This window comes from Camelina sativa, chromosome 7 (assembly GCF_030686135.1).
Source record: "Camelina sativa cultivar CO46 ecotype springtype chromosome 7, ASM3068613v1".
NCBI classification, from domain to species: domain Eukaryota; kingdom Viridiplantae; phylum Streptophyta; class Magnoliopsida; order Brassicales; family Brassicaceae; genus Camelina; species Camelina sativa.
The window spans coordinates 16,154,295-16,276,190 of record NC_141886.1 but is presented as its reverse complement, the minus strand read 5'-3'; the positions used below and the strand labels follow the sequence as shown (position 1 = coordinate 16,276,190).

At 36.9% G+C, this 121,896-nt stretch overlaps 13 protein-coding genes, 4 long non-coding RNA genes, 1 other non-coding gene and 1 pseudogene across 24 annotated transcripts; 11 read left to right on the top strand and 8 right to left on the bottom strand.

Moving 5' to 3' along the window:
- Positions 1-1,752: 1,752 nt before the first annotated feature.
- Positions 1,753-3,288, top strand: LOC104701115 (uncharacterized). The gene is made up of 2 exons (XM_010416757.3): positions 1,753-2,666; positions 2,880-3,288. The coding sequence occupies exons 1-2, from the start codon at positions 1,757-1,759 to the stop codon at positions 3,008-3,010; spliced, it is 1,041 nt and encodes a 346-aa protein (XP_010415059.2). The 5' UTR covers positions 1,753-1,756; the 3' UTR covers positions 3,011-3,288.
- A 5,142-nt stretch (positions 3,289-8,430) lies between these two features.
- On the bottom strand, positions 8,431-10,334 carry LOC109125437 (uncharacterized). The gene is made up of 9 exons (XM_019227060.2): positions 10,201-10,334; positions 10,039-10,123; positions 9,797-9,949; positions 9,516-9,698; positions 9,287-9,428; positions 9,055-9,197; positions 8,804-8,884; positions 8,646-8,723; positions 8,431-8,558 (listed from the first exon to the last, which is right to left on the bottom strand). Exons 1-9 carry the CDS (start codon positions 10,266-10,268, stop codon positions 8,538-8,540), a joined length of 954 nt encoding a protein of 317 aa, XP_019082605.2. The 5' UTR covers positions 10,269-10,334; the 3' UTR covers positions 8,431-8,537.
- A 16-nt stretch (positions 10,335-10,350) lies between these two features.
- LOC104704603 (uncharacterized) lies at positions 10,351-12,327 on the bottom strand. The gene is made up of 8 exons (XM_019227059.2): positions 11,920-12,327; positions 11,742-11,832; positions 11,539-11,658; positions 11,255-11,437; positions 11,007-11,148; positions 10,774-10,910; positions 10,603-10,683; positions 10,351-10,509 (listed from the first exon to the last, which is right to left on the bottom strand). Exons 1-8 carry the CDS (start codon positions 11,958-11,960, stop codon positions 10,351-10,353), a joined length of 954 nt encoding a protein of 317 aa, XP_019082604.2. The 5' UTR covers positions 11,961-12,327.
- Positions 12,250-17,536, top strand: LOC104704602 (uncharacterized). Of its 2 annotated transcripts, none has more exons than XM_087458404.1 (12): positions 12,250-14,681; positions 14,763-14,891; positions 14,993-15,112; positions 15,205-15,251; positions 15,583-15,704; positions 15,809-15,903; positions 16,030-16,221; positions 16,329-16,535; positions 16,631-16,778; positions 16,869-16,999; positions 17,086-17,175; positions 17,261-17,536. In XM_087458404.1, exons 1-12 carry the CDS (start codon positions 12,774-12,776, stop codon positions 17,357-17,359), a joined length of 3,288 nt encoding a protein of 1,095 aa, XP_087314530.1. In that variant the 5' UTR covers positions 12,250-12,773; the 3' UTR covers positions 17,360-17,536. The 2 variants fall into 2 exon arrangements, with proteins under 2 accessions (XP_087314530.1, XP_087314531.1); XM_087458405.1 differs by having other exon boundaries at positions 12,476-14,681; positions 15,619-15,704.
- Positions 17,537-18,072: 536 nt separating this feature from the next.
- LOC104701113 (uncharacterized) lies at positions 18,073-20,258 on the top strand. The gene is made up of 7 exons (XM_010416756.3): positions 18,073-18,216; positions 18,363-18,453; positions 18,596-18,744; positions 18,849-19,027; positions 19,130-19,397; positions 19,493-19,656; positions 19,825-20,258. Exons 2-7 carry the CDS (start codon positions 18,364-18,366, stop codon positions 19,980-19,982), a joined length of 1,008 nt encoding a protein of 335 aa, XP_010415058.2. The 5' UTR covers positions 18,073-18,216; position 18,363; the 3' UTR covers positions 19,983-20,258.
- Positions 20,259-21,128: 870 nt separating this feature from the next.
- On the top strand, positions 21,129-25,022 carry LOC104701112 (uncharacterized; annotated as a pseudogene). Its single transcript, XR_015561980.1, has 14 exons — positions 21,129-21,300; positions 21,458-21,714; positions 21,901-22,407; positions 22,492-22,620; positions 22,737-22,854; positions 22,947-22,993; positions 23,078-23,253; positions 23,337-23,437; positions 23,569-23,766; positions 23,849-24,055; positions 24,141-24,288; positions 24,385-24,518; positions 24,608-24,697; positions 24,789-25,022. The product of XR_015561980.1 is annotated as an uncharacterized LOC104701112 (transcript).
- Positions 25,023-25,402: 380 nt separating this feature from the next.
- LOC104701111 (defensin-like protein 226) lies at positions 25,403-25,923 on the bottom strand. Its single transcript, XM_010416749.2, has 2 exons — positions 25,806-25,923; positions 25,403-25,702 (listed from the first exon to the last, which is right to left on the bottom strand). Exons 1-2 carry the CDS (start codon positions 25,870-25,872, stop codon positions 25,494-25,496), a joined length of 276 nt encoding a protein of 91 aa, XP_010415051.2. The 5' UTR covers positions 25,873-25,923; the 3' UTR covers positions 25,403-25,493.
- Positions 25,924-38,561: 12,638 nt separating this feature from the next.
- Positions 38,562-43,710, top strand: LOC104704601 (uncharacterized). The gene is made up of 12 exons (XM_087458401.1): positions 38,562-40,994; positions 41,089-41,217; positions 41,318-41,452; positions 41,539-41,585; positions 41,677-41,807; positions 41,899-41,972; positions 42,087-42,284; positions 42,367-42,573; positions 42,657-42,804; positions 42,899-43,032; positions 43,115-43,204; positions 43,287-43,710. Exons 1-12 carry the CDS (start codon positions 40,725-40,727, stop codon positions 43,404-43,406), a joined length of 1,683 nt encoding a protein of 560 aa, XP_087314527.1. The 5' UTR covers positions 38,562-40,724; the 3' UTR covers positions 43,407-43,710.
- On the top strand, positions 39,046-40,509 carry LOC147941300 (uncharacterized). The gene has a single exon (XM_087458457.1). The coding sequence runs from the start codon at positions 39,046-39,048 to the stop codon at positions 40,507-40,509; it is 1,464 nt and encodes a 487-aa protein (XP_087314583.1).
- Positions 43,711-43,859: 149 nt separating the features above from the next.
- On the bottom strand, positions 43,860-48,503 carry LOC104704600 (uncharacterized). The gene is made up of 4 exons (XM_087458403.1): positions 45,494-48,503; positions 44,995-45,048; positions 44,502-44,627; positions 43,860-44,344 (listed from the first exon to the last, which is right to left on the bottom strand). The coding sequence occupies exons 1-4, from the start codon at positions 45,893-45,895 to the stop codon at positions 44,147-44,149; spliced, it is 780 nt and encodes a 259-aa protein (XP_087314529.1). The 5' UTR covers positions 45,896-48,503; the 3' UTR covers positions 43,860-44,146.
- Positions 48,084-49,751, bottom strand: LOC147941299 (uncharacterized). Its single transcript, XM_087458456.1, has 3 exons — positions 49,170-49,751; positions 48,729-48,908; positions 48,084-48,551 (listed from the first exon to the last, which is right to left on the bottom strand). The coding sequence occupies exons 1-3, from the start codon at positions 49,749-49,751 to the stop codon at positions 48,084-48,086; spliced, it is 1,230 nt and encodes a 409-aa protein (XP_087314582.1).
- Positions 49,752-52,945: 3,194 nt separating this feature from the next.
- Positions 52,946-55,202, top strand: LOC104701110 (uncharacterized). The gene is made up of 3 exons (XR_015560836.1): positions 52,946-53,217; positions 53,336-53,480; positions 53,582-55,202. It is a non-coding gene; the product is annotated as an uncharacterized LOC104701110 (long non-coding RNA).
- A 3,690-nt stretch (positions 55,203-58,892) lies between these two features.
- On the top strand, positions 58,893-61,338 carry LOC104701107 (uncharacterized). 2 transcript variants are annotated; one of them, XM_010416747.3, is made up of 5 exons: positions 58,893-59,152; positions 59,382-59,968; positions 60,050-60,117; positions 60,496-60,583; positions 60,979-61,338. In XM_010416747.3, the coding sequence occupies exons 2-5, from the start codon at positions 59,398-59,400 to the stop codon at positions 60,984-60,986; spliced, it is 735 nt and encodes a 244-aa protein (XP_010415049.1). In that variant the 5' UTR covers positions 58,893-59,152; positions 59,382-59,397; the 3' UTR covers positions 60,987-61,338. The 2 variants fall into 2 exon arrangements, with proteins under 2 accessions (XP_010415049.1, XP_010415048.1); XM_010416746.3 differs by lacking the exon at positions 60,496-60,583 and having other exon boundaries at positions 59,013-59,152.
- Positions 61,286-66,636, bottom strand: LOC104701109 (ALBINO3-like protein 2, chloroplastic). The gene is made up of 13 exons (XM_010416748.3): positions 66,040-66,636; positions 65,810-65,937; positions 65,028-65,099; positions 64,309-64,410; positions 64,087-64,146; positions 63,872-63,937; positions 63,404-63,451; positions 62,822-62,998; positions 62,687-62,742; positions 62,475-62,592; positions 62,127-62,213; positions 61,801-61,910; positions 61,286-61,680 (listed from the first exon to the last, which is right to left on the bottom strand). The coding sequence occupies exons 1-13, from the start codon at positions 66,440-66,442 to the stop codon at positions 61,527-61,529; spliced, it is 1,581 nt and encodes a 526-aa protein (XP_010415050.1). The 5' UTR covers positions 66,443-66,636; the 3' UTR covers positions 61,286-61,526.
- A 20,085-nt stretch (positions 66,637-86,721) lies between these two features.
- On the bottom strand, positions 86,722-87,647 carry LOC147941298 (uncharacterized). Its single transcript, XM_087458455.1, has 2 exons — positions 87,449-87,647; positions 86,722-87,356 (listed from the first exon to the last, which is right to left on the bottom strand). Exons 1-2 carry the CDS (start codon positions 87,645-87,647, stop codon positions 86,722-86,724), a joined length of 834 nt encoding a protein of 277 aa, XP_087314581.1.
- Positions 87,648-87,681: 34 nt separating this feature from the next.
- Positions 87,682-89,819, top strand: LOC147941297 (uncharacterized). Of its 2 annotated transcripts, none has more exons than XR_015561960.1 (5): positions 87,682-88,116; positions 88,719-88,816; positions 88,900-89,047; positions 89,306-89,386; positions 89,492-89,819. It is a non-coding gene; the product is annotated as an uncharacterized LOC147941297 (long non-coding RNA). The 2 variants fall into 2 exon arrangements; XR_015561959.1 differs by lacking the exon at positions 87,682-88,116 and adding an exon at positions 88,317-88,492 and having other exon boundaries at positions 88,615-88,816.
- A 2,782-nt stretch (positions 89,820-92,601) lies between these two features.
- On the top strand, positions 92,602-94,389 carry LOC104701106 (uncharacterized). Of its 3 annotated transcripts, none has more exons than XR_753740.3 (7): positions 92,655-93,062; positions 93,164-93,276; positions 93,360-93,404; positions 93,485-93,661; positions 93,754-93,865; positions 93,987-94,027; positions 94,117-94,389. It is a non-coding gene; the product is annotated as an uncharacterized LOC104701106 (long non-coding RNA). The 3 variants fall into 3 exon arrangements; XR_015560782.1 differs by having other exon boundaries at positions 92,687-93,062; positions 93,761-93,865; XR_015560781.1 differs by lacking the exon at positions 93,360-93,404 and having other exon boundaries at positions 92,602-93,062.
- A 10,427-nt stretch (positions 94,390-104,816) lies between these two features.
- On the bottom strand, positions 104,817-104,923 carry LOC147941296 (small nucleolar RNA R71). Its single transcript, XR_015562936.1, has one exon. It is a non-coding gene; the product is annotated as a small nucleolar RNA R71 (small nucleolar RNA).
- Positions 104,924-113,813: 8,890 nt separating this feature from the next.
- Positions 113,814-114,276, top strand: LOC147941295 (uncharacterized). The gene is made up of 2 exons (XR_015560834.1): positions 113,814-113,944; positions 114,048-114,276. It is a non-coding gene; the product is annotated as an uncharacterized LOC147941295 (long non-coding RNA).
- The last annotated feature ends 7,620 nt before the right edge of the window (positions 114,277-121,896 follow it).

Here is a 121,896-nt window from a genome sequence, read left to right as displayed (position 1 = left end):
ATTAAAAACAAAATCAAACAAAAGATGGTAGGAGAATCATAGTTTTAGGGAAAGGGGGGGGGGGGGGGAGGGGTTGTTGGTTCATGGAGTTCAATGGATTTAGAAATCCAAACAAAATTTTGTGTTATTCAATCATTGATTTTAAAATAATTATCAAAATCATGTGTTATTGGTCATATAATTTATAAATACTAGTTAAAATTCTAGGTTATTCGTTTAGTGATTTGTTATTGGCTTTCAAAATTCATAATATGTTTAAATGGATTTAAAAGTGGGAAATAGAAAGATTCAAATCACAGGATAAAACATCTTATTTCAAATTCATGTATTTTAATAATTTTCATAGTCAATAAGGATTTTCAAATCATATATGGGCTTACAAATCACTAACACCCTAGATTGTAAGAAAAACTTTTAAATATCTATATTATTATTTGGTGAACATTATATAGATAATAATTCTAATATTTATAATTAATGCTGAAAAAGAAAGATAGTAGAGGATTAGTTATAAGATTGCTTGGATACATAGATATAAATACTTTATTTTCTTAAAATCCCTTAATGAGCCTATTTTAAAAAAAATCTTACAAAATCTTATAAAGGTTATTCTTAAAAATGTACTTCAAAAATAATATATAGACTAGGAGATAAGCACGGGTCAACATTTTTTAAAAATAATTATAATATAATAATAAAAATTATTGTTATAAAAAAACAAAAAGGACATATCTCTGTTTTGAAGAGACGAAAAAAGGTGATGGCAATTAGGTTTTCCTGTTGAATGGTTTCCGGCGGCGGGTCTCGAGATGTGTCTTGGTGGTTTCTTGTTGGGTTTACGGTTCGTCGGGATGGGGATCTGCGATCTCTATTGCCTTTAACGGTGGTGGATCAGAATCGGGTGGATAAGGAATCTGGGACTTGGGGAGTGAGGGATATCGCTTTTCCGGAATCTGGATTGGGTGTTTGGCGGTCATCCCAGATTGTGAAAGATCCGATTCGTTTGGAGATTGCTCTGGTCTCTAAGGGATTTGATTGTGGTTTTAATGGGCGATTTGGTTTTGAAAATGGAAAGAGTGGGATCTGGTTCCAGAAGTTTTCGGGTAAGAAAATATCCCATACGCTTCTGTTACGAGATGTGATAGTTGAGTCAAGGATTCGTTGTTTAATGGAGATAGTGAGATCCGATTCTGGTCCAAGGGTATTTATTTGGCTTTGTGTGGTGTGTTGTGTTATCATCTCGCTTTCTTCACCCATCTTCGGTGTAGCAATTTTCTCACAAGGGTCCTTTGTATGCAAGTCGTTATATCAATGTGTTTCAGTTCTGTCAAAGGGTTCTTATCGTGTTTTGGTTTTTGGTAGGGTTATCATGGCTCAACTGAATCTCAACAAGGGTAAGGCAGCCTTGGTTCGAACAGAGACAGTGAAAATCTCAAACTCAATGATGGCGCAACGTATTCAACAGTTCTCTCGTACTCTCATTAGGAGATTAATGAATCCTTCGGTTCAGCGAATGGAATCCTTGGTGGCAAATTTTCCAAAGATTTGGAAGCTCGAGGAGAGGGTTGAAGGTGCTGATTTGGGTCAGGATACATTTCAGTTTAATTTTGAAACAGAGGAAGATCTCCAAGGTGTGTTAAGGAACGGTCCTTACCACTTCGATAATTGGATGTTATCTTTGGTTCGATAGGAACCTATCATTTCAGATACTTATCCTTCCGCCATTAACTTCTGGGTTAAAGTTTCGGGGATTCCTATGCATTTTTGGGAGGTTGCAACCCTTCACGCAATTGGTAACAAGATAAGAATTCTTCGTGAGGTGGATGAGGAAACTGGTAGTCAGTTTGTGACTATCAATGGTTTTAATCCTCTGATCTTCCACCTTGTGGTCCCGTTCAATACTGGTGATGAGGTGGTGGCCTCGCTAGAGTATGAGAAGTTGCTCGGTTATTGCAGACATTGCTTTCGGCTAACACATGATGTGAAGGTATGTCCAGAGCTAAGAAAGAATGAGGGGGGTCGTGGTCCGGGGGATGTTGCTGATAGGAGGGGAGGATCGTGGAATCAGCCATTGTTAAAACCGAATGCTCAACATTTTGAGGGTGGTTGGGAAAAGCCAAGGAAATTTGCTAAACGTTCCCTGGATTTTAATTCAGAGACAACTCGAGACAGGGATCAGCAGCAGCCGCGTATTGGTGAGAGTTCAAAGAATGGTTCTAGATATCAGGCTAAGAATCAGGGAGATTTGGGCCAGCAAAGGAGTTATGGGAGATATATAGAGGCTAGAGAAGGTGCTGGTAATTTCATGGTTCATCAGTCACGATCGCATCCTCCTAGAAAGGGGAATGGTCCTGCTTGGCCAAAACCCTTGTATCAGGCGAAGCAGAAGCTAGGTTCACAGGCTAATGTTGTTCATGAGTCCATACTTCCTACGGCTGATGACTTGGTGGACCGGGAGAAGGATTCACTGATGGAGGATGCTAATGGGATTAGTGGTGGAGACAACGACCCTGGGTTCTCGGTGAGCTCTGATGATCTTCTCGAAGATGGGGAATACCAAGAGGGGGAGGCTTCGGGTCTGGTTGAGGATACTGCTGCTGATGACAATGAGGTTCAGACGGATACGGAGAAGGGTGTGTCCGAGACCGAGGATGATGCTCCACAAGGTAATGGTTCTATCTCTTCTTCCATTGTTGAGGATTTGGGGCATGTTAATCAGGCTTTGAAAGATTTTAAGTTGGGAAACTCTAAGGTTATTAAGGCTAAGAGGATTGGTTTCTCTGGTCCTAAGGGTGGTAGGGGGGATAAACGACATGTTGTAGCTATTGCTTCACCGGGTAAACGGTTACTAGCTAAAGCCTTGTTGCTGAAATCTGCAGGTGACGTTGGTAAGAATAAAGGGGTTGTCAGGCCAAATCAGAGGAAGTCAGAGGGTGGCAATATGGGAGGAGGAACCCGCAAACAGAAAAAAGGGATGGTGGCTCTCCTAAAACCGCCGGCTCAAACGTGAAGATCATAAGTTGGAACTGTCAGGGCATTGGTGCAGATCTGACAAAGAACTATTTGCAGGATTTATGGAAGCAGAATAAACCAGATATTTTATTTTTATCTGAAACAAAAATATGTTATTCTTATTTACAAAAGTTCAAGAATAAATTTCATTATCATCATTTGTATATGGTTGGTTTAGCGGTGGTTTAGCTATTTTTTATAACAATAATATCAACCTTGAAGTTCTTTATGCCGGTGATCGGTTAATGGATGTTCAAGTTTTTTTGGGTTCTCAAATCCTTTTTATTTCTTTCGTATATGGAGATCCCGTGCCCGAGCGTAGACAGGAGATTTGGGACAAATTAATTCACTTTGGCTCTCTTCGGCAGGATCCTTGGTTCATGATTGGTGATTTTAATGAACTAACAGGTAATCATGAAAAATTGGGAGGTGCAATACGACCGGCTTCGTCCTTTCTTCCGTTTATTTCTATGATCCGTGACTGTGGTATGTTAGAATTTCCATGTTATGGGGATTTACTTTCCTAGCGAGGTAATCGCTGCAATAACCAGGTGGTCCGGTGTAGGTTGGATCGCGCTCTAGGGAACGAAGATTGGCATTCGTTTTTTCCTTGTTCGCGAGTGGATTACCTAGAAATGATAGGCTCTGATCATCGCCCTATTTTAGCCTCTTGTCGAAATCGGGGGGACGGCGCTTTCGTCAATTTCGTTTTGATAAGCGTTGGATGGGGAAGGAGGGGTTTTCTGGGGCTGTGGAATCGTACCAGAAATTTCAGAACCCCGGCGTTTGTGGATAAAACTAAAAACTGTAGGAATTCTATTTCATGGTGGAGGAAGCAGAATGTCCCGAATAGTAGAACTCTTATATCTTCTCTTAAGACGGCTTTAGAGGATGCTGAAAAAGATGATTCTATTTCGCAAGCGGAAATTCACATTATTGAGAAGAAGTTAAAAGATGCCTATCATGATGAGGAATTGTATTGGCAACAGAAAAGTCGAAAATTTTGGTTGCGGGTTGGTGACAAGAATACTAGTTTTTTTCATGCTTCTACTAAACAGAGGAGCGTTAGGAATAAGATGATAGGGCTGTTTAATGCAGAGGATGTTTGGGATGAATCGAGTGAGGGTATGGAGAGGATTGCGTCTGATTATTTCAATAAGATTTTTGCACAATCGGATGTGTGTGGTATTTCAGAGATGGTACAAGCGGTCAGTCCATTTGTTACAGAATGCATGAATAGGGAGTTAAATAAGGATATCTCAGAGATGGAAGTTCGTAAGGCTCTTTTTACAATACATCCGGAAAAAAACTCCAAGACCGGATGGGATGACAGCACTTTTTTTTCAGCGGTTTTTGGCCTCATCTTAGAGGGGACCTGGTTGCTCTGGTTAGGGATTTCTTTTGGACTGGGGAATTTGATCCCAGAATTAATGAAACTAATATTTGTCTGATTCCAAAGGTAGAAGTGCCAAAAAGAATGGCGGAATTCAGGCCTATTAGTTTGTGTAATGTGAGTTATAATATCATTTCGAAGATTCTTTGTTTCCGTTTAAAGAAAATTCTGCCCTCGATTATTTCTGAAACACAATCGGCTTTTGTTTCTGGTCGGTTAATCACAGATAATATTCTGGTGGCCCAAGAGATGTTTCATGGTTTACACACCAATAGGATGTGCAGTTCGGAATTTTTGGCTTTCAGAACGGATATGAGCAAGGCCTATGACCGTGTTGAATGGGATTTTTTAAAGGCGGTATTAATTAGATTAGGTTTTGATTCCAGATGGATTTCTTGGATAATGTGGTGTGTGAGTTCGGTTTCCTATCAAGTGTTGCTTAATGGTCAACCCCGAGGCTCCATTTCGCCAAAATAGGGTTTGAGACAGGGAGATCCTTTATCCTCATACATGTTTATTCTTTGTACTGAGGTGTTGATAGCTAATATCAAAAAGGCAGAGAGGGAGGAAAAAACATCGGGTATTAAGATTGCCTGAGATTCTCCCCCTATCTCTCATTTGCTTTTTACGGACGATAGTCTGTTTTTTTGTAAAGCGGAAGAAGAACAATGTTCAATGTTTATGGATATCATAGGCAACTATGGGAAAGCATCCGGCCAGGAGGTAAATTTGGATAAGTCCTCTATTATGTTTGGTAAAAAGCATCCGACCAGGAGGTAAATTTGGATAAGTCCTCTATTATGTAGTTTAAATATTTATAACATTTTTATTTTTTTAGAATTAAATATTAATGATACTTAAACTTTCTATGGAAGTATTAATAGTATTTTTAAATATTCTATTTAGTTTAAATATTGATAATATTTGATTCTTTTAAAAGTTTCAATAATTATAATATTTTAAAATTTTCAACTACATTTAAAGTTTCAATACAGTTAATACTTTAAAATTTTTATAATATTATAATATTTTGAAAACGTTTTAGAAGTTTTAATTTGCTATAATAAACCAAATAAAACTTTTAAATTTGGACGCCTGATAAATCAAGCTTCCTGTTCATTCGTAGTTGGAAAGATATTAGTCTTGTTTACAACGGTTTCCAGCCATCTTTTAAACTTTTCTAGCCGATGTGGGATGTTTACATACAATATTTATAAGTATTATAATACAGAAATTTTACATAATTTTAAAAATATTAAATATTGAGTGGTTGATCCCGATTGGTCATTTAAAAAATTAATATAGGCAATTCTGAAAATTTTAAAAAATGCTAATCAGTGAGATGTTGAATCCCTATTGGCTGTTCTAAATCATATGTAGACAGTCTTAGTAGCTTATAGCTTCTCCTTTTATTTAGTATAGACTAGGTTTTGAACTCAGGCTACGCGTGGGTTTATTTGATATATTTTGATAAAAATTATATATGATTGATTACGGTAATAAAATATTATCTCATCTGACTAAAAATATAAAAATATAAAAATCAGTTGTGTGATAAAATCAAATCTGATTAAAAAAATCATAAATTTAACTTGACGTCCAGGCGAGGCAAATCAAATTGATGACCTCACATATCCTAAACCATTTTCTTTGACCACCAGAAAAACGAAACAATTTTATATTCATGAATTTAACTCGTTTTCATATTTAATTGATCGCTACCACCTATGTTTTCGTGTTTTTTATTCAATGTTTTTTTATTCTTCATATTCTTTCTTGTCATTTTCATTGTCAAATTTTGTGTTAATTGTCATCATAGCTTTTACCGTTTGGTTCTTCGTTATACTCTTTTTCTTCTTCTTCCTCGTCAACTTCTTCACATTCTTCCACTGAAAAACCTTTTTTAGACTACCACACAACTTATTAACCCATCAAACTCCAAGAACAAAATCATTTCTTTTCAACAACAAAATCATTTCTTTTCTCATAAAATTTGTGAAATTCATGATTACCAGCATAGTCAACACATGCACCCAATTATTGACAATTTTATCCATATACTTGTTTGGTTTTAGATCCATGCGTTTATAAACTTCTCAAACCAAAATCCTTACTTGGTTTATAATATTTTAAAAACATAATAAATTATACTAATAATTATTTATTTAATATGAATCATATGATATATAGAAATATGAGTACACTATAAGAACATATTAATTATATTAATTATATTATATCATCAAATAATATCAACCGTATCATATTATCAAATAACCGTAACCGTATTTAAACGTAACCGTATTTAAACGTAACCGTTTAACCGTTTGTTAAACGATTCTGGTTAAGGTTACAAAAATTTCTAATCATAACCGATGGTTGATAAACTTTAACCGTGACAACCGTAACCCTGGTCATGTCTATGTATAGCTAATAAAACATGTGTGTTTGTTGTCCATCTTTCTTCTTTAAACCTCAAAATTTGACTCAAACATCAAATTAAGGTCTTGCGATGTCAATCATTCTTCCTTAGACCCAAAAATAAAAAATTAATAAAAGAATATCAACTCATCTATAAAATCATACACAAAAATATGTTTTACATCTCATAAGAAATAAAAAGCACAAATGTAGATAAATAAGATAATTTATGTTTTGCATCAATATTTATAATATTTTAAACTTTTAAAATTTAAAACTCATAATATTTAAAAACTTTTTAAAAGCTAAGCACTTTTAAAAGTTTCAATATTTATAATATTTAAACTTTTAAAATTTTAAAATATTATAATATTTTTTTGAAACTGTTTAAAATTTTAATTTGATAAAATAAATAACCAGATCAAACCAAATAAAACTTTTAAACTTGGACGCCTGATAAATCAAGTTTTCCTGCTCATTCGTTGTTGGAAGCATATTAATCTTATTTATACTGGTTCTGAACCATTGTCTAAAAAATTTCTAGCCGATATGGGATATTGTGCTTAGTTATTTGATTTCCATAAATTTAAAATTTTCCTTTTTCTGAAAAATTATGTAAATTTAAAAAATGTTAATGAATGACATGTCAAATCATGAAAGGGTTGTTTAAAATAATACTTAATATAGAAAATTCTGAAAATTGTATAAAATGTTAATAAATGATATGTCAAATTTCTATTAGTTGTTTAAAATCCTATGTGGACGGCCTTAGAAGCTTATAGCTTCTACTTTTTATTAGTATAGATTTTAAATTGAAATATTAGTTGTTAATGAATGTTTAGTTGTTTAATTGGTTTGTGAATATTTATTATATACTTACTACAAAATTTTGTTGAATTTGGGCTAAAACAAATTTTTGTTAAATACACATCTTTTAACATTTAACATAAATTCATAATCATATTGGTATGAGAAAGGCGTTAAGGTTCCTTATATCTAGACAGCTTTGGCATGAAGTTGTGCACTTGTAGAAGCTTCTTAAAATTAGTAGAGAGTCTCCAATTTGTGCCTAATAAATTTTGGAAAGATCCAGTGGAGATTTAAGGCAATCGATTCCAAATAAGGCAATTTGAGTCTTGGATGAATTTGTGTTTGGTCATGTGTGGTTTGGTGCATCTATGGACATGTGGATGATCATCTTGAAGAAGTTTATATGATCATTCTTTGAATTTGATGTCCATATCACTAAGACAAAATACCTACCAAAGAAACTAAACCGTCATTATCCTGGTACAAGATCAGTGAAATTGAATAGAACAAAGTGAGTGTCCATATCGACTCTGTTTATGTCTAGATGGGATGATTGTCTAAAGTCTAAACCTAACAAATGTAATAAAGAAAGCTTCTGTTACCACTTACCGGCCAATGCATCAAACTGAGTTGCGTTACAAGTGTTGAATTTGGAAGAATGATATATCTAGCTATCTGTATTCAATGATCATAAACAATCAGTATGTTGAATTTGGGCAAAAACAAAAAAACAGACAAGTCTGTTCACAGTTGTGAGTTGTCTAACAACACCAAAACATTGTTCTACGTACTCCTATAAAGGCTTTGACTTAGACTCAGAACACATTGTATATACATCAATCCCTTTCCTGCACCATTGGAATCCACTCACTTAATCATCAGATCCCAGCGCGGAAAACTTCTAGTCCCCCTCTTGCCTAGTCTGCAATTCAAGTAGGTGGAGTTGAGAACACATACACATAATAAAAGAAAAAAATGAAGAAGCAAGTATTCACGCAAAGGAGCTTACGTTTTCAAAAAATAGAATCTCAGGTCGAATATACAGTTCTCGGAATTTGTTGAGAACACCATCCCAGTCTCCAATAATCTTGACAGCCAACATACATCACTCAGTCACAGATCGAGTAACTTGCTCGTCTTTCACCATAAAAGTCTAAGCTCTTTTACCTCTTTCTCAGAACAAAAATGTCTGACCCATCCATTGTTTTCATAAGCTACACAGTTGTATCCATCTCCATGCGAGCAAACCTGTTATATTACATCTATCTCAGAACAGTAATGTCTGACCCATGTATTATTTTCATAAGCTATACAGTTGTATAGATATTTCATGCGATCAAACCTGAATATTAATATTTGGAGTTGTTTCTAGTAACATAGAAAACTTAAATGGAACTGAAACAAATAAGATACTTGGCCTTTTCCATTGAGACGAGACGGTATTTGGTGAATGGACTGTCTCCTTCGTATTTGTATATCTTACGAATATCTATCTTAGTCGCCAGGACAGAAATTGTATCGAATATCTCTTTTCCAGTCTCATTGTTCTCCCACTCAAGTGCTAAAAACAATATGAGAAAACATGCTCAAAAAAACTACTGCATTTTGTTGTTAATGCTACTAACCATAGCTTATCATATATAGGCTTACCAATTGTGAAAACAGATGGAAGTTTCTTTATCATATGTTGAACATAGTTTCGTTTCCCACATCCTTCTTTTTCACAAAGCATCTTTGCGTTGAGCCTGATGATCTTAAGGGTAGTTGCAAATGTATAAATCACAAGTGCAGACTGTGATTACCCAAAAACGTTTCTAGCATCAATCTCATGTAAGAACTCTCTTTCAGTACTAAAAACAAAATGAAAAAAATGACTTGCCTTGAATACTCTGAGTGAATTAGCATTGATGATCAGACCAAAAGAACATTCACCAGAATACGCCCTATCTGTCTTGCATCTAACGCAATTCGTTTTCGCCACTTCGTTCACTTTGAAGTGCGAATTCCAGCGAGGTAGAAGCTCCAAGATGTTTAGAAACAGCTTAGAAACACCGTTTGCTTCCTGAAGAGTATAGTAAACAACAAGAACATATGAAGCTTGAGAAAGACGTAATTAACAACACACATAAGACACAAAGGTTAAAAGATGAGAGCAGAGACCAGAGGATGAGTAGTGAGACTGAGATTTTTGAGTAGGAAGATACGAAGTATGTCTTGTGGAAGAACAGATTCATCATCTTTCAGGTTGTGTTGTGCTTCTTGAATATAATTCCTCAAAAAATTGCTTAAGAAAACACTAATCTTCCACAGAGACTGCACAAATCACATTCTTAAAAACATAAATGAAAGAAACAATATGATAAAAAATAGATTCAGGCTAGTTACGTTCTGCAAAAATAAACCTTGAGTATCATATCAAGAGCTGAAACAGAAGTGGCGTTCTGTAACTTCTCTTCAGATTCCTCTGTGTTTGAGTCTAAAAGATCTCTGAATGATAGATAAGCATAATTAAAGCATACTCTAGAGGAAAAGGCTTAATTAAAGGATGATATTTGACTACTTACGGTTCTAATTTTTGGTCAATTTCTTCGAATTTCCTTACTTCATGAACCTCTGATGGATTCATCTCCATGTTCTGGCTGGGACTGATCTTCCTGGATTTTCCCAGATCTCTCTGCCCGGACACAACCTGGTCCCTCTGTCTAGCCTGCGATTCATGTAGGTGGAACTGGGAAGACACACATTAGCAAAGGTAAAAAACATAAGCATGTATGCTGTCCAAGGAGCTTACGTACGCTCTCAAAAAACAGAATCTCGGGTCGAATATCGTGCGTTAGGAAAATGTTGACAACACTCTTCCAGTCTCCTATAACCTGGATAAGTAACATACCCTCACTCAGGTACAGACGTCACAGATATCAAGAGTAACTTGCTTGTCTTTTACAAAATTGTCTAAAAGCTTTTACCTCTATCGCAGAACCAAAATATCTGACCCATCTATTGTTTTCATAAGCTATACAGTTGTATTGATCCCCATGCGAGCAAACCTAAATATTAACATTAGATTTGTTTCTGGTACTTCAATATATAGTAAACTTAATGGAAGTAAAACAAATTTTAGATACTTGGCCCCTTACCATTGAGACCAGATGGTATTTGGTGTATAAGCTGTCACATTTGTATCTGTATATGGCACTAATACATATCTCAGTTTCTAGAACAGTAGCTGCCCTGAATATATCGATGCTAGTCTCATTGTTCTCCCACTGAAGTGCTAAAAAACAACACAAGAAAACATGCTCAAAACTAGTGCATTTTCTTGTTAATACTACTAACCAACTAACTCCATAGCTATCATATATAAGCTTACCAATTGTGAAAACAGTTGGGAGATTGTTTATCATACGTTGAACATAGTTTCGTTTCCCACATCCTTCCTTGTCGCAAAGCATCTTAACGTTGAGCCTGATGATCTTAAGGGTAGTCTCAAATGCATTAATCACGAATACAGACTGTGATTAACCAAAAAAAGTTTCTAGCATCAGTCTCATGAAAGAAGTGACTCTGTTTCACTTTCAGTACTTAAAACATAAGGAAGAAAATGACTTGCGTACGTACGTTGTAAACTCTTAGTGAATCAGCATTGACGATGATGCCATAAGAACGTTGACGAGAATACGCCATATTCATCTTGCATCTAATGCAAATGGTTGTAGCCACTTCATCAACTTCAAAGTGTGAATAACAGCGAGGAAGAAGCTCCAAGATGTTTAGAAACAGTTTAAGAACATCGTTTGATTCCTGAAGAGTATAGTAAACAACAAGAACATATGAAGCTTGAGAAAGAAGTAATTAACAACACACATAAGTCACAAAAGGTTTCAAAAGATGAGAGGAGAGACCAGAGAATGAGTGAGACTGAGATTGTTGAGTAGGAAAGTACGAAGTATCTCCTTTGGGGGAGCAGATTCAACATAATCCAACCAATAAGCGTTAAAGAAAAACCTAATCTTCCAAAGAGACTGCACAAATCACATTCATAAAACCATAAAAATCAAATAATAATAGATTTTCAGGCGGTTGTTAAATTGTGCAAAATTAAAACCTCGAGTATCATATCAAGAGCGGATACAGAAGTGGCGTTGAGTTTCTTCTCTTCATACAGAAGTGGCGTTGTCTTTGAGGCTGAGAGATCTCTGAATGATAGATAAGCACTTAGCAAGGAGACGAAGAGAAGAGCTAAGTCATAAAGATACTCTGGAGGATGAGATTTGACTACTTACTGATCAGGTTTCTTCACTTCTTGAACCGCTGATGGATCCATCTTCTTGAAAGCAAAACGTTCTTTAGTTACCTATAGAGAGATACAACAATGGAGCTTTTCTTTCTGAATTTTCCCGAGAAAGAAAGAGAAAAATGTGGGAAGCGTCGAAGAGAAGAATTAAGAAGAAGAAGAAGAAAGTGAAAACTCTTCTTCCCATAAAGGTCAACAGAGTCAGTTGGGTTTTGTTCACGTGAGGGTCACGTGTTCTATTAAGAATTGAGCGCGAAAACTCTTCCCACGAGTGTATCGTCGTCTCCTACGGTATTGCGAACTTTTGTCGAACACTTGGTGGGCAGGGCACTATCCATTTCTTAAACTTGAGTTGTTTTTTTTTTTTTTATTAAAAACTTTGGAACCGGTACAACTCAACCGGTAGAGTCAACAAAACTCAAAACATTTGAACCACTTTCCTTTCTACGAATCTCTCAAAAGCCAAAAAACACTCAAAAGATATATACCAATTTCGATCACTCCACGTCCATCTCTGATCCAAAACATGAAGAATCGCTCCCGAATTCGAAAACTCACTCGATTTTTTTTGGGTTTTTTTTTTGCATGTTTATATTGTTCAGTATTTACAACAAAAGCAGTCCACGCGAGAAATGCTCACAACGTGTTCGACACAATTCCTCAATGAGGTGTTTTAATTTCCAAGCCTTGTCACGTGATAAAGTGATACATAAACAATCGATTTTCCCGCGTCTAGTCACTTTGTTTTCTCTCTCACACAATTAGAAGCAAAAAAGAAAAATAAAAGAGATCAAGAAAGCGCAAGAAGAAGCTTTGAGAGAATCGTTACTCTTCCCCCCTAACATGAAACCTCCTTCTCTGAAAGATTGTGGATTTGATGAGAGTTACTTTGCTCAAGGAGATCATATCAAGGCCATGGAGGTAACTGAAGACTCGATTTTGGAACAAGGGAAAGAAAAGGTCTCAGAATTGCTTCTTTTCCAGCAAGGTACCATCTTCAGGGCACAAGCGATAAGAGCAGAGAGCTGTGACGTGAAGTTCACGTTTTTGTTGGGTTCTGTAGAATGCTTCTCCGTAAGTGAAGGGCTCTCATCGTTTTGTGCTGTTTCACTGTTTGAATTGGGACAACATCTTGGATCTTCATTGTATTACAAGAAATCTGTTGAGAAAGCAAAAGAGTACTTATCTGTTTTGGCTAATTTTCGTGAATTGAATTTGAAAGAGCAGAATAGTCAAAAGGATATCGAAAGAATACTCAGAGATGCAGAGTCAAGGATCGCAGGAGCTAACAAGACTCTAGTTGGTTCTGTAGAAAGAAGCGAACCAAAAGCGAGGGAGTCAAAGAAAAATATAGACCCGAAACTGAGGTCGTGTTGGATGGGTTTGAGTGATGAGTTCAAAAGGAACTTTCTGAAAGTAAGCACTGCAAAGTTTATAAGTTTCGTCGAGGCAATGTATGGCAAAGAGGGACGAGATGCTTTGGAGCAAGTTCTTACTTCTGCCAGGGAAAACAGAAAATGGACATTTTGGATGTGTCGAACTTGTTCGAACAAGTTCTCTAGTCCTGAGGAGTGTAAGAATCACATTGGACAAGAACATGCTGCTGAATTTAAACCTTCTTCGACAAAGGATATGGCCCAGACGATAAGTAAAGTCTGGGCTCGTAAGATATCAGTTGGAGACTGGGAACCAGTGGATGCAGTAGCTGCCGTTGAAATGATTAAGAATCGACTCCAAGATGTGAAAGCGTTTGCTTATGAGAATGGATGGTCCAAAGACTGGCCTTTAGTTGTAGACGAAGAGCGCAGTCAATTACTCGAGGAAATCCAATTGCTCCTTGTGTCGTTTTGGGAGCGTAAAATTCTGTCTTGTAGCATTCGAGACTGGATGATTCAGTTTGTGGTTAAGTATCTTGCACAGTTCGAAGTTTCTGAGCATACCATTATTACCGAGTGTCGCCTAGTTGAAACACCTCAGAGTATCTGCTTTCTGGAATGTAATGAACTCAGTCACATCCTGCACTTTCTAAAAAACATCAAAGGTGAAAGGGATGATGGCACAGATCTGGTTCGCAGAGCAGGGGACAGTTTCTGGGATGGTACCCGAGTTAGAGAAAAGATCGACTTTGATCCCCAGTTTACATTTCTACTTCTGGATAAGAGACTGCTGAAATGCGAGCTGGCTCGATTTGATAATGAAGGGACAGTCAATGTTTTTGATCCCAGTGCTCACTATGCCAAAGCACAAGTTCATAGAGATGATATCTTATCTTGGTTAGCAGACTATTCTTCAGGAGATGGGAGTTTTAGATTTCCCAGACCTATCAGGACACATAATCTTGATATTTGGGTGGCTGTTCTGAGAGCTGTTCAATTCACGTGTAGGACTTTGGGGACCAAATATGAGAAGAAAATGAAAATGATATGTTATGATGCAGCTCTTACTGACGCCAAGAACTTATGTACACGCGACGATGAAAGAAGAAGGAATATTCCGGAAGATCAGAGGAACATTTATGCATCTCTTCTATGCAATAAATGTGAAGAATATATAAGGAGAGACGCTGGAAATTCTCTCACTACAAAAATGTTCTTGTGTGCAGTACGAGATGTTCTCGAAGGAGCATTGGAGCCGACATTTGATTGTGTCGATCTAGTAGATTGCCTGAATCATAGACATGGGCATAAACGTATCAGTGATCATATAGTATTGAAGTCCATTAAGCATCTGAAATCTCTGGTCACCAAAAAGGTTAAATTGTGGTCTGGATTTAACTTAAGGACATAAAAAAATAACAGAAGTTGTCACCGTAATGTATCTATTGACTTGCAGGTTCCGCTAATGGATTCAAAGATTTTGTTGGTTGAAAACTCGAGGATTAATTTGCTTAACAGCCTTGTCGGACTTTCTGTTTTTGACTACCGCTCGTATATCCTTAAACCACTGAAACGCTTCTTGGAGGTTGGTTGGTAACTTTGGCTTTATACAAAGAGCCTTCATCTTCCCTTTAATTTTCTGTTTGAAAGTACCTTATTTTTTTAAATGTATGTATCTTCTTCTAGGAAGAATTAGATGGAATTGTAGATATGGATGTCAAAGCACTTCCAGAACCTTTATCCGAGAAAAAACAAGAGAAGGAGAAGAAGTCAGCGTCAAAGAAGAAAAAACAAAAAAGCAACAAGGTCGTTGATGGTCTAAATTCTCTATTTGCTTCCATGAATATTTGGTTACTCAGTTCTACGAATATGAATGAATGGTCTTCATGGCATAACAGAGAACTTCAACAAGCATGTCTAGTCTTCTTGATCAGAATGTCGAACAGTAAGTACCTCTCTTCTAAATGAGCAATTTGGTTTCTTAAGACTTTTTTGGCACGTTCTTAAAATTTTTGTAGGTTATTACTTTTGCCTTGTTTCCATCCACGTTTTATCATGAGCGTAGACTTAGAATAATTCTTCTAATTTGTAATTATCTGTTCTAGTAATTATCTTCTTTTTTTTTATATTAAGATTTTTTTTTAATTTGTAATTATCTGTTCTAGGTTTTTTGTGTTTTTTTTAATAGTGTTGTTTATTTTATGAGGAGGGTATATATTCTCAAACCATAGGCTTATGTGCTTCATCACACAAAACGTTTTCTGACCTATGTCTAGCGAATCGTATGTCAACCTTGAACCGGGACTAAACAGCGCAGAAGAAGATCCTATGGAACCAGACGATACTCGTGAAAAGGGTCAATCTGAAATTTCATCCAATCAAGACGAAGCTACTAAAGGTGACCCTGGTTTCAAAAGACCTTCTCAATTGACGAATATTTTAAAAACTGTTTTTAGATGTATTAAATGTATGATTCTTATTTCCTTAACTGCCATCTTGAAGATATTCATGGAGAAGGTTCACTGTCTAAGAATTTGGAGTCGGTACATGGCAAAGCTGTATCCAGATACAATTCAGCTCTTGACATGATACTGAAGGTAAAGTCAACAACAAAAATAATTCAAAACCTAAACTCTCTTGTTCTGATTCAGCTCATTCTAATTTTCTGTTATTATCTCTTTACTAACTTATCTTTGATGTTTTTTTTTTTTTGGCTACTGCAGTCCCTCTGTAACATTAAAGTTCTTAAAGAAGATTTGGTGCACAATCGGCAACCATTTTCCGACGACCAAGTTCCGTCTGCACTACGAAGTTTCTTTTCTGCGTTTGTCTCGGAGCAGATAAAAGAAGAGGAACTCTATAGGCACTTACTGTCCAACTTGCTTGCTTCCCTAGAAGAAGAATTTCATTCCCTGGTTTGTGCAGATAAACATAAGCTTCTAAGTATTATTATTATTATTATTATACATAGGCCTGAATGTTGTCTTTAATGTCATTCGTTTTTTTCTTTAACTCATTTCAGTCAAGTGATGGTGCTGAGGTACTCGTCGCCATCCTCGAGTTTTGTCATTGGTGGAAAATTCACGAAGGAGAAAGCTTGGTAACTCGCCTTTTTACGTTGGAGGTATATGAAAGAATGAGTTGTAAAAAATGCAGAAGGAAGCCAAATCATCCAGAGAAAAGTTCTTATGGAATCGTTATGCCTGCTGATTCTATCAGAGACTTAAAGGTATGTTTCATTTTTTCCATATTTTTCTTTTCTACAGAAACTGGCACTTAAAAATCCTGCTATGTGATTATGCTCTGTGGTTTTTATATATGCAGAGTGCTCTTGGGAATAGAAAGTTTGAAGATATCCTTAAAATGATCCGCATGGAAGATAAAATGATATGTGATGTTAGAACAGGAGGCTGTGGAGAGACAAACTTTGTCCACCACACTATCAGTAGATGCCCACCTATCTTTGCAATTGGTAAGTTTTGACCATGATTGTGTATCTACTCGTTTTATTTATTGTGGAATGATCAAATAGTTTGCTGTTTTTATGGGTTTGCAACATTAGTGCTGGAATGGGAGAAGAATGAAACTGAAAAAGAAATATCTGAAACAACAAAGTCTTTGGAGTGGGAGATAGATATCAGCAGGCTATATGAAGGCTTAGAACCAAACACCAAGTACCGGCTTGTTTCAATGGTAAAATCTTAAACCGGGTCACATATGTTTGCGCTATTGTTCTTCTGTATATCTTGTCTGTTACAGTCTTAGAATATGGAATGCAGATTGGTTGTGGTAAAGAAGAAAAATACATTTGCATGGCTAATAAAAGGAACCGGTGGGTCAGTCTCACACATGAAGCTAAAATAGAAGAGGTAAGATGAAACAGTAGCCTTTGTCTTTCTTGAGCTGGATTGTGAACTTTGTTGGGTTAAGACATTATTGATATGTGTGGTATAGGTTGTTGGTAACTGGGAGAGTGTTGCCAGATTCTGTGGGGAAAGGAAGGTTCGTCCAGAGATTCTGTTTTATGAAGCTGTTCAATGGCCTAACAAGTGAATAGAAGTGTATGGGAGAGATTCTGTTTTATGAAGCTGTTCAATGGCCTAACAAGTGAATAGAAGTGTATGGGGGAACTCAAGTTTGCTACTTACACTACACCAACTTTTGGGGTTTAACCTAACTATGTTTGCGAATATTATTTATTTTCTTTAGTTTGATGGGTTGATTTCTCCAGGTTCGAACCATGGTTTTTATAAACTGACCCCTATGATCTTATCGTACAACAAAAAAAGGCATAATCGAACGATTTGGAAGCTCCATTCATGTTTATAAAAACATAATTTTTTATTGTCAAAAAAAAAAAAAACATAATTTTTTTTAAAAAGAAGAAATAATCCTAGCTAGCTATGTAGTTTTTTGGCCTGTCTTTGAATACGTATCTAGGTAAGATAGATTCATGCTTATGAAGTAAGAAATTATATACTTTATGAAGATCTTTATTGTGCAAAGAAACTAAAAGAGGAAAATTTAAGTGAAGAATACCAAACTCAGTAAATATTTAATTGGTATATAATAAAAGTTGATCTCCAAATAGCAAATTTAAGAACAATATACATTTTTATGTTCTAAACACAAATTATATGTATATTTCTATTTGATAAAATCCTAATAACATAGACTAATGGACTTCTCATTGCATTGGGCTTTCTAAGGGATCCACTAATACTTTTAACACTTGTATAAAACAGCACACCGATCTAACCCTAGAAAATGTTGAGAGCTTCCAGAAGTTTCTATAAGTGACGCTGAACACTCAACAAGTGTCAAGGCTCTCTCTTCTTCAGTTCCTCCTTCTCCGAAGTGTCAAAGGCTCTCTCTTCTTCAGTCCTTCTCCGTCTCGTCGTCTCTCTAAGGTTCGTCGGGATCTTTCTCAAGCTTTTACAAAACCTTGCCTTCTGTAGTTGTGTAGCTTCTCTGAAATCTATAGGTCTGTGTGTACGTCGTTTTAATATTTGGGGAATTCTAAATCAAAAAGCTTGTCTTTGTGTAAACTGTGTAGAATGGATAGAAGAATGGATTTTGCTGCATCAGCTTTTGCTATGATGAGTAATTGGAGAGCAAATCATCCTCCTTCTTCTTCTTTCCCTCAGGTTCGTTGTAACTTTTTCTCAAGCTTTCAACTTCTTCTTCTTCTTCTTAGTCTTAAAGAAAAGAAAGTTCAAAACTTGCTGTAGCTCTGTGTGGTTTGATTAGTATTTGGGAAATTTCTAAATCTCTTGTGTTGTTGTGTAGAGGGGTTCAAGTGTACCAGATGTTGCAGTTTTGAGGAGTTGGAGAGATCATCTTCCCCCTTGTGCTTCTTCTGTTGTCAAGCTTTCTCAGCTTACTGCTGTCAACAACAGAAACGAATCCTCTGTTTTCTCGTCTGGTGGATACAACTGGTATGTGATCTTGTTCTAAACTAAAAAATTCCATATCTTTCATCACTTTAAGTAAGAAAGTTTGGCTTTTTATAACCGATCTATCTCAAAACTATGAAAATCAGGAGATTGGTTGTATACCCTAAAGGAAATGAAGAAGACAATGGAAAAGGATTTGTCTCAATGTATGTGGAACTTGACAAGAGCTGCCTCTCACCCACATCAGCACCACCCACGGAGGTCTCTGCTTATCTCTCTTTCTTTGTCTTTAACAAGAAAGAGAATAAGTATTTTTCAGTTCAAGGTTCGTATGCGCATACCCTTGTATCTCTCTCTGTCGTTTGAACATATATTTTATGAATGCATCAGTGATATGTATATAACTTCTTAACGTATTAACATGCAGATGTGGAAGTAAAGAAATTCAGTCCTTCAAGAACGGTCTGGGGAGTTTCTCAAGTTCTTCCACTTGAGGCTTTCAGCGACCCTGCCAATGGATACATCTTGGAGGGAGAAGAACATGAGTTTGGTGCTCATGTGAAGATTGCTCCATCACCTGTCGCTGCTGCTGAAAACCTCCCTTTTCACAAGTTCTCTTGGAGTGTTAGGGATTTCTCTCTTCTGAAACAGAGTGATTACGTCTCAAAAACCTTCCAAATGGGAGAAAAAAAGTGGTGAGTCTATGAATGTTTCTTTTTTCTTTTCTGATATAATTGGTGTATTAGTGGTAACTCTTTCTAACAACCGGACAAATAATGTTGTTTTGCAGGACTCTAACCGTTTATCCAAAGGGAGACTCTAGCGCAGAGGGCAAATTATCCAGCTATGTGCATTTAGCTGAAGGGGAAAACTTATTGACGGGTGAGCTGGTTATGGTGCGAGCACAGCTGCAGGTTCTAGACCCGCGTGGATCGAAAAACCTATCAGAATGCCGTAAGTAAAAAATATTGCTTATTGTCCGTGCTTATGCATGGGATAGAATAGATGCGGATGACATTCTCATTAGGCGTTCTTAACTGATGATGTCAGATGTCCTACTATACATTGACTATAACCTATTGGTTTTAAGTTTATAACTAATACACTTTGCTTGTTTTGTAGTTCAAGGTTGGGTCATGACCTCGAACGCAGGGAGGGGCATTGCTCAGTTCATGCGTTTAGCTGAAATTCAGGAGGGTTACTTGGACGATGAAGATACTTTGAATGTAGAGATGGAGTGCGAAGTTGTTAAAGCCATCAAAAACAACCCCTTCTTTTAGGGTATCTGTTTAGCTACCTCTCTCCGTCTGTATGACTTGCCTATATATTCTGTTTTATGCGTAGAGCTCGAATGTGAAGTTAGCGCTCTATCTATGTTTAGGATAACCTTAGTATCTACCATGCATGCATGTATCACTACTCTGTTTTATGCGTAGAGATTGAATGTGATGTGAATGCTTTATCTATGTTTAGGATAAATCTAATTATCTATCTACCATGCATGTATGACTACTCTGGTGTATGCGTTTATTAATGACCTTATTAGCTATTTAATTTTTGCTTGTGTAGTGTAGATCCTTGTTTATTTCTTAAATCTGTTTTATCATGGTTTTTGGTTTGGTTTATATCTCCTACTCACCAGTTTATTAAAGTTCATTGTGCGATTTAACACCATGTATCTGAGATGTCACTTAGATTTCAATAACCGTAGAATATCCGTTCAATTGGCTAGAATCCTGTTGAAATCTAATTGATTAAATGTTCTGTAATTATTTAAGTTTATAATTTATTCACATCCCTAAAGAAAAAAAAATATACATAATTCATAAGTATCTAATAAAAATTTCTCAAAATACCATTAAATCTCATTTTTAGATGATAGAGTATAATAAACTTTTTCATTCCACTAAAAAATATATATATATATATATATACTGTTTCATCCTTCTGTTCATAATTTGTTTTTTTTACTAATGAGTTTTACTTTATGAAACCGAACCAATGTGGACGGACTTATGGGTTTGTTCTTTTACACAACTTAGCAACCGCGATCATCTCCCAACTTCGAAATATTTCAGACAATTTGTGGGTTTTCGTCTGTTGATAGGCACAATATATGTTTTTTCTCTGTTAATTCCGGGGAAGATGAAATCAAATCGTAAAAAACAGAGAATGCACACAAGGTGTTCGATAAAATTCCCCACTGAGATATATCTAAGAAGACTTGTTCGAAAAAGGCGACACCATGATTTTGGGTTTCTCTTGAATCTCACGTGATATAAAAGCTTAGCCAACTCGCGTAACGTGTGGCTCACACGTGATAAAAAGCTTTCATCTCCGTTTGATTTTTCAAAAGCATAGAGGAGTACAGACCAAAGTAATCGCAAGAGCCTTGAGGAGAATCGTTCGTTACTCTTTCTCGAAACATGAAGACTTCTCTTTCTCTTTTACTCGAAGATCCTGAGGAAGCACAACTCAAGAAACTTGTTAAAGGTTACTTCGACCAGGGAGATCACGTCAAGGCATTGGAGGCAATTGAGGATTCGATTTTGATTCGTGGGAAGGAAAAGGTTCCAACAATGGTTCATTACCTACAAGGTTCTTTCTTCTTCGAACAAGCGACTAAAACAGAGAACAGTGACATGAAATTCACAGTTTGAAATTTCCGAGCAGACTCTTACCTCCGACTGCCGCTTAGTGGAAACGCCTCAGAGTATTTGCTTTTTGGAATGTCATGAACTCCATCAAATTCTAGAACTTCTCAAACGCATTAAGTTTGAAAGGGTTGATGGTACAGAACTGGTTTCCAACGCAACAGACAGTTTATTGGTTCGTTTGCGAGTTAAGGAAAAGGTCCAGCTTGACCATGAGTTTTCATTTATGCTTCTGGATAAAAGACTGCTCAGAGGAAAGATTGCTTCATTTGATGATGCAGGGACGATAGATGTTTGTGATCACAGTGTTCACTACACCAAGACGCAACCTCAGAAACCAAGTGGTGGTGGTCTAGTGGTTTCCACTTGAGGAGGAATTGCCCTGTTGGTCCAGGCCAGGGATTGATTCCCCTCAAGCGCGAAATTGTTAGTCATTTCTACTTGGCCAGGGGCTTTCATCTGGTCTTCCCCGGGCCCTGGGGGATTACGGGCCTCGGCCCCGAACCTCCTGGTAATCAAAAAAAAAAAAAAAAAAAAAAGACAGCATCCTCAGGGCGATGATATCATAACTGGTTGCTAGACTACCCTTTGATAGATGAGAGCTTTGAATTTCCCAGATCTATCCGGGCACACAATCTTGAAATATGGGTGGCTGTTCTAAGAGCCATTCACTTCACATGTACGACTTTGGGAACCAAATATGCAAAAGAAGTTGCAGATCCTGAGTTATGATACAGCTCTTTATGACGCCAAAAACTTATGTATACTGGAAGATGAGAGGAGAAAAAATGTTCCAGAAAATCAATGGAACTCATATGCATCTCTTCTATGCGATAAGTGTGACGAGCGTCTTATGATAGACGCCGGAGATTCTCACACCACAAAACTGTACTTATGTGCAGTACGAGATGTTCTCGAAGGAGCATCACATCCGACATTTGATTTCCCCGATCTAGAAGATTGCCTGACTCTCATACATGGGCATAAAAATCTCAATGATGATATAGTGTTGAAGTCCATAGACCTTCTGAAATCAGTGGTCACCAACAAGGTTCAGTCCTGATTCTTGATCTAAGTTAGAATTTTACAACAGAATAACATAAGTTGTCACCGTAAAGTATATATTAACTTGCAGGTTTCTGTAGCTGATACAAAGATTTTACTGGTTGAAAATTCGAGGATTAATTTGCTAAACGACCTTGTTAGGCTTTCTGCTTTTTACTACCGCTCTTATATCCTTCACCTGTTGAAACGTTTCATACGGGTTGGTTTGTAACTTTGATTTATACAACTGTTATATTCCCTTTGACAGAGAACTTGGATGAATTTGATATTTTCTTTGACAGGTACCTAATATTATAATTATGTCTCTTCGTCTAGGATGAATTGGATGGAGTTGTAGATATGGATGCCAAAAGCAAGTTACGAGCAGCACAAGCCGAACAAGAGAAGGGGAAGAAGTCAGAGTCAAACAACAAAAATGAATAAAAGCAAAAAGGTCGCTAAAATCTAAATTCTCTATTTGCTTGCATGGATTTTTTAATTACTCAGTTGTAAGATTTAATGTCCTTCTCCTTCATGGTGTAACAGAGAACTTTAGCGAGCATGTCTAGAAATTTTGATCAGAATGTTGAACAGTAAGTCACACTCCTTTAGATGAGAACTTTGATTTTTCAAGACTCGTTTCGCAAGTTGTAAATTCTTTGTAGGTTTTCTCTGAGCAAAACGTGATCTTTACATATGTCCATCGAATCTTCTCTCAACCTTGAACCGGAAGTTACTTCTTTATCACCAAAAACAACGAAAGATTCTATAGAACCAGAAGATACTCTTTCAAGTGAAAGGGGTCGATTGGAAACTTCATCCAACACTGAAAGTCAAGAGGAAGCTACTAAAGGTTATTTCTCAGTTGATAAATATTTTGAACTCTGTTGTTTTTGAGAGCATAGTTTCTTATTTCTTTCATTTGCCATCTTCAAGATAAGCAAAACGTGCCTGGAGAAGATTTACTGTCGGGACATTTGGACTCAGCATATGAAGAAGCAACTAGATACAATTCAGCTCTTGACATGACGCTGAAGGTAATGCAGACACCAACAACGATAAGATTCAAAAAATTGAGCTCTCTTCTACTGATTCAGCTCATTCGTTGTTATCATACAATATATAGTATTCGTTTACTTACTTCCTTTAACAAATTATGATACTTCAGGCACTCTTGAACATTAAGGTTCTTCGAGAGGATTTGGTGTACAATCGGCAACCATTTCATAGCAACCTGGAAGAACAAGTTCCTTGTGCACTAAAAGATTTCTTTTCTGCAGTTGTCTCGGAGCAGATAAAAGAAGATGGACTCTACAGTGACCTACTGAGCAACTTACTTGCTTCCTTAGAAGAAGTTCATTCCCTGGTTTGTGCGGATAAATATAAGCTTCTAAAACTTTCTCACTGTTTTCTTAAATGTCATTCTGTTCTTTTTTCACACTTTTCAGTCAAGTGATGCTGCTGAGGTAGTCGTCGCGATCCTTGAGTTTTGGCATTGGTGGAAAAGTCCAGAAAGAGAAAGCTTGGTAACTCGTCTTTTTACGTTGGAGGAATATGAAAGAATAAGCTGCAAAAGGTGCAGAAGGGAGCCAAATTATCCAGAGCAAAGTTCTTATGGAATTGTAATGGTTGCAAATTCTGTCAGAAACATAAAGGTATGTTCATTTATTTCCATCTGTCTTTCCTACAGAAACTGGTACTACTCCTTAAAAGCTGTTCTGTGATGATATATCTTTGCAGTGTGCTTTTGGGAATATGAAGTTTGAGGACATCCTTAAAGTGATCCGCATGGAAGATGAAATGATATGTGATGTTGAAACAGGAGGCTGTGGAAAGACAAACTTTGTTCACCACACTATAAGCAGATGCCCGCCTATCTTCACAGTTGGTAAAGTTTTGACGATGATTGTGACCTTATCTGCTCATTTCATTTACTGTGGTATGATTAAACGGTGTTGCTGTTTTTGTGTGTTTGCAAAATTAGTGTTGGAATGGGAGAAGAATGAAACGGAAACAGAAATATCTGAAACAACAAATGCTCTGGACTGGGAGATAGATATTAGCAGGCTATACGAAGGGTTAGAAGAACCAAAGACTAAGTATCGGCTTGTGTCAATGGTAAAATCTTAAAAGGGGTCACAAGTATTTGTGCTATTGTTCTTCTGTATCTTTTCTCTGTTACAGTCTCGGAATATGGAAAAATGCAGATTGGTTATGGTGAAGAAGGATAATACATCTGCATGGCTTATAAACGGAACCGGTGGGTCAGTCTCAGACATGGAACTTTAGCAGAAGAGGTAAGACGAAACAATTGTCTTTTGTCTCTTATGAGTTGAGTTTTGAACTTAAATAGGTGAGACATTATTGATATGTGTGGTGATGGCATAGGGTGTTGGTAACTGGAAGAGTCTGGTCAGAATCTGTGGAGAAAGAAGGGTTCGGCCAGAGATTCTCTTCTATGAAGCTGCTTGATCGATCATCGATAGCACAAATAGTGACATCTTCCACTTCAAAAGCAGTTGTGTTTTTTATGTGATGCTTGAAAAAGAGTAACACGGACAGAAGCAGAGACAATCTAAACATGAGAAGATGAGATATTGCAACTTTGCTGGAAGACTCCAAAATTCATATACATATCTTTTGTTTGTTTTTTATTAAAAAAAAAAAAACATCTTTTGTTTGTTTTGAAGGTTGAAATTTGATTCATCTTCTTCTTCTGGCTAACTTTTTAGTGTTGTGCGATAGACTAAACATTGGGAAGAATGTCCCGTACGTGGATATTTGTGATTTTTAACTGAGTAGTAGATCATGATTTTCAAAGAAAGTTTGAAGCTTTAATTCGAACTGCTAAGATCTTACCATACAATATAACGATCTGAAAAATAGACGCTAGGAGTTACACGAGAATTGTAGTAACATTCATCATGTGATGTTAAAAAAAAAAAAAAGAAGAAACTTATTGAAAGTATTCTGCAATGAAAAATATTAAACTGGACACCAAAAACACCAAAATCTCTTTGTAGCTTCTCACTTATTTTTGTTAGTAAAGAGATTTTTTTTTTGTGGTTATGGTAATATTTATAGTAAAAACTTTTAACAATCATATTGACATTTACATAAACGCTCGGCAGGTTTACCCTTCCAGACAAAAGCGGCAGAGCATTCGCAACGTGCGACAAGATCTTTCGGCGCACCAGGTATTTTTTTGATGTCACTTATGCATTGATTCTTCCCATTTGTTTCACATGTTCCAGGAAATTTTCTGTTCATGTCGCATGCCCACTTTGTTTTGGATTCCACCTCTATTTTTGTTATTATATATATACCAACGACAAATATATCATCAGATTACAAAACTGTATTTAGATAAACAATTGATGATGCGAAATAAAACTAAAATATTACCTCTAACATGGCTGAGAACGAGGAATGTGAGAATACAAGAAACCATAAACAAGACACCACCTTTCATGACTCATAAAATGATAAACCAGTCGTCTCTTTCTTTTATTTTTGGTCAACAACACTCGCAATAAATATGTTGTTGCTATTAATTATCATACATGAATACATGATAAAATTATCATACATGAATACATTTTTGGTCAACAACACTCGCAATAATTTTACTATTAATTATCATACATAAATACATGATTAAATTTCTTTTATTTTTGGTCAACAACACTCACCATAATTTTACTATTAGCCTAATTCCTACATTCGTAGGCAGCGGGACTTGATCCCTGATGTGATGGTGTCTTATGCATTAAGGACTTACCTTTGGTCACTGCACTAAGGTCACTTCACTTGCTCTTACTTTTTTATACAATAACAATGTGTTAAATTAATTTTTAGATTTTTTAAGTTTAGAGTTCTCTATTTTATATTTAGAGTATAGTTTTGAGAGATTACGGTTTAGTATTTGAAGTTTAGGGTTTAAAATTTAGTTATTTTTTATATAGAAAAGAGTACTATTGAAAATGGCCAACAATAAAAGGTATTTTTGCCAAATGACATATAAAAATAATATTTTTGCAAATATCTCACTTTTAAAACATAGATTATTAAAATAATTTTGTAAGAAAATATCCTAAATGGAGTGTAATTTTAGAGTTTGTGAGAACAAGGTTCATATAGAGAAAGATCCCAAATTTTGGAGATGATGGAGATGAAAATGTTGGGTAAGGTTTCTTATAGATTAGATGATTAGATTTTCTATCGACTTGACAAATAAAAATCAAATTAATGTTACTAATTGTACATGAATACATGATAAAATTATCATACATGAATACATTTTTGGTCAACAACACTCGCAATAATTTTACTATTAATTATCATACATGAATACATGATTAAATTTCTTTTATTTTTGGTCAACAACACTCACCATAATTTTACTATTAGCCTAATTCCTACATTCGTAGGCAGCGGGACTTGATCCCTGATGTGATGGTGTCTTATGCATTAAGGACTTACCTTTGGTCACTGCACTAAAGTCACTTCACTTGCTCTTACTTTTTTATACAATAACAATGTGTTAAATTAATTTTTAGATTTTTTAAGTTTAGAGTTCTCTATTTTATATTTAGAGTATAGTTTTGAGAGATTACGGTTTAGTATTTGAAGTTTAGGGTTTAAAATTTAATTATTTTTTATATAGAAAAGAGTACTATTGAAAATGGCCAACAATAAAAGGTATTTTTGCCAAATGACATATAAAAATAATATTTTTGCAAATATCTCACTTTTAAAACATAGATTATTAAAATAATTTTGTAAGAAAATATCCTAAATGGAGTGTAATTTTAGAGTTTGTGAGAACAAGGTTCATATAGAGAAAGATCCCAAATTTTGGAGATGATGGAGATGAAAATGTTGGGTAAGGTTTCTTATAGATTAGATGATTAGATTTTCTATCGACTTGACAAATAAAAATCAAATTAATGTTACTAATTGTACATGAATACATGATAAAATTATCATACATGAATACATTTTTGGTCAACAACACTCGCAATAATTTTACTATTAATTATCATACATGAATACATGATAAAATTTCTTTTATTTTTGGTCAACAACACTCGCAATAATTTTACTATTAATTATCATACATGAATACATGATAAAATTATCATACATGAATACATTTTTGGTCAATAACACTCACAATTTATCATACATGAATACATGATAAAATTAGATGTTGCTATTAATCAGGGAAAACAAATAGTAAAAAAGAAAGATGGAGCCAAGTCTACGTAAATCGATCGAATCCGTATTTACTTTTTGAAAAGTTCTCCTATACAATTAATTTTCTAATCTATTCACATTCCAGAAAAAAAAAAAAAAAAAAAAAAAAAAAAAAAAAAAGCAGGAGAAAAATATTCATATTATAGAATTAATAGAAGAAGATCATAAACATCTCACAAATTCAGACATGTACAAAATAAAACTAAAAATTTACCTTTAACATGGCTGAATTTATGTCGTAATATATTCACAAATAAAAAAATTTAATCAAATTTGAAAATATTTAGAGGTATCAAACCTTATTTACTCAATTTCTTATCATATGACCAAATTATTAATATATAAAAAATCCTCTTCAATCAAATAACAATATTATAGATAATTTTCAATCAAGTAAAATATTGTAAATATATTTTAAAAACTATCAAATTAGTATATTTATAATTTTTTGATATGGTGAATTCGTATTCTTTAAAAGATATCAAGTTAAGCTATTTTTTATTTTTCAACTTTAAATATATTAAATATTTATTTGTTTTCTATAATTATGCATTTCAACCAAAAGTTGTATGAAATTAAATATCCAAATTTTGATGTATATTAAGTAAATGTTATTATTTTCCGAAAAAGGACTTCTATTACACTGTTATTATTTTTTAATCATATATGTTTGACTCATCAGTTATCTTTATATTTGACTAGATTAGGCCCGTGTATTAACGCATATATAAAGAAAATATGTGAAATTTTAAGTTATATTCCAAATATTAATTTTATTTCTTTTGATTTTTTTAAAACCGGATTTAGAGTTCACACTCTATCTTGCAATACACATTCTCTATATATACATCATAAAAAAAAAAATTTAACTCTATGCACTTCATCCCAATAAGTAACATTTAAATTTTTCATATTAAAAAAATATGTGCATTTTATCAAATTTATATCTTACTTAATACTAAAAATAACTAAAAATTAATAAAACATAATTCTCAAAAAAAAAAAAACTGAAAACTCATATTATCTCATATTTGAAAAAGTAACAATAACTTAACTATAATTGTTTCATATTTTGTAATCTCATCCGTAATAATTTTACTACGTGTCCAACTAATTTTAAATAAAACTATACTAACATTATCTTTGTCCAAAAAAAAACTATACTAACAGTATCATAAATTAATCAAAAGTTCATAATCGGTTATTATATTTTCACAAAAAAATTATGCCTGAAAAATAGGAATAAAATATATGCATAATATGCAAACATATGCTCTAAATTACGTAAGCATGTGATTTTTTAAAGTACAGTTTGATCCATAGTTAAATTTTGACAAAGAAAAAAAAAAAGAGAGAAAATGTCATATAGTTTATAGAACTGTCACATAGCTTTACGTTACAATATGAAATATTTTCATAAAAATGAGACAACTTTATATGAAATTATTTTTTTTACAAAAAAAGTTTTAATAATATAATGAAGTTCAATATATGGCGTATTAAAAAAAACTATTTTGTTATGAGAAAATTTATTTGTTTATATGAAGCTGAGTATCTACTGTCCTTTTTCTTTAGGATAAATAATTGACGGTATAATTTATTTAATTATAGTATTATAGTAATTAATTATATAGTTTTCTTAATTCTTTTTCTTATAGAATTATTAATTTAATATTAGAATTAGTATTATCTTTTTACATACATATAAGAACTATATTTTTATATTTAATAAAATTGTTTAATTGTTTAATTTATTATAATTATATTTTTAATTTTAAAATTTGTTAAAACAAAGTTGTTGTATAACACATGGCAAATCTCTAATCTTTAAAATTGACAAATGTCGCGATCACATGAGTTATTAACTTTGAAAACCAAAGTTTATATAATAAGATGTGAAATTTTTATCCCATTAATAATTTTTATTCAAAAGTTGAACAATTTCATCTATTTATTAATTTACTTTATAGCTGAAATCCGAAATTATCAAAAACATCCAAAATTAGCAGAAAAAATCCTAAATATCCAAAACTTCTCAAAATTATCCAAATTATTCATAACCCCTATAAGAAAAAGACCCAAACTACACAAAATATATGAATTAACAAAAAAATATCGGTAATAGAACTACTCAAACTATTTAAAATACTCAAAAGTCAATGAAATACCACAATACTAAGTAAAAAGGTGTTAATAGGCTAGTTATATTCTGGTACGTTTTGGGTATCCATTTGGAGTTCGGGTTGGATTTTTTTGGGTAACCAAAATTCTGGCTTTTAAACATGTTCGAATGTTTTTAAAGTTTAAATTTGAATCCAGATCGGATATTTCAAGCCAGATTTATTTTGGATCTTAAGGTCTGGATATTTTTTCCAGCCTTTCACAAATATTTGATTTTGCACTAATTCACATATATTTAAGTAATATATTTAAATTAATGTTTTGTCAAAGTATATATTAGTACGGGAACATATTTGATGTCTAAACCGAACATATTTTTTTTACTTTTAATATGAAAAACCTTTTCCACCAAAACACTTTATAGGCCCCCTCGTATTTTATTAGCAAAGAGCACTACAAAAAAGACGTACATTGTTAGCTCGGAAAATATGCTATCATATGTAATACATAGCGATTTCATAAATGCTATGATATCGGCAGCTATGGTAGATACCCTATCTACGATAGCTTTATTTTTCTAAGATATAATAAGTTCATATACAATAACATTAGTTAAATGTTTTAATTTAGTTTTTTCGCAGCAATATATGAATGCCGTTATTTATTTTTTCATAACCATTTATAAAAAATGTTAGTTTTTTCTAACAACTCAAATTGGGTGCTATGATATATCATTGTACAATAGCAAATATTTATTGCCGTAATTTATGTTTTCATAACTCTTTTTCGTGTTGTATTATCTTATTACATAACTAAGTTTATTCGCTATGATATAACGTCTTTTTTTGCTATTGTAGTTGCATAAAAAAAATTTCTCCTGCTATTATATTGATGACTTAGTGCTATCTTTTAAAATAGAACATGCTACGAGTGTGGTAGTTTGGAGCACATGGTAGCTAGTTGTCCCCATAGGAGTGCAGCGCCGGCGGCTCAGGCAGTGGTTCGTGTATGCTATCATTGCAGGGAGTCTGGGCACATCAAGCCCAGTGCCCCAAGTTGCAGCATATGGCAGTAGCAGCAGTGCAACATGTGGTGCAGCCTGGAGTGCAGCAGGTGGCAAGGATTGAGCAGGCGCCACGGGACGCGGGCAGTACAGGTTTACACGAATGTCGAGACTGGTGGAATCAGTGCCGGGGCGATCACATGTAGAACTTCTGGTACTTAAACTTGTGAATTTCAGTAGGTTCAGATTTTATGTTTTGCCTGTGTTAAAGTGTTAGGTTCTCAACACATGAGGTTTGTGTAGGGACCTTATTGGTGGGCGGGTTTAAGTCTCACGTTATGTTTGATTCTGGAGCTACCCATAGCTTCATTACTCTGGAGTGCGTAGAGAGTGCTGATATCAGAGGAGATCTCGGGGAGCAAGTGGGAGTTGTCAGAGTTGCTGGAGGCAAGTTCCTGAGGGTCATTGGACGGGCGAGGGCTTTTGATATTCATATCGCAGGAGAGTCATGGCCAGCGGATTTGCTTATCAGTCTAGTGGAGTTGTATGATGTTATTCTCGGGATGGATTGGCTACATCAACATATGGTTCATCTTGATTCTCATCGGGGTAGAGTGGAGTTTGAGCGTCCAGGAGGGAAGTTGGTTTTTGATGGAGTTAGACCGACTTCGGGGAGTCTCGTGATCTCGGCCATGCAGGCTGGGAGTATGATCGAGAAGGGTGGTGAGGCTTATTTGGTTACTATATCGATGCCAGAGTCAGTAGGGCAGTCTACGATTAGCGGTATTCAGGTTGTTGAGGAGTTTGAGGATGTGTTCCAGTCGTTGCAGGGGTTACTACCATCTCGGTCTGATCCTTTCACGATTGAACTGGAACCAAGGATGACGACGTTATCCAAGGCTCCTTACAGGATGGCTCCAGCAGAGATGGCAGAGCTGAATAAGCAGTTAGAGGATATGTTGAGCAAGGGATTCATCCGTCCTAGTGTATCACCGTGGGGAGCGCCGATGTTATTTGTTAAGAAGAAAGATGGGAGTTTCCGCTTATGTATTGATTACAGGGGTTTGAACCAGGGATTGTGAAGAACAAGTACCATCTTCCAGGATCGATAAGTTGTTGGATCAGTTGAGTGGTGCTACTTGGTTCTCCAAGGTAGATTTGGCGTCGATTATAATCAGATTCCGATAGATGAGACAGATGTGAGGAAGACTGCATTCAAGACGAGGTATGGGCATTATGAGTTTGTGGTGATGCCGTTTGGGTTGACTACAACATGTTGATCTGCAGATCAATTGGTGATAACTTGTCCTGTGGGAAGGTTGTTAAAGGGTGGGGACCAGGGTTCGAGGAACGCCTGGCGCACCAATAACCTACTGGTGGATTTGGATGTGAGTTCCTTTCCACGGTGAGGGGTTAGGATTGATGCTCTGCAGGGCCAGCTTGGGATCCATGGAGGCAAGCTAGCGGTGGGCTAGTGGGGTCCATGGAACGGGTTGTCACAACAACTATCCTACTCATGTAAAATAGCACTAGAAACTCGTGATCATCTTTTTTTCTCCTGCACTTTTGTTTTAGTTGTGTGGTCCTCTCTTGCGAAGGGGTTGCTCAAGACAAGATACACCGCTGATTGGTCTACGTTAATAGCTCATGTTTCTGATCCAATCCTTCACCGGGTGGAGGGTTTCCTCCTTAGGTATGTATTTCAGGCTACAGTTTACAATATCTGGCGGGAAATAATGGTAGACGCCATGGTGAGGCACCGAATTCAGCTGCAACCTTGACTGGCCAGATTGATAGAAAAATACGAGATAAGCTCCTAGCTATTGGCATCTTGGGAGACAGGCGGTACGATGAGGCATTCCCACTGTGGCTGCAGTCCCAGATTTAGATTTCAAACTATCTTTTCTATTTTGTTAGTTTCAGTTGTTTATTATATGAAAACGATGCACTAGTTGTAACAAAGTATTTTTCTTTTTTAAATATAATTTAACATTAAATAAACAAAAAAAAAGAGCAACAACCATCATAACAATTATTAATATTTATATTAGTAGTTAAAAACTATTAAGACCAAGTGATCCTAACTTAGGCCTGGGACGGATCCGAATATCCGGGGTTTTTGGAAATATCTGGATCCGTATCCAGTTCTACCGGATATGAAATATTGTTATCCAAATCCGTATCCGGATATCTGTATCTGAATATTCCTACAAAAACCCGTATATCCATCCGAAAATCCGGATATCCGCAGATACCCGGAATTTCTCCCCCAAAAGAAATCCTAACACGCTGGATCTTCACTCCACGCCAGATCTTCAAATTAAAAAGGAAAAGAAGAATCTCATCTATCATCGAAGAACATGCCTCCATCTTCTATGAGCCGTCGTGAAAGTGAAAAGTTAAGGGGAAGATTTTTTTTCTTTTGTTCAGTAAATGTGGATCGATTAGTGTATTAGGTTTCTGTAGTGTTTATTAGTGTATTAGATAAAAATACTAAAACTTAAAAGTCCACTAATATAAAGCCCAAATCCATTAGATATGTAATATATATATATATATATATAATTAGGTATTAGTCCCTGCAATGCGCGTGGTTGAATGCATAATAGTTTTTATTATATTTCTGAAATTTTGTTAAAATAAAATATTATTCTTTAATTTTTTATTAACAATAACATCAAAGAATGATTTTTGTTTTTTCTACTAAAATATGAATCTCAAATTTCTTATAGAAATGATGTGCAATTTAAACCCTACACTTTTGTCAATATTTTTTGGTATGGTTATTTCTTATACCAAAATTAACAAATACTAAAAAAGAATTATTACAAATTGATATATATATATATATATATATATATATATAATAATATAGAAATTTTAAAAATTTCCTAATATGAGTGAATCTATGTTTATCATGTTCTATAGTGGTTAATAACTGATTTAAAGAGTTTTTCTTAATGTCATTATAAAATTTAGTAACTACATATAAAATTATTGTGTATAAAATATTTCTCATTTCAAAGTTTAAAGCAATATATATATATATATATATGACTATAAGTTTAGCTAACCAAAATAATTAAAAAATATTAAAATGTAACCAAAACATTTTCTCTTGAAAGATAAATAAGTTAGTAGGATGAATGAATTAATGTAGAATTATTGGATAGGAGTTACATTTGAGTTAAATTTAGAGTTAAATGGAGTTGCACGCCTTTAAAAGTGAGTTAATTATAAATAAATATTTTAATTTGTTATAACTTAAAATAAAAGGAATACCAAGTGGTCCAATCAAAATTCACATGATTTGGTTGTTTGTTGATATAAACTCAACATTCACACATAATATTTCAAAATGAAAAATATTACTTTTGAAGTGACAAACTAAATTAGTTTTCTTATAAAATTATATGAGCTTCAATCTCAAAAAATTTTAAAACCCCAAGAATAACTTATATCTTTTTGGTTTTGTTTTGTTTTTCACTCATCAATTTAATTTATAGTGCTAGATATCAAACTAATGGTTTCATCTTTAGAGAATTTAGTTAAATAGTATTTTTAAAATTATCTTATTTTCTATATTTCACTTGCAGTTAAATATGATTTCTTTTTAAGATCATTTTTTCATTTTGATTAAAACACAAGACCAATTTTTTAATTATGATGTTTTTGTTTTCAAAAACCTCAAATCATAAATAAAATAAATATTATATTGATCTTTGCATATTTATCTATTGGATCAGAAAACAAAATAGACTTTATAAATAGAGTTGATAAACTTTACAAAACAAAATAGACTTTATAAATGGATAATTATATTGATCTTTATAAATTATTAAAAATGATAAATGAATATGTGAGATAACCGGAGACATAATAGATAATTAGATATGGATCATTTCAACATCATGATTTTATTGTGTGGTGAATATTGTAAGAAAGTATGAAAATAATGACTTATATAGATGTTAATATAAAATAGACAATGGAGATAAACCTTTTAAAACATTAAAAAAACAATATAAGATATACATATCATACAACCTCTAAAACTAAGTTTTTACAATGATATTTGATTTGATTTTTTTAGCCCATACAACAACAATAACAAAAAAAAACACAAAACAAATCAAAACAAAAAAAAGATTTGAGATATAGTGGAAGAAGATGAGAGAATGAAAGAGTGAGAGACTAAGATAATTACATTTAGGAAAATGAGAGTTACAATTCTAATATTGTTTTGTTTTAATACAATTGATTAATACAACATAGTGGAGAAATAAATTTAATGCATAATTTATAGGGGAATTTATATGATTTCAGTTTTATATTATGTGAGTTAAATGTGAAAATTAATTGTTTTTTTAATTATTGTTTTAATAGAAATATTTTTTTTTGTTAAATTGCATTGTCAAGTGGACCAATAAGGAGAGAGTGAAACTTTACTTTTATGTATATGATTAAAACGGATCGGGATATCCAGTTTGAAATTATGTTAGAGGGAGGTATTGAATTAGAATTTTAAAAGATTCTGGTTTTTTAATAAAATCTTCTGTTATTCAATTTGTGATTTTTAAATCATTATCCAAATCCAGTGTTATTGAATTTGGAATTTACTTAAAATCAGTCGAAGTAACTTAGAATATATTGTTATTCAATTAGAGATTTATAAAAAAAATTATAAAATCCCAGTGTTATTCAAATTTGACAAATTTTTTTGTAAAAGTGTTTAACATTGATTTTAAAATATTTTGGATAGTTTTTTAGTTGAAAACTAGTGAGAAATAAGAACGAAACAATCTCACCTCTATATGTGTTATTCTGAAGGATTTCAAAAAAAAAAAAAAAAACAGTTCTCAAGAGCTATTCGACTCTATGACGGGGTCAGCGCAAAGTGTATACGTTCCATTAGTGGTGCACATGGAAAATCAGAGGTCACAAGCGCAGTGTTCACTAAAGATCAAAGGTAGGAAGAAGATTCAATAGATTTTTTTGCAGAACAATTGATTAATCATATGGCTTTTGTTAGGTTTGTACTCTCATCTGGAAAGGATTTTGCAGTTAAGTTATGGGAAATAGGGTCAGGTCAAATGGTAAAGGAATGTCTCGGAGCAAAGCGAATAAAACTGCGGTCTCAGGTAGTCAATTCTCTAAACCTTTTGAGACGAAAATATTCACTGGGTCCGATTAATTCTAAACGATCTTCATTGTTGTGTTATGCAGGCAATCTTTAACGAAAGTGAAGAGTTTGTAATCTCCATAGATGAAGCAAGCAATGAGGTTGTTACATGGGATGCCAGAACTGCAGAAAAAGTGGCAAAATGGCCTTCAAACCATAACGGTACACCGCAGTGGATTGAGCACTCGCCGGTTGAATCAGTCTTTGTTACTTGTGGAACAGACATATCCATTCGGTTCTGGAAGGAATCCGTCTAGTCTAGAAGAGATTCCAATGAATCAAAGTAGTATTTTTTATTTTCTTAAAAACATAAAGCATACATGAGGTTACAAAACAATAGAAATTCTGGAGATAGATTTGCTTATATAAGATACTTTCTTTGGAGAGTTCTGTTGTTTCATGTTGCCTTGTGAAAAATGCAAGTAATGTTCCAGTTCACTGCATAAGAACAAAAACAAAGCAGGTGAGTTTCAAAATCAGAATTACTTCTCTAATGAGTTTTCTTTCAATATATTGACCTCATCATAAGATTCAACACCAGTACACCACCGTCCTCTCTAATGCATTTTCTTGATTCATCCCTTGAAACTTATCGTGTCTACTCAAGGTTTCCAAATAATTATTTCTGCAGTTTTCCTCTCAAGGGGAATGGGGGGTTAGACTCAAGTACTACTTCTCTAGTGGAAAAGATTACCACATATCGTTGTGCTATCTCTCAGTGGGAGGAAAGCACAAGTTCCTTTTGGGCGAGAGACGATTGAGATTACCACATTGCCGCTAAGTTATTAACCAAAGGGGGGAAGGAGGTGATGATCAAGTCTCTAGCTACGGTGGTCACTACCTTTGTGATGTCTTTCTTTCGGCTTCCCAAGATGGTCACAAGGAATTTAACCAGCGCGATCTCAAATTTTTGGTGGAGTTTGTCTGGGCAATTGCGGGGTTTACACTTGGTAGCCTGGGATAAGCTGTGTTACAACAAAGATACCGGGGGTCTGGGTTTTTGCTGTTTAGATGATTATAATACTGCTCTGTTGGCCAAGCAGCTTTGGCGGTTAATTACGGTTCCAGATTCCCTTTTTGCAAGGGTTTTTAAAGGTCGATTATCGGCATTTTGATCCGCTGGATCCAATCAAATCTTACTCGCATCTTTTGGATGGCGAAGTATAGTATCTACTCGCTCTCTGGTTAATAAATGACTTATTAAAGGAGTTGGCTCTAGTGCTTCCATTTCTGTATGGATCCTTGCTCAATCTCCGAGACCTTCTGCCCCTTTGCTTCGCGTTCAAAATTTCATTGATTGGAGTTCAAATTCCTGGAACATTGCTCAGCTTTTGGTTACGTTTGTATGGGAAGATGTTGCTATTATTTCAGCCTTACCACTAAGACAGCCGGATCGACCAGATTTGTTGGGTTGGCATTTCACTAAATCGGGGCAATATACGGTTAAACCAGGATATCATATCCTTCGGGCTCGTATGACGGCATCTCCTGGGCTTACTGTACTTCGGTCGGATGTTGTTCCTTTACAGGCCTTTGTTTGGAAGATCCGTTGTCCCCAGAAGATCCGTCATTTCAAGTGGCAGGTGTTATCGGGTTGTGTGGCAGTTATAGCTAATTTGCGGAAGCGTGGTATGAGTTGTGATGCGGAGTGTGGCCTATGTGGCTCCCCGAGGAGACAATTAATCATTCTCTTTTTCAGTGTCCTCTAGCCAGACAGGTTTGGGCATTGTCACAATTCCCGACGGCCATTGACGTCTTTCCATCCGATTTTGTTTTTACTAATATGGATTTCCTATTTTGGCGGTGCAGCAAGGTTGCCAACCAGAATATGTTTCTCTGGATTCTCTGGTATATATGGAAATCACGGAATTAAAAACTATTTAATAATTTGGATTCGAATCTACGTGCGATTTTGCGCTTGGCGGCTGACGAATCCAAGGCCTGGTTTTTGGCTCAAACGGAGGAGATAATTTCAGAAACGGTTATTAATTCTTCCGTTGTCCCAAGTGGTGGCGGAAGTTTTCGGGTCCCTAGGTCCTTGATGAGTTATTTATGTTTTGTTGATTGTTCGTGGAAAGAGACAGAACAATTTGCTGGAAGAGGATGCTTTTGCGTGTCGCCTATGGGGGAGGAGGACCCTACTATGGGGGCATCCAATCTTCGATGGAGTCTCTCACCTTTTCATGTTTGAAGCTCTTATCTGGGCTATGCGTTGCATGATCAGAGTGGTTAACCTGCAAGTTGTCTTTCATACCGATTGTATGGATTTGGTGAAGATGGTGTTTTCACCTTCATAGTGGACAGCTTTCACGCCTTATTTGGAGGAGATCTAGGAGGATAAAGAGGAGTTTGATTCTTTTTCCTTACTTTACATTCATTACCTCAGAATGGTAAATCCGATAATTACCTATGTAAACAATGTTCTTTTGCATTGGCTTGTTTGACCCAATTATGTACGCTGTTGGGAAAAAAAAAAAAAAGTTCACAATGAACAGTTTCAATCGTATAATTTTTTTCAAAAAAAAGATACTTTTACAAGTAAAGGTCTTAACATTTATTCGCATTTATTTAAATTGTTATTATAATTGTTACTATTGTATAGATTATGGGTACAGTCTAAAACGTTTCAAACGCAAAACATATAAAAACCATTTTAGTTTCATCCGATGACCCCATCTTTGATCTCAAACATGAAGACCATTACGTCCTCGAATTCGAAAATTTCACACAGTTTTTGCTGTATTATCTGTTTCTATATTCATTTATACTGGGAAGGTGCAATAAAATCAAGTAAGGTGCGATAAAATCAAGTAAAGTGTGTAGCTTACTAAAAAAGAAAGTTAAAAGAAGTGCCCATAAGGTGTTCGACACAATTCCTCAATGGATTTTTGGTGTTCAGAAAAGAAAAAAACCACGAACTGGTCGTCTCTCTTGTCACGTGGGATCTCACGTGATCTTTGTTTACGTGGATAAATAAAAAAGCTTTCATCTTGTTGTTGTTATCATCAATCTCCGTTGATTTGTTCCCGCCTCGCGAAAGCCCTAGAGACCAAGAAAACGCAAGAAAGCTTGAGAGAATCATGGAGCCTTCTTACCATTCTCGTTGGGACGCAGAAAACCACAAACTTTCCCAGCGTTACTACGAACAAGGAGATCACATCACGGCCTTGGAGGTGATTGAAGATTCGTTTTTGAAGATCCGTGGGAAACACAAGCTTCCATCAGATCTTCATTACCTACAAGGTACTATCTTCATGGAACTAGCGAGGAAGACAGAGAACAGTGACTTGAAATTTGCCTTCTTGCTGGCTTCTGTTGAATGCTTTTTGGAAGATTACATGGTACAAGCGTTCGCTGCAGTTTCTCTCTTCCACTTGGGCGAGCATCTTGGCTCAGCATTGTATTACAGGAAAGCCGTGAGGATTGCAAAACAGAGTTTATCTCTCATGGCTTTTGATCCATTGAGATCGCTCGAGCTAACTACTAAACGTGAACTTGAACGTATAATCGAAATGGCAGAGTCTAGGATCCTCCACGGTCTTACTCCGAAAAACTCTGACACAAAACTTAGGGAGCCAAACGAGATTCGAATCAAGATAAGGAGTGACTCGCATACCATTAAGGACCTTGAGGTGAAAAGATTGAGGTCGTATTGGGCGAGTATGAATGCTGAGAGTAAAAAGAACTTCATGAAAGTAAGCACTGCAGAGCTTACAAGTTATGTCGAGAGACTATATGGCACAGAAGGACTGGATGCTTTGGAGCAAGTTCTTGAATCTGCAAGGATAAACAGAAAATGGAAATTTTGGATGTGTCGAGTTTGTTCACACAAGTTCTTTTATCCTAAAAAGTTTAAGAATCATCTTGAACAAGTTCATGCTGCAAAATATAAACCTCTGAAAGAGGATATTGCTCAGAGGGTAGATGAAGTCTGGGCTGGTATGATATCGGTTGCAGATTGGGAACCTCTATATGCAGTAGCTGCCGCTGACCTGATCAAGACGCGGCTCGAATTTGTGAAAGAGTTTGTATATGAAAATGGATGGTCCAAAAACTGGTCTTTAGCTTCAGATGAAGAACGCACTAAGTTACTCAGAGAAATCAAGTTGCTCCTTGTTTCGTTCCCGGAGCGGAAAATTCTCTCTTGTAGCATTCGAGATTGGATGATGCAGTTTCCGGTGAAGTATCTTGCACAATTTGAAGTTTCCGAGCTCACTCTTGCTACCGAGTGCCGTTTGTTGGAAACACCTCAGAGTATCTGCTTTTTGGAATGTCCTGAACTCAATCAAATTCTAGACCTACTCAAACGCATCAAGTGTGAAAGGGATGATGGTACAGAACTGATTTCAAAGGTAACAGACAGTTTATGGCGTCGTACTAGAGTTAAAGAAAAGATTGATATTGACCATAAATTTTCATTTATGCTGCTGGATAAAAGATTGCTGAGAGGAAAGATTGCTTCATTCGATGATGAAGGGTCAATAGATGTTTGTGATCACAATGTTTACTATGCCAAGGCACATCCTCAGGGCGATGTTTCATAACCTGGTTACTTGACTACTCTTTGATAGATAAGAGCTTTGCGTTTCCCAGATCTATCAGGTCACACAATCTTGATATAAGGGTGGCTGTTCTGAGAGCCATTCACTTCACGCGGAGGACTTTGGTAGCCAGATATGCAAAGAAGTGGCGGATTTTATGTTATGATGAATGTCTTAATCAGGCCAAGAACTTTTGTATACAAGAAGATGAAAGTAGAATGAATGTTCGGGAAGAAGATCAAAGAAACATTTATGCATCTCTTCTATACAAGAAATGTGAAGAGCAGTTAACGATAGATGTCGAAGATCCTCATGTTACAGAACTATTCTTGTGTGCAGTACGAAATGTACTCGAAGGTGCATCGCAACCGACATTTGATTTCACTAATGCAGAAGACTGGATGACACTTATACATGGTCACAAAAATCTCAGTGATGATATTGTGTTAAAGTCCATAGACCTTCTGAAATCAGTTGTCACCAAGCAGGTTCAATCCTGTTCTAAGTTTTAATTTACAACAGATTAACATTTATTGTTTTCGTAATATATATATATATATATATATATATATTGACTCGCAGGTTCTGCTAGCCGATTCAAATATTTTGCTGGTTGAAAATTCAAGGATAAATTTGCTAGACGACCTTGTCAGGCTTTCTGTTTTTGACTACCGCTCTTATATCCTTCCCCTGCTGAAACGTTTCTTGCGGGTTAGTTTTTAACTTTGGTTTTGTACATAGAACTTTCATCTTCCCCCTGATTTTCTCATTGACAGGTACCTTATGTTATAATTTATGTCTCTTCTTCTAGGAAGAGTTGGATGGAATTGTAGATATGGACGCCAAAGCCAAGTTAGCTGCACTAGAAGCAGAAATTTTAACCGAGGAAAAGAAAGAGAAGGGGAAGAAGTTAGGACCAAAGAAGAAGAAACATAAAAGCAACGAGGTTGTGGAAGGTCTAAATTCTCTATTTGCTTCCATGAATTTTTGATTACTCAGTCGTAAGAATGAATTTCCTTCATGGTGTAACAGAGAACTTCAGCGAGCATGTCTAGTCATCTTGATCAGGATGTCGAACAGTAAGTACTAGTTTCTCAAGACTCTTTTTGCAAGCTTATAAATTGTTTTTAGGTTTTCTGTGAGCAAAACGTGTTCTTTTAATATGTCCAGGGAATCTTCTATTAACCTTGAACCGGTAGGTACATCACTAAAAACAGCAGAAGAATATTCAATGGAACCAGAAGAAAGGGATCGATTGGAAAGTTTTTCCAACGCTAACAATCAAGAGGACGCTATTAAAGGTTAAACGAGAGCCTTGTAATTTACAACTTGCTTTTTTTTTATTTTTTTTTAGATGCTTGTTTCTTACGTCTTTCATTCGTGATCTTCAAGATTTGAACAATATGCGTAGAAAAGATTCAGAAGATGCAACCAGATACCGTTCAGCTCTTGACATGACGCTTAAGGTCAAAAATTAAATTCAAAACCTTGACTCATCTCTACTAAATCCAGCTCATTTTTTGTTTTCATATATCATCTCTTTACCTCCTTATTTGTTTTGACAATTTGTGCTACTGCAGGCCCTTTTAAACATTAAGGTTTTTAAAGAAGATTTGGTGCACAATGGCCAACCATTTCATGACAACTTGGGAGATCAAGTTCCTTATGCACTGCAAAATTTATTTTCTGCCTTTGTCTCGGAACAGATAACAGAAGAGGGACTCTACAGTTACCTCCTGAGCAACTTACTTGCTTCCCTAGAAGAAGTTCATTCCATGGTTTGTGCGGATAAACATAAGCTTTTAAGCTTGATTGTTATTCCATGGTTGTACATGTCGTTCAGATTTTTACTCTTTGCAGTCAAGTGATGTTGTTGAGGTAGTTGTCACGATCCTCGAGTTTTGTCATTGCTGGAAAACTCCAGAAAGAGAAAGCTTGGTAACTCGCCTTTTTACGTTGGAGGAATATGAAAGAATGAGTTGTAGGAAATGCAGAAGGGAGCCAAATTATCCTGAGCAAAGTTCTTACGGAATTGTTTTGGCTGCAAATTCAATCAGAAACTTAAAGGTTTGTTTCATTTATTTCCATATTTTTCTTTTCTACACAAGCTGGTACTTAAAATACTGCTCTGTGATTATTTTTATATGCAGTGTGATTTTGGGGATATAAAGTTTGAGGACAGCGTCAAAGTGATCCGCATGAAAGATGGAATGATATGTGATGTTAAAACAGGAGGCTGTGGAGAGACAAACTTTGTCCACCACACTATAAGTAGATGCCCGCCTATTTTCACAATTGGTAAGTGATGACCATGATTGTAATCTAATTTACTCCCTTCATTTATTGTGGTATGCTAAACTGGTGTTGCTATTTTTGTGGGTTTGCAACGTAGTGTTGGAATGGGTGAAGAATGAAACCGAAAAAGAAATATTTGAAACAACAAAGGCATTGGACTGGGAGATAGATATTAGCAGGCTATACGAAGGCTTAGAAGAAGCAAACATTAAGTACAGGCTTGTGTCAATGGTAAAATCTGAAACAGGGTCACAAATGTTTGTGTTATTGTTTTTCTATTTCTCTGTTACAGTATCAGAATCCTGGATTGCAGATTGGTTGTGTTGAAAAAGGAGAATACATTTGCATGGCTTATAAAAAGAACCGGTGGGTCAGTCTGAGACATGAAGCTTTAGCAGAAGAGGTAAAGAAAAAACAGTTTTCTATGAGTTGAATTGGGAACTTAGATAGGTGAGACATTATTGATATATGTGGTGATGCCATAGGTTGTAGGTAACTGGAAGAATGTGATCAGATTCTGTGGAGAAAGAGAGGTTCGGCCAGAGATTCTGTTTTATGAAGCATTTCAATGGCCTAACAAGTGGCAAAAGTTAATATCAATATGAAAGAAAACCTACCATTCATGTAAAAAAACAGTCGTGTTCTTTGTTCTTATATGAAGCTTGTGAAAGAGTAACACAGACTGGCAAAGGTGGAGCAGAGACCATAGGATTAGTGTCTTTAAAACCAACCGGATCAGCATTGCTATGAACATTTTTAGTGGGCGTAGTCCATTTTCAGACTTAAGGTAGAACATTGATTGTATAAATCACTATTCACTAGTTGGAATGCTATTTCGACTCGGCCATGTTTGTTGTTGTTTCTGAACCACATGTGAATTTTGATTAGAATACTTTCATTTTCTTGTCATAAGATATCTTCACCGAACACAAAAATAGCTGCTTCACTTAACTTTTTTAATTTTTATTGAATACTAGAAATTTGTGGTTTCAGGAAAACACACTACTAATATAACATGCTAAATGTGAAAAAACAAAGAGTGTAAATACAAATAGTGGTGAAGTAAATGGTTCTATAATATATGATTTGTCTAAGATGTAAAAACTTTAGGAGTTTCAATCAAGTCTCCCGGCTTGTGGAAACTACATTTGTTCATCTACAAGGAAACGTTATCATGTACACAACATGTAAAACACGATGCCTTCTACAGAGCTACAGCTCAAAACAGACAAAAAAATACAGCAAATGGTTCAGTTATAAACACATTTTCTTTATCTTCATGTGAGCATTAAGTGCAACAAGAGAGAGAGCTTTCTCCTTCATTCTCGGTCTCTCTCTCTAATCATCATTTCTCCTCAAAATCGACATCAATGATTTGGGATTTAGGTGGCTTTTTAGAGTTTCCCTTGCTGTTATTATTGTTGTTGCCATCTTTTGAGAAGAAGTCGCCTTGTGGCTGCCACACTATGTTCCCACACCCCTCGCATCTGATAATCTGGCTCTTGTATCCTATGAACTGCCTCTTACATGCAGGGCATTCTCCCTGAACAGACCCAAACGTGTTATAACAGAGCTTTCAAAACACATTTTGTTACAAGAATCAAGACACTTCATCATACATGTAACCCAGAAAGAAAATATCGGTTTCATATACCAAAACGAAAAATGTAGATATAGGACCTGAGATTTAATAGCTATACCTTGATGACAAAGTTGTTGGCCACTGCACCAATGAGAAGAGGGCCAGCAATTGGAAGAACCCAAGTCGCAATTATTATTACTCGGAAAAGCCATCCAGAGAGGGCAAACCAAAGAAAGAAAATAGTCTGGAAATGAAATCAAAGCATCGTATCCAATATTAGAATTCTAAACTCAGTCAGTAAGATTCATTCAAAAGCAGGTTATATAATCTGACAAGTCAGTGGTAATCATATTCCTGATAAATCAACATTACAGAAACTAATTTGGTTTCCATAGTCCTAGTATGTTGCCCTTACAGACAGTAAAACCGCAAAAATGTACAAAAAATCAAAAGGTCAGGCAGATCCTTCACGAGATAACTAGTGATCTTAAGCGGAAAAGATGTTGTTATTGATCAACAATATGATACTGCCTTAAATGGTTCCAACTCGGGCTCAATCATAGTTTAGTAAAAAAGTAAAGAGAAAATAGCAATATAAGTGTAACAGTTACCGCAAAACTTCCACCGAGCGGTGTATTCAAGAAGGCACTGAATTGTTTCCTGTACTGTAAAGAAAAACACAAGGGGAAAACCTCAGCACAAAGCAAAGAAAAGAGTTCATGTATATACAAAACAACCACATGATATATCAGAGGTCAACCCCTGTCATTCACATCAATATATGTAACTCTTATAAAACCAACTAAATTACACAGATATGATTCAACATTGCAGTGTATACATAACAAGTAAATGCTAGCCTGTGAAGTGAAGGGAACTGAATCCAAGTCTCTTTACTTGAAAAAGAAGACTCGATACATCATGGCCTTCACAATTTGTAGGATTCTAATATAATATGGTCAGCAACAATGAAGACTCAAGGAATCTACTAGAAGAAGGGATTGATATAACATAGCACATGAGAATCTAAATCAAATGCAATCAAAGACATATAATATTGAGTTCATCTTCTTTATCAATTCTCACTCAAGAGTACTCATTACATTATACCTTAGGGAAATTTCTACTCAAATCGGCAGAGAAGCTCCTGACACGAGGACTAATCCCAAATTCACGATCAATCTCACGAGCACGGTCACCGGCAGAACTAGCAGCGGAGCTTAACCGGCGAGAAACAGCGTACTGGCGATCGATTCGCTCGGCGGTCTTCTTAGCCTCGAAAACGAATTGCTCGAATCCATCGTTCGCGGTCCGCCACGCGTCTCTCCAAGCTTTACCGGACTTAACGTCGTCAGCGAAACGGTCGAAGTCACCGCGCTGGAAGGCTTTTACATGTAAGACAGGGGCGGCGCGTGAGGTGTAGGTGCGGAGGCGTAAGTGTGGTTGTGGATAAGGTGTGGTGATGGTGAATCTGGGTGATGTGGAAGGCCACATGAAGTTGCAAGCCTTCATAGTAATCGAAAAACCATGAGAGATTACACAAAGCTGTGTAGGAACAAGAAGAAGCTTTTTTTTGTTTGTTCTGGGGTTACTCTTCTCTTCGGCGTGGAGAATAAAGAAGCTCGAGGAAGATGAAGATGTGCGGTGATGATTAAGCAAGAAAACCTCATTCAGATTTTGTACCGGCCCGGTTTAATTAGTTGTTGCCAAATTGAAATGTTTCATATTTTTCTTGTGGTTTGGAAAATTACAAAAATTAGAGCCAAAAAAAAGTATTATACAAAAATACTGATTGGTCGATTATTAAATGTTTTGTCAGCAACAGAAAAAGAAATGTTTGAGCTGGTTTATTTGAAGTCGGTCGAGTTTGTAGAAACAAATACTAATAAAAGATGTGTTTATCAAATCATCCAATCAACTCTAGAGAAATTTAAAAACCATTCATTTTTTATAGTTAAGGTTTTGTAAGATTTTTTTTTTTTTTCTAAAACAGTAAATATCATATTAAATGAAAATGAATCGGATTATAAATTAGTTACCGAGCGATTTGGTTCCTTGGCAAAAAAGAGAAAAAACAAGGAAGCAAAGGGATGACAACTGACGGACGTAGAAAAAGAAGACATAAGCCTTTTACATAATCCAAAGGGACATGAGGGTTCTGAATTTTTTTCTCTGCTTTCGGGCAGTGATGGAGTTGATAATCTCTCGTTCACCCTGCTTGAAAATTTCATGCGAGGATATCACCTGAAAAAATTATGGAGCATATTGTTTCTCTGTTTCCAGATCGCATAAACCGTTGCATGTGCCACAAGCTTCCTCAGAATTGGTGGCGAAGTTCTATTTGGGGTTGACATCCAGAGAATAAGATCATCCCAGATTTGAAACAGGCGAGGGGGGAGCTTGAGCCTCACAAACACCCTGTCCCATATAGCTCGACTAAATGGACATGATAAAAATAAGTGGTACCGTGTTTCAACTTCTCTGGAGCATAGAACGCATAGAGGAGAAACCTGCATTCCCCATGAAACTAACCTTGATCTCGTGGGGAGCCTGTCGAGATGGCAAACCCACATAGAAAAAGCATTTTTCATGGTAGAGCCCTTAAACCAGATCGAGTTTGCCCAACTCTTGGATTCTTCTCTTTGTCTGATCAAGTGCCAAGTGATCGATGAGGAAAAGCCATTACAAGTCGCGTTTTCTACAACCCAGTCGTAAGAATCTTCAGCTTCTGCAATTAAAGGAAGTGTCACTGTTGTAAGGTACATTTGCAGCTGTAGAGCTTCATTTGATCTTGGTGAAGGAAGCTTCCAAACTGCCCCAAGCGTGGCATCAGCCACAAAGGCTGAAATCGGGATCCTTAGAGACCTAGGGCCATCACTTCCCAGAAACTTGATAAGGGGACCAAACGGAGTCCAGGGATCCCCCCAGAAGCTTGCTTCGGTTCCATTTCCCACTGTGCACCGGAGGAACCTCTCAGCAAGTGGCCTTAACCTTAATAAACTCCTCCAATTCCAAGAATCGTTAGTACTTTCCCGCAAGAGCCAAAAGCTGGAGTGTTGTAGATGGTGATGCTTATGCCAAGCCACCCATAATGAACCACTATTGGAGAATAACAGCCAGATGAATTTTAGGCTGAGAGTAGTGTTCCATTCAGAAAAACGTCTGAGACCCAGTCCCCCCTCTTCTTTTGGAAGGCAAACCTTGGACCATGCCACTTTTGCTTTATGATGGTTTTCGATGCCCTCGGACCAAAGAAATCTTGAACAAAGAGACTCTATCTCCCGTACACAGCTTTTTGGTAGCTTAAAAGTGGAGATCCAGAACACTACTTTTCCAGAGATCACTGATGCAATCAACTGCAATCTGCCAGCAAAAGAGAGAGACTTTACAGCCCAGCTCAAGAAACGTCCCCTGATTTTCTCAAGAAGCGGGGCATATTCTGATGTTTTTAACTTTCTGCACATTAGAGGAAGCCCCAAGTATCTAATTGGGAGGCTTGCTCTCGGGAAACCATAGTTTGCAATGGCTAGCAATTTCGTATCATTCACCCCAGCTAGAAATAGCTCCGTCTTGTCACGGTTCATGGTAAGACCCGACCAACCCGCAAAATCCTCCAGTGTCTCTGTAATTCCATGGAGCGAAGAACTTCTCTCATCAAAAAATATCATGACATCATCCGCAAACATCAAGTGGGTGATATTCAGACCTGATGTTTTAGGATGATAAAATATGTAACCCGAGTTGAACCTTGAAAGCAGTAGCTTTGAGAAGACCTCCATCGCAAGCACAAAAAGGTAGGGGATAGGGGGTCTCCTTGCCTTAATCCCCTCTGACTTTTGAAAAAACCTCCAGCGGCCCCATTCACAGACACTGAGAATGTGGGGGTGGTGATGCACTCTATAATCCAAGAGATAAATAACTCTGGGACTTTAAGACCTCGAAGGGATGAGATGATGAAGTCCCATTTGAGGGATTCAAAAGCTTTACGGAGATCCACCTTTAGCATGCCAATAGGATCAATATTTTTCCTATTGTAACCGTGTACAATCTCTATGGCCAGCAAAACATTTTCAGAGAGGAGTCTACCTGGGATGAATGCTGACTGCGATGGTGAGAACACTTCTGGAAGTAGAGATTTCAGTCTATTAGAGAGAAGTTTCGAGATGACCTTATAAAGAGTATTCAGGCAAGAGATAGGTCTAAACTCGGCAGGCTCTGAGGCGTTACAGATCTTTGGGATCAGGACAAGAGTAGTGGCATTTCATTGTTTAAGGAGTTTTCCGGAAGAGAAAAATTCTTTAATAGCTGCGGTGACCTCCCCACCAACAACACACCAACAACTTACGTAGAATTCAACCGGATATCCGTCGGGGCCACTAGATTTGTTGCTCGGGAGAGAACAAAAAGCATCTTTGATCTCTTCGGTAGTGAAAGGAGCTATTAGGAGTTGACATTGGGAATCGGAGCAGGTGAAGTCAAGTAGGGAGGTGATGTCCTCTTGGATGAACAAAGGAGGGGAGACATCCTTTCCCAGAAGGTCAAAGAAGTATGAAATGCAAAGATCTTGAATGCCCTGTGGGGACTTGACTCAGACTCCATTTTCATCTTCTAGGAAATGAATATGATTAATAGCCTTCCTTTGGTTTGCCATTTGGTGGAAATATCTTGAGTTTCAGTCCCCATCTTGCAGCCAAGTAATATGAGATCTTTGCCGGAAGAAACTCTCCTCTGCTTTCGAGAGGATTAACCAAAGTCTTTGAGCCTCTTCCTCCAACTACGCATTTACAGAGGAAGGAGTAGCTAACATGATCTGCTGGGCAGCTAAAAGCTTGACGTGAGCTTCTTGTACTCTCTTCTCAAGGTCTAAATAGTTGGTCCTACTGAAGTCAAAGATCATCTTCTTGAGATACTTTAGCTTTTTAGAGACTTTGAACATATCTGAGCCAATGACATTAAAGGTGAACCAGCAATTGCACACCATGGCAATGAAGTCCGGATTCGCTAGCAGGAAGTTGTAGAGTTTGAAAGGTCTTTTTTGCTTAGTTGAGTCGAGAGACAAGCACACTGAGCCACATGCATGATCAGAGAAATCGGGTTCTCCAAAACACCCAAATGACTGGGGGTAGTGACCTCTCCACTCGTCATTCACCAGGATTCTATCCAGTTTCTTAGCAATAGGATCATATTTTCTCTTATTCCACCATGTAAAAGTACATCCTCTATAGGTAAGATCCGGTAAATTCGCATTTAAGAGACAGTTTCTGAAGTCTGACATACCTCTGTCAACAGTAAAACCATTGGAAGCCGAATGTTCAGACGGGTGAAGAATTTGGTTGAAGTCTCCCATGACTAGCCAAGGCTTGCGCATAACAGCAGGACTCTGAGCTAAATCTTTGATCTCCTCCCATAGGGAATTTCTCACAAAAGTTCGTTGGATGCGTAGACAAAAGAAGCCACAAAGGGATGATCAAGAGAAGGCAGCTTTACTTCACATGTAACCATTTGTAAGGACTTGGAAATAATGGATACCTTGACAGACGGGTGCCAGAGAATCCAGATCTTGCCAAGGTCAAAAAATGCATAATTATCATCACAAAACCAGCCAGGCATAATGTCGCTGACAAACTTATCTCTCTTAGACCGCTGTACACGAGTTTCTAGCAGGCTACCTAAAAGGGGCTTATTTCTTTGAAGCCATTTTTTAAAACCGGTCCGGTGAGAAAGCTTATTAAAGCCTCAGACATTCCGACAAAAAGTTTCTATATACATAAATCTTAGTTGATTTTGAGGCTCGTGCCTCGCTCACGTCTGCGATGTTTTTTAGACACCACTGCCGTGAACCCGTAGTCCTCGTCCACATATCCTCCACTATCGCTAGAGACATAGTCACTAGAATAGGTATCTGAGGAGTCTGGTTCCGTTGCTGAGACCCCTGAGGAGACATCAGTACCTTTTGGGCCACTCGATTCTCCCACCAAAAGATTCGATGTTGGGACTGATAACATACCAGAGCTCTTCACCTGAGTCACTTTACCAAGAGCTTGAGCTGGAGCCAGTTGTGAACCTGTGGGGATCACTACTGAAGGTTGACTTTGAATCGCTGGCTTTACTCTATATTGAGGCTGTTTTTTCTTTTTACTTATCCTGGGACAGTTTTGAGTGGAATGGGAGGAGGAGTTGCAGCCTGAACAAGAAAGAGGGACTTTGGTGCATCTCTTTATGGTGTAACCCACCTCTTTACAGTGTGAACAGATGGGTGGCATCCATGGACTGGAAACTCTGACTCGACGGATCTCCCCACATTGGAATTTGACGTTGACAGCCTCTGGGAGTGGCTTCCTTGGGTCGATAATTGTGAAAACCTTTGCAACCTCCAGATTTGTCTTCTTAATTGTGTCTGGATGCAGGAATTTTGGATCACCTACCAAGCTTGAAATGTGTTCAAAACCGTCGTCGTTGAAAAACTGCAAGGGAACATCTCTAAGCTCCAACCAGATAGGAGCCGCTTAGAGCTCGGGTTTTACAGGAACAACCCCCGGTTCCCACTTAGCTACAAACATGGTTTGCCCTTCAATATTCCATAGTCTTTGATTTATCACTTTTTTCTAGTAAGAACGTTAGGAATCCTAAACAGGAAAGCATTCCCATCCATTTTTGATATTGAGATATCGCGGAACTTGCGGCTCCAAATTCCATTCACAATCGAGTGAATTGTGCCTTGTGATGGAGGGTCCACATAGAATTTCCCGATGATAAACGATTCCCACGATTTTTTAAGCTTCTCAATAACCGTGTCGGGGATCTCGACACATTCCTCACCTGATGGTAGAGTGAATGCTTTTCCTTTCTTTGACAATGGTCTGGAGGAGCCCTTAAAAAGCTTTAGCCAGTCGAGATCTTTCTTTGTATTCTCTTTTCCTGGGTTCACTGATTTCTCAGCAGTCGCAGCACCTAGCGGGTTTGAAGACAATTATGGTTCGGTTGGGGGCGGAACCGTAGCAGCGGCATTGATAGCAGGTACAACAGGTTGTAGCTTACCATCAGTCATTAGGGAGGTCGTAAGCGTCGGGGGTGGTGTGACGACAGCACTCGCGAGTGTAGGTTGAAGAGGTAGATCCAAAAGATTTGAAGCCTCGGCTTCACCAGATACTTGTGTAGTGGCTGAGGTTGAAGGCAGCGCTTCATCTGAGGCACTAGCTAACGGGGAATGCGGTGGACTCGACCTTCTCAGATCTGTTGACGCAGATCCAGGCGATGGAGGCTCATCCTTCAATTTTTCTTTTGAAAGAGTGGCTGGCGATGACCTGCCGGGGGATTTTTTTTTTGAGGATTTTGTCTTCTCCATGAGGAGGAGAGGGCCTGGAAAAAGAACCGGAATCAGGTTCTGCCGTCTAGAGAGACGACGGAGATGGAAAGAAAAAGCAGTCACCTTATCGCCCTAGGAGAGAGAACACCATTATCATTTTTCATATCTTTGTAAGAAAATTTAGTCAAAGTCATCTTTACATAATAGAAAAATATAATGAAAGATACATGTATTGCATTTACCTTAAGCTTGTATAAAATATTAGATTAAATTATGTGAAGCTGAAAAATATATAGCTTTTTATTATCTTCATCTTCATCTTCATCATAATGTCTAATTTATATTTGTATTTGACTCTAACACGAAAAAATGGCTAAAATAATTACATGACCATGATCCTCCCGAAAATCATGAATTTGCAATTCGGGGATATGGTTTTATTCGATCATATCTATAATGTAGTGGTGACCTTGGATCCCACAAACCAAACTATTAAAATTAGATGTGCATGCATGTTAAGTCACGTATTATACAAGATGCACTTCTCTAAGTCCCATGTCAAACAAGAAGATATGGATCAAATTAACAAAATCAGGCCGCCACAGTCCAAAATCAATATACCAATAATAATTTATTTTCAGATTTCTTAGGGAACATAGAGAAAAATGGTTATATCTCACTTTCCCACTTCTCTTTTCTAGGGGAAGAGCAATAATTAGATGTACAAAATACTGAAACAAATTAAATCAAAATGACATTGTAATCTTTAAAGATAGCCAAATAAGGAGAACACATGTCACTAAAATTTACCACTCATGCACCCAAAACCAATTCTCAGCCGCTTTAGAGCGACCTTGGTTTCTTTGATAATTCTAGCGTCACCGAAAATAAATCCCTGCCTAAAAGATCTAATGACAACTTTCTTAATTTGGAACCTATGTGTCTTCAATAAATCTCATTAACACAATATGAATTGTCCAAAATGGTGACTTTTCCGGCCGCTTCTCTCCACGCAAATATTTTGTGGAATGATAAAGTTATCCAAAACTTGAAGACATACTTTTTTTTTTTTGGTTAAAACAGGAAGACAGACTTACTTTTAGGAAACGATGACATGATGAATTAAACTTTTAAACCCTAATAACTCAATATTATATGTCCATTTCAAAGTAATTGTAACATCTGAGATATCAACTAAATCTTCAAGGAACTAGTAACACACTTAAAGTCCATTATTTTGATTTTTCTTCTTCTAAACGTAACTAAAAATATAATTAAAAAGAAATTTCTCTTTCTAAAAAGGCAACGGCGATAGCGATTCCTCTAAGGGTGTAACTTTTTCCGGTTTCCATCTTTGCGTGGATCTTTAATCTGGTTTTGATTCAGATTGATGATTGGGCAGAAGGAAGGAATTTCTCAAGAAAGGGAAGATTTTGGTGGAGGAGAGATCAGATTTCGGATTGTCAATTAAGCAAATCTTTAAAGAGCGACGATTTTTATGGATCGTCACAGATCTTGGGTGATTGGGGTGGGATCCAATCATTCCTTTTCGGTTTCCTTTTGATTTTTGGAAGATTTGTTTTACTCACGGTTAACATCGGGTATCTCTACAGATGTCTAATTTGGGATTTTATCCAATTTGATAGGGAGAAACATATTGGGTTTTTGGGTATATACGGATTGCTGCGATGGTCATTGTGGGATTCTCCAAATCTTGGTTAAATGAGGCAATCAGTAAGAGGATTTGCATCGGTTTGGTCTGGGGATGGGTATATATTATGCATCGGAGCGGTGCTTCTCTATCATCCTCACTTTTGCTTTCAATCTTCTTCTTGGGGTTTTATTTTCTTCTCAGGGTTATTTGTGATATTGTGTTCTTTTGGGAGAAGCAGGAAGATGTCTCAAGGGATATTACTGGCTTCAACAATATTCGGGAAGGTGTCTGCTGTTGTGGTTCCTAAGAGGAAGGTGAAGATTCCCTTCTTTGATAACACGGCTTTGATAGCGGGTTACTCAAAAACAGTGGTGGGTCGTTGTATGAATCCTAGGATGTAGGACATGAAGGTGTTGTTACTCTTGCTTCCTAGGATCTGGCACCTTGAAGGTAAGATGGTTGGAGCGGATTTGGGGCTGGGGAAGTTCCAGTTTGGTTTTGATGAGGAGGCTGACATAGTGGAGGTCCTGAAGATGGCTCCATTTCACTTTGATCACTAGGTGGTCTCCATGGTGCATTGGCTTCCGACAGTGGATCCTTCATACCCGTTCTCTTTGACTTTCTGGGTGCAAGTGATGGGCGTCCCTTTTCAGTTTTGGGCTGAGCCAAATTTTTGGGGGATTGGTGTGGAGCTTGGTCGAGTGGAAGAGGTAGATATTGATGGGGGTCGAGTCTGTGTCATAATTGATGGTTTCAAGCCCCTATGCTTTGAAAATGATGTGGAGTTCTTTAATGGAGAGGAGACCATTGTATCTCTTTGATATGAGTGTTTATTTGGATATTGCAAACGGTGCCATAGTTTGTGCCGTGATTCCACTCGGTGTCCACTGCTGGAACCGACTCCTGTTGACTTTGGTTTATTGCCACAGATTAATGAAGGGGATAGACAAAACCAAAGCTATAGAGGAGCTGTTATGCAGGATAGGCGGAAAGCTCCTGGGTAGGATGGAAAACTTAAGGGGTTAGCTTCTGGTGAGGAGGGTGTGAAAGCGGTTAATGGGAAGCATGTGACCAAGCAACACAGATTCCAGAGCTATGCTCAATTCAATGATTACCGGAGCGTCAGGAGTGCCTCTCAAAATGTATTTGTTGTGAGGGAGGAGGAACCTTATGTGGAATTGAAGGTCCACAATGATAAAATCTTTACTAATGTGTACTCTAACCCATTTGTAGTCCTGCAAGTGATGGAGGCTGAGTCTAAGGCTGTTTGCAGTTCAAACAAAGGATTTGGTTGAGGTTCCCAATGAGGTGTCTGGGACAACTCAAGGTTGTGGGGTTTTGATTGTCACAGGTATGACGACCTTTTTTTGTTTTGTAGTTGGTTCTTGGAAGGCAGTTGATCAATTTGCAGGAAGAGGATAGTACTGTTTACCACACTCAGGGGAGGCACCAACTATGGGGAAATCAAATATCAGGCGTAGTCTCATGCCTCTCCACGTCGAGATTGAAGCCCTGATATGGGCCATGAGGTGTATGATTGGAGCGGATAACCAAAATGTTGTTTTTCTCACCAACTGCTCTGATGATTTATTCGTCTTCTGAATGGCCCGCATTTACATTTTATTTGGAAGACATACAAGTTGAGAAGGCGGAGTTCACGTCTTTCTCGATAGCTTTGATTCCTCGCACACAGAATGATAAAGCAGATAATTTGGCACGTCGTGTTCACTCAGAACCACATTGCATTATCTATGTAAAAAATGTTCCCTCACATTGACTCATTTGAGTCAATCTTCTTTAGTTGTTGACAAAATAAACGTAACTAAAATAAATAAAATAACTGAAAGTACCTTACAAAATTGTATGTCTGTTTTTATCGTATGATAAAAATCTACCAAAACAATTTACACAAAAAGAAACTTGGAACATAAACCAATTTTTTTAGCAAAAAGAATCAACAAGAAAACTTAAAAGGCTGACAAAAATTAGAGTTTATTAGTGTATTAGACACTTTTTGAAAAGTAATTGGAAAAGTATACAGTTTTTGTTAGAAATTTGAAGACTATACACTTTTTATTTTTATGAGATAGAGTGTTTGTGAGAGAGGGTATAAAACAAAACCAAATAAAAAGACTAATATATCTATGATCATGTGTCATAAAAAGAGAGTTTTATTAGTGATCCCAGTTTTAGAGTAAATGAGAGATGAAATATGACAAAAAAGTGAAAAAATGCAATTTGTGGGACCCGATTTTGAAGTATTGGATTAAAAAAAACTAATGTTTTATGATCCACTTAAATTAAAAAAAAATCTCTCAAATAATACCAAATAAATTTATTTTCAAATTTAACACTCTAAAATTTAAAAAACAAGGTTTCAATTCTAAAATTAAACTCGAAACTCTGTATATTAAAACTCTACCCCTCAAAATTATACATTAAGTGTAAAATAGAGTATCCAAACCTAAAAAAAATATTTTAAAATATTATAATGTGTCAAATAATGCTATTTTACTATACCATTTTGGTTTGGTGTATCATCGAGATTAATTGTATAATCTGGGTTTAGAATACCATTTGGTTTGGTATATCATATGAGTTTGGTGTATCATCTGGTTTTACTGTACAATCTAGCTTTGGTGTACAATATGTGTCTGGTGTACCATCTGGGTGTAATGTACGGTGTACCATATGGCTTTGATGTACTATTTGGCTTTGATGTACCATCTCAATCTTGTGTACCATCTGGGTCTGGTGTACCATTTGGGTCTGGTGTATCATCTGGCTTTGGTGTATCATCAGGGTCAAGTGTACCATATAGGTTTGGTGTACCATCTGAATCTTGTGTTTCATCTGGATCTAGTGTACCATTTAGGTCTTGTATACTATGTGAGTCAAGTATACCATCTATGTCTTGTGTACCATATGGGTCTAGTGTACCATTTGTGTCTAGTGTACCATATGGGTCTGGTGTACCATCTGAATCTTGTGTACCATCTAAGTCTAGTATAATGTCTAGGTTTGGTAAACCATATGAGTTTAGTGTACCATTTGGGTTTGGTTTACCATCCAAGTTTGGTATACCATCTAATTAAATTTTCAAAATTAAATCCTACACACTAAATACTAAAACCTAGTCTTTCAAAACTATATCCTAAATGTAAAGTAGAGAACCAAAACATAAAAAAAAAAAGATCTAAATATTAATTTAAAATATTGTATTGAGTAAAATACTTTTATTTTTTTGTACCATCTAGGTTGGATGTATCATTGGGCTTTAATGTACTATCTAGGTTTGATGTACCATCTAATTAAATTTTTAAAATTAAACCTTATACCCTAAATACTAAACTTTATCTATTCAAAACTATATCCTAAATATAAAATATGGAACCTAAATCTAAAAAAAATTCTAAAAATTAATTTAAAATATTGTATGTGTCAAATAAGGGGGAGGTATTGGTTTAGGATTTAGAAAAAATTTTAATGACTTTAAAAGTTAGGTAAAATATGTTGTTATTCAATCAAGACTTTTAAAAACTCTTTAAAAATTTGGTGTTATTGGTTGTGGATTTGTAAAAAGTTATCTAAAATCTTGATAAATCTAGTGTTATTGGATTAAGAGTTTTATAAAGTCATTAAAAGTTTTATGTTATTCAAGTAAAACAAAAGAATCTTAGATTGTTAATGAATTCAAATTTTATGTTATTGGTTTAAGATTTTATATCATTTCCTTCATAACAAAAGTCATGAAAAATCTTTCATCAAATAGAAAGATTTTACAAGATTAGAAAAAACAAATCATCAAGATTTTAAAAAACTTCCTAAACAATCTCTTAGAATCTTTCATTTTTAACTTTCAATTTTCTATGATTCTAACAATCAGCAAGAACATAAAGTCATTAAAATTCTTTCTAAATCATAAACCAATACCTCCCCCTAACACTATTTTGGTGTACCATTTATGTTTGGTATATCATCTGAGTTTGGTATACCATCTGAGTTGGGATGTACCAATTGAGTTAGGGGGAGGTATTGGTTTAGGATTTAGAAAGAATTTTAATGACTTTATTTTCTTGTTGATTGTTAGAATCATAGAAAATTGAAAGTTAAAAATGAAGGATTCTAAGAGATTGTTTATGAAGTTTTTTAAAATCTTGATGATTTGTTTTTTCTAATCTTGTAAAATCTTTCTATTTGATGAAAGAGTTTTCATGACTTTTGTTATGAAGGAAATGGTATAAAATCCTAAACCAATAACATAAAATTTGAATTCATTAACAATCCAAGATTTTTTTGTTTTACTTGAATAACATAAAACTTTTAATGACTTTATAAAACTCTTAATCCAATAACACTAGATTTATCAAGATTTTAGATAACTTTTTACAAATCCACAACCAATAACACCAAATTTTTAAAGAGTTTTTAAAAGTCTTGATTGAATAACAACATATTTTACCTAACTTTTAAAGTCATTAAAATTCTTTCTAAATCCTAAACCAATACCTCCCCTTAGTATATTATTTTGGTTTGGTACACCATCTAGGATAAATATTTTTTTACAACCTTAAAAAAAATTTTCCTGTGTTTTTGTTATTTTTGGAAAATAAAATTTTTATGGTTTATTCAATACAAAACTTAAAGCGCGGTATTTTTAAAATTAATATTAAAGTGTCAGTTAATATTAGAAACTAACCATTAAATTATAAACACTAACCCTACTCCTAAAACCTATATCCTAAATTTAAAATTGTCATCCCAAACCAAACAAAATAATTTTACGTCCTTCAAAACAATTTTTTGTGTTTGTGGTATTTTTGGAAAAAACAAATTTTGTGATTTTTTGAGAAAAAAAACTTAAAATATGGTATTTTAAAGATTAATATCAAGTGTAGATTAATATTAGAAACTAACCATTGAATCATAAATACTAAACCCTACCCCTAAAGACTATACTCTAAATTTAAAATTGTAAACCCAAACATAACAAAATAAATTATAAATCCTTAGAAACAATTTTTTGTGTTTTTGATATTTTTAGAAAATAAAACTTATATGTGTTTTTGGAAAATAATAATTAAAATGTGGTATTTTAATAAAAACTTAAATTGTGTTATTTTGAGAAATTTCTATAATTATTTGGTAGAAATTAATAATAAAATCAAGTTAAAAAGTTAAAGAGAAAGAAAAAAAAATATAATTGTACAAATATTTTTTTGCGGGATATTTATGTTTGTACAAAAGGTTAAAAAAGTCATTTACTAAAATGTTTTTCTAAAAAAAAGTTGTAGTAGAGAAGAGAGAGAAAAATGCCTATATTATTTACAGATGTATTTTATAGAATGCTTACATTACAAATTATTATAGAAGAAAGTGTTTGCTTCTCTAATTAAGTCTTAAAAGAAGGTCTATAACCATAATAATAAGGGTATAATTTTGAGCTGGCCTGTTCTAAAGGTAACAACATACTTGGTTTGCGTATCATTTACTCAGATCACACAGTTTATGACATAAACCCAAATCTTTTTCACTCTGCATAAACACAGAGGAGTGAGAACAAGTGGATAGAGTAAGGAAGAGCCACGTTGCAACACAAAACCATGCAAATATGCAATCTTCAGTTTCTGTTTCCTCGACGCGTGTCACTTTCTTTCCTTGTGTTATTCTCCAACTTTGTCTTGTCTACACACAAGTTTTTGGCTCTCTTTCTCTCTCCGTCTCTGGTCCTTATTATCTCCTCTCTACTTTGCTACTGAATCTGCCATGAGTTCTTTGCTTTAATTCAAAGTTGCCGCAACCGAAAGAGGTTTGTTTCTTTTATTCTTTAATTACTCGGTTTTCATCTGTTTACATTATAGTGGTGTAAGACGAAGCATTTTTTTAAATTTGTTTCTTTTTTTTTTTCTAAAGATGAAGAAACTGTGGAGTTTGATATACTGTTTATCGAATGTGCTTGCATGAAGTTTTTTTTGGTCTGCATGCATGTTGTGTTTTCCTCCAAATATGTTTTGAGTCCAACAAATGATTTATGGCAGAATTAAAGACAGAACCATGAGTCGAACAATGGAGGAGTATCATCAGTCTAATGAGAGTGAAGACAACAAAGGAAGTTGGATTTGGAGTAAGGCGGTAAGCGTTGGGAAGAAGGTTCTGACAGCTGGTGTTGTAGTGTCTTCAGCTCCACTTCTTGTTCCTTCACTTTTTGTCGCCTCTACCATCGCCTTCCTCTCCTCTGTTCCTTTTTGTCTCTTCTTAGCTAACTATGCTTGTACTCAAAAAGTAATGAGTAGTCTTCTTCCTGATACTGAAGAAACTGGTGGAGTTGACAAGGATGATGAATCTGGATTTGATGAGTACAGCAAGATTGGTCACCGTGAAGGCCGCCCTGCCGGAGCTGGTGAGGCTGCACTTTTCATGGCTGCAGATGAATCGATTCCCATTGGGGTTGAGGAAGATGAGGAGATGGAGAAAGAGTCAACGAGTTTGCTAGAGAAAATTAGGGATGAGGGTAGAACTGATAAAGAAACCTCTGAGAAAGATTTACAAGAAGATAAAAAGTCCGGAAATGCCAAGTCTGAGGAGGTTCAAGACCAGCCTGAAAAATCTGAGACTGGACGTGAAGGTTATTTGTTTAATTAAGATCACTGTATAAAATTTTAATTTGTGTGAAATAGTTTACTGATGATATTCATGCTTTTTGCAGGGGAACTTGGGGCCACAAAAACTGAAACTTCTACGGGCAAGGATGATGAGGAAACATCTTCCAATGAGGTTTATACTTAATCTTATCATGTTGTGAATTAGTAGCTGAATGATAACATCTAAAAATATCCCCTGCCTCTAGTTAGGTACTACTGGATAACTCCATGCTCAGTTTATAACTAGTTGCTTGCCCCACATTTGTAATCTATTGGTCAATAGCTATTAATTTTCACTGTCACATATATATTTTTGTAGTTATAATTCTTTCTGTGGTGGTTAGAACCTCTATTTTATTTAAGTCAGTGAGGGGATGTCAGTATCCTCATGGTTCTAGTCATTTGTGTTCATCTCTGTTACAATCCCTCGTTGATTAGTACCCAATGGTTCTGGATAACTGACTGAAATTATTGTAACATCATTCTCTGATCTCTTGACTAATTGGTTCAGCCGATAGACCAAGCTAGTGGGGCACATGGAACAGGGGAAGAGAAACGAAAAAACACAACTAAGAAAAAGAAGAAAACCGGGCGAGCAGGTAACCGGTTTCTAAAATGTCATGTTCTGGGTTGTTTAGTTTGGAGGGCATGCAGACTATCCCTTCGTTCATTGCGAAATCTTACGTTGTGCCATTAGCTAGACGTGGTTTAGAATGTTTTGGTGAGAGGTGCCTTGAATCTGCTCTTGACATGATGTATTTTCGAACGTGATGCTGTTTTAATAGAGTCCATTGTCTAGTTAGGCATGTTGTAGTAACATTTTGAACCCAAATCATTAAAATAGTGGCGGGGGATCCAAATGAATTTTCATTCTTCCTCCCAAGGTTGAGCTACTAAGAAAATGGATCTGATTGTTGATAAAATGTTCTGCATTGATTTCGATTTTAAAGCTAGTGTCAAAGTGATCCAAATATGTATGGTTTTGGATTTGCAGGTGTATAGTGAAGTTCAAATATGGGAGAAGATGGAGGCGTTGAGGAAGGTGGTCGGATACAGTGTTACACGGAGTGCCTCATATGCAGAGGAGCTTCAAGCTCTCTATGTCTTCACTGGCGTGGTGGAGCCTCGTCGCTCAAGTTTAAACCAGTTGGACACTCATGATATTGCACATGTTAGTCTTAGACTTCGCTTCCTCATGTCTGCTATCGGAATAATCTAGTTTGATGGTGTGTTTGTGTAGTAGGTTCAGGACTCATAAAGTCTCAAACAAGTGGTGTACTAAATCTCAACTTTGTATGTACTTTTGTTGCGACTTTTCGGATCTACTTTTCTTAGTTTTGAATGTTTTCTAGTATCCACCAATTGAATTTACACATATACACTATTGCTAACCTACAAGGTTATTAACTATTGAAAATTGAACACTCCCGCGGGAGATCCTAAAAACCTCCTAAGTGGTTGTACCACTATGTGTGTGTAATTGTGCTCTGCATAGTATTCAAATACTTACAACAAAGGTTGCACAAGTAAAGGTGGAGAGGATCAGTAATGGTCCTTCCTGCGACTGACAAGATCGCTAACCTGCTCATTCTCATCTTCACACTGTTCCAGCAGAGGCTTGTACGCTGGATTGTGATCCACTACTACTCGTAGAATTTTTGCAGCTTCATCACTCTCCCCTTCTTTGTACAAAGCGCTGCAATAGCAAAAGCTTTTCGTTTTCACATTGCACAGGATTCAGTAGTATATATGCTTCTCTATCTATTTCATTAAAACTCTCTATTGTGACAGTCCTATTCTGCTGTAAAAGGAGTACCTTGAAAGAAGCAGCAATGCCTCAAAGTAATGCTCTTTGCTTTTAGGATCACCAGGTTCTTTCAGGTTTGCTACTCTTTCCAAGTGTGTGATTCCGCTTTTCATTTTTCCCTGCCAGTTACACCAAATTTCAACTTCCGACCAAATTCACCAGTATACAAAAACGTTCACAAAATCAATTTTGTTAGGTGACGTAAAGTGCAGAACAAAAAATAACAATAGTAGTATCTTAAGCGAAAATTAGAACTACGCAATTGACATCCGATTCAGGACCTGTCCTGAGGCCCTTTCATAACAGTCGTTTTCAAAAATGATGAGCGGTCATACCTGTTGTACATATGCAGCACCAGCCCACTGAGATGCAAGCATTAAAAGTTCAACATCCTCAGCGTCAGATGGAGCCCCATCAAGCAGCTGAGAGAAAAACAAAAGAATTGTGCTGCTGCTTAATAAAGAGTCTCAAGCTCTTAATCTTACTACACATTCAATAAGCAGAAAGAACCAACTAGATATGTTGGCAGGACAAGAAGAAATAAATAAGTTGGTAAGTGTAAACGTACAGAAAAAGTGAGTGATCGATACTGAACCACCGAATCCAATTTGACCTCAAGAGTACAGAAAGGAAAGACTAATAGGTAGGAAGTCAGGAAAGTGTAAAGGACCGGAAATTCTAACCTTGGAAATAGCAAGCTCCAAATAATGAGTAGCTTCTGCCAACTGCGTCTTCTGCAATAAAGCCTGCCCCATGAGAACCAAACCTCTTACATATCCAGGATCCTTTTCAAGAGCTAATCTGAAAAGAACAATTACAGATGCAGTGAACATGGCTAGTGCATGAAGGTAAAGAATAGTAGAGGATCAGAAAGATAGTCTTTGGAAATACACACCGCAGCAATTGAATGGATGTTTCTTTATCACCTTTTGACAAGACCTGAACTGATAGCTGACACCAAATCCATTTAAGAAAAATTTAAACATACAGGTAGGCATGATCAGTAGGTATACATTGTCCAGCTACTTACAGAAAGAAGTTCTTCTGGTGTTAGCGTCTGTAGAGAAAGGGTCTGCTCTTGTGAGTCGGAGTCCACATACTTGATCACAGACCCGCTGATCTCCATAGAGTGCCCAACGCTTGGAGAGGCTCCCTGACCCAGTAAACCAAGTTTTGCTCCTACTGTAGGGTGCTTGAGAGATAATTGCTGCAGAGTTGAGAATTCTCGGTGAGGAATTTACACATTTTAACAACCTCAACCCGAAGTCAATTCTCTATGAGTCACCAGTACAGTTGGTAGCACAGTTTTCTTTTCACTATGAATCTCTTAAATCAAAAAGTAGTGAACCCACTACGACACTGTCTTTTAACATATCTCATCAACATAGTTGCATCGATTCTGCAGAGACGAACAAACTATCTGTCTACATTAACATTTTAGTTTGGTGTTTAATCTTCAGTTGCAGAAACAACATACAAGCACGAGAAGTTTTCTTCAATTGAATTTAATTAAAAGCTAACTACCAGCATTCCTCATTCTTCAATACTTGGAAGAGAAAACAAGGAATCGCATCTTCCACTGCGAATTCCGAGATAAGACAAGGGAGCATACCTGAAATATATTTACTGAGCTGTTGGTTACCCAATAGACAAGACTTCCCTGACAAAGAAAAGGAAATAAAAGCTTTGATTAAAAAAAAAGTTGGTTCAGAAAAACAGAAGCATTAGTTCTGATTCCATAGACATAAAACTCAGCAGCAGTTTCAAGAGACGCAAAAAATGAAGGACAATTCAGAGTCTCTAGAAAAAAAAGATAAATGTAAGAAAATACATAGATGGAATAAACTGACCAAGAGGAGTAGAGTCAGAATAATCACATGACTAAATAAACAGGACAAACTAACCCAAAAAAGGTAACCAAGAACACGATTAAAGACAAGAAATAAAAAAGAACGTATGGAAATTGGTAGAGATATAACCAAAAGTCTGAAGGATGAATATTTAGGCAAGAATACGACGGCCGACAGATTTCTAGAGTAAATTATAAATAGTGCGGAAAGAGATGGACAAAATGACTTACCTGTGGAATAGCATAGCCAACAAAAAACAAAGGAACACTCAAGATCTCCAGATATAACTTGTAATACTACAAACACAAAAACAAGTAACATCACTAACTATACCAATGGTCCAATACATCTTCATGGTAAACAAGAATTCGTGCTCCAAGCACATAAAACAAAATTGTGTAAGATGTAAGTAACCAAGGCAGCAAATAAGATGTCTTCAACTCACTCTCATAAGCAACCCAGTCAAGCCGGTAGTTTGACGAATTGTGGGAGAATCAAAAGAAATCTGGAAAAGAATCGAAAGTTAGAAGTACACATATATAATAATGTAACGTACAATTTGAATACACTATGGTTACAATTATGCAGAACAAACATATTCTAAAGAGTAGAAGGATTAGTATTGATCCATCAACACATATTTAAATAACCAAGTAATCACAAGAACCTGTATGTTAATGTAATGGAAGCCAGCAATTAAAATTGGAAACACTGGTCCGAAAGAGCCGCCAGGAAGATCACTTAAATTCTGGAACCACAAGACACCACCCTGCAAAGATAAGACAGCAGGTCAGTCGCAGAAGCAACATCAGGGAATATTAAGGGACAGATTCAGGTCAGATATGCTCGATCCCAGTCTTAAGATCTAGCTTCCATATGAGGGTCTACGTACAACAAAAAAAACTAAGACAGACACCATCAAGAGTTTTTCTACTATCATATGGACTTTTAAACTCGATAACACTGATGAGAATCTTTAGATTATAAAAACATACACTACGAGCCAACTCACTACTATTCAAAGCTAGCCTGTGTTAGAAAACCAAGCTTCTTTTCCCCTAAGTAAGCGAAGTACGTTCTAGTTCGCTGTCGTACATATTTCCCTCCTGGTCTCCTTCTCCACAATTACAATGCTCTAAGAAAACTGGTACTAAAAATAAAAATTTCTGCATACCAATGAAAGCTGTTGTTCCATACGTTTAAAGCAAAACTTGAGTATTTGAATTGACTCAGCATTAGAAAAAAAGGAGCAATGGCATAAAAAAAAGTGTAGTTCGATCAGAAACAAAATGCCAGGGAAACTGCTAGTGTACCACCTGACAAGCTAGCAGATTTTTAATGCAGCATCGTGACTATAAAAATCATACTTATGCAGTCTCAACTTACAGAATCAAACCCAGGATGACCATCCAATGACATCTTCCGGATGCTAGCCATCAACAAGAAAAAGCATGGGAGCTGCAGATTGTGAAAGCCAATAGGTAAGTGGGAATGAATATGATCGGAAAGCATTAACTATTTATTAAAAGTTTCAACATAGAAAAGACCATATCATTTATGAAGAAAGGCAGGGATCAAGTACCATGAAAGAGTTTCATATAAGGTGGTATCAAACAGATATACAAGTATGTACAATATGGATTTTTGCTGCGAAAAAAGTCTAACTCTAACTGTAAAGAAGAAGCTCATTTCAATTATGGCGATTAGATCTAACAAAGAAGCTGCATAGGACTTCAACCAACCACGCAAATTAAAACCACAAGGGGTCGAAAACATACTTTAGAGAAGAAAGTACAAAGGAAAATGGCAAAAAAAAAATGAACTGGCAAATGGGTCAGGTGATGAGAACCCAAGACAAAAGAATTCAAAGGTTGGGCTTTTCTTACAGAAATTTCATATTTCATGCAAATAGTTACTAGTTCAATCTCAAAACTTTTTCTGTAGAGATGTATAATTTAAAAATCATCCACCACTCTCATTGGAAAACATACAAAGAGAAGTAAAACGAATAGAAAGCTTATATATCCAAGTGAAACAGAGTGTCTAACAAAGATGACCACACGAGAACCGAAGATAAAAAGTATAAAACACGAGTGTTCTAGGTAAGTATTTGGTATTGTGACCAACACATAGTGTAGAAAACATCACAAAGGAAGAATATTTGTAACCTGGACAGATAAGTATGGGAAGAACCACAAAAAGGAGGGGCACCCAATAGCTCGGCTTTCTTTAAGGAAATGAGAAAACTGATCAATAGATGCTCTTAATGTTGGATTCGCCGGGATCGGCATAGGCACTGTGAGTAAATGAAACATTAGGGACTAGTTACTTCATCAACACCGCAGCCAGAAAGATGATGAATTTAAAAAAAAAGGTAAGAGAGAAATAGGAAGTATACACTGAGGTAACAACTCAGAGATGGTCTTCAGTTTCTTAAGTTGAAGAATAAGTAAAGGCAACAAAGCTAATCTAACAGCAACAGTAGAAGATGCAATAATCATCCACCAAGGCAATCCTGTGAATTGATGAAACCCGTCGAGAAAATTAACGACGGCGTGAACGGGTAGAGAAGAATCGTCGTTAGGGATGATGATTTCGTGAGACCCAATTGGAAATTCTGGGAAAGAAGAGATGAATCGGCGGTGGAGAGGGGGCAAACACGGCGGCGAGGGAGAGAACAGAGGAGGAGGATGGGAGGAGATGAAGGGTTTAAGAGAGTTGGAGAAGAACAGATTAGAGATACGGTGACGAGAGGAGGAGGAGGAGGAGGCGCGTAAACAACTCCTCCACACTGATGACATTTCCAGTTTTTTCTAAAACCCACAAGACAAGTCAACGAGCAAAGGTTTCTGAGGAAAAAAAAAAAACGAAAAAGAAGAACGAGTTACAGTATTATGAAAGTAAGCCGAGAGGCTAGCTTATTACATCAAACCGGTCTTCCATCGTTCATAAATTGACAATTCTGGTGTTTAATAATATTTTGTTTATTGATCTTGGAATTTTAGAATATTTTAGAGTATTCTTAAAAACACTTGTTAGAGTATTCAATTGATGATTTTTAAAAATCTTTTATTATTCAACTTAGATTTATGTAAAATCATTTGAAATAATTTACAATACTTTGTTATTCAATCAATGATTTATAAAACTTACTTGAAATTGAAATCTACTGTTATTTAAAATATCATAATTTTCTTTTTAAACTAATACTTTGAATGATTCTAGGAGATTTTGATTTGTTTTTTAATTGAAAATACTTTCCCTCAAAATCATACCCTTTGAAGTAGAATTTTATAGGATTTCATCAGAAAAAGAAAATTGTATTTACTGGGAAATCAAAACTGAAACGGAAACAGTCTCACCTCGTCACGTCTTCTAGCTCTTCCCCAATCCTCCGCTCCAATCCCACCACCAGCGAATGTCTTCTATCTCTTCCCCCACTCCTCCGCTCCAATCCCACCACCGGCGAATTTGATTGCGTCCTCTCTCGTTAAAAATAATATTTATGTAGTGATAGATTTAACATTAAACCAAAATTTTTTTTTTGTTGTGATGGGTTATGGGATGTGGTAAGTCCGAAAAAAGCTGTGTAGCTTGTACTTCAGGTAAACAATTTTTTTTGAATCATTAATACATTTGTTAGTAGTAGTATGTCTTAATGTTTATGTATAAACAAAGCGTATACAAAGAGACTTTTTTTATATTGGGTTGAACACAAAATGTGTATATAGTTTACAACAGGGCCGTTCCGTTTCAGCATAAACAATCGAAAAAACACAGTTTTCTGTCTGGACATTTAAACGGAAACAGTGGCACAGAGTGGTTTAAGGGTTTTCGTGATCTTCTCAACAGCGGTTTAAGAGATGTGGAATAGGATATTTGAATGCAACTATCATCTCCACCATGAACCATTGCAACCATTGAAAACAAACAGAGAGCACAAAAAAACGAACATGTTAAAACAAAACAAAACATATCAAATCAAAATCTTTTCTAAGACCAAAGTTCAAGATCTGTTTTGTACTACTTGAGGATAAGGAGCTTACCTGAAACTTGTCAAGAAAGTATAATGCAAGAGACGACAAGTCACTGATCAAACCAAAACCTTCAACTTCTGATCCATAGTAAGCATTGAAGTCAATAAAGAGATATAAAAAGCTCCCTGTAAGTAAACAATGCCAATAAAAAATAAAAATAAAAAGATGAATAAATGAGGTAGTAATAGCTTCGAACATAGAAGGAGAATTAGTTGAGGTTCAAAGATCTTAACACCTTCGACATCACCTAAGCTTTTAACCAAGAAATCTCCTCTTTCTCTATAAGCTTTAACCATCTCTGCAACTGTTACTCCTCCAGCTTTGCCTAACTCAAGTATAAAACAAATGGAACAGATGAAATAGTAAGAGAGAGGGACAAAGTCACAGAGAATGTTGTAGAGAAGATAGCAAACGGTCTGCTACTAGAGCAATGCGTACAAAGAACAATACCTCCATCATTTACTTTTTTTTTTTTTTGTTACAAAGTATCCTAAAATCTCCCAGAATCTAATAATAAAATCCCTCCAAATCACAAGTATTTTTTAAAAAAGATGTAAAAATTCTAACAAATAACCAAGAATCTTCCAAAAGCTTAATCAAATCTTGTAAAATCTTAAAATATTCAAATCCCACCAAATCCCTTAAAATACAAGTTCAATACCCCTAGTTTTGCTCAAAAAAAAAAATGTTTTCACTTATGCAACTAAAGATTTTTAGATATTTTAAGCATCTCATGTTTTTGTTATTTTGGAATGTCTTAATTTAGGGATTTGTGCCAAAAAAAAAATTCAAATCGCCATTTTTTCAATTTTATATTCTAACATCCAAAAATACATATCAATTTCGCGAATCAAAAATAATACACAAATAAATTATCGGTATTACTGTTAAATTTGTAAATTGTTGATAAAAGAAGTCCAAATCCACATTCCAAATTCGAAAATATAATATATGTGACCATAGAAACATTTAGAATATAGGTGTAAATGTTATATATAGAGTATTATTTTGACTTCATAAGATTAATCTGCATTTAAGAATTTAGTTGAAATATATAATTAGTCAACCCAAAAACTTTTTCTCTTGGGCACGAATATCGAAGCTTTCTCCTCACTAAAGATTTCCGACGCCGGCGCAGCTCTAGTTCGCCGGCGTCGGACCACCTCCTTCACTGCACTTGTTATTTTCGTTTCTCCTTCTTCCAATCCTCTTGTTATGTCTTTTTCCCCTTCTTTAAATCTGGTTTCAACTTTACTTAAACCTACAAGCTTTGGAATCTCAATTACCTGCGAAAAAGAAGGATCTGGATTCCGGTGAATCCCCTTTTTCCCTCTATGTTGGTATCAACCCCGATGGCGGAAGCAAAGAGCAAAGATCTCTTTGTTTTCAAAACCGGTTTCCTCCATGGGATCCTTCCCCCATCCGCATCCCATCATCATAACCTTACTCTGTTGTTGTCCCATTCACCGGAGATGTGGAGCTCCCTGCAATTCTCGAAACCATCTCTGGCCAGCCGCCACACCACCAATTCACCATGGCCACCCAAGCCGTTTCTAGGGTTGGAGTTAACAGGCCTTGGATCCTCTTTCGGCCCACTAACATCACCTAAGTTCAAGCCCATGAGGTACTCTGTTTTTAAACTTACGCTCAGCCTTATATCGATGTCATTGAGTTGGAAGTGCGAGATTTATTCTGGAACCTTAGTCCAAAGCGAGTCCTCTAGTATTGTATCGATTTATCCACTATTTAGGCTGCTTGGGTTGTTGCTCCTTGATTATAATGATGAATTTGGTTTGAAGAATAATGGCATTATGACCCCGTCTCCAAGGAGCGAAGGTTACAAAAAATTCCTCAATCTTTCATCCCCGCTCCACCGAGCTTCTGAACTTAATCAAGTGCTATTGCATATCATATGGAACTCACATTTTTGTGGAAGTACGACATTATTGTTTCCTCTCCAAGGAGAAGAGATTACCGAAACCTTCCTATCTTTCCCACCGCTGGTTTTACAGATACTTCAGAGGTACGTCTACTACATTGGCATGTGTAAAGCTCAAGTTAGGTTTGGTAGAGAATGTATGCTCTGTTTCTAATCTTGGTGGGCATCCAAGCTTGTTGTGCGAAAGATTTCTTGTCCTGGTAGAGTCTGGGGAATTTTTCTTGTACGATAATGGATTTTCAAGCTCAAATCCTTTAGTTCCGCTCATACCTGCTTGGTCAAGTCTAGGTCTTCTCGGTACTAGTATGTTGTGTTCGTTAGAGTGGCTTGAATATTATTTGTTGTATCGAGGCAAGTTGAGTATTTTTGCTTGGATGGTGTCAATGTTGAGTCCTACTATGGAATCTGATCCATCAGTCCCATTGTCCCCAACGCATGCACCCTCTGTTCAACCGCCATTAGTGTGTAAGCTCGGGGTTTCTCTTCTTCTACAATGCATTCTCGGCTACAAGCTTTGTGTGGGACTCCTTAAGGGCTTCATGTGAGGGAGGACCCACCTGCTTTGTTACAACATTGCATTTACCTTTTACGAGTCTTGGTAGCTTCACCATCTGTTAGGAGAGTTGTGCCAGAATCTGTAGCAATCCTTGATCAAGTGATCTTGAATTTTCTCCTGTTGGCGAGAACCATATCCCTCAGTTCCCTATCGTACCTCTTTTCTCAAAGCTTTGATGCATATTTTGTAAGAGCTATTGTTGATCACTTGCTGATCAAGGAAGTTGCGGAGCATGTCTCCAAAGGCACTTCCACCATGGTTCCAACAGATCTTTCAAGCCTTGCTAGCCTTCCAAAATCTCATGGAACCAATATCTATCTATGCTTTGTAATCATGTTAACCCTTTAAGTTTCACTTTGTATGAATTCTCCTCTTTGAGGCTTTAACTTTAATGAAAACTTGTTTGACAAAAAAAAAAATTCATCTGCATTTTTGGAAGCTGGATGGTAAAGTTGTAAAAATGGCAACTTATAAAATTTATAACTAATATTTATTTTTGGAAATATCATTGTATCACCTATATAATATTACGGAAGTACATAATTTTTTTTTTGTAGACTTTATAATTTTAATATGTTAGTTACAGAATAGATTATAGATTAAATATAAATTGGTTACAAAAAAATTATAGATTAATTGGTCAATTTGTGGACTATATAAATACATTTAAGAATATCCCAAAGAATCCTCTTAAAGAGAATATCTCAATGATTTATACATTTACAAAAATAAAATCTTCATTATTTCATATATTGTTACACCAATATATATTGTTGGACATAAAAATATACTGTTAGGCATAAAAATGAATAAAATTTTGGCAATTAATCATACTTAATCAATTAATCACACTTAATCGTGATTTCCGAAATTTTATTGTACAGTTGAAAATAAAATCTTACCTAACACCCTTCCAAACTTTTAATATAAATCATTCAGATCTCCATTCACCAAAATACATTGCTCATATTCATACAAAAAAAAATCTGACAATCGTTTCTCAGTTTACAATGCTAAATCGAGTTGTTCAATCTATAAAATATTTAAGCTTTAGTAATATTATTCTTTTAAAAAATATCTATTCAACTAAAATTTTGACAGAGTAACGGGTCAAAATTTGAATATTAAAATTCAATTTCATATATTTCTTTTGTTAAATTTTATAATTTTATATACTATAATAAACTTTTAAAATAATTTAATTTGAAATATTTTAAAATAGTTTAATTTGATATTTTTAAGAATATCTTAAATATATGATAGATCAAAAAGTTAAAAATTATAAACACTTTAATTTGATTTGTTATAGCACGGATAAATAATATGTCACTATAATATGAAAGAATTTCAAGAAATATGATTTTTTTGCTAGAGCACGGGTTGAAATTTTAAGAAACATGATTTTGCGGATTAAAGTTTAGAATAATGTTGTTTGGTAGGCTTTCTTGATCAAGATGATTTTGACAAACATATGTTACATATTTAATCCTAAAATTAATATGCGGTATACTACGGGTTAAGTCATAGAATTAACAATCAAAATTCAATATATAATTTTAAACACTAAACAAATCAAATTAAAATTAACAAACAAAAATTAATTTTTTTTCTCACACAACTTAACTCGCGGTATGCCAAGGGTAAAAGTCTAGATCGACTATAATATATCTTACAAAATAGATGTTATTTTCATAAGTCATATTTATCATATGATTTCATGGCATAGTGTTCCATTCAAAAATAAAAAAAAAACTTTAAAAACAAATAAAATAATGACATATAAGATGTTTTGAATAAAATTACAAAATAAACAAAAGAAATTTTAACCCGTGTTCTAGCACGGGTCATACTTTAGTTATATCTATTTTGGTAATCTGTTTGGTTCTCCGTTGGTCTCATATTTATTTCGAACAATACAATTAGCCCTGTGCATTCGGGTACACGTTTGGGTTTAGATCGGATATTTCGGATTTTCGGGTATTTCGGTAAAAGGGTCCTAAACCCATTCCGGTATTTTTTTATGTTCAGATCGGATTTCGGATAAACACCCATCAGATTCGGGTTGGGTTCGGGTTTTATCCAATACCCGATATATACTTCAGATTTGGGTTTGGTTTTGATTATTTACATCTTAAACTTAACAAAATACTCGAATTCAATCCGAATTTCAAATATATCCAAATTTAAATCTCTCCGACTCTGATATTAAAGGTGAAGAAAAGGTATGGCAACATGTTTCTTGTTGAAAATGTTCTATTTGTTTTGCATTTTTTCTTCTTTGTGTTTTTTAATATGTAAAAACAATATTTTAGTATCTAGAGTTCATGAGTATAGAATTAAAAAATGCAATTAAGTCTCTACAAAATAAGTAAAATCTCTCATATCTAAATTTATAAAAAAAAAAATAAAGTTGGACATAGTAATATATATATACGGGATGTTTTAGAATTAGTCCAAGATATTAAAGTGGCTAAATGGTTAGAATGCTCCCATTAAATGTTTTAGGTGATGGGTTCGAATTTCACTATTGACTACTTTGCACTATATTTATACATGTTCGGGTTAATTCAGGTACTCGTTCGGATATCGGATAATATCCGATTTGGTTTGGGTATCCGATCTCAATAATTCCTAGACCCATTCTGGTATTTTAAAATTTTGGATACGGGTTTGGGTTGGGTTTTCGGATCGGATTCGGATCAGATTTTTGGGTCGGGTATTTTGCCCAGACCTAAATACAATTAGGAAAATTTTAAGAATTTTTTAGATTTTTTTATTATTAGGTTTGGTTGGGATTCTAAAGGCTTAGGGTTCGAATGGTAACCGCGGATTTAGTAGTTTGGGACAAACAATTTGATAGTGCGGTACGGTTCAACTGCGGTACGTGCGAGACAAATATATTTGCGGGACAAGTGCAGTTACTCCAAAATAAGCAGTACAAAATAATGTTTGACTGGTGAAACAATTTGCGGTACGGATTTCATATTATTTTATTAATAACTAGTATAATTATATATTTTCATTTTTTGTATTCTAAACAAATTTTAATTTCTAAATTTTAAATATCAAAATTTATTTATAAATAAAAATCTGAAACGAAAAATAATTTAAAACGGAAGTAGTAAATAAGTATTTAATAATTAATGTAGCTCTAAATTATTTTTTATTGGTAGAATGTAGTTCTAAATTTTTGGAAGTCTTTTTGTTTATAAAGAAAAATTTGGTATACTTATAAATTAAAAATATCTTAGCTGAGCTAAAATAAAAATAAAAACCATAAATTATAGAATACATTTAGCATAGATTCATTATTAAAATATGTGTTGAATATTTAACTTTCTTTTGCTAATCAAAAATTAAAAATAAAATAAAATATGTTGGCACTGCGGAATTTGACACAAACCGCTGGATAATAGATAGAGAACCAAAAAAGTGCGGCCCATGAGTTTATTTCTAAATCGCAAACAGCTTCTTCTTTTATTTCTTAGAAAAACGCAAATGACATCATATTTTGTGATTGGTTAACAAAATACTTTTCAGTAAAGGAACTTTGAAATCCGCAAATTTTGTGTCACCATTCAAGACTTTAGTTTAACTTTTTTGTTTAACCTTTTCATAAAACCATAATATATATTATTGTTACAAAAGTCACTATTTTACCTGTAGAGATAAAAATAGAATCTATTGTAATAAAAAAATATATTTTATGTGTTTTCACTACAAATACGAATGTATCCGCTTAGTTGTATGTTGTAACTTACGATTGAATCGCAAGAGAAATCAAAATTAAATTCCAATTTTTAAAACACAACCAGATCCCAAGTCAAATAAGAACTAAGTTTTATTTTCTTTTTTAAATCATTTTCTACTGTTATATTTATTATATTTGTCTACTGATATATTTATGATATATGTATAATTTAAATAAAATAATATTTATTATAAAATAAATATGATTATCCACGATAAGTGTTTTCCATTTCAATGATACATAATTTCCTACTAGTCCTGGCAGATTAACCGAAATTTCGATTCCGGTTCGGTTAGAGGGTAATAACCGAATGGTTAGTTGTTTCAGATATCCATAGATATCGGTTAGTAACCAAACTGATTTCTATTCGGTTATCCGAATATACCTGAATCGAAGCAAACTCATATAAAAACAGTTGTTGTTGGGGTTCGAACAACAGATCTCTCGGCCCTGAAGGAGTGAATGCAGCCACTACACCAGTAAGACATTTTAGTTGAGTAGGTGTATTTTTCAATTAATAAGGGAACAACATTTAAACTAAAAAAAGAAAACCGGAACTGAACCAATATCATATAAATTTAAATCAAAATATTAAAATATTTTCAATTTTGTAAAAATATTATCACATTTTTATTCAAATTTAACAATTTTTAAAAAAGATATATTATTTTGGATACCTGAACCGAAATAGTAAATTATCCGAATGGATTCTAAAATCATATATTCGAAATACCCGGAACCGAATGGATATATCCGGAACCGAACTGAATACCTGAACGCCCAAAACTATCTCCTACATACAATATACGTTCTTACCGTGTAACACTTATTCACCACTTGTCATTAGTACATATATACTTGTCTTTGTCTTTTTATGTAGTGTATGAGTCATCATGTTCTCTTCCTCATTATAAGTAAGAGTTATCCGTAAGAGATTTGCAAACAGTTTTTTTTGAAAATTTAGTCGAAAGTATCATAATATATTAAAAACTTTTTAATTCTACCACGTTAAAAAAACATCTTTCCTGTTCTACAACACAAGTTATTGAAAAGTCGAAAACATCCTTGAGTTTATGAGCAAAAATTTGAAATTAATAGTGTTCTTTTATGACACGTCAGACACATAAAATGATAGTGACAACATTAACATTTAATATAAGTTTGATTTTTGGCAACATAAATGAGCATTAATTGTTTGTACTAGGCAGACAAATGATATGACAAGATTAGTGTTGTTAAATCTTGTCCAATAAGTAGAAGTTGGAACTTGTCCAACTGGTAAGCACATTGACTAGTAGACAAGTTATAAAATAACAAGTTGTAAAATAAACTTTTCAAATTAAGAGAAGTTGTTGTCGAAGAGGTTATGAACATTATTTTGCTAGAAACATGTCCATTGGTTAATAAATAAATAAGTTGTCTAAAAAAACAATTTTGGATAGTTTCAAACTTGTCCACTATACGAAATTGTTCTCAAACCAGCCTTGTGATATATATATTAATTGTGAATAATATCTATCTCAAAAACAATAATTATATTCTACATAATTTTGTTCACCAACCCTAAAATAGTATATTGTAGACCAATAAATAGTGTTGCATGGAAACTTTTTTTGAGCTTTGTTTCCTATTTTCGAAACCTTTTCGAAACGGAAATTCGTAGAAATACGGAGACAAGTCATTGAAACATGATTCAGAGAAATCTCTTTTCAGAAACTTGAGAAAATATTAAAATATGGTATAGAAAAAAATAATGTTTTACAAAATAGTATTCTCACTTCTTCTCTCTTGATTATCTCAAAATTCACAACTCTTTACCTAGTAGTTTTATAAGAATTGCATCTTTTTACCAATTTTTGGATTCGGTTCCTCTTTGCACAAAAAAAAAGGATTTGGTTCCTCTATAAAAGTCCTAAGAGCATGTCCGGTGGCGATTCTTATAGAGTTGCTTTCTGGTCCAAAAAAAAAAAAAAAAAAAGACTCAATATTCTCAGAATCGTTTCTCAGACGAGCATGGAAGAACCCTTAGAGAAACGGTATGTGGAAACTTCTGGTTGGATGTTGTTAAAATATAAAAGACAATTTTTTTTCCTTCTTTTCTTCTTTTCTTTTCCCGACTCTCTCTCTCTTTCCTCCCTCGACGAACAGATGAATTCGGATTTCACCCACCGTCTCTCTCTTTCTCGCATCACAACGACTGCTTCCGATCTGTTCAATTGATCATCTTCTTCTTTGGTCTCTCTTCTTCTTTCTTGGGTTGTTGTTCATCGCTTTCGAGCTTTTCAATTGATCAGCTTCTTCACCGTTTCCTTCGTGTGTATTTGGTTTCTCCTGGAGCCTTTCGACATTCTTCATTATTCTCTTTTGGTGTTGCTCACACGATTTAGGTACCTCATCTGAAGTCTTATTTGGTTTCCCTTATCGTAATGAGAAAGCTATTAAATAGTTTTGGATTGCTTTGTTGCAGGATTTTACTTTGTCTATTATGTTTTTTCTTTGTTTAGTTGAAATTAAGAGTTAGATTGTGGAATTGTATGATGTGGTCTGTGTTAGGCTTAAAGAGTGGAAAGCTAGAATTTTTTGGGTTGGATCTGGTTAATGCAATTAGGTTTTGTTGCTTGTTGATTGGAACTTGGTCTCTGTTAATGTTCAAAATTAGTTTTGTTGCTTGGCAGCACCCAACCGTCGCGATTTTAGTATATTCGGCTAAGAAATTGGATCTGTGAAAAACTCACTTTCTACCCTCGATTCAAATTGAATGATAAAAAAGAAATTGCTGTGCTTCGAACTTGAGACATGGAACTAACTATCACTGATTTAAACCAATGCACCCCCGAACTAATCTGTAACTTAAATCATAATATAAACTACATATCGATGAAAATTAGATATAATCCTTAAAATAGTCCCCGATTAATCCTCGTGTAATCTCCAATTAATAGATTAATAGCTAGGCCTACTTCGACCGCCGGACTAGCGCCTAGTAATTTTTAAAACAGGGCTTGAGTTTTTTTTTGGTGGAAGACAGGGGAAATTCCCCATATTTTATTAAGAAAAAAAAAAAGAAACAACCTACAACTGAACACGACGCGAGGTCCCAAACCCAACAACATCCTCTAAGACAATCGAATTCACCACATCCGGTGTAGACTCAAAAATATGCAAACCTAAAGATAAAGAAAAAGTATAGTTGGCTAAACCGTCGGCGAGACGATTCGCTTCCCTATATACGTGAGAAATGCGGACTATCCAGTCCCTTGATAAAAAGCCGTAGCACAGTCGTACTAGGAAGGATAATGGATGAGAATCATTAATTCCTGAATTAAGAAACTCAACCACTAACTTTGAGTCTACCTCCAACTCCCCTCTCGTCGCTCTCTTCTCCCAGGCTATGCATAATCCATAATATACACCCCATAACTCAGCCATAGGTGCAGTACAAATACCAATATTTAGAGCAAAACCCCCATACCTGTTCCCCTCTCCATCTCGTAATACTCCTCCCGCTGTTGCTAAACCTGGATTTCCGTGTGATGCTCCATCAGTGTTGAGCTTAAACCATCCCTCAGTCGGTAAGCTCCATTTAATCAGCCTATCTTCTCGCACCACACTCTGATCACTACTATGCAGGACTGAATTTGCGAGAGAAGCTTCAGTAGCATAATCCTTCAAGAAACGTACTCTGTCACAGCATTGGTTGTTTGAACCGAAGCCGTTTCCACAACGCCATTTCCAACCCCACCAGGTGCTGATAGCAAAGAGTGTGGACCACTCGGCTCCACTAACATCTGATACGCCCAACATTCGAGGATCACTCAGCCGGACTAAAAAGGATAGAAACTCGCCAAAGTGCAAGGTGCAACAAAGGAGATTTGATGGATTGAGGGGTCGCACAGCAGTTGCGGAAGGCTGCTGATATTCCCAACTCCAATCACTGCTAGATATGACACACTAGTCCAGCAAAAGGAGGTTGTTGCTTGGATATTACACACTAAGAAACAAAGAAATGTTCTAGACAAAGAACAAAGAGATAAACTCTAATAAAGAAAAAGAAAATTGATTGATTATTCTCAAATGAGATTACATGAGTTTATATAGAGATAGAAAACTTGGTCACAAAGCCAAGTATTATTCTTGAAACTAAAACACAATAAAAATAGATAGTTAAATGAAGATTCAACCCTTTGAAGTTTGTCTTCCCAAGGTGAGTTATTCTAGAACCTAACGATTCCAGCAAAGACTCTCCTGGTCATTTTCGTCACCCCTCTTTGACCACAAAACAAAGTGATTATTCTGGGCTTTCTTGGACATGAATTAGGCTCAAAGTTGGGTGGAATTGATAGGTATCATCCCCAATAGTTTTTTCCATGCTCTCTTTGGCCATAAGCTCTTGAATTGACCCATTAAGAGTTTCCTTCATCTTTTTTCTCTTTGACTCTTTGATCCAACTTGCTGATGAGAAACAACATGGGCTGTACCATTTCTTCACCTTGGGCTTAGTAAAAACAACACCTGGTTGCCATACATAATTCTGGAAGCTCTTAAACCAGTTGGACCTAAAACTCTTCAAGTGAACAACTAGATTAACCTCCTTTGACAAATGGAATGTATTGCAAATGATTGTTTGGCTGGAAGAATTGATCTTCAAATTTGTTCGTGTTGAACAAGGCTCAAGGATCTTCTTGGATGGTCTCATGATCATATCATACCCCTTCTCTTGAACAAGTTTCGTCCTCGAAACTGTACGGCCATAGGTTGGAGAGTGTTGAAGTGATTCTGGTGGTTTCTCGTTGAGGGAATATATGACTCCATATTTTTGACCATGAGGCAGAAGTGCAGCCCTTTCTGTGAGACCTTTCTTTATTCCTTCAAAATCCACAACTCCCTTCATCTTACTTGACCAGAAGTGTACCGTTGACTTTTCTCTCTTTGTTGGTGTATTAGCTGAATCATTCATACTGCCAGGGTTGTTGATGATAATGCCTTCATTCGCAGCTTCCTCACTATGATCTTTGTTGATCTCTTTATACGCTGGTTCTTTGGTTTCTGTTTGCTCACTCGGTGATTTTGTTCTTTCTAACAGATTATCCTGAACTAGCAACTCCTTATGCTCCTTTGGTGATGGTAAGAAAACAAAAGCAACTTCCTCTTCCTTAAAAACAAAAGACGTCCTTTCTTGTGGGTAACTTGGTGTGACAGTAGACGCTCCATCAGTTGGTCTAGAAGTCCTCAAAATATGAGTTGAACCACAATGGTGATGGTGGGGAACAAATAGTTTCCTCAAAATATACTTCATTTCTGCCCAAGTTTCAATGGGGTGTTCTCCATTTCTCCTCCTGCTTACCACCAACTGATCCCACGAAGTAATAGCATAATCACAAAATCCAGTGGCTGCAACACGTACCTTCTTCATCTCGCAATAGTTTTGACGACTAAAAATTGACTCAATCTTTTTCTCCCACTCTAAATATGAATCTGGGTCGTTCTTGCCTTGAAAGGTAGGAATCTTCAACTTCAAAATACCCATGTTAACATCCACTCTTCCTCTTGCTTCTCTAGCACTTCTTGGTTTCATGTGGCTCCCTCTTGATGATTGACTATTGTAATAATCGTCAGACCTTGCTACTCTAGGTTGATCTATTTCCCTTCTATGATGCAACATTTGTGGTTGTCTCTGTTGTGCCTCTGCTTCAACTACATCCAACCTCTCGTAGAGGACATTCATCTTAACCCTCAACATTCGTTGCGTCTCTCTCATAAGTGCTTGAAATTGTAGATTTGGAATCCCAAGCCCTCCGTCTTCGATGATCTCACGTTCTCGACGATCATTATACATTTTTTTTTTCTCTTTTTTTTTTCTTTTTGTTTTTTTTTTATCTTTTTTTTTTCTTGTTTCTTTTTTTTGTTTTCTCTCTTTTTTTTTTTTTGAAAGAAGATGAATAGATGAAAGAAAGAAAAATATAGAAGAAAAGAGAAAAATATGAAAAGATGGATAGATGAGAAGATGAAAAGACAAATACCGGTTGAGTGGCTCTGATACCACTTGATACGCCCAAAATTCGAGGATCACTCAGCCGGACTAAAAAGGATAGAAACTCGCCAAGGTGCAAGGTGCAACAAGGGAGATTTGATGGATTGAGGGGTCGCACAGCAGTTGCGGAAGGCTGCTGATATTCCCAACTCCAATTACTGCTAGATATGACACACTAGTCCAGCAAAAGGAGGATGTTGCTTGGATATTACACACCAAGAAACAAAGAAATGTTCTAGACAAAGAACAAAGAGAGAAACTCTAATAAAGAAAAGGAAAATTGGTTGATTATTCTCAAATGAGATTACATGAGTTTATATAGAGATAGAAAACTTGGTCACAAAGCCAAGTATTATTCTTGAAACTAAAACACAATAAAAATAGAGAGTTGAATGAAGATTCTAACCCTTTGAAGTTTGCCTTCCCAAAGTGTCCTTCCCAAGGTGAGTTGAACTCCATTTTCGTCATCCCTCTTTGACCACAAAACAAAGTGATTATTCTGGGCTTTCTTGGACATGAATTAGGCTCATAGTGGGGTGGAATTGATAGGTATCATCCCCAATAGTTTTTCCCATGCTCTCTTTGGCCATAAGCTCTTGAATTGACCCATTAAGAGTTTCCTTGATCTTTTCTCTCTTTGACTCTTTGATCCAACTTGCTGATGAGAAACAACATGGGCTGTACCATTTATTCACCTTGGGCTTAGTAGAAACAACACCTGGTTGCCATACATAATTCTGGAAGCTCTTAAACCAGTTGGACCTAAAACTCTTCAAGTGAACAACTAGATTAACCTCCTTTGACAAATGGAATGTATTGCAAATGGTTGTTTGGCTGGAAGAATTGATCTTCAAATTTGTTCGTGTTGAACAAGGCTCAAGGATCTTCTTGGATGGTCTCATGATCATATCATACCCCTCCTCTTGAACAAGTTTCGTCCTCGAAACTGTAAGGCCATAGGTTGGAGAGTGTTGAAGTGATTCTGGTGGTTTCTCTTTGAGGGAATATATGACTCCATATTTTTGACCATGAGGCAGGAGTGCAGCCCTTTCTGTGAGACCTTTCTTTATTCCTTCAAAATCCACAACTCCCTTCATCTTACTTGACCAGAGGAAAAACGGCTTTTTCATACCTGGACAAAGCCCATGTGTTCGATTCATACATCGGACAATGGCCTGTGCGTTAAAATACATTGACTTTAGAAAATAAAAACTACATACCTCAACTATTGTTTTTGTGCTACCATATACAAAAACGTGATTAATTAGTAACTCTGTTAATTTCTCCGTTAAGCCAATCTGACGTGGAATCCACGTGTGAAGGTAGAAGCAAACGACGTCGTTTTGGTTTATTTGAGAGTGTTTAGCGAGGATGAATTTTGGCTGTTCGCGAGAACGACGTCATTCTTGGTGAAGCACTCTTCGGCGATCGAGTGTGACGAGTTCACGAAAACGAGTCGGTTTCCAAGTCGGAGGGAGAAGATCAGAGCATTGTTTAGGGATTGACAGAGTGAGAGGAAAGTTCGATGAATCGGTGGTTTGAGGAGACGAAGGTGACCTATCACCGGTAACGACCATGCCGGACTCGGAGGAAGGTTTGGCTTTCGCTTGAGTTTCCCGATCAAGAACTTGAGCGTGAGGAGAATGAAGAGGATTGATAAAATTAGGGTTTTGGTTTCCATATTTAGATCTTCTTGTGTTATTTGGGTTAGTGATGAAAGCAATTTTGTGGAGTTCAATAGATTTGGACAAATATTATAAAAACAAAAACCAATTTTGATTTTAGTATTGACTATGTGACTTCATTGTCTTTGACCCATATATATTTCTTCAATGTTCTAGAAAAACAAAACACAGTAACGTGGAGAAATACTCTCAAATAAACCAAAACGACGTCGTTTGCTTCTACCTTTACATGTGGATTCTACGTCAGATTGGCTTAACGGAGAAATTAACAGAGTTACTAATTAATCATGTTTTTGTATATGTTAGCACAAAAACAATAGTTGAGGTATGTAGTTTTTATTTTCTAAAGTCAATGTATTTTAACGCACAGGCCATAGTCCGATGTATGAATCGAACACATGGGCTTTGTCCAGGTATGAAAAAGCCGTTTTTCCCCAGACCAGAAGTGTACCGTTTACTTTTCTCTCTTTGTTGGTGCATTAGCTGAATCATTCATACTGCCAGGGTTGTTGATGATAATGCCTTCATTCGCAGCTTCCTCACTATGAACATTGTTGATCTCTTTATACGCTGGTTCTTTGGTTTCTGTTTGCTCACTCGGTGATTTTGTTCTTTCTAACAGATTATCCTGAACTAGCAACTCCTTATGCTCCTTTGGTGATGGTAAGAAAACAAAAGCAACTTCCTCTTCCTTAGAAACAAAAGACGTCCTTTCTTGTGGGTAACTTGGTGTGACAGTAGACGCTCCATCAGTTGGTCTAGAAGTCCTAAAAATATGAGTTGAACCACGATGGTGATGGTGGGGAACAAATCGTTTCCTCAAAATATACTTCATTTCTGCCCAAGTTTCAATGGGATGTTCTCCATTTCTCCTCCTGCTTACCACCAACTGATCCCACGAAGTAATAGCATAATCACAAAATCCAGTGGCTGCAACACGTACCTTCTTCATCTCGCAATAGTTTTGACAACTAAAAATTGACTCAATCTTTTTCTCCCACTCTAGATATGAATCTGGGTCCTTCTTGCCTTGAAAGGTAGGAATCTTCAACTTCAAAATACCCATGTTAACATCCACTCTTCCTCTTGCTTCTCTAGCACTTCTTGGTTTCATGTGGCTCCCTCTTGATGATTGACTATTGTAATAATCGTCAGACCTTGCTACTCTAGGTTGATCTATTTCCCTTCTATGATGCAACATTTGTGGTTGTCTCTGTTGTGCCTCTGCTTCAACTATATCCAACCTCTCGTAGAGGACATTCATCTTAACCCTCAACATTCGTTGCGTCTCTCTCATAAGTGCTTGAAATTGTAGATTTGGAATCCCAAGCCCTCCGTCTTCGATGATCTCACGTTCTCGACGATCATTATATATTTTTTTTTCTCTTTTTTTTTTTCTTTTTTTTCTTTTTTTCCCTCTTTTTTTCCTCTTTTTGTTTTTTTATCTTTTTTTTTCTTGTTTCTTTTTTTTGTTTTCTCTCTTTTTTTTTTTTGAAAGAAGATGAATAGATGAAAGAAAGAAAAATATAGAAGATGAAAATATAGAAGAAAAAAGAAAAATATGAAAAGATGGATAGATGAGAAGATGAAAAGACAAATACCGGTTGAGTGGCTCTGATACCACTTGACACGCCCAAAATTCGAGGATCACTCAGCCGGACTAAAAATGATAGAAACTCGCCAAGGTGCAAAGTGCAACAAGGGAGATTTGATGGATTGAGGGGTCGCACAGCAGTTGCGGAAGGCTGCTGATATTCCCAACTCCAATCACTGCTAGATATGACACACTAGTCCAGCAAAAGGAGGATGTTGCTTGGATATTACACACCAAGAAACAAAGAAATGTTCTAGACAAAGAACAAAGAGAGAAACTCTAATAAAGAAAAGGAAAATTGGTTGATTATTCTCAAATGAGATTACATGAGTTTATATAGAGATAGAAAACTTGGTCACAAAGCCAAGTATTATTCTTGAAACTAAAACACAATAAAAATAGATAGTTGAATGAAGATTCAACCCTTTGAAGTTTGCCTTCCCAAGGTGTCCTTCCCAAGGTGAGTTGAACTCCATTTTCGTCATCCCTCTTTGACCACAAAACAAAGTGATTATTCTGGGCTTTCTTGGACATGAATTAGGCTCATAGTGGGGTGGAATTGATAGGTATCATCCCCAATAGTTTTTCCCATGCTCTCTTTGGCCATAAGCTCTTGAATTGACCCATTAAGAGTTTCCTTGATCTTTTCTCTCTTTGACTCTTTGATCCAACTTGCTGATGAGAAACAACATGGGCTGTACCATTTCTTCACCTTGGGCTTAGTAGAAACAACACCTGGTTGCCATACATAATTCTGGAAGCTCTTAAACCAGGTGGACCTAAAACTCTTCAAGTGAACAACTAGATTAACATCCTTTGACAAATGGAATGTATTGCAAATGGTTGTTTGGCTGGAAGAATTGATCTTCAAATTTGTTCGTGTTGAACAAGGCTCAAGGATCTTCCTTTCCAGCCCGATAACCTTGAGGAAACTTTTTCCAACACATCTCCAAAAGTTTCCTTATTGATTCGTTTATGTAAAATTGGCATCCCCAAATATTTATCCAAGTCTCTGGTAGACTTAATACTACTCTCCGCCAAAATCTGTGTTGCCAAGTCCCGATGAACATTATCCGAGAAAAAGATTTTAGATTTTTCGAGACTTACTTTTTTCCCTGATGCGTGACAAAATTTCTCCAGAACTCGTCGTAATATCTTCACCTGTACTACTGATGCCTCCGCGAACAGTATGAGATCATCCGCAAAGCAATCATGAGATAGCTTCGGGCCTCCTCTCGATAAAGCAATAGGTTTCCACTCTTTCCCAGCAACAGACAACTCAATCTGGTGGCACAACCGTTCTAAACACAAGACAAACAAGTAAGGGGACAGCGGATCGCCTTGACGAAGCCCTCTCTCTGGAGAAAACGGTTATGTCTTCTCACCATTCCACAGAAGGGTCATGGAAGGACCTGTAACACACGGCATTATCCAACTGACCCAATTCACTGGCAGCCCTACAACCCGAAGTGTTTCTTCAAAAAAGTCCCACTTGATTCGGTCATAAGCTTTCTCCAAATCCAACTTTAACAGCATCCATCCCTTTTTTCCTTTCTTTCTCCTCATTGAATGGACTGCCTCTTGAACCACTACTATATTGTCAGTGCTCAGCCTACCTGGGATGAAGCTAGACTGTGCAGGTCCAATTAACTTTGGCATCAATTTCTTCAATCGCAACACCATAGTCTTTGTAATTGTCTTGAACAGCACATTGCAAAGACTAATAGGGCGAAATTGCATTATTTTCTCCGGTTTCATCACCTTAACAATCAGTACTAAGAGCGCATCATTCGTTCCACTTGGTTGCAAATTGGACTCAAAGAAATTCAACACAAATCTTGTCATTGATTCACCAACAACGTCCCAACAGTCTTGGTAAAATATTGGCTGGTACCCATCTGGCCCCGGTGCCTTATACTTTCCCATGCTTTGAATCGCTTGTTGAACTTCTAAAGCAGAGAAGAGTTTAACTAAAGACGTCAACTCATCCCTTGTTAAACCCGAAAACCCAACTCCCTGTAGTTGCTCTCCACCCACAGAAACATCCTCCATAGAATATAGCTTCTTATAATACTCAACTGCAAGGCTCTCTAAATCCTTAGAATTTGAAATCCACACCCCTTCATTATTCTTTAGCATCTCAATTCTATTTCTTCTCCTCCTAATAATAGTTGATGTGTGGAAAAATTTTGAATTGCGATCTCCCATCGTTATCCATTTCTCACGAGATTTTTGGAACCATAACACTTCCTCTTGCTCCAAAACTACATCCAACTCTTTCATTAGTAACGCTTCCTTGGTGAGTAACTCATCTGTTTGGGTAATATCCAACAAGTCCTGAGTAGCTTTAATCTCCATCAACAACTGATATTTTCTTTTGGTTATATCACCAAAGATTTCCCGATTCCACGTTTTTAGTTTCACTCGTAATCCCTCTAGCGCCTCAGGAGTGGTCAGATTGTTTTGCCAAGAGTTTACCAACAACTCTTTGAAGCCCGTATGATTCAGCCAAGCCACCTCAAATCTAAACAGTCTTCGTCTCGTATCACCTTTCATTTCGGGATTAAGTTGCAGGTATAGTGGTGCATGATCAGAAGCAAGTATCGGAAGGTGAGTCACAACAGCCTCCTGATACTTCAAACGTGTCTCGACACAACACAACACCCTATCTAACCTCTTTGCAACATAAGTACTTTCCATGTTTCCTCGCCTCCATGTGTACTTGCTGCCTTTAAATCCCATATCAATCAGTGTAAGCTCATTTATCCATTCACCAAAGGCTAGCGAATCTGTCGATAAACGACCATTGCCACCAGTCCTCTCATCAAGCCTAATGATCGTATTGAAATCCCCACCAACTATCAATGGATCATTAACTCCTTCAATCTCCTGTTTCAACTGCCCCCACAATCCACTTCTCCGACTTACAGAAGGTGCAACATATACCACTATTAAGTGTATTCTATCGTCTCCATTAACCATCAACGCATGTATAAACTGATCCGATGAGATAATTATGGTGACATCTCCCACTTCAGTCCTCCATAACAGCCATAAGCCTCCACTTTGCCTTATTGCATCCACCCGAAACGAATTCGCAAAGCCCAAACGCTGATAAATACGGTTCGCACGATCTCCTTCTGCATGCGTCTCGAACATGGCCAGTATGTCCGTCTTCTGTCGTTTGAGCATGTATCGAATTGATCTCCGAAAATTGGGTTTATTCGCCCCCCCAAAATTCCACAGAATACAATCCATTAAAATTGTGCAAATAGTCACTAGAATCACCGGGGAAACCCGTCACGCTGTTATCAGAGCCTCCCCCATCTCCGTCGGAGCTCCCTGCAACGTCTCTTCCATCTGTTAAGAACTCTCCATCGTATCCAATTGAGATCTCTCCTCTTCTGTCTCGCATCCCTGGATCGACAAAGTCTTCGCCATGTCATCTCGTGTGTTCACAAACACACCACCTGACCGACACACACTATCATCTTCGATCCTGAGTCGCTTCCCAGATGACGACAATTTGTTTATTCTGTTTTCCCTTTGGCCTATTAACGACACCATTTCGAAGTCCACCATTTCTTTTCTCCATACCACTCTCCTTAGGCCCACCTTTTCCCTTATTGTTCGAGTCCATTGAGCCCAATGCAAAAACCGCTTTTCCCTGGTTCCCATTCTTCCCTCCACGCAAATTATTTGAATTATTTTCATTTTCCTTATTCTGGTCCATCGATATAGCAACTTCCATTATCTCTGGAGATATCATATCTTCTGCTAGATTTCCGAAGCTATTCGTAATCTCAATATTCGCAAGAGCCTGATTTTGCGGGATTTCCCGAAGATTTCGTCCAGGTTCAGCTTCCCCACTCCCAGCCGAGAACACAACTTTCGTCGTCGGGGTGGCTGGCCGTCGCCGGGATCCCCTCACCAGTGTATACCCATCATCTTGTGAATTCTGTTGTGTGCCAGTACCCTGGGCACTGTTTCTCAACTGCTCACCATACGCAACCATGTTCCCCGATGGAGCCGTGCCTTGCTTCTCCGTTACTCCATCTGCCTCATGCACCTCTACCCTCCGCCGAGGACATGTACTCGCTTGGTGGCCAAAAATTCCACAAACTGGACATATGTTTTGTAACCCTTCATAAGCCACAAAGTACCGATCCCCATTGATTTGGATTGTCAAGGTTTCCTTAAATTCACCTCCACACAAACACGAGCAAATCGTGCCCGTTCAAGATTTAACGTCATTAAATCCACTTTGACTGGTCTACCCAATCCTTTTGCTATGCACATCAAGATCGCGCGATGATAAAAGTTCACCAGGATATTCGATAATCGTATCCAAACCGGCGTGGTGACAATATCATCTGTCGCCGGATCAAACTCTGGATCCCATGCTTTCACCATAAGATAACTACCATACACTCTCCATGGACTTCCTGTGAGTGTTGTCATGTATTCCTCCTCCACCTCCAACCTTACCATGAAGAAATTATGTGGTAAATCTATCACATACATAGCCCCTTTGGCTTCCACAACTCCCTTACCCATTTGACAACACCGCAATCGAAATGTTTCGACCTAACACTTTCACGATCATGCAATTCTTCCACAAACTATTCATCACCTCCAAAACCTCCTTCTCAATGGTAACGACCGGTTCTCCATCCTCTCCTTCCGGAAACTCCAGCGGAACCTTCCCCTCCACAAACTCATCGTCCATCACCAGTTCCGGTCTGAGTCTCCCTCCTGTCCCACTCCCCTTCACCTTCCCAACCCACAAAGCCCCAGGATCTGGAGGATCTCCTGGCGGCTCCACCCTTCCTCCGATGTCGACCATAGTCGCGTCCTGCTGCCCTAAATTCGCCATAGCGTAGTAAGTTATTTAATTATTTCGTAACTCAAAACAGGGCTTGAGATTATGTCCAAATTCCCGATCTTCTCATGTATATGTTTTATAGATGGTGCTGCCCTTCTACTCTGACTTCTTATCAAAGCTAGAAGTCCTTTAGATTTTCTGGATTTCTGTATAGTGTTGCTTAGAGCTGATTTGTGTAAGTTGCTATGATAACCAAGGAAGAAAGGTTACAGGGAAATCCACTCTCACTGATTCCTTGGTCGCTGCTGTTGGTATCATTGCCCAAGAGGTTGCTAGTGATGTTCGTATGACTGATACCAGAGCTGATGATTCCTATCACTATGATTCCTCGGAGTCATAGAAATAGTTTTACCTGAAGAGAACTATTTTACACGTAATGATGCCATTTAGATTCTTTATTTAGGCTTCTTGCATTCTGATGAAAGAAAATATATTTAAGCAAAAGATTTGTTCAAAGGTTATGAGAATTCTTTTTTCACGTTTTGATTCTGTCAGGTCGGCAAGATCCTTGTTGAGTAGTCATACACCACCCGCTTTTAAGTCTCTAAAGAATCTCTGGTTGAACTCCTTAGACATGTTTAACTCCCTTTTCTGCTTAGGTTGCAGCATTCTTGGGAACAGTGTGGAATGGTTAAAAATTGCACCTAATCTAGCATGGCTTGTTGATGCAGAAGGATGTGTTGTGCTTGATTTTCTTGTACAATCTCTCTCATCAACTTCATGATCTTTGATTCCTTTCTTTTCACTGAGCTCTCTAACTTCCTTAATTCTTTGTTTCAGATTCTGCTTCAGTTTTTCCACTTCCGCTATCGCAAAGACAAAGATACTGACAAAGAAGAAGCATGAACCCACACAAGCTGTCTAAAGCGTGCTTACCTCCCCCCCCCACAAGGCTTCAAACAGATACAGTTTTGATATGATCTGACCAGTAAGATTCATCTCAATTTATTTGTCTTCTTTCTTTAATGGGATTGAGTTTAAAATTTTTGGACAACATGGAAGCTGTCTAAAGCGTCGCCAAAAGGTTTCTTGTTTGGACAATATTTTGCTTATGGTTCTTATTAGCTTTGGGTGACACATGAAGATATCACTCAGTAAAGTCTTGGCTCTTTCCCAATAGTTAGTATGAGAAATGTTCCGTTTTTAAGAGTAGCTGATATAGCTTGCACATTTACTCTGTTTTCAGGTTGATGAGGATCTGGTTGCTGAGTTGGAGGAAAACTTGAAAGAGGAGAGTTTGAAGCATGGACGGTTTGACTTAGTGAAGGTAAAAAAAAATTTATCTTAAGCTTGTGATTGTGCTGCATAAATAAAGCTTTGTTGAAAGTTGAGATTATTATTGGAGTATCAATCTGAATCTCTTCTTTTACAGGTATGTGAGCATCATCCACAGGTGTTGTTCTAATAAGATTCAAGTCTTTCACTTACTGGTTTCAATAAAACTCCTTAAACTAAACTGAAATGTCAAAGATATGTGTATTTTACCTCTAACCATACATTTGCTATCTATGCTCTAACCATGATAATGATAGCGATTGGACGGTAGCAACTGGTGCTTATTTCGGGGATTCAACCGACTTATTGTTGGATATTATTGTAAAATATGTTTAATATTTTGAATTATGTAAAATATTTTTGTTTTCTATTTAATGTAATTTAAATAATTTAAATAATCATTTTCTTATTTTAGATTATTAAAATTTGATAATTAATAAATAATTGTTTAAAAATTATTATTTTAATGATTGAACAATTTTCTTTGGAGTTCTCTAGTGGAAGGATGATTTTGTTTAAAGTTGTTAGTGATTAATTTAATTAGTTTAATATTAATTATATGATTAGTTTAATTTTGAGCTATAAGCGGGACTCGATCCCAAGTGTGATGATGTCTTCTACAAATAGACTTACCTCCTGCCACTGCACTAAGGTCACTTCACTTTGAAGATCTTATATATTGTTTGAATTTATTATGAATTAATTGTGTACTGTTTTGAAAATAAGAACCCTTGATCTCTTAGTTAAAATTTTCTCCTCCAATGGTAGGTTATATTTTTGGGTCTCTTATTTTTTAAAATATAGTTTTTGTTGAGTGTTGTGAAACTTAAACTTATCTTATTCATTCAATAAAGAATACATATATATAGGAGTACACAAAATCCTAAGCTCAATAGGATTATAAGCCTATTGGCGGTGGGAATAGATAGAGACGATGGGCCTTATGTACTTAGGCTTGTAGGAATCGGTTATGGAGATCCATCTTCAATGGTTTACAACACTCCCCCTTGGATGACATAACCGTGTAGATGCTAAGAGATCATCATAATACGCTTGGGGATGCTGCCTCATTAAAACCTTACCAAGAAAACCCAGTGGGACAAAACCATGGTGAAGGAATAAGAGTACAATACGTATTACTCCCCCTGTTCTGAACATCACTAAAGGTCCTTGAGTCTACGCATTCCAATCTGATGCGTGAGCTTCCTAAATGTTGATGTTGGTAATGACTTGGTGAAAAGATCGGCTGAGCTGTCGCTAGATTGGACTTGTACCACTTGAACTTCACCGGCCTTTTGTAGTTCATGTGTGAAGAAGAACTTAGGCAAGATATGCTTTGTCCGATCTCCCTTGATGTAACCGTCCTTGAACTGTGCGATGCAAGTTGTGTTGTCTTCATACAGGATGGTCGGTTCCTTGTCGTCGGCCATGCCACAATATGATATGATGTGTTGATTCATTGATCTCAACCAAACACACTCACGGCTGGCCTCATGCATAGCCAAAATTTCTGCATGATTAGATGATGTGGCCGCAATTGTCTGCTTCATTGAACGCCATGAAATTGTTGTACCATTGTGTGTAAACACATAGCCGGTTTGAGATCTAGCATTATGTGGTTCTGATAGATAACCTGCATCAGCAAAACCAACTAAACCTTCTTTGTTATGGTTTGTATAGAATAGACCCAAATCCATCATTCCTTGTAGGTAACGCAATAGATGTTTGATACCGTTCCAGTGCCTTTGGGTCGGACATGAACTAAATCTTGATAGGAGGTTCACGGCAAAACAAATATCTGGTCTAGTGTGGCTAGTCAAATACATTAAAGCTCCTTTGGCACTAAGATATGGCACTTCAGGGCCAAGAAGTTCTTCATCGTTATTCTTTGGACCGAATGGATCACTATCCAATCCGAGGCTTCTCACAACCATTGGGTTAGGCAATGGATGGGCCTGGTCCATATTGAATCTCTTGAGTACCTTTTCAGTATATGCCATTTGATGCACAAGAATTCCATCATTTATGTACTCAAGCTGCAATCTCAAACAAAACTTAGTTTTACCTAGGTCTTTCATTTCAAACTCTTTCTTGAGATATTCAACTGTTTGGAAAATTTCCCCAGAGGTTCCTAGGATGTTCAAATCATCCACATATACTGTTATGATTACAAATTCTTTGTTTGCAAACTTCTTTATAAAAATACATTGAATGATGGGATCATTCTTATAGCCTTCTTTGACTAGGTACTCACTAAGTCTATTGTACCACATACGCCCACTTTGTTTTAGTCCATAAAGTGATTTGTTCAGCCTTATGCAGTGCTGTTCTCGAGAACCTTTCTTATCTTTGAGCTCAATACCCTCTGGTAATCTCATATATATTTCATTATCCAGTGGACCATTTAAATATGCGGTCGCTACATCCATTAGCCGCATGTCAAGACTTTCTCTTATAGCCAGATTTATCAAAAATCTAAAAGTCGTTGCATCCACCACAGGGGAGTATGTCTCTTCATAATCTATCCCCGATCTTTGTGAGAATCCTTGTGCTACAAGCCGTGCCTTATATCTCATGATTTCATTATTCTCATTTCTCTTCCTCACAAAAACTCATTTGTGTCCTACTGGTTTTACATCGAATGATGTCCTTATGATCAGACCAAACACATTTCTTTTGTTTAGTGAATTCAACTCCACGTTTATGACTTCTTTCCATTTTAGTCAATCTGATCCTTGAGTGCACTCTAATATAGATGTGGATTCATGATCCTCATTCATTTCAAGTGCTACCTTATATGCAAACACTAGTAAATTTGTATCATATAGTTACATTTTTTTACTACAAAAAATTAATAACAAATAATATCTATAAACTGTTACAAATTAGTGACAAATTTTAAGTTAATAGTTATTGTAAGTAATTCGTTACTAAGTGTAACTACATAGTGACAAATAGTAACATACATAATTTGTAGAAAAATGTTACATATTTAGTGACACAAAATTTTGTAACAATATGACACACAACACTAAATGTAGCAAATTGTAACATTTTCCTTACCCTTAAACACTTAATACATTGTTTAAAACATTTTTCTGCTTAAGTGTAAACCAAAACACAAAACCATTTTTGTGAATCTATATAAAAAGGAAGTTTTCATTTTCTGCTTAAATGTAAACCAAAACACAAAACATCTTTTTATTTAGGTTTACATTTTTGTAAATCTAAATAAATACCAAAAAAAAAAAAAAAAAAATGGCTTAAGTGTAAACCAAAACACAAAATTTTCATTTTTTTTTCTTTCTCCTTCTAATTTCACCTCTTCGTCTCCATATCTTCTCTCCCCTCTTTGTCTCTAAATCTCCTTTCCTCTTCAGATGATCAGATCTCCTCTTCTCATCGTCTCCAGATTTCCTCTCTCTCCTCTCTCGTTCTGTTTTTTTTCTTTTTTTCTTTTCCGTTTATGGATCTGACTGGAGAGTTAAGAAGAAGAATGAGTCTCTCTGTTTGTCTCTCTTTATCTCTTTTGAAACAGGTACCACAACCGCTGTTCCAGGTAAAACCACTGGTGTCGCTTCCGCTTCTCTCCGATTCAGATTCTGGATCTAAGACTGATACTGATTCCGATGCCTTCTTACGGAGCCTCCACTTCTTCTTCTCTCACGGTTCTCTCTCTCTTCTATGTCTTTATCAGCTTCTCAAGTTACTTGTTTCAGTTTACGATGCTGGTTTATTAGTTTTTGTTTGTTTTCTTCATTTTTCTTAGATTGGGACTACGTTTGGTTATTGGTTTAAACTCCGCTTAGGCGATGAGACTTTAGAATGGTCTAAGCAGATGTTCAAGGTCTTTCTCCGATTTCATTGCAAAGAATTTGCGGGGTTAGTCCTCTGTTCCTTTATGTTCAGTATATATAGGTTGTTCATTCATGAACTCGCTTGAGTGTGGTGATGCTTTTATGCAGAATATGCAAAAGTTTCTTTATCTTGTGAAGAGAGTTTTGGAACTGGTTAGTTTCTGTTGCTAGTTCATCACATGTCTTACAACTTTAAGAACCTTACACAGCTCACAAACAACCTTTTTCCTCAGGTTCGGATCATATCCGTGAGAAAGATGGGATTTGGGCAGTTCTTGCTTGGTTATCCATACTGGCTCACAAGAACAAGAAGCCTTGAAGGGGATGCAAAACCCGTGACGGGGGAAGACATCGTCCGCCAGCATTGGGCTACTTATGGCCGTCACTATTACACTCGATACGACTATTAGGTAAAAATGAAAATTTCGTTATTGGGTTATAAACAATAAATATGCAGAATAAACAAATACCTTTTACCCAATTCTAAATATGTCATCCATAGAATGTAGACGCAACTGCAGCTAAAGAACACATGGGGCTCTTGGTTAAGTTACAATCTTCACTTACTGAAGTTTGGATTTATGCTATAGTATGCATCTGCATAAATATTCATGGTAAGTCATCGGTTACATAAAGACAAAGTGCATTCCATTTGTATCTCCATATTTAAGTCTTATCTTTACTAATTATATGAATTCCTGCCTTATCTTTACTAATTATATGATTTCATTGCAGGCCTGAATATGTACTTTTGGTTATCATTCATCCCTGCCATTGTAAGTAAACAAAAACAAGAATAAGTAAAAACTTGAAATTAATTAGACTAACACTAAGAGAATGTGTTTGTATTTGTTTGTTGTTTAAGCTTGTCATGTTAGTTGGAACCAAACTTGAGCATGTTGTCTCGAAGCTTGCTCTCGAGGTTAAGGAACAACAGACATGCACAACTAATGGGGCTCAAGTCAAACCACCTGACAGACTCTTCTGGTTTGAAAATCTTTTTTCAATGTATTTATATATCTTCTATTTGAATGTATGATATTAAAGTAAGGTTTAACATTAATTGTAATTGTGTATGTTTTGCAATGTAACTTTTAACATATTTTCACATAATTTTTCTTTGGTGCTAGATATAAAATCTTTCAATAATTTTGTAGCTAATAAAAGCTAAATTGTTACAAATATTTGTGATTTTTTGTAACAAGTTTAAGACGACTGAGTGGGTAGCTTACTGTCACAATTTAGCGACACTAAGATTGTCGTCTTTTGAAGCAAATTGTTACACATAATTCCGACTCAATGTGTGACAGATAGCGACATACAAATGTCACAAATAGTAGGTATTTGCTACTAATTAGTTAGTATCAAATTGGTAGCAATTTGCGATAATTAGTCCTGATAAATTTGCTATGACCAAATAATTACTAATTATTTTTGTCGTAATTTTGTAACAAATATTCTTTTGCTACAAATTCTACCATATACCTACAAATTTTTCCGTAACAATACAGAACAATTCTTGTAGTGAAATATTTTATCGATGTCGACATCTTTTCGGTTCTACTAAATTCCAAAAATGATATAGTTTATTGAGATCTCATTATTATCAATACCTTCAGGACCTTGAGGTTTGGCGTTCCAAACCTCGTTGATCGGTTCCTTAGGGTTTGCCGCGGTTATTTCTATGGTTTCCTTAACCTCGGTTTTAATTGCACATTTCTTTGATTTCCGAGGATTCTTATCTTTGGAACCTATTGGGCTACCACGTTTCGAACGTATCTTAGACTCTGTAGCAACTTGATTGTGTCCCTTTTGAACATCAATACGTACTGGTGCATTACAAGCTGGTATGTACGATTTTGTAACTTTCTTTGGGTCAGCAAAGGAATCTGGCAATTGATTAGCTAGCTTTTGTAAATGTATAATATTTTGGACATCTGCTTCACATTCCAGAGTCCCGAGGATTTTGCCAATTCAAGGATGTTTGATTCCATAATATCTCTTTGACCAGCTTGTTTGTCTCTCCACCTAATGTAGGAAATTCGGATTCAGCAAACTGACAATCCGCGTATCTAGCCTTAAATAGATCACCCGTGGTTGGCTCTAGATACTAATGATGGTGGGAGAATCATATCCAACATATATTCCCATCCTTCTTTGAGGTCCCATCTTTGTTCTCTATGGTGGTGCAATGGGTACATAAACGGCACACCCAAATGTCTTTAGATGGGATATGTCTGGCTCATGATCCGTGAGTAATTGGGATAGAGAATATCTATGCTCACTAGATGGCCTGATACGTATAAGCTTTGCTGCTTGTAATACCACGTGTCCCCAAGCCGACACAAGAAGCTTCGACCTCATGAGTAATGGTCGAGCAATCAATTGAATTCGTTTAGTGAAGGATTCAACTAATCCATTCTGTGTATGTACATGTGCCACGGGATGTTCCACACTTACCCCCATGGACATACAATAATCATTAAACGCTTGGGATATAAACTCACAAGCATTATCTAGACGTATAGTCTTAAGTGGAAAATCTGGAAAGTGGGCTCGCAGACGTATGATCTGGGCTAGCAGTCTAGCAAACGCTAGGTTTCTAGTGGACAATAGACAAACATGCGACCATCTGGTCGATTCATCAATGAGGACCATAAAATATCTAAACGTCCCACATTGTAACGTCCCCGAACCGACCTAGGCCTGGACGAGGACAAGGACAGCCACATAACGCTACATGATGGGAACCACACCCGGGTGGTCCGGTCGAGGGACGGAAGCTGCAGCTACCCGACCAGTCCTCCCTGGACGCGACTCCACCCGCGGCCAAGGTTTTGCTTAGGCTTTGCAACTCTCGCATCGCCTGGCGCGTTGTGTTGGCCCGGACAAGGACAATGTATCATGTACAACTTGTCATGTTTCCCCCAAAAACCGATTATATTAGTTATAGTAAATTATTACATTGAAAATAAGTCACCAAAGTAATATACATAGATAGTCAGAAAACTTTCATAGAATACATCTTGGAAAATATAAGGTTTTACAAAAACACATGAAAACAATCCCTATCCGGTACCCTAATGTTTGCTCCAGCTCTAGACTCATCCTAGGCTTCCTGCAAGACAAATATTTATCATGAGTAATCTAAGATTACTCAGTTAGCTGGGTATCCCTTTTCCCAAAACATGCATTCTAATTTCCCTGCCCCGACTACCCAACCAAGCAAGGTAAAAGACAAAGCATCAAAGCAACACAAGCAGAAACAAAGAAGAAGCAATAAACAAGCAAGCAAGCAAAGAAGGTTAGTTCAATCAAGACTTGACTCGATAAACCTAGACTCTTCAATCCTGCACGACACAAAGACGACTAGAATAGAACGAGGTAACTCGACTACCCTAGACTCTTTTACCTACGCGACAAACAAAGACGACTAGAATAATCAAGGATTACTCGACTACCCTAGACTCTTTCACCTATGGGCCCTCGATAATCTGTTCCGTTCCAAACTACTTCCCATGCTGAAACCACAAAGGTAACCAGCATGAGCCAACAATGCTACAACGTCTTGTAGTTGTCGCTCTAGTAGCTAGATAGACACCGACTTTGTCCCATGTAAGTGGTCGTTGGGAACTTCCCACGAGACAATCTTTCTACACTTGGAACAGAAGATCGACTACTCTATTCTAGCTACGATTCGAGAAAGATAACAAATATAATTCAAGAGACTAGCTAAAAATAAGTACTAAAATTTAAAGAGTAAAAACGCTAAGAATTTAGTACTACAACACAAGCAATTCAAGCAAGAAAATTCAAGCATAACAAGCAAGAAAATCAAGCAAAAAAATCACGCAACAATCAACAGGCAACGAGAATAAAAAATTCAAGCAACCTAGATTGTTCTACATGCATGCAACCACCCTATCCGATTTTTAAGCAAGTTAATATTGCAAATAAAAATCTACCAATTTAATCATGCATGAAAGTCCATGGTCCAAATTTTAAGCAAGCCAAATTGCTAAAAATGCATCAAGTTCATTATGTAAACATGAGGTTCAATTCTCAACATGCATGGTGATTCCTAGCATAAATTCTATATGATTGAAACATGAATCTAGCATGAATCCTACCAATATACGCATGCAACACTTAACCGATTCTAGCATGAACCTTGGTCTAAATGAGCAAGCAATAGGTACGTACATGAACCCTAGGGTCCATGCAGCACCCTACACAACTACCGCAGAATCACAGTGATTCAGCAGAGGATTGATTCGATCGGACTTCACGGCACCACGGATCAGACAACTTTCTCTTCGCGTCCAACTGCGTCCGACTGCGTCCAACAGCGTCTCAACTGCGTCTCTCCTCGGCGTCCAGACAGCGTCCCTTCTCGTTCAGAGCTCTGGCGTCTTCCTTCTTCTTGAGAAAGCAACACTTAGAGAGATTTTGCGGTTTTTATCTCTTTAGCAGTGATCGACGAAAATGAGAGATTGAGCTCGCTTATATAAGGGTTTTGGGCGGTGCTACTCGCCAATGCATGGCGAACACATGCCTTGCTTCCTCTCCACTCCTTTGGGCGAACACTTGGTCATTTGCGAGCCACAAACTTCCAAGAATCTTCATTATTATTTTGCATGAATTTGCATTGACTGATTCTTAAGAGAAAATCTTCTCTTGTCTCCCACTTTTGGTGCATGAGTCCTTATTGGCCAGTTCCTTAGGACACAATGATTGTGTTCCTTCTTTTTGATTTCAACAACATAATGATTACTCCTCAGAGTTGCATGAAATTCTATTGACTGATTCAAGAGAAAAATCTCTTTTGCGCCGGCAGACAAACGCTCCACAAAATCTGGATCGCTGTCGGGTCTCGTCACTGTGTCCGTCGAGCGTCCGATACATCCGCAACTTCTCGGCCTCGTCCATAGCTTCTCCGTCAGTACCGCAACTTATCCGTCAGTACCGCAACTTCTGGTCAGTACCGCAACTTCTCCGTCAGTACCGCAATTTCTCCATCAGTACCGCAACTTCTCTGCCAGTACCGCAACTTCCCGTCAGTACAGCGAACAATCGGTCTTTCCCACGTATACTCGGTCTTTACCGTCTCCACTCCGCATGCGTCCGCCTACTTGGTCCGTGACGTCTCCATTCCGCATCCGTCCGTCCTTTCTGTATTTACTCGGTATGTGACGTCTTTGTCCGTGTATGTCCGACCTATCCATACCGTCTCTGTCCATGTACGTCCGATATGTCCGTACCGTCTCCGATCATGTACGTCCGTCCGTACCGTCTACGTTCGTATACGTCCGTCCTGTCCGTACCTTAGCCTTTTGTGGTTTATGACTTGGCCATTCTTCTTCTTCGACTTCCAATTGGACTTAGCCTCTTGACCACCGGCCATTGGCCATCTTCCGTATTGTTTATTTTTCTTCGGACTTTCTTCGGTCGTTCTTCTAATTTTTCTCTTCTCCTTCTTGCTAAGTCTTTTCCGGGTCTTTTTCTCCAAAATTTTTATTTGGATTTTTACCCTTAGTGAGGGTCACTACATTCTCCCCCCCCCCTTATAAGAATTCTTCCCCGAATTATAGATTCTTCTACTCCTCTTGATATGGTGCTGTTGCTTCTTGTCATCTGCTTCTTCATCTTACTACCACTGTTACCACCGTTACTTTGTGATAACAGGATTTTCACCCAGGGTATCAATTCCCTATGCAGTTGTAGTACAAAGGGTTATCAATCCAAATGGTTGTTATGCTAGCATATAGGATGCAATCAGAAGCAAGCAAGTCAAGCCAAGCAATAAAAGGGGTTTTATCTAACAATCCTAGAATAATAAAAGAAAGAATATAAACAAGAAACCACATGACCTAAGCACTCGATGCAAGCATTCGAGTACAGGATCGGGTGGGGTGATCGAGTAAGCAAGATGAGTATGAACAACTCGAAGGTATACCCAAAGTAGGTGATCGTGTACCTGTTCGGGTAAGGGGTCGAGTGATAAATAAAAAATGTAAGCAATTAAAATACGAAAGCTCCTAAGGATGGGGTAATCGACTCCTAAGTGTTCCTGACCAGTACGGATGTCCTACATGCCTCAAGCAAATATTCTTTAGACAATGAATCTCTAAAATCTTGTTAAAACACTCTCGTGATAGAAACAATCAACCTTGATCACTTCCCTACCCAACTCTCGTTGGAGAAACATGATCAAACAGGCAATACAAACCGATTCATTATTTTCAATAAACTCCTTACACATCTAATCTCTTAGGCTAAGTGAGTAAATCTCTAGCGTTGATTGATTCAAGCATTTCATCTACACCTCTCGGTGGTAAAACACCCTAGATCTAATCTCACCTTCTCGGTTTGTTGATAACATTAAGAACACCAACCTAGAAAGGAATTTATAAAACATACACAATCAAGCTAAGACATCCTAACCGATCAAGAACACAAAATCGTCTATCCCATCCCTAGAAACTTTACTTCACTACTCAGAATTAATTGTAGAAAACATAAAATGATAGATAAACGAAAATTGCATTGTATTAAAAGATAAAGTAGAGGTAAAGAGTACAAGGTAGAAATCTAAAAGAATAGCAAAAATATGTAAAATAAATCCTAACAAAGATAGAAAAGTGTTTGAGTCGCTCAAGATCTCTCTCAGAAGCTCTCGCTCTCTGGTTTGAGTGTCTACGGCGTGATAGGGCGAGAGGAAGAAGAGGGGGGTTTATATATGGAAACCAATTAACCCTAGCTTCTCAGTCCTGCCCGAGGGTCTGCTCGATGAGGTGCTCGAGGATGAGGTCGGGTTGCACTTCGGATAGGTCTTCGGATTGTTCTTCTTACTCTTGGATCCTCTTCGATCGGGTTGGTGTTCGGATTGTTCTTCTTGCTCAATAGCTCCTTCGGTTACATGCTCGGATTTGACCTTGTTTCTCCCCATTTTAGGCTCTAAAGCACCTGTTTACATCCAAAATATGCAAATGCAAGAATGCAACACCCTAAATAGCCTAAAAGCAAATTCCTACAGTTAATGACCTAAAAATGCTAAGGTTAGGGTATAAACAATGCAAAATATGGACAAAAAAGGATGCTTAAAACATGTAAATTAGAGAGTTATCAGACCCCCAAACTTAAATCTTGCTAGTCCTCTAGCAAGAAAGTAGGAGGATGAGGGTTATAAATGGGACTCATAACCTTTTGAGCTAAGGAAAAGATTCAAGCTATGCTCCTTAAAGATAGTTTAACGGTGCTAAGATCAATCATCATACTTACAAATATTTTTCTATGCTTATTACCATGCATCGATCTAGTTCAACCTCCATTTATTAGTAAAGACTTGCAATTCCAAAGAACATCTCTTTCACATTCATTAAAGTGTTTGGCGAATTCTTGCAAATGGAAGGTGAATCAAGCTCAATCGGATTCAAGGGTTAGGCTTTTGGTAGGGTGGTTTCAAACAATATCTTTGGGTGGTTTTCTCTCAAAAGAAGGAATGCTAGACAGTTGTGAAAACTATCTAAGATTGAGAACAATAGGGCATACAAAGCTTAACTCTTGATAATCTACCTTTTTCTCCTTCACTCTTTTTTATCAAACCCCCTAAAACATCCTTGATTTAAACTCGCTTTTGTTTTTGTTTTTTTTGTTTTATTATAATCCCTAAGATCTATACTTTTAACATCTAGCTCTCCTTTTTTATCTCTTTTTATTTCTTTGCTAAACTCTTAATAAAATTATATATTATTATTATTATTATTTTTCTTCTTTTTCTTTTTCTAGGAGACTATAGCAAGATCTTTTTCTTTCTCTTCTTTTTTTTTTTACTTAGAGACTTAGAGCTAATTAAACCGAACCTTAGAGAATTTCTTCTTTAATTTCTCTTTTATTCCTCAATCCAACCCCAAATAATCATGCTAACCACCTATCTTTCAAAACCGATCCTATTAGCTAGTTCAAAAGATTCTAACTTAGCTAAATCAAGAGCCAGTTCTTTGTCGTTCTCAATACTCTCAAGGTTTCACAACCTATAGCACAATGAAAAGGCCTCACTCAACAATTCATAACAGGGTTTGAAAGAAAAGTTTGGGCTCAAAGGTAGGAAAAACAAATCGGGTTAAACGAAAAGATTGGTAAAAATGGAGTGCTAACCCGAATTTAGGGTTACCATGAGCAAGTATTCAAATACCATAAGCCAGACAATTTAAGTTCAAGTTAAGTCCAATAATATAGAGATGATACAATGTTCAAGCAATTTTCACACAAGTGGAGGAAGCTTTCAAAAGACACAAGGTTTTAAACAAAGATTTTTCATTTTTTCCAAAGATTGATCTAGCAACAATGAACTGTGATTAAGGGCTATAACTTCAATCCTAAGGTTTGACTTTAAACAAGGTAGTTTTAATCATTGTCCCCTAAAATGCATATGCAACAATCCTATATGAATCAATCTAGACTCAATCCTAATATGGAAATCCAAATACATGAACACTCTTTTTTTTTTTTTCAAATTGTTTTGGGCTTTTTTTTTTTTTAATGCACATAGATGCAGACTCAAATAAATAAAACTATTATGCAAAAATTTGAAATAAGAAAATTAAGAAAATAAAACACAATGTTATATACATTCCCAGACCCTCCCCCATACTTAAATTACACAGTCCATTGTGTAAATAAAAGTATGAAAAAGAAATATGAGAATCACACAAAGAAAAATAAAACACAATGCAATGGTATAAACAATGGTTTGGATGAAATTGGTACCTCATGGGTTGGTGAAGAAGGAGGTTGTGACAGCCTCCATGCTCGCCAATGTGTACCCTGGATCGCCACCGGCTTCAGCTGGCGCCAGGATTCGCTCATCAGAAAGCTCGATTATTCGCACAGACGATCTGCTCAGACCAGCATCCGAGGGGTCGATCGGGTAAGGCGTCACGTAGGTCATCGGGTAGGGCATCAGATAGTACGATGGGTAGGGTGGAAGAGGTACGGAATGATCACCTGTATAGCCGCTTGCAGGGTGCATCGAGTAGGGCATCTGATATTGCATTTGGTAAGGTGGAGGGAAAGTACCTGAGTGCCGGATGTGTGCTCGATGGTGGCATCGGATAGGGCATTGATATGTCTATATTTTGTCTCTCCTTAGCCTATTTTTATCATGCATTTAGCTAGGATAACTCATTGGTTTGCATCGTTTTCTAGTTTTTTCTATACACTTTGCACGTCTAGGTAGCTCTTGCATCATCCTTGCATACATTGTGCATTTTGGAGTATTTCAGGTATTTAGGAAACGTTGGAAGCTATTCTCGTCCGAGCCATGGTCACCATCTTCATTCTCGTCCGAGCCATGGTCACCATCTTCATTCTCGTCCGAGCCATGGTCACCATCTTCGTTTCGTCCGAGCCATGGTCACCATCTTCATTCTCGTCCGAGCCATGGTCACCATCTCCGTTTTGTCCGAGCCATTGTCACCATCTTCATTCTCGTCCGAGCCATGGTCACCATCTTCGTTTCGTCCGAGCCATGGTCACCATCTTCATTCTCGTCCGAGCCATGGTCACCATCTTCATTCTCGTCCGAGCCATGGTCACCATCTTCGTTTCGTCCAAGCCATGGTCACCATCTTCATTCTCGTCCGAGCCATGGTCACCATCTCCGTCTCGTCCGAGCCATTGTCACCATCTCCGTTCCGTCCGAGCTATCCGTCCAAGCCATGCTCCTCAGCCTTCCATCCGAGCTATGATGACATTGGATTCCATTCGACGCACATGGACTTGATCGCACATGTCGGGAAGAAAGACGTTTGGTTTCACATGCTTCAGGAGATTACCGAACCGACGCTTTACCTTGTCGTTTTAAGTTTTAGGGCTTTCCATGTTGGACTACTATATATACATTTTGTTAAGTCTTTGCAGAGACATCTTATCTTTTAATCTCGTTTTCGTTCCCAGAAGGTTTTTAACCTAGCATCCAAAACACGTTCTCAGACTTGTATTCCGATATCGTTGAGATTTATTGAGATTTTGCATTTGATTCCTTCTACAAAGTTGTTAATCTTATTTTTATCTATCTTATTATGCTTGATTCAATGATTTCGGTGTTTGCATCCTTGACTATGATTTTCGGATCTGAGTAGTGTGGTAGTTCCTGAGGATGGGATAGATTAGGTGGAGGATCTTAGGATGTAGAGTGTTTAAGCTTTGATTGTAAAATTCCCTTCTGGACTAGAGTTAGAATTACTTGTTTCTCTCTGATCAATTGGAACTAGGTTCGAGACATTTCCGCACCCAAAAGGTGTTTGATGAAATGTCTGACCAACTAGTGCCAGAGACTTACGTTCCTAGCCTAAGAGATTAGTTGTCTAGGATGTTTGTTGACACGAATGAACTTGTCTGTCATGCCTGCTCGACCACGTTTCTCTAGCGAGAGCTAGGTATGGAAGTGGTTGCGTCTGAGTAGCTTTTGCCAAGAGATTGGATTAGCTAAGTTGTGATGTTCATTGTTTAGGGATACTTTGCTTATGGTATGTTAAACACTCCTTAGACTAGAATACTCCACCGACATCAATTACCCCATCCTTAGGACTTCTTTCTTTCTGATTTTTATTACATTCCTGGAACTGTTTCGTTTGTTCATGCTTAGAATCGTTTGCGTTTTTATTCACTTTCGCTTCTTGTCATGCATTCTTGTTTCTTGTTCTGTGACTCATTTCCATTTCGCATTTTGATCATTCTAGGACTCTTAGATAAAAACACTCTTTGAATTGGCTTAACTTGTGATTCCTTGATTGCATCTTGATTGCTAGCAACATCCCATTTGGATTGACACCTTAAATACTACAACACTTAAGGTTAATTGAACCTGCTAGGAGACACAAAAATCTTAGTATCAATTTGGCGCCGTTGCCATTTGGGATTCGTATTGTTACATTTGAGATTTCAAGTTTTGCAAGATTAAGTTCTGTTACACTTATCATTCTGAGTACTGACTTGTTTTGGTTGTTTGCTTGTTTGTTTTGCATCTCAGGAACCTGTTGATTGCAACCTTGCATGCACACCAGATCAAGAGGGCATCAGAATCTCCTTCCTGTGATCGACGAAATCAACCGGTTGCAACGCCCACGACAAGCTCGTCAACCCGTTGAGCATCTCGCACACGTCACTATGGACCAACAGCATGAACCACATCAGGGACCGCGAAACATTGGTGCTGGGGATGCACCGAACACTCACACTCAACGTGCTGGAATCGTCCCTCCCGCCGTGCCGAACAACAACTTCGAGATCAAAAGTGGTCTGATTACCATGATCCAAGGAAACAAGTTTCACGGGTTGCCTATGGAGGATCCACTCGACCACTTGGACGAGTTCGACCGTCTTTGTGGTCTCACCAAGATCAACGGCGTGAGTGAGGATGGTTACAAGTTGCGCCTCTTCCCTTTCTCCCTGGGAGACAAGGCTCATCAATGGGAGAAAAACCTTCCCAAGGGCTCAATCACCACCTGGGATGGCTGCAAGAAGGCATTCTTGGCCAAGTTTTTCTCTAACTCCAGAACGGCACGTCTCAGGAATGAGATTTCCAGCTTCACTCAGAAGAGCTCAGAATCGTTCTGTGAAGCCTGGGAGCGTTTCAAGGGTTACCACAGCCAGTGTCCACACCATGGTTTCAGCAACGAGTCACTGCTGAGCACTCTATACCGTGGTGTACTTCCAAAAATCCGCATGCTGCTTGATACTGCTTCTAACGGTAATTTCTTGAACAAAAACGTTGAGGAAGGATGGCAACTGGTTGAGAATCTCGCTCAGTCTGACGGCAACTACAATGAGGATTATGACCGCACAGTTCGCGGCGACGCTGGGTCTGAGGAGAAGTACAAGAGGGACCTTAAGAATGTCAATGACAAGCTTGACCGCCTCTTGCTAAGTCAGCAGCAGACTGTCCATTTTGTATCTGAGGATGACCCTTTTCAAGTTCAGGATGGGAAGGGTGAGCAGTCTGAAGAAATCAACTACGTCCAGAATCAAGGTGGATACAACAAGGGTTATAACCCCTACAAGACGAACCCCAATTCGTCTTACCGGAGCACCAATGTTGCAAATCCACAAGATCAGGTGTACCCTCCTCAGCAGCAACAACAAGGTATGCAAAAGCCTTTTGTTCCTTACAATCAAGGATTCATGCCTAAGCAACAATTCCAGCAAAGTTCTCACGCTCCTTCCGGACCACCACCTGGATTTTCACCTCAACAAGTTCAACCTACTCAAGGTCCAGATCAAGAAATGAAGCACATGCTACAACAACTTCTTCAAGGTCAAGCTAGTGGTTCTCTGGATACTGCTAAGAAGTTTGCTGAACTCAGTCAGCGGATGGAATTCTCTTACAATGATCTGAATGTCAAGTTTGAAGCTCTTAACTCCAAGATGAAGTATATGGAAGGTAAGACTGTTTCTACTTCTACCCCAACAACTGGCCAACTACCTGGAAAAGCAGTTCAAAACCCCAAGGACTATGCTACTATGCATGCCATCACCACCCAAGCTGTAGATGTACGGCTCACTGAGGACACTGAGAGTTTAGATGGGGAGGATTTTCTTCAATATGAAATTGAGATAAAGGATCCTGTCGAGGTGCTCAAGGATCCAATTGAGTCAGCAAAACAATCTGATCCTGAAGCTACTAAAGAACCCACTGCTCCCAAGGATAAACCTGTGAGATTCATTCCTCCACCATACAAGCCACCACTACCATTTCCAGTGAGGTTTAAGAAGCAGCTTACTGAGAAGTACAAAGCTCTGTTCGAAAACCAAGTCAAGGAGATTGAACTTAGGATGCCTTTGCTTGATGCATTTGCACTTGTGCCTCAATATCAAAAGTTTTTAACTGACTTGGTAACCGAAAAGACCAAAGAGAAGGAGGAGATAGCTAAAGGAGCTCAAGCTAAGGCTCTGGAAGATGAGAGGGTAGGGCATGACATAGGTGGGGTTATTCATGAATGCAAGGCTGTCATTCAGAAGATGATTATCCCAAAGAAGCTAGAGGACCCTGGTTCTTTCACCTTGCCTTGTTCTCTAGGTCCATTGGCCTTCAAAAAGTGCCTATGTGATCTTGGTGCTTCAGTAAGCCTCATGCCACTGTCTGTAGCTCAGAGGCTAGGATTCAACGAATACAAGTCATGCAACCTCCGCTTAATATTGGCTGATAGGACTACTAGATTGCCTCATGGTCTATTAAAGAACTTGCCCATCAAAATTGGACAAGCTGAGATTCCTACTGACTTTGTAGTGCTAGGAATGGATGAAGAGCCTAAAGATCCACTAATCCTAGGAAGACCTTTCTTAGCTACAGTTGGCGCAGTCATTGATGTCAAGAATGGGATGATTGATCTCAATCTGGGTAAAAACTTCACGATGAAGTTTGATATCAGGGATTCTAGGAAGAAACCAACTATTGATGGACATACCTTTGTGATTGAAGAGAAAGATCAAAAATCTGGGTTTGACATCTTTGAGGATGTGAATGAGGCAGAAACTGAGGTTTTGGTAACCAAAGAGAAAACTCAAAGTGTCACTCGACCATTCTCCAAATCGAGTGCAGTCGTTACCCTCCCTAAGCGTCAAGACCTGCTTCCTAAACCTCACCAACCGCAAGAGTCACGTCCTCCCGCGCTTAACAGTTTGTATGAACTACAAAATACTCAGATTCTAAGGGATTCAGTGAAAGAGTTAACAGCTATGGTGAAGAAGATGAGTGGGAAAATCAAGAAGCTCCAAGGTACAATGAGAAGTTCTCCTCCAAGGAAATTAAGGAAGAGGTTTGGGATAATGAAGAAGAGGTGTTGCAGAGTTCAACCACCACTGTGCGTTCTCAACCATCATCGACTCGAACAAGGTTCAACCGACAGCGTGGAATCAGACTCGACCCATCCTGAGAGGTTCATCACTCTGCACTCGTTCGAGCCATGCCTCCGCTGTCACGCTCGAGCCAATTTCACTCCGCACATGCTCCAACTACCACACTCGATCCACTCAAGCCAACACCCGATCGAGCCCCTCTCTCGAGCCACACACAAAGTCTCCAGCGAGCCAACTCGTCAGAGAACACTCTCTCCGGTTCCCTCCCTAGCACGTCAATCTTCATATGTGTCACGGGAGCGTCCGCCTTCACCCGCTCCTTCACGCTACTCATCACATGAGTCCAGGGAGAGAAGGAGACGCGGTTCGCGAGATTCCAGAGCCTCTTCTAGTCACCGATCAGTGCGTTGTTCTGCAGCTCGAGATGAGCATGAGGTTGAGGTTGAGCGGCGAGTTGAAGCTCAAGGTGATCATCAGGGCACGCAAGCGGTTGAGCAGCAAGTCGACCAACCAGCTGATGTCACATCCGCGGATCCCGAACAAGGCGAAGGACAGAGTCAGTTTCACGCTCCTCCTTGGGCGAACACGGACTCCTTTTTCTACTACTGAGGTACTCCTACCTTCCTTTGTATATACCATTTCATTTCTGCATTGTTTGTATTGTGATTCTTAAATCCTCCAGCAAATTTTTCTTACACAGGAGACTGTGTATTTTAAGTTTGGGGGAGGGTTTGAGATGATGTATCTAATGTCGTGTTTTGTGATTCTTATTTCAAATCTTTGCATCATATCATGTTTGAGTCTGCATCCATCTATTTGCATAGAAAAACCATAAAAAAATTTGAAAAAAAAAAAATTTCGAAAATTTCCACAAAAACAGAGTGTTCATGTAGTTTGCAATTGCATATTAGGATTGAGTCTAGGTTTATTCATATAGGGTTGTTGCATTTAGCATAGGGGTTTATGATGATTGTAACCTTGTTAGCATGCTGGATTCAATAGGATAGGATCAAGGCCCTTGTTCTTAGTTCTTTGATGCTTGTTGATTGAACCTGAAAAGTTAAGATTGAAGCATGTTTCGAATTGATATCATTCCCTATCTACTTGAACCTAATCCTGACTTGCAATTATCCTGTTATGCATTGAAGTTGAACTCATGGATACCATATACATACTTGGATTGTCTTTCACATTTTTACCACCCTTGTCAATCCAAGTAGCTGATTCCCATCTTTGGAACAGTTCCCCGCACCCTTAACCAACCGTTCTTCCAAGCCAATTGTATTTTTGAGTGTCAGGTCTTTTTCCGAGTTGAGCTTGTTAGAAAGTGTTAGGTTCTAACCGACAAGAGTAGGATCCTGTGTAGTTCTAGTTCGCGTTATCCGGACTAGTAGGACTAGGTGAGAACTCGATTTTGGGTATTGGGTATAGATTTGTGCAGAAGAGTGAAGTGTAAAAAGAAAGTAAAAGGGAGAAAGTCTTTAGGAGGAGGATGTGTTTTCAAGGTTTACAAGTCTAGTAAAGGATTTGGGTTGAGCAAAACAATGAGTTATTGGTTCTGGGCATAAAACGAAAAGATTAGACAAAGAAAAGAAAGTAAAAATGCTTATGATGTCTAGAGTCCTTAGAAGAAAAGAAAAAGAACCATAGTGATAATAAAGATCACCCAATCTGCTAGAATGATAATAAGTTAACTTCTCCTAAGACCAAGTATAAAGAGTGAAAGAATGGGTTTGAGATGATGTTTCTGATGAAGGGTAGAGATAGGACCAACTTCCGTTTGGAATGTTCTTTGGGTAGACAGGACGCTGCTCTTGTATGTATCAGTTGGTTTCAACCTTTAGCCTTCTCTTAAGCTCAACTCATTTTTGTGAGAGAACCTTGTCATGTATTGATGAAACCGCTCGAGAAGGAGACCATCTAAATCTCCAACCCTTCACCCTAGCCAAATGAGTTCAACGACATTGCTTAGCTTGATTCACGGTTCTCTGTCAATGAATGTTAAAGGGAATGATTGATAGGATTGCATGTGTAGAAAAAATATAGAGTTCCTTCACCATGCATCATAGAACTAAAAACAAGGACCTTGATTCTAACTATTTTATTTAGCATGTTTTAGGTTCTGAGACCCCATCTTCACACCTCTTCTCCATACTCTATTCTTGATTGTTTGCTTGAGGGCAAGCAAAGAGTAAGCTTGGGGGAGTTGATATGTCTATATTTTGTCTCTCCTTAGCCTATTTTTATCATGCATTTAGCTAGGATAACTCATTGGTTTGCATCGTTTTCTAGTTTTTTCTATACACTTTGCACGTCTAGGTAGCTCTTGCATCATCCTTGCATACATTGTGCATTTTGGAGTATTTCAGGTATTTAGGAAACGTTGGAAGCTATTCTCGTCCGAGCCATGGTCACCATCTTCATTCTCGTCCGAGCCATGGTCACCATCTTCATTCTCGTCCGAGCCATGGTCACCATCTTCGTTTCGTCCGAGCCATGGTCACCATCTTCATTCTCGTCCGAGCCATGGTCACCATCTCCGTTTTGTCCGAGCCATTGTCACCATCTTCATTCTCGTCCGAGCCATGGTCACCATCTTCGTTTCGTCCGAGCCATGGTCACCATCTTCATTCTCGTCCGAGCCATGGTCACCATCTTCATTCTCGTCCGAGCCATGGTCACCATCTTCGTTTCGTCCAAGCCATGGTCACCATCTTCATTCTCGTCCGAGCCATGGTCACCATCTCCGTCTCGTCCGAGCCATTGTCACCATCTCCGTTCCGTCCGAGCTATCCGTCCAAGCCATGCTCCTCAGCCTTCCATCCGAGCTATGATGACATTGGATTCCATTCGACGCACATGGACTTGATCGCACATGTCGGGAAGAAAGACGTTTGGTTTCACATGCTTCAGGAGATTACCGAACCGACGCTTTACCTTGTCGTTTTAAGTTTTAGGGCTTTCCATGTTGGACTACTATATATACATTTTGTTAAGTCTTTGCAGAGACATCTTATCTTTTAATCTCGTTTTCGTTCCCAGAAGGTTTTTAACCTAGCATCCAAAACACGTTCTCAGACTTGTATTCCGATATCGTTGAGATTTATTGAGATTTTGCATTTGATTCCTTCTACAAAGTTGTTAATCTTATTTTTATCTATCTTATTATGCTTGATTCAATGATTTCGGTGTTTGCATCCTTGACTATGATTTTCGGATCTGAGTAGTGTGGTAGTTCCTGAGGATGGGATAGATTAGGTGGAGGATCTTAGGATGTAGAGTGTTTAAGCTTTGATTGTAAAATTCCCTTCTGGACTAGAGTTAGAATTACTTGTTTCTCTCTGATCAATTGGAACTAGGTTCGAGACATTTCCGCACCCAAAAGGTGTTTGATGAAATGTCTGACCAACTAGTGCCAGAGACTTACGTTCCTAGCCTAAGAGATTAGTTGTCTAGGATGTTTGTTGACACGAATGAACTTGTCTGTCATGCCTGCTCGACCACGTTTCTCTAGCGAGAGCTAGGTATGGAAGTGGTTGCGTCTGAGTAGCTTTTGCCAAGAGATTGGATTAGCTAAGTTGTGATGTTCATTGTTTAGGGATACTTTGCTTATGGTATGTTAAACACTCCTTAGACTAGAATACTCCACCGACATCAATTACCCCATCCTTAGGACTTCTTTCTTTCTGATTTTTATTACATTCCTGGAACTGTTTCGTTTGTTCATGCTTAGAATCGTTTGCGTTTTTATTCACTTTCGCTTCTTGTCATGCATTCTTGTTTCTTGTTCTGTGACTCATTTCCATTTCGCATTTTGATCATTCTAGGACTCTTAGATAAAAACACTCTTTGAATTGGCTTAACTTGTGATTCCTTGATTGCATCTTGATTGCTAGCAACATCCCATTTGGATTGACACCTTAAATACTACAACACTTAAGGTTAATTGAACCTGCTAGGAGACACAAAAATCTTAGTATCAGGCATCGTGTACCCCATCGGGTTAGGCATCAGATAGGCATCCGAGTGGCTTCTCCGCGATCTATCTGGTCTGGTGACATCCTCCTCTTCTTGGGGCTCGTAGGAGGATGCTCTGTGAGGCTCTGGAGGTGTCAATCCTCGAATTCCTCCTAGCGGTCTTCTCCTCCCCATCCATGTTGGTGCATATGCCGAGGTGGGAGCTGAGGCACAGCTTGCCTTGTCTTGCAGCTCCTTTATCTGACCTCCCATTACCTTCATTGATCCGGTAAGGTCCTTCACTTTCCTAGGTAGGAACTTGTTCATCCTCTTCAGCCATCCGATCCTCCTTCACCCCAACTGGTTGCTTTTGAGAGCAAACATACTCCTCAAAATCGTAATCGTCCGAGTTGTTTCCCTGTCCTTGCCCAGTCGGCTCTGTCTCTTCTGCCTCGAACTCCTCCTCCGGGTTGTACAGCTCCTCCAAAGGTGGTGTGAAGTCTATGTTGTCTCCTAGCCGGATTTTGGTGCACACGACGTTGGGTAGGATCATTTGGGCGGCTCCGGCAGCTGGATGGACAAACTTGAAGAGCAACATGTTGTTTGGCCTCTCATAGGCCAAGAATCTCGCCAGTGTTAGGTACTCTATGTCCAGCCATCTCTGGTCATGTACCACTCCCTTCACAGGCACATCGCAGGCCACCAAAATCGGTGTAACCAGTCCTCCTATGGAGATCTCTCTAGCTCCCTCTCTTCTCTCAGTTTTCATTGCCCATGACTTGAGGTAAAGGAACTGATCGAGCAGCACAAAGACCATACTATTGTCCGCATCATCTCCAACTAGCGGTGTACCATCCCTAGCATTGTCTAACACTTCACACAAGGCAATTTCTAGCAGCTGGAGCTCATGGTCATTCACATTCCCAGTCTCTTTTCTAGCGAACAAGGTGCAAGCTAGGGACTTGTGAAAATACCTCAAAACAGGGCTCCTTATTTGAGCTGATTTGGAGCTTGTAGACTTTTAAGGAAGCTTGTCGCCTATTGTCAGCCATAGGGACTTCATCTCCTCCTTTCTCACCTCCATGCTTTCTCCACTCCCAGCCTTGAAACCATACAGCTTCTCCATCTCCATGAAGGTAAGTTGGTACTCCTTGTTGCCCACGGAGAAAGTGATGAACCTGATCCCCCCATCGGGTAGTAGGGTCGGGTGGTCTTCGAAATAATGTAACCGCAGCGTGGAGAGGAAGTGAACCGTCTCCTCCTCATAAGCCTCGAGGTTGGCTCGCATCATCTTGCCCAGGTGGCACATGTCGAACAGGAACTCGACGTCTCTAGCGATGTCCAACTGCTTCATCGTTTCTTGGTGACGGTAGCGGGTACCAACAAAATTCATCTTGCGGAAGACCTTGAAGAGCTTGGTCGGAGTCTCCACCTCTTTCTGCTTCAGCCTCCGCGAAGCTTGGCGTGTGCGTTCTCTCTGCTCCTCCTCTCGGTCACGGCTCTACTCCTCTGTGTCTTGATCCTCTTCCTCAGCTGCTCTCTCGGCCACCTTCTCAGCCCTTTTAGAGGCTGGTCTCTTCCCTCTTGCAACCGCAGATCTGCTCCTTAACTGCGAGGCTTGGATCTCCTCCACCGGCATTAGAATCGACCTCCATAGGATCAGTAACAGTTCTCTCGGACGTAGACAGGTCCCTACGTCGAGGAGATCGATGAACAGCACTTGCCACCGGGCATGGTGAGCGAACTCGGGGGTCTGCACGATCGGTTGCTCGAGCACCGGATCGGGTTGGAGATGCGAAACATCCAGCCAACGGTTGGGAATGCGGAACGTCTCCTCTTCCTTGGGATTCGCGAGGTTCAACGGCATCACCTCCGGTTCTAGCAGGGCGGAGGTTGATCTGCTCTGCTTCTTTTGGTAGGTTTTCATCTTTGGTGCCATTGATAAAATCCTTAAAAAGAAAGAAAAGCTAAACTCGAGGTCAATAGGGTTAGGAACACGATCAGGCGCGTCGGGTACGAATTCGGGTAGAGCCTCGGGTTCCCCAAAATTTCCTATTCCTCTTTTTTCTCTTTTTTATTTTATTTTTATAAATGTAAATATGCAAAAATAGAAAATAAGTTAAAATAAATAAATAAGAATTAATACAAAATAAAGGATATCTTTGGGACTTCCTCCTAAGTGAGTTTGTTTTAAGTCACTAAGCTTGACTCTTCATGCTCTTCAAGCATGGGTTTTAGGAGGGAGAGGTTCAGGTCTCATTAGCTAATAATAAGGAAACGACAAGGGAATCCTACTCTCATTGCTTTTCTCCAAGCGTTTTCGTCCACCGGAAGAGAGGACGAGATCCTCCACTAAATTTGCATTGATTCAATTTTGTTTTGTTTCGAACCCAATTCTTGACGTTTTGGTTTTTACTTTCGATCGAACTACTCCTCTAGCTAGTTTCGAATCCAATTCTGGTCTGATTTGTTTCTCTCTTGCCCACAAATTTTCGTTTTCTTCTTCTGTATAAACTTAATCGAGAAACACAAACACAACACACAAGCCTAGCTCCTAGATTAACACAAACACACACAAAAATATACCATATTAATTTCGTTTTTCAGTTTTTGTTTTTTTCTCTCCTCGAATGGACGGCGCATCTGGTTCCAATCATCGGTTTGGTCCACCCAGACTTTCTCAAAATCCGTTTGGTCCATCGGTTTGGTCACTCCATATTTTGGGATTTTGAGAATGTCTGGTGGACTGAAACCGATGATCTAACTAAACTTTTTGCTAATATTCAGCTTGCCTTAAAAACGCTAGACTCTCGTCTGTTCATCTGATGATGATGATAGTTGTAATCCATACGTTGGAACATCAAAGCATCCTCAGGAAGGTAATACACAATATTCTTTTTCAGTTTATATATTAAAGCTTATACAGTTGATTCATACTTTAAAAATAACCTTTCAAAGAGTTTATGGTCTCTCTACCTACAGCTTCAACGATCGTAACTTGATTTGCCTCTACTTATCGAACCAAAAGAAAAAAATAGGGGAACAGTGAGAACTCATAGCAACAAAAACATCTCAAGAGATGATCATATATGTATGTGAGTGAGCAAAAGTTACCTTCGGCTGCAAGATTCGCCACAACTTTCACAGCACGAATTCTTTTGTTTGCATCATCTCGGTTCTAAATAAATCAATAAACAAAAATCGAAATCTATAATATTAAATCATCTCGGATCCATTAACTAAAATTTGAAGCATCGAAATAAATTTGAAAACGAAACACAAAAGTCGATTCTAAAACATGAAAAAGTAACACATATAAACAGAGATAACTTGAAGAATCTTACCTAAAATATCTATTGATCCGTGAAAGTTTAATAAGACTAATAATCAAATCATACAACTGGGAATAAAAAATATATATATATATATATATAAGACACATACAAATTTTTACTTACCTCTTCAAACAATACATTATTTGATCCTGTCTTAGCTTAAAATCGTAGATGAATTCCATGATCATCACATTTTATTGAAATATTTTTGCTACAACTCGTCATTATTTATCAATCGGTTCTCTTTGTAAAAGTAAAGTTTTTCATCTTCCTCCCTCTTTTTCACATGGTCGAAAAAAAAATTGAAGGGCCACAAAATGTAATATGATGTTAATTGTGTTAATTGGTGTTAATTATATTATAAATATTATAATTATATCCCTATATATTACTCTTAACGTTTACATATTTCATATTTTTTCCACTCTTATTTTTAGATCAAATATGTTTTTGCCCTTTTTGCTATACTTTTTACTTAACCGTGTATTTTGTTTTCAATTATCACTAGGTAGTAACCCGTGCTGTAGCACGGACAAAATATTTTGATATAACTATATAACTTAAGTATGTACAATATTGGTATGAAAACTAAATATCGGATTTCAATTTGGTTTTAATTTGGATTATTACACGTATATAACCTAGACGTATCTACTTTTCCACTTTGGAACGGTAAACACGTCTCTTCCAATCCGTCCCGTTTTATTATTTCCCGTCTTGTCTCCTCTCGTCACATATCCATCAGAATTTTCTGTCTAATGTTCGTTTTCTTTTAAATAATTACTCATTAGACAACCTATATATAATAGCAAACTCACTTTTGGGGGTTAACTTTAATCTAACGGATGAGATTGTTTCTATCATCTCATCTAACGGTTTAAAATTATTGATGATCCCAATAGTTGCAAGTTTTTTTTCCAATAATCGTGTTTCTTCGTCGTACCCCCATCTTTTAAAAATCGCACCTTTTAAACCCTTTGTTAATGATCTCAAAAGTTGCAATGTTTCGGTCCAACAATTGTGTTTCTTCGTTGCACCCCCAACTTTCCATGTTGGCACCCGTTAGTTTTCACACCTTTTTGTTTTACACCTGTTTATTTATATAAAGTTGCAATATTTTGATCCAACAATTGTGTTTATTCGTCGTACTCCTAGCTTTCAATGGTTGCACTTGTTAGTTTTCACACCTTTTTGTTTCACACCTCTTTGTTTTTATATATATACAGATCTTTATGGACTTTGAAAAGAGTTTTTGTTCTTTGAGTATTATTAATGATCTCACCCTTTGTTAATGATCTCAAAGTTGCAAAGTTTTGGTCCAACAATTGTGTTTCTTCGTTGCACCCGCAGCTTTCCATGTTGGCACCTGTTAGTTTTCACACCCTTTTGTTTTACACCTCTTTGTTTATATAAAGTTGCAATGTTTCGATCCAACAATTGTGTTTCTTCGTTGTACCCCTAGCTTTCAATGGTTGCACTTGTTAGTTTTCGTCCAACAATTGTGTTTATTCGTCGTACTCCTAGCTTTCAATGGTTGCACTTGTTAGTTTTCACACATTTTTGTTTCACACCTCTTTGTTTATATATATATATATATACAGATTTTTATGGACTTTGAAAAGAGTTTTTGTTCTTTGAGTATTATTAATGATCTCACCCTTTGTTAATGATCTCAAAGTTGCAAAGTTTTGGTCCAACAATTGTGTTTCTTCGTTGCACTCCCAGCTTTCCATGTTGGCACCAGTTAGTTTTCACAGCCTTTTGTTTTACACCTCTTTGTTTATATAAAGTTGCAATGTTTTGATCCAACATTTGTGTTTCTTCGTTGTACCCCTAGCTTTCAATGGTTGCACTTGTTAGTTTTCGTCCAACAATTGTGTTTATTCATCGTACTTCTAGCTTTCAATGGTTGCACTTGTTAGTTTTCACACATTTTTGTTTCACACCTCTTTGTTTATATATATATATATACAGATTTTTACGGACTTTGAAAAGAGTTTTTGTTCTTTGAGTATTATTAATGATCTCACCCTTTGTTAATGATCTCAAAGTTGCAAAGTTTTGGTCCAACAATTGTGTTTCTTCGTTGCACTCCCAGCTTTCTATGTTGGCACCCGTTAGTTTTCACACCCTTTTGTTTTACACCTCTTTGTTTATATAAAGTTGCAATGTTTTGATCCAACAATTGTGTTTCTTCGTTGTACTCCTAGCTTTCAATGGTTGCATTTGTTAGTTTTCGTCCAACAATTGTGTTTATTCGTCGTACTCCTAGCTTTCAATGGTTGCACTTGTTAGTTTTCACACATTTTTGTTTCACACCTCTTTGTTTATATATATATATATATATACAGATTTTTATGGACTTTGAAAAGAGTTTTTGTTCTTTGAGTATTATTAATGATCTCACCCTTTGTTAATGATCTCAAAGTTGCAAAGTTTTGGTCCAACAATTGTGTTTCTTCGTTGCACTCCCAGCTTTCTATGTTGGCACCCGTTTCATTTCTTCTTTAAAATTGAAAATGTTTGAGATAAAAAAAATCTCATGATCAACTAATAAAATAACTAACTAATGATTTTCAAATCCCAAATCACAGAAACAGAAATTTGGTGTATAATTTTTCTATATTAATTTTCCTTAATTTTAGCATCATCATCATGCAAATAGTTTTGTTTTCAATTTTTTTTTAAAAAAATCAATGGCCATTATGTTAGGATCCGAGATTGATTAAGATCATTTTCTGTTTTAAATCGGTATATTTAATTTTATTAAAAGTGCAGTAAATGCGATATTTATGGGATTAAAAACTGAAATATAAGAAAGAAATAAGAAAAAAGAAAAATCCATTGGCATACCCTTGTAATTTCTTACAAAACAAAAGTTTATTAGTTAAACGACTTTACAAATAATAGTAGGGATTATAGCATTTAGATTTTTTTTTATTTTTTTCATCTATTGAATTATCGAAAATTTATATATTACTGTATTTATAATTTTTTTTAAAAAAAAATTAACTGTCATAGATCATCCTCCTCCTCATCGCTATGATTCCACGCTACACATTCATTACTTGCACCACAAACACAATGAGATGCGTGAGTATTACCAAAAATACCTAGTGAGGCGATCCTCCCATCTACGAGCTATACACACAAGCGAATCAAGAGTACAACCACAAATAAAACATAACAAACCAGTCATTAAATAGAACATCCAATAACTCATTCACCACACCTACACATCATCACACAAAACAAGTTATACGACCCAATCGCTTAGATAAGTTCATGGTCACGCACTCACCTTAACAAGTGTTTCACGAAAATAACTACAGCCAAAAGGGAAGCTCTCCAATATCAAAGAACAACCAAACTCGCTCCTACAACCAATCACAACAACAAACAAACAATGAAAACAAACTGCCAGAAAAATCAGAAAAGAACAACCTAACAAGTGAAACCATGAAATCAAAACGAACCGTTAACTTTCCAATCCCTCCGGTGAAACGCAAGGTCTAGACGTCCAGAAGCTTCCTACAAAATTTTAGCACGAGCAGATCTCAGATGAAACCGCAATTGATCCCGAAACACCCGCTGATCTCAATCCGCGACTAAGAAGAAACTCTCCACGAAACTGCTGATATCTCCTAGGATATTAACTCAAAGTCACTTCTGTAAAAAGGAGAGTGTACGAAAATTTCTTAGCTACAACCCTACCAAAAATAAATACCTTTCGAAACGATTTGAGCAGTTGGATACTCCTTCTCCCAAACGATGACGATTCTGTTCCTTCTCCTTCTCTCTAAGACAAAGCTTTGTTGATCTCTTTCTCCTTCTCCTTCACAATCAACCAAGAGCTCTCTCTCTCTTTCTCTGAGCAACCAACGGTGAAAAACTCTACAACTAAAGAGGAATTAGGGCCTCTTTGATTTAATTTAATTAAACCAGAAAATAGCTAAACCAATAATTAATTAAATTATCCTTTTTGTTAATCAATAAATCGATCACGTTAGTAAACCAACATGATTAAACCAAATCCACTTCAATTCCCGATATAAAAATCCAATATTCATATTTTTCGGGACACGGGCGTTACAGTTTATAATTGGTTTTGAGTTCTAAAAAATAAAATTAAAACTAAATTAAATTATTTCTTATAAAATATTAATTTTTGAGAAACTTTGTGAGTTTCGCACCGTTGCATATGCTTTTATAAAGAATACTTTGAAAAATGTCTTTAGTCAAGTGATTACAAAATGATGACAAAAAAAAAATACCTTAAATTTTTCAACTTTCAGTTGATTATAAGCCTAAAGTTTATAGTTTGTAATAGATACAGAATCAAAAATACATATACTTTTAACATAAAAATTTGGGAATTTTGCCAAAACTGCCATTTTTTTATTTAAAAATTTTCCATAATGCGAAATTTACAAAACATATAAAAAAATGCCACAAACTGCTTTTGTGGCATGGTGTCGATTGGCCATTTTGCCCTCAGCGCAACATGAAGGAAAGGATGGCGGGAAAGGCATGTGTTTGGTCGTACGATTCGGCTGATATGACATGACATGCATTTATTGTGGACAAAAAGATGTTTATAAGAAGGTGAGACAAAACCCGTTTTTGGTTTTAGATCTGAAATTTGTTTTTTTTTACGGTGGTGTGGTGGAAAGGAAACGGGATGAGATTGGTGGACAAACTTAAGACACGAAAAGGGGAGACAGCGTAAACAGGTAATGTCCGTTCGCCATTAATGGTGTTGGTTAGAGAGTTAACTTTGTTTTAAGAACAAGTTTTGAGCTATTATTTCTTTATGCTATAGCTATAAAAGGGCAAAATTCAAACTTTTTTGTGGTCGTAGGTTTGTAAACGTATAAATGCAAAAAACGGTGTGTTTCTATCGAAGTGAATGGAAGTGTTGTAAGAGTGGGAATGGAAATTTGTACCTTGCTAAGGCGAGATGGCAAAGTGTATCTCAACTGAAACACTAAGAAGTGTCCGCGAGCTAACTTCTGCAATCGAAGATTTATTTCATCTAAACCCGAAGACGAGTGTCGTCGTTATGAGCTCATGGTATCCAGCTGAACCGTCGGTATTAGGCAAAATGCCACCAATGTCAATCAGTAGTGACATGGAGTTTACCTAGTTCAAAAATAGACGGTATTTAGATGAAGGCTGAAAATTTGTCGTAACAGTCACTGATACTGTAAGAGACAAAACTATAGGAGTTTTGCCTGTTGTGAATTCATAGATTAAACGCACAAAAATATGCAGATTCTCTAATCATGCAAATACTATAAAATAATTTAACTCTAATCATGCAAATACTATAAAAATATTTTGACAAATGATTTGATTTAGTTTTTGTAAAAGTATTTAAAGCACAAATGATTAAAAAAAGGGAATAGTAAAGAAAAAAAAGGAAAGAACATATGGTATATAGAGACGTAGGTGAGGTGTGTATGAGAGAGGATAATATTATTTATTCTCCTGACAAACATGTTATTATTATATAATACACTGTATATAATAGATAAATGGTTAGAATGATTACTTAGTTAAAATATAGTTTTTTGGATAGTTATTTTTGCCAAATTCCTTTTTTAAAATATCAAATTAATGAAATTACCTATGGATGGTGTTTCTTAGTTTTTTCTTAATTAAAGTAATCTTGTAGAAGACTCTTTTCAACAAAGAAATCTCTCATCCACTTTTTTTTTCTCCCATTCCTATATATATATATATATATATATTCTTGTTTTCAAATATATCAAATACTTCAAAATTTTGACATGTGTTTAATGATATGAACATATAATTTCACAAAAATATAATTAATTTGTAATCTTTTCAAAAGCCCTTTTCCATATGATAAATCTCTCATTTATTGTTTCTTTAATCTTTCTCCAATTCATATATATAATCTTATTTTTACATATGTCACATATTTCACAAATCCGACATTTGTTAATGATATGAAAGTAAATTACAAGATAATAAAAGTACTTTTTCTTTACTTCAAAACACCATAGAAAATTAATACAGTGAGTTATTTTAGAAAAATAAAAATAAAAATGAAATGGGAAAATTTCAGATGTAAAACTTTTAAAACTTTGAAATTATTAATAGAAGAGCAACATAGGGTCTCGGTTTTTGTGTTGGCTTAATATTGGTATTGTGGATCGGATTAATTAAGTAGTATGTGATGTTTAATTATATATTATTGTTATTATTATAAAATACGGGTCGAGTTGTTTCATAAACCGCGTTTCGAAGAGTTTTCAAATAAAAATCAATTCTCATTTCTCACTCTTACTTTTTATTATTTTCAATTTTTTTATTTTTAAAAACTGTAGTGAGAACCCTACGATGCATATAGTTTAATATATATTAATAAAGCTATTTTTCATGGCAACGTTGAAATGAAAAATTAAATTTGGCTATTAGTTTAGACAAAACTGAAAAAGGGACCCAATAACTAATATGTTTAGTCAATTTTCCATCAATTTTTTAGTAGGCGACAACAATGAGTCATAGTATTATTTTAATTTCTGTAAATACATATATTTACTGTTATTATTACTATATATAACTAGGTTTTGAATCCACGCTACGCGTGAGTTTACTTAATATATTTTGGTAAAAATGATATGCTGAAAATTATGATATATTATCTTATTAAAAAAATTACTATTAATGCAAAAAATTCATTCAAATACCTAGTTTTAAAAATTATAAATAGAAGCTATAATCTCTTAAAACTGGTGTTAGTATAGATAGAAACTATAGCTATAGCTAAATAAATATTATAAATAGAAGCTATAAGCTATAAGCTAAAGTAGAAGTTCATTCAATTAAACTGGTGTTGGTGATAACATACATCTAATAAATAACAGAAAACAAATTCAAAATTTTCAGACTATAATCTTTGTGATTTTTCTGAGTAATAACTCTTTTCCAGTTTCTACTTTCAAACATGCTAAGGATTCTGCCAGCACGTGAAGCATTAAGATCCTTTTGCAGTGAAATTTTTTCTTATGTTAAATCCTCAATATGCTACTAATGAAAAAGGAAACCGTGGCTCAGAAATTTTACAGGACCAATGCAACAGAAAGAGTGAAAGCAATGAAATCTAACATCCTTATAATCAAAGTAAGAAGATTATTATATTTAAGGACCAAGACAAAGTAAGAAGATTATTATTCACTAAAAAGGTTTCAGTTCAAACCGAGATTGTTTGCCCAACCCACAATACAACTTGTCAATTGTCATTGTTCATTCCATATATACAAAGCCTCCATAACAACCCTCGAATAAAACACAAACTAACAATTCCATTCGCAATTCCACCGTTGATTATGGAGCTTATATTACCATGAGTCTCTCCACAAATTTTCAGCTTGATCGAACATCCTTACAACCTCATAAAGATGCCCTCAATAACTCATTTTGGAACTGTTCATGTTCCAGCTGTTTCTTCTCCAGGAAGTAACACG

What these genes read in the sequence shown, in the direction of transcription:
- LOC147941299 (XM_087458456.1), bottom strand. Translation starts at nt 49,751, where the DNA reads ATGCGCAAGCCTTGGCTAGTCATGGGAGACTTCAACCAAATTCTTCAC. An exon ending in TGTTAGCTACTCCTTCCTCT is followed by an intron (nt 48,909 to 49,169) that starts GTAAATGCGTAG and finishes CTTCTGGGAAAG; the next exon opens with GATGTCTCCCCTCCTTTGTT. An exon ending in GATATCCGGTTGAATTCTAC is followed by an intron (nt 48,552 to 48,728) that starts GTAAGTTGTTGG and finishes ACTCTTTATAAG; the next exon opens with GTCATCTCGAAACTTCTCTC.
- LOC104701111 (XM_010416749.2), bottom strand. Translation starts at nt 25,872, where the DNA reads ATGAAAGGTGGTGTCTTGTTTATGGTTTCTTGTATTCTCACATTCCTC. An exon ending in CGTTCTCAGCCATGTTAGAG is followed by an intron (nt 25,703 to 25,805) that starts GTAATATTTTAG and finishes TAACAAAAATAG; the next exon opens with AGGTGGAATCCAAAACAAAG.
- LOC104704602 (XM_087458404.1), top strand. Translation starts at nt 12,774, where the DNA reads ATGAAACCTCCTTCTCTGAAAGATTGTGGATTTGATGAGAGTTACTTT. An exon ending in CTCTTGACATGATACTGAAG is followed by an intron (nt 15,904 to 16,029) that starts GTAAAGTCAACA and finishes TGGCTACTGCAG; the next exon opens with TCCCTCTGTAACATTAAAGT. An exon ending in ATTCTATCAGAGACTTAAAG is followed by an intron (nt 16,536 to 16,630) that starts GTATGTTTCATT and finishes TTATATATGCAG; the next exon opens with AGTGCTCTTGGGAATAGAAA.
- LOC104701107 (XM_010416746.3), top strand. Translation starts at nt 59,398, where the DNA reads ATGAGTCGAACAATGGAGGAGTATCATCAGTCTAATGAGAGTGAAGAC. An exon ending in ATCTGAGACTGGACGTGAAG is followed by an intron (nt 59,969 to 60,049) that starts GTTATTTGTTTA and finishes TGCTTTTTGCAG; the next exon opens with GGGAACTTGGGGCCACAAAA. An exon ending in AGGAAACATCTTCCAATGAG is followed by an intron (nt 60,118 to 60,978) that starts GTTTATACTTAA and finishes TTGGATTTGCAG; the next exon opens with GTGTATAGTGAAGTTCAAAT.
- LOC104701113 (XM_010416756.3), top strand. Translation starts at nt 18,364, where the DNA reads ATGGATAGAAGAATGGATTTTGCTGCATCAGCTTTTGCTATGATGAGT. An exon ending in CTTCTTCTTCTTTCCCTCAG is followed by an intron (nt 18,454 to 18,595) that starts GTTCGTTGTAAC and finishes GTTGTTGTGTAG; the next exon opens with AGGGGTTCAAGTGTACCAGA. An exon ending in CAAATGGGAGAAAAAAAGTG is followed by an intron (nt 19,398 to 19,492) that starts GTGAGTCTATGA and finishes GTTGTTTTGCAG; the next exon opens with GACTCTAACCGTTTATCCAA.
- LOC104701109 (XM_010416748.3), bottom strand. Translation starts at nt 66,442, where the DNA reads ATGTCATCAGTGTGGAGGAGTTGTTTACGCGCCTCCTCCTCCTCCTCC. An exon ending in CTCTGAGTTGTTACCTCAGT is followed by an intron (nt 65,938 to 66,039) that starts GTATACTTCCTA and finishes ATTTACTCACAG; the next exon opens with TGCCTATGCCGATCCCGGCG. An exon ending in CACCAGAAGAACTTCTTTCT is followed by an intron (nt 62,743 to 62,821) that starts GTAAGTAGCTGG and finishes ATTTGGTGTCAG; the next exon opens with CTATCAGTTCAGGTCTTGTC.
- LOC104701115 (XM_010416757.3), top strand. Translation starts at nt 1,757, where the DNA reads ATGCATTTTTGGGAGGTTGCAACCCTTCACGCAATTGGTAACAAGATA. An exon ending in CGAGGATGATGCTCCACAAG is followed by an intron (nt 2,667 to 2,879) that starts GTAATGGTTCTA and finishes TGAAATCTGCAG; the next exon opens with GTGACGTTGGTAAGAATAAA.
- LOC104704600 (XM_087458403.1), bottom strand. Translation starts at nt 45,895, where the DNA reads ATGAAGGCTTGCAACTTCATGTGGCCTTCCACATCACCCAGATTCACC. An exon ending in CGCTCGGTGGAAGTTTTGCG is followed by an intron (nt 44,628 to 44,994) that starts GTAACTGTTACA and finishes TTTCATTTCCAG; the next exon opens with ACTATTTTCTTTCTTTGGTT. An exon ending in CCAACAACTTTGTCATCAAG is followed by an intron (nt 44,345 to 44,501) that starts GTATAGCTATTA and finishes GGGTCTGTTCAG; the next exon opens with GGAGAATGCCCTGCATGTAA.
- LOC147941300 (XM_087458457.1), top strand. Translation starts at nt 39,046, where the DNA reads ATGGAGCCTTCTTACCATTCTCGTTGGGACGCAGAAAACCACAAACTT.
- LOC104704603 (XM_019227059.2), bottom strand. Translation starts at nt 11,960, where the DNA reads ATGGATCCATCAGCGGTTCAAGAAGTGAAGAAACCTGATCA. An exon ending in CTCTTGATATGATACTCGAG is followed by an intron (nt 11,659 to 11,741) that starts GTTTTAATTTTG and finishes TGATTTGTGCAG; the next exon opens with TCTCTTTGGAAGATTAGGTT. An exon ending in ATTTTGGTTCTGCGATAGAG is followed by an intron (nt 10,510 to 10,602) that starts GTAAAAGCTTTT and finishes TTACTTATCCAG; the next exon opens with GTTATAGGAGACTGGAAGAG.
- LOC147941298 (XM_087458455.1), bottom strand. Translation starts at nt 87,647, where the DNA reads ATGGTGAAAGCATGGGATCCAGAGTTTGATCCGGCGACAGATGATATT. An exon ending in GGCACGATTTGCTCGTGTTT is followed by an intron (nt 87,357 to 87,448) that starts GTGTGGAGGTGA and finishes ACATATGTCCAG; the next exon opens with TTTGTGGAATTTTTGGCCAC.
- LOC104704601 (XM_087458401.1), top strand. Translation starts at nt 40,725, where the DNA reads ATGAATGTTCGGGAAGAAGATCAAAGAAACATTTATGCATCTCTTCTA. An exon ending in ATTCAATCAGAAACTTAAAG is followed by an intron (nt 42,574 to 42,656) that starts GTTTGTTTCATT and finishes TTTTATATGCAG; the next exon opens with TGTGATTTTGGGGATATAAA. An exon ending in AGTACAGGCTTGTGTCAATG is followed by an intron (nt 43,033 to 43,114) that starts GTAAAATCTGAA and finishes CCTGGATTGCAG; the next exon opens with ATTGGTTGTGTTGAAAAAGG.
- LOC109125437 (XM_019227060.2), bottom strand. Translation starts at nt 10,268, where the DNA reads ATGGAGATGAATCCATCAGAGGTTCATGAAGTAAGGAAATTCGAAGAA. An exon ending in ATTGACCAAAAATTAGAACC is followed by an intron (nt 10,124 to 10,200) that starts GTAAGTAGTCAA and finishes TCTATCATTCAG; the next exon opens with AGATCTTTTAGACTCAAACA. An exon ending in GTCTCACTACTCATCCTCTG is followed by an intron (nt 9,699 to 9,796) that starts GTCTCTGCTCTC and finishes TATACTCTTCAG; the next exon opens with GAAGCAAACGGTGTTTCTAA.